The following is a 144,179-nucleotide window of genomic DNA, read 5'->3' as shown; positions in this document are numbered from 1 at the left end:
AGGGTTAAATTCCGCCAGTACCTTCCCAGTAAGAGGGCAAGGTATGGCAGAAAAATGTATAAGCTGTGTGAAAGCACCTCAGGGTACACCCACAGGTTTAGGGTATATGAAGGGAAGGATTCAAGAATTGAACCGCCAGAATGCCCCCCCTCCCTCGTAGGTGTTAGTGGAAAAATTGTCTGGGATTTAGTGCACCCCTTCCTGGATAAAGGTTATCACCTCTATGTGGATAACTTTTACACTAGCATCCCCCTGTTTAAGGCCCTTGGTTCAAGAGGTACAGCAGCTTGCGGTACTGTGCGTAAGAACCAAAGAGGCCTCCCAAAAACGCACATTGCCTAAGTAATGAGAAGGGGTGAAAGCAGGGGAATATGCACCGAAAATATGTTGTTGGTCAAATATAAGGACAAGAGGGATGTCCTTATACTGACAACAATTCATGGAGACAGTACCACCTCCATCCCTGTACGAGGTACCAGTACCCACACCTCAAAACCTAATTGTATCCTAGATTACAATAGGTACATGGGCGGAGTGGATCTTTCAGATCAGGTACTGAAGCCGTACAGTGCCCTGCGGAAAACAAAAATCTGGTACAAGAAGCTGGCCGTGTATATCATCCAGATGGCACTGTATAACGCTTACGTGCTATTCCGTTCTACCAGCCTGTTACACTTCTGTCCCGGACCCGCCGGGACAGACAGTGTAGACGAGTGCCGGGGGAGACGTTGGCGGCGTCGCGCAGCAACGCCCCTGGCTTTCGTCCCCACGGCATCGTCAGCAGGCATCGGGGCGTTGCCGGGCAACGTCCCCGAGTGTCTCCGTCGGCGTGCCGGCGCGCTGAGGTCATGCGCCCGGCAGTGCGGCGCACGTCAGCGTCAGCGGGGATTTTGAATAAAGAGCCGGCGTCTGCCCAGGACAGACGCCGGTTATAGCTTTTGCACCTCAGGGTCTCAAGTGTTCCTGGTTCCCGCTTACTCACTGCTCCTGGTTCCTGTGCCCAGTCGTCCTGTGTCCTGTCGTTCATTCCCAGCCGTGTCCTCCGTTCTGTCTCCTGTCCTCCTGGTGTCCGTGCGTTGTCCAGCTGTCTTTACCCTGGTTCCCGCTGCCGTTGTCTCCTCGGAGCACAGATAAGTGGGGTTTATCCCCAGACTGCCCTTACTCGTATCTTGATTCTTATGAAACACCTCTGTGTATTGTTACACCCGTTTGGTATAGGTTTGTGTTACATCTCTACGTATTGTTACGTTTACCCAGTTTGCTACAGAGCAAGGGTGACCTCGCCTTCTTGGGGTAGTTAGTCATCCCCTTGTTCATCCTTGACATTGGTGGCAGCGTTGTCAACTCTCAAGACCTGGTGGCATCGGGGGCGGAGCCTGACTAACGGGCTCTGTCGAACGCGGCTATTATAGGCGAAGCCTAGCACTAGCACGCAGCCATCAATCCCATTCGATGACAACGGAGTTAGGGTTGGCGAGGACTCCCGCATATCATAACATTATAACCGGCCGGACCATACTCTGAGACTGTTGTAGCCCCTACAGCTCAGAGGTTCGGTAGTCGTGGGGAAACCCAATCATGGATCCGTCACAGCAGGCTGCTGCCCACTCTCTTGCAGGACAGATGCACACACTGACACAGAAATTGCAAGAGCTCACCCTACGGGTAAACTCACACGAGCAACGGTCTCAGTCTAGCTCCTCCTCCGGTGGGAGTCTGGAGCCCAGGTTAAATCTCCCTGACCGTTTTTCTGGTGACCGGTCTTTGTTTTTTAATTTTAAACAGTCATGCAGGCTTTATTTCAAACTGCGCCCAGGATCTTCTGGTTCTGAGGCTCAACGGGTTGGAATGGTTATATCACTCCTGCAGGGAGATCCTCAGTCTTGGGCCTTCGGCCTTCCAGATGGTGCTGAGGCTCTCTCTTCAGTGGATGCATTCTTCTCAGCAATGGGGTTATTATATGATGACCCGGACCGGGCGGCCTCGGCCGAGTCAAATCTTAGGGCCCTGCGTCAGGGGCAGGACACAGCTGAGGCATACTGTACCAAGTTCAGACGTTGGGCTATTGATTCTGGCTGGAACGACCCAGCGCTTCGTAGTCAGTTTCGGATTGGGTTTTCCGAATCCCTTAAGGATGCATTAGTACAGTACCCCACTCCCAAAGACATTGATGGGATCATGCAGTTAGCCATTAAGGTGGATAGGAGATTTCGGGAGCGGCAGAGAGAGAGACGGTCTGGAGTGTTGCCTTCCTCATCTGTAGACGAGTCTACCGAGGTACCCGGAGACGAGCCTATGCAGTTGGGGGCCACTCGACTATCTTCATCCGAAAAAAACCACCAACGTCTCAAGGGCCTCTGTTTGTATTGTGGGGGTCCCGGTCATCTTGCTGTTGCTTGTCCGCTGAAGGCGGGAAAAGACAGGGCCTAAGTGATACTTGGGGGGTTCACTTGGGCCTGTCGAGCTTTTCTCCCTCAGATTCTGTATTAATTCAGGTATCAGTCTCTGTTACCGACCGTTCTTGGAACGGATCTGCCTTTGTGGATTGTGGGGCGGCCGGTAACTTTATAGATGAAGGCCTGGTGCAACAATTGGGCCTTATGCCCATACCCTTGGAAAATCCCGTTTCTGTTTGTGGGTTGGATGGCCGTCCACTGTCTAAAGGCGGTATATCTTTTAGGACTCCCTCCCTTCGGCTGTCGGTGGGGGCCCTTCACTCCGAAGATATCACCTTTCTTATTTTTCACTGTCCTCTCACTCCTATAGTCCTGGGGCTGCCCTGGTTGAAAAAACACAACCCTGAATTTAATTGGGAAACTGGTGAGATCACTCGGTGGGGAGGGTCCTGTTCGGATGTTTGTCTCACTCTCCCTCTCCGTGTGATGCACCCCGATTTTCAAGCTCTCCCTTCTCAGTACCGTGATTTTTCAGATGTTTTTTCTAAAAAGGAAGCCGACACCTTGCCTCCTCATCGCCCCTTTGATTGTGCCATTGATTTAGTGTCTAATGCCAGACTTCCTAAGGGTCGTTTATATGCGTTATCCGCACCTGAGTCCCAAGCCGTGGACCTCTACATTAAAGAAAGCCTTGAAAAGGGGTTCATTCGGCCCTCTAAATCACCGGTGGGGGCGGGGTTTTTCTTTGTTGAGAAGAAAGATGGGTCTTTACGGCCCTGTATTGATTACAGAGCCCTTAACAAAATTACGGTAAAAAATTCCTACCCATTACCCCTCATCTCCGTATTATTTGACCAGATTCGGGAGGCAGTGATTTTTTCCAAAATAGACCTCAGGGGGGCCTACAACTTAATCAGAATTAAAAGTGGTGATGAATGGAAGACCGCGTTTAATACCCACTCGGGGCATTTTGAGTATCTTGTGATGCCTTTTGGTCTAGCTAACGCCCCGGCAGTCTTCCAAGACTTTATCAATGAAGTCCTCCGACCGTTTTTAGGGGGTTTTGCCGTAGTTTACTTGGACGACATTCTCATTTTTTCCAAATCTCTTCCCGAACATCGGCAACACGTCCGCCTGGTGTTGCAGAAGCTACGGGAAAATCATCTATATGCCAAATTGGAAAAATGAGAATTCGAAGTGTCACAAGTGACTTTTTTAGGGTACATTATTTCCCCTCAAGGTTTCTCCATGGATCCATCGAAGGTTCAGGCCATTCAATCCTGGGCTCGCCCAACCACGCTCAAGGCCATTCAGCGATTTCTTGGTTTTTCTAACTACTATCGCAAATTTATCCGCTCCTTTTCGGACATCGTGGCACCCATAGTGGACTTGACTCGGAAAGGGGCTGACCCAGGACAATGGTCTCAACGGGCGATGGATTCTTTCATAAAATTAAAGAAAGCGTTTTGCTCAGCTCCAATTCTGCACCACCCAGATCCCAGGCTTCCCTTTTTAATCGAAGTCGACGCCTCTGATGTGGGTGCTGGAGCAGTCCTGTCTCAGAAGGGGCCACTGGATCTAAAGATTCATCCATGTGCTTACTTCTCCCGCAAATTCTCTCCAGCCGAGAGAAATTATGATGTAGGCAATCGTGAGTTATTGGCCATCAAATGGGCGTTTGAGGAGTGGCGTCACTGGCTTGAGGGAGCTCAGCATACCATCACCGTGATCACCGATCACAAGAATCTCTCTTATATTGAGCCTGCCAAACGCCTCAACCCACGACAGGCTCGGTGGGCACTATTCTTCACCAGATTCCGGTTTATTATCACCTTTAGGCCGGGATCTAAGAACGTGAAGGCGGATGCCCTCTCCCGCAGTTTTCAGACTGTCCAGGGGTCTGAGGCGAAAGCATCTCCCATTGTCCCTTGCTCAGTAATCATGGCGGGCCTGACCCAAGATTTAGCCACCTTAGTCATTGCTGCCCAAGCGTCGGCTCCTCAACAGACCCCACAGGACCGTTTATTTATTCCCCAGAAATTACGGCAGGCGGTTCTCAGGGACTTTCACTCGGCAAAAAGCTCCGGGCATCCAGGTATTGCCAAAACTTTTGAACAGTTAGCCAGGACTGTTTGGTGGCCCTCTATGAGGCAAGATGTCGACAAATTTGTGGCCTCATGTCTGGTCTGTGCGCGACACAAATCGTCTCGACAGTCTCCTATTGGGCCGCTGTTCCCCTTGTCCATTCCCAAGAAACCATGGTCCCATATTTCTATGGACTTTATAGTTGACCTGCCTCCGTCTAGCAAGTTCACCACCATCTGGGTTACTGTGGATAGATTTTCCAAAATGGCTCACTTTACTCCATTACATGGGCTTCCTACTGCAAAAATCCTAGCAAATTTATTCATCACCAACATCTTTAGGCTTCACGGACTCCCGGTCGATATTGTCTCGGATAGAGGTTCCCAGTTCGTGGCCAGGTTTTGGAGACAGTTTTGTGCTGCCTTAGGGATTCAGGTCAGTCTCTCCTCTGGCTATCACCCGCAGTCGAATGGACAGACCGAGAGGGTCAACCAGGCTTTGGAACAATACCTCCGCTGTTTCGTTTCAAAGTGCCAGGACAATTGGGCTGAGCTTATTCCATTAGCAGAGTTTGCATACAATAACTCTTATCATTCTGCCATCAAGAGCTCTCCTTTTTTCTGCAACTCAGGTTTGCACCCCAAATGTAGTTCATTCATGCCTCCGGTTGATCCGTCAAGATCCTCTTCCACTGTCTCGTTTTTCAGGAAAGCCTGGAAGAATGTACACATAGCCCTTAGACAATCCTCAGCCCGGTCTAAGATTTTCTTTGATAGGCACAGAAGACCGTGTCTCTTTAAAGTGGGTCAGAGAGTATGGTTATCCACACGCCATATTAGACTTCGACAGCAATGTCCCAAGTTGGGTCCCAGGTTTATCGGTCCATTTCCGATTATCGGACAAATTAACCCTGTGGCATTCAGACTTCAGCTTCCCAGGTCTCTGCGCATCAATAATGTCTTTCATTGTTCCCTGCTCAAACCTGTCATCGGAACCCTTCCATCCAGCTCTACACGTACTCAAAGACCTGTCTTGGTTCGAGGGCATAAGGAGTATGTGGTGGAACATATCTTGGATTCCAAGGTAGTCAGGGGTCAGCTCAAGTTTCTTGTCCACTGGAAGGGGTTTGGAGATGAAGAAAGATCTTGGGTCCCAGAAAAGTTTTTGCATGCGCCCCGGCTAAGAGCGGAGTTTTTTAGAAAATTTCCCTGGAAACCGGGTTCTAAGGGTTCGGTGACCCCTCCTCAAGGGGGGGGTACTGTTACACTTCTGTCCCGGACCCGCCGGGACAGACAGTGTAGACGAGTGCCGGGGGAGACGTTGGCGGCGTCGCGCAGCAACGCCCCTGGCTTTCGTCCCCACGGCATCGTCAGCAGGCATCGGGGCGTTGCCGGGCAACGTCCCCGAGCGTCTCCGTCGGCGTGCCGGCGCGCTGAGGTCATGCGCCCGGCAGTGCGGCGCACGTCAGCGTCAGCGGGGATTTTGAATAAAGAGCCGGCGTCTGCCCAGGACAGACGCCGGTTATAGCTTTTGCACCTCAGGGTCTCAAGTGTTCCTGGTTCCCGCTTACTCACTGCTCCTGGTTCCTGTGCCCAGTCGTCCTGTGTCCTGTCGTTCATTCCCAGCCGTGTCCTCCGTTCTGTCTCCTGTCCTCCTGGTGTCCGTGCGTTGTCCAGCTGTCTTTACCCTGGTTCCCGCTGCCGTTGTCTCCTCGGAGCACAGATAAGTGGGGTTTATCCCCAGACTGCCCTTACTCGTATCTTGATTCTTATGAAACACCTCTGTGTATTGTTACACCCGTTTGGTATAGGTTTGTGTTACATCTCTACGTATTGTTACGTTTACCCAGTTTGCTACAGAGCAAGGGTGACCTCGCCTTCTTGGGGTAGTTAGTCATCCCCTTGTTCATCCTTGACATTGGTGGCAGCGTTGTCAACTCTCAAGACCTGGTGGCATCGGGGGCGGAGCCTGACTAACGGGCTCTGTCGAACGCGGCTATTATAGGCGAAGCCTAGCACTAGCACGCAGCCATCAATCCCATTCGATGACAACGGAGTTAGGGTTGGCGAGGACTCCCGCATATCATAACACAGCCAGAGGGGGACATAAATGCACTTTCAAGAGGAAGTCATAAAGGGCCTAATATTTGGGAACCAGCAGGCAGAGGGCCCCAGTACTTCTAGTACTGGCCCCCGTATTGTACCAGGGCAGCATTTTCCTAACGAAATCCCCTCCACTGCAAGAAAGGGCAGGACACAAAAAAGGTGCAAAGTTTGCTATAAAAAGGGAATAAGAAAGGAAACTATTTTCCACTGTGAAACTTGCCCCAACAAACCCGGCCTATGTATAAAGGAGTGTTTTAAAATATATCACACATCTATGGATTATTAGGTTCATCATTTCACCGTGCTTCGGGGGTCTTGCTAATGCCACATAGCACCCACCATTCATTCCACCAGAATCTGAGCTGCAAAATCCAAAAATCACTCCTACCCTTCTGAGTCCTGCCATGCACCCAACTGGTATTTTTTGGTCACATATGAGGCATTGCCATACTTGGGAGAAATTGGGGCACAGATTTTGGGGTGCTTTTTCTCCTTCATACCTTCTGAAAATGAAAAATTTTGAGCCAGAACTGCATTTTTGTGTAAAAAAATGTAATTTTTCATTTTCACTGCCCAGTTGTATCAAAATTGGTGAAACCCCTGGGGCTTTGAAATGTACACTATACCCCTAGATGAATTCCCTGAGGGGTGTAGTTTGCAAAATGGGGTCACTTGTGGGGGGGTTCCACTGTATTGGTGCTTTGGGGGTCTTGCTAATGCGACATAGCACCCACCAACATTCCACCAGAATCTGTGCTGCAAAATCCAAATATCACTCCTTCCCTTCTGAGTCCTGCCACTTTTTGGTCACACATGAGGCATTGCCATACTCGGGAGAAATTGGGGCACAGATTTTGGGGTGCTTTGTCTCCTTCCTTCCTTGGGAAAATGAAAATTTTGAGCCAGAACTGCATTTTTTGTGTAAAAAATTTAATTTTTCATTTTCACTGCCCAGTTGTACCACAATTGGTGAAACCCCTGGGGGTTTGAAATGTACACTATACCCCTAGATGAATTCCCTGAGGGGTGTAGTTTGCAAAATGGGGTCACTTGTGGGGGGGGTTCCACTGTATTGGTGCTTGGGGGGTCTTGCTAATGCGACATAGCACCCACCAACATTCCACCAGAATCTGAGCTGCAAAATCCAAAAATCACTCCTTCCCTTCTGAGTCCTGCCATGCACCCAAATGGTATTTTTTGGTCACATGTGAGGCATTGCCGTACTCGGGAGAAATTGGGGCACAGATTTTGGGGTGCTTTGTCTCCTTCATTCCTTGTGAAAATGAAAAATTTTGAGCCAGAACTGCATTTGTGTAAAAAATTTAATTTTTCATTTTCACTGCCCAGTTGTACCACAATTGGTGAAACCCCTGGGGGTTTGAAATGTACACTATACCCCTAGATGAATTTCCTGAGGGGTGTAGTTTGCAAAATGGGGTCACTTGTGGGGGAGTTCCACTGTATTGGTGCTTGGGGGGTCTTGCTAATGCTACATAGCACCCACCAACATTCCACCAGAATCTGAGCTGCAAAATCCAAAAATCACTCCTTCCCTTCTGAGTCCTGCCATGCACCCAAATGGTATTATTTGGTCACATGTGAGGCATTGCCGTACTCGGGAGAAATTGGGGCACAGATTTTGGGGTGCTTTGTCTCCTTCATTCCTTGTGAAAATGAAAAATTTTGAGCCAGAACTGCATTTTTGTGTAAAAAATTTAATTTTTCATTTTCACTGCCCAGTTGTACCACAATTGGTGAAACCCCTGGGGGTTTGAAATGTACACTATACCACTAGATGAATTCCCTGAGGGGTGTAGTTTGCAAAATGGGGTCACTTGTGGGGGAAGTTCCTAAATTTTAGCATCTTATGGTGCCTAGAAACCTACATGGTGCCTAAAAAATAATCTCATAAAAAGGAGGCTCCAAAATCAAGTAGGTGCTCCTTATATTATGAAGCCTGTGGTTTGGTCAACGTGCACACTAGGGCCACATATAGGATATTTATGAAAACAAAAGAATTGGGGGAATCAATTTTTAGTCACATTTCTCTAGTAAAATCTACTGTGTTCCTTAGAAAAATGTATTAAAATTGCAAATCTGCAAAAAAAATGAAATTTTGAAATTTCACCTACACTTTGTTTTAATTCCTGTGAAACACCTAAAGGGTTAACAAACTTCCAAAATGCTGTTTTGAATACTGTGAGGGGTGCAGTTTTTGAAATGGCATCATTTATGGGGGTGTCTCACATACAAGTCCCTCAAAGTCACATCAGAACTGAACTGGTCCCTAAAAAAATCAGTGTTTGAAATTTTCTTGAAAATTTGAGAATTTGCTATTCATATTGTAAGCCTCCTAGTGTCCAAAAAAATTAAAAGGAAGTTGAAATAATGATGGAAACATAAAGTAGACATATGGTCTATGTTAGTTATTAACTATTTTGAGTGGTATGATTATTTGTCTCACAAGCAGAAAATTTAACATTTTGCAAATTGCTAAATTTTCCATTTTTTTACGACATTTTGGTATTTTTCACAAAAAAACACAGACTGTATCGACCCAAATTTACCACTAATTTGAAGTACAATGTGTCACGAGAAAACAATCTCAAAATCACTGGGATAAGTAAAAGCAAAAAAAAGTTATCCCCACTTAAGTGATACATGTCAGATTTGAAAAAAAGGGCTCTGTCAGGAAGGCAAAAACTGGCTGTGTCAGGAAGGGGTTAATATAAACCCCTTGTCGGGTGGTGTCATTAATATGCAAGACGAATTTGATTCTACGGGGCGTACCAAAACTCACGTTGGGTTATGATGGTACTCCTCTTATCAAGGTTTCTTTTGGTATAGCCTCGGGGAAATCAACTTCTGAACATCGGTGAAAATTTTCCTCATGTGGGAAAGTGACAGGATGGACTTGCACGTGTTCCAAAAAAAGAAAAAAGAACAGTGTCTGGAACTGTAATGTGACCTTATATAATAGAAAAAGTGGGTAGCTAGACAAAAACGGTGTGTTTTGACAGCATACCTCACTTACATGTGAAATAGCTGAAGAACATATATAAAGGTTTCTTTAGTGTTGAAAGAAGAGGGCGTACCCCTACTCACCATGTGAACTGTGATTTTCAAACCTATCAAGGTTTCTTTATATATGTTTTTTTCCTCCTTAAATGTGAGTGAGTGACCTCAAAGAATGTCTCGACAGATTCTGGTAACTCCAGTCCCCGGCAGACATAGAATATAGAAAATATATGTCTCAATGCAATGGTTAGGTATAGATAAGCCCAAATGCTTAAGGCCCAACCTAGGGAGGGCGTACCTTACTCACCCCTTTTAATAGGGGGCAGAAAGCCCGTAGCGTTTTCTTTTTTAGTTTCTGCTGGGTAATTTCCACCAAAGACGGCCAGGGGACCAATTTTTGATAAAATGGTATGCTACCAGAGTTTTTAATCCATACAAAAAGCTTTTACATAGATCCCATAGATAAAATAGGGACAAAAAAATTCCAAAAAAAGTCCAAAAAATTCCAAAAACAAAAGAAGACAAAATGTAAAACTTGAATAAAAACAATACATACATCCGAAGGTGTGGCTGTTCACTCTCCTCTGACAGGATCGAGTCAGAGGAGAGTGAACAGCCACACCTTCGGATGTATGTATTGTTTTTATTCAAGTTTTACATTTTGTCTTCTTTTGTTTTTGGAATTTTTTGGACTTTTTTTGTCCCTATTTTATCTATGGGATCTGTGTAAAAGCTTTTTGTATGGATTAAAAACTCTGGTAGCATACCATTTTATAAAAAATTGGTCCCCTGGCCGTCTTTGGTGGAAATTACCCAGCAGAAACTAAAAAAGAAAACGCTACGGGCTTTCTGCCCCCTATTAAAAGGGATGAGTAAGGTACGCCCTCCCTAGGTTGGGCCTTAAGCATTTGGGCTTATCTATACCTAACCATTGCATTGAGACATATATTTTCTATATTCTATGTCTGCCGGGGACTGGACTAACCACATGTCGACCTTCAGTCATGTCAAACTTCGTGCATGTCGACCTTCAGTGGTCGATCTACAGATGGAGCGGTTCTCGTTCAGTCCACCAGCTTTTGCCCTATTCCTGGCAGACAGCGGACCTGGCGCATGTCGGTAGGTCCCTGTCCAAAGAGAGTGGTTCCATTTGTAATGCTTGTAGACCTAATGCTTGTCTATCCCATGATCCATACCCAACTGATTGGTTGTCCAGAGCAACATCCCATCTCAAATATACAAAATGAATAACTCCTATCTTTGTAAATAAACCCGGAGTGTTTTGCTATTAAAAGCATTGGCTTTTTACATTTCAGGCTAAAACTCACCAGAAGCTATTATTATAACGCATAACTTTTTCAATAAACAAAACCTGATCTCCATTGCCATGGAGAAAAGTCAAATTCTCATTTTTTTGGAGGAAAGGGTCTTTTGGCTCCTACAGACTGTTTCCGTAAATGAGCACTTCTTCTGTGATAAATATAACTTAATAATCACTTAATTGTCTTATTTAGCAAATTAGCGCAATATAAAGCTTGCTGGGCCAGTAATACAGCCAGTAATGAAGCCTATATATTCCAACTCATGCCCATCAGAAGCTGCAATACTTTCAATTACCTCCTTTACCTTAATGCATGGATCCATGTGCTTCTCATAGGACCACCAGTGGCAGAACTATGGAGGGTGCAGGGGGTGCAATTGCTATGGGGCCTGGGCCTTTGGTGGGCACGAGGGCTTGGCAGGCACCCCCTGCACCCCCTGCACACTTTCATTCTATTTTAGTAATGCCGCACGGGCAGTGTCAGCGGCAGGAAAGTGCGGTGAGGTAAATGGATGAGTAGTCCCTGGCAAGTACCAGAGCCAGGTTTGCACACAATATATGAGCCATGGGGTACATGTGGGCATTATACACATGTGCAGCAGTATATACTGCTGGAGATTTGCTGAGTTTTAATAAGAGATGTGCAGAAAAGGTAGCCAGGTGAGGCACTGCCTCACTTGCCATAGACTTTTTACTCCAGAGTTTTGACTATAAAAATTATTAAAATAATAAAAATAAGATTTTTTTTATAGATTCTTTGTATTTTTGACATACTTAATAAACTCAGAACTCCGGCGTACACGTTAGTATGACTGGAAAGGCTGTGCCTCACCTGCCTCACCCCGCCGCACGCCACTGGTCAGAGGCGCTGTCCCGTACAGTGGTGATCAAGCCCCTCTCCCCTCTGACCTCTCTGATGGTGCCGGGGCTCCACGTCACTATCTAGTGACCAGCCCCGGCGTGAATCACGCAGGATTCAGGACTCAGAAGGACCCATGCTGCTGCCAGCGTTGAGCGCTGCGGTAGACATGGGAGGCATCTGGGACTGTCTGCAGTAGCTGAAAGACCCAGCGCTGACAAGGAGAACTTCCTTCAATGCTGAAGGTAAAGCAGTGCACTTATGTTTAAGGGAGAGGGGATGTGGAGGAGCAGGGGGGACAACACAACACAGCATGTACTGAGGTGGTGCGGGGGAGGATGAGATTAGGACGTATAAAGTGCACTCCCTCCCCCGCTCTCCTTCTAACCTCTCATATTTCTGTCTCTCCACTCCTATTCACAGCCCTCCATTCCTCTCTTTTCTCCTCCCCCTATATCTCTGACACCCTCTCTCTTTTTCACTCCTCTTTCTCTCTCTTCCTAACCACCCCTCTCTTTTCCCGACACCCTCTTTGACTCTTAATTCCTTCTCTCTTCTGCTTAGGGATGGCCATCGGCACATCCCCCATCGATGGTTGCCATCCATGGCTTCTAAAGCAGGAACCATCGATGGCTATAAACCATTCTACCTCACACCATCGATGGTTCCTGCCATCGCTTAGCCGCGCATGCTAAGAGCAACGGGAAGGGTTGCTGCGGGCAGCCTGCCCGGCCCTGATCCGAGTGCATGCGCAAAAGAAACTTTAGCCATCAATCCAGTTTAAGTTTCTTTTGCGCATGCGCGCATCCCGGCGGGGCGGGCCGCCCGCAGCGACGCCGATGGACGCAATGACACTGCGCACGCAGTGCGCATGCACACCCAACTTTTAACATCGGAAGCCATCCATCGATGGCATAAAACTATTCGACCATCCACTATCAATGCCCAAAACATCGAGCACTAGGTCCCAACCATCGATGTTTTGGGATCATCGATAGTCGATGGCCATCCCTACTTCTGCTACCCAGAGGGTCATTGTAGTGACAATGGGGGGGAGATTATGCTATGGGGCCCAGAAGGTGGTAGTTACGCCTCTGACGACCACAATGAATTGTGTACAGCTTCATAAAATGTAACTTGAGCAACAAAACAACAATTTTGCAACTTCATAAATAAATCTGTCTGTCTTTATTTGGCAGACTATGCAAAAGACAGGAAAATCAAACATTACTCGATCGCTGTATCTGGGGATAGGGAATAAAACTATACTGTAATTTACAAGTCTCTTTATTCAATTTGACAGATCCTCTTTAAGGGTTAGCTGTTCCCAATAGAATCTCCTACGTGACGTACACCGTGTTAGTTTAATCTGAACACATTGGAGTTGTTTTCCTGAATAATTATTCAAGGTCCCCAAAACTTGATCGTTCCATTGTTTTATATTCCCGAGCTGTCACACAGTGTTAAAAAATGGATTATTACAGCATTGTTAGGAATCATTAATTACTATCTTCATACTTTGTGTTTTAGCCCAGACATTGAATTCTCAATAAGCTTCCGCTACTGCACAAATATTGTGGTGCAGTCACTATTTGGCTGTTCGAATACTACAAAGACGGAGAGGAAAACAACCAGATGGTAACCCGGGAGCTTTTGAAGAAGCACAAATATGTGCAGAATGATACAATGTAAAACACAAATGAAAAATTCTAAAGTATACTGTAGGATAATGAAAAGGTTGTACAGGAGAAAGACAGAATGAAAGATAAAAATAAATGAGGAAGACAGTGGAAACAGCTGCATGGGCAGGCCACCTGAGCGAGATAACATACAGACCGAACTTGCAAATTATGAGTTAACAGATAAGCAAAGAACTAGCAACAAGATTAACTACATCTGTCTCAACCCGCACATGGAGAACTAAAGACCCAGATATTCATGTGGTTGTATTAGCAAGTTTTCCTTTAGGAATGCACTCGTAATTACCGTGTTAATTTAATAAATCTCCAGAATTCAGTTAAACAGTCAGGCCCAGCAACAGGGGGGGCAAAGGGTTAAGCAAGCTCCCACCCTGACGATCTGAGGGGCCCCAAGGTCAGCCCCCGTACCAGCCAGTTTTCCTTTAGGAATGCACTCGTAATTACCGTGTTCATTTAATAAATCTCCAGAATTCAGTAAAAACATTCAGGCCCCGCAACAGGGGGGGGGGGGGAGTCAAAGGGGTAAGCCAGCCCCCGCCCTGACGATCTGAGGGGCCCCAAGGTCAGCCCCTGTACCAGCCAGTTTTTCTTTAGGAATGCACTGGTAATTACTGTGTTCATTTAATAAATCTCCAGAATTCATACAGTGAAACAGTCAGGCCCAGCAACACGGGGGTCAACGGGGTAAGCCGGCCCTTGCCCTGACGATCTGAGGGGCCCCAAGGTCAGTCCCCATACTTCACTCCGCCTAGGTCCTCTGCTACTCAGCCGCATGCTCTGCCACCACTCAGCCCCATCCCCTTGCCATTCAGGCGCCCAGCCTCACCAATGCCCAGGCGCCCATAGCAGAACTGTTCAGACACACCCCCCCAAATCAGATGTTCAGCGGCCGATTAAGTGACCCCTGAGCACCGCTGTTTGGCCGATGGGTGGGTTAATTCAGTGGCGGGCTGAGAGAGTTACATGTGGAGAGAGAGTTAGATTTGGGTGAGTTATTTGGTTATCTGTTCCGCACCACTACTTTCACCCTCCTCATCTGCTAAATGCCACTACTCCATTCTCCCTCCCTGCTCCACACCACTACTCCCACCCTCCTTATCTGCTCCACACCTCTACTTCCACCCTCCGTGCTCCACACCACTACTACATTGAATGGCTGGGGTATGGGTCATAGGGTCAACAGTACTTAGGTCGACAATCATTAAGTCGACTACTATAGGTTGATGGTCACTATAGTTGGAGCCCCTGTCAACTTTGTTCCTTAGGTCGTGGCTCACCATGGCTAGCCATGACTATCCTATTGTTCTCAGCAGCAATACAATACATAGAACAATACAGTAGGGGATTAGCATAGTAATCCCATTACTCACTTAATCAAATTAACAGGCTAAATGAGGAGGGCTCCATCTGTAGGTCAGCACATGAAATAGGTCAACATGCATTAGGTCGATATGGTCATTAGGGTGCCACAACCATTATTTCGACATGGAAAACGGCGACATGAGTTAATGAGCATGATTAGGAGCCCCAGTGCATTGCATTGCCAAGAGCCTACAATGCGGAACAGCTTTATGTTTAATATGCAGTTTAGATTTGTGTTTAGACATGCCCCTCTCATATCTAAATGGTTCTGCAAATTTTAAATGTCTCCTATTTTCAGTACAAAATGTTTTAAAATGACCTGCTTTTTCTTTTATTATTTCCTCCCATCTCTGAATCAGCCCCACAGGCTGCATTCCCAGAAATATTGGTTCGGCCATTATTACAGTATAGCTGCTTTCTCTGTACCAAATGTCAGACGCTCTGTAATTTCCTGAGCATCAAATTACCGGCACAAATCGGTCTAAAGGGCACTGGGATTAAAATGCAAGTTGAACAATGTAAAAATGACCTTGTTATATTCAGAAATACTTGTAAACCAGTATCCACTACTGTTCATTTTATTTTATTGAATTATTTATCTGGATTCTTTGTAAAGTATATTACAGAAACATTTGTTTGCTGCTTCTCTTGGCTGACAGTTACAGTGGAATACAAATGATTATATTGCTTACAAACAGTTGGACCTCCTTGAAAGCCAACAGAATAGTGAATATTGTAAGATAATCAAATCAGATCTGTGAATGTTTTTATTTTTATGTCATATTATTTAAAATCCCTGTGAATTTTTAAAAATACATGGACAATTTCTTCAATGTGATATTAAAATGAAGAAAGACTGCAAATGTATATATTGCTGCTTAAACCTGTTTGTATGTATCAGAGTCAGGGCCGGCGCCACCACTAGGCAAATCTAGGCATTTGCCTAGGGCGCCAGCCACTGGAGGGCGGCACTTCGCCCCTCGCCTCTCGCATGGAGGCTGCAGGGGTGTCCGTGCCAGGTACCTGCGGCACTGTGTGATCTGGCGGCGGGGTCCCTGCAGTGATGCGTGTTATCCGGCAGCCAGGCGGCACGGGAAGCGCTGCTGGGTTTGAAAACATTCCGCATGCTGATTGGCTGAGATTCAGCCAATCAGCGTGCGGCGAGTTTTCAAACATATCAGCGCTTCCCGCGCCGCCTGGCTGCCGGATAGCGCGCATCACTGCACGGACCCCGCCGCCAGATCACACAGCGCTGCAGGTACCCCCCGTAGGCACCGGGGCGCCCCACCCCCCCTCGCCCTGATCAGAGTGTCAACAGAAATGCAGCTGTAATCCTTATGGAAACCCGGCACAGGAATTCCAACTGCCACTGAACACCGTCGCTGGAATTCTGACATGGATTACTATGCTGACGCCAGAATTCCAACTGCCAGCATCCCGAATGTAAAGTATGCTGGGGTGGGTTAGAGGGTACTTGCGTAGTTTCATGACAGCAGGGAAATCGCATTGGATGTGATGGCATATGATGCAATGCGATGGTACTTGTGTAGTTTCAAGTTTCCCCTGCCCACAGATCGCATCGCACGCAAATTGGCGCACCGAGCCCTGCAAGGGGACACGGTACGCGTCCTCCCGACCGGTTCATACCTCCACTATCCATGTTGGAGTTGATTTTATAAAGTGTGGCGAGCGCAGCAAGCCACTGAGCCTGAAGCGTGGCGAGCGTACGATGAAAATGAGCCCGAAGCGCCTCGAGCCAGCGAGCCCCGTGAGGGGACGGGGATTACTTGACGTGTCTTCCGTGTCCCCTCACGGGGCTCGCTGCGCTCGCCACACTTCGGGCAAGTTTTCAGTGTCTTCTCCCATGCTTTGGGCTCGGTGGCTCATTGTGCTCGCCACCCCTTATAAGATCAACTCCATGCCGACATGGATAGTGGGGGTATAAACAGGTTGGGAGGATGCGTACTGTGTCCCCTCGTCGGGCTCACTGCGCTCGCCATGCTTCAGGGTGACGTGGATAGGGGGGGGGGGGGTGTGCTAAATCGCATTGCATGAGATATGCATGCAATTTGATACGATGCAATCCAAGGGCAGCGGAAACTTGAAACTACACAAGTACCATCACACCGCACACAATCACATGTGATGCGAAGCGATTTCCCTGCCGTCGTGAAACTACACAACTACCGGTTTGAGTTATGCTGGGGAGGGAGTTTGTGGGGGTGGGGAGTAGGTTTAAACACTAGGGAGGACTAAGGCTGGAGGGGGGGTAGGTTTTGGCACTTAGAAGGTGGGATAGGATTACGCTGTGTGGCGGGAGTTACATTTAAATGGCGGGGTACATGGGTTAGGCTCTAGAGTGGAGGATTTGTCTGCACGCGCGCGCGGGGGGGGGGAGACTAATGGAGCCCCGGGATCTTCCTTATTGGGATTCCGTTGTCTGGCTTTTGACTCCTGGCATCCCCATCTTCATGATTGCGAATCTATCGCATAGACTTGTTGGCATAGCAATGGAGTCGGGGTGGTGATGTCGTGACGCTGTACTACCTCATGCTCCTGTAACCGACGTCAGGATGCAGTGAGAGCTGGTATGTATATATATATATATATATATATATATATATATATATATATAGGTACGGATTCCAAATAATGGAAGCAAGAGGCGGCACTCTCCAAATAGTGAAAAAGACTTGTATTAAAACATGGTGAAAAACGATGTCAGTCAAAAGATGGTCCATCTTTTGACTGACATCGTTTTTCACCATGTTTTAATACAAGTCTTTTTCACTATTTGGAGAGTGCCGCCTCTTGCTTCCATTATTTGGAATCCGTACCTATACCATTGTTGTGGAAGGCACCCCAGCATTACCTACCCGGATAAGCCCAGTGCCGGTCCTCATCTCCCTGTACATATATATATATATATATATCTTCACAAGGGGCCATAAAGCTTTAGAAGCATAATGGATAGACGGTCTAGCCACTGAATAGGTACTGGTCCAAGGGAGAACATTAGATGTCTGGGGTAATTTGGACTGCAAAAGTCAGAACGGGACATGGATATCACCTGATATTTCTGTTTCAATAAGAGGGTAGAATCCTAACCTCTAGCAATAAATTTCTCAATTAGACGATCTAGCCGCTCAGATATGATGGAGGGATCACTGATGACTCGAGCGATCCTCATCATCTGAGACTGAGGAAGGCCCCTCTTGAGGGCTGGAGGATGAAGGCTTGATGCCATCAAAAATGTGTTTCTGTCCACATCTTTATGGTAAATATCCATAGAGATCACATTCTGACTAATGCACAATGCCACATCCAGAAACTGTGCAGTGATGTCAGAGTTGACATCCAACATCAAGGCATCAAATTGCTCCAGTCCACAAGATGAAAATATCATCAATGTAACGTGTGTACAGGAGCAAGTGCCTACTAACCTCAGGGTTATCCAAAAACATCTGTTCCTCTTGCTGAACATGTAAATATTAGCATACAAGGGTGCAACAGCAGAACCCATCACGCACCCCCGTAGCTGTAGGTAGTACCTACCATCGAACAACAAGAAATTTTGTTCCAAGGTCAGACTCAACAATTTCAAAAACAATTCATGGTTAAATGTAGCATTATCTAAATGCTGACCCAAAAATGACTGTACCGCATCCACACCCACACACATCATGGGGTATAGACGTGTACAGACTAGCCACATCAAGGCAACACATAAGGGTACCCGAGGGAACCACAGAAATGTCCATAAGCAACTTAAGAAAACTTGTGGTCTCCTTAAGAAATTATTTTTTCTTCAACAACAGAGGTTGGTACACGTATTCTAACAATTGTGACACAGGCTGAGAGTTCCTTGCAGCAATTATAGTATGCCCAGGGGCTTCCTTGTGTCCTTGTGCAATTTAGGGAGGGTATACAGCACGGAAACCACTGGATCCGACACGTAGATCCGATCCTGTACTTTGGATGGTAGTATACCCTCTGTTACTGTAGGTGACAAAAGGGCTAAAAGTTCCTTCTGACTCCACCATTAAGTTTGCGTACACATGCAGTGACATCACTGCACAGTTTCTGGATGTGGCATTGTGCATTAGTCAGAATGTGATCTCTACGGACATTTACCATAAAGATGTGGACAGAAACATATTTTTGATGGCATCAAGCCATCATCCTCCAGCCCTCAAGAGGGGCCTTCCTCGATCTCAGATGATGAGGATCGCTCAAGTCATCAGTGATCCCTCCATCATATCTGAGCGGCTAGGCCGTCTAATTGAGAAATGTATTGCTAGAGGTTATGATTCTACCCTCTTATTAAAACAGAAATATGTAACCAGCAGGCATTCAGTTAGGTCCCTCCTCTAGCTTTTGGTGTATTTTTTCCTATTTGATGATTGTACATGTTTTTCGTATAAGCAGTTTATGTATTATGCTTATATTGTATTATGTTTGTATCCTCTCTGTTCTATTAGGTCCCCCAATGGGCTAGTGTCCTGAACTGGAGCAGAGCAAGTGACAGTTCCAGGAGACGGTGAAGTGCAAGCGGCGACAGTTGCTTGGCAACGCCGCTGCTAGCTTCTGCTGGAAGTTTGCGTTCTGACAACTTCCTCCTTGGTCCGGCGGCGTATGCCTGGCAGGAAGACAGTGGGTGTAACTGAGTGGTGAGTACGTATATATGTGTCTTGTTTATTTAAGTGTATTTGCTGTAGGTTTTTGTCCTGAAGATGGGTGTCAAACCCCGAAAGCTTGACCTAATACAATTCCTATTGTTACTATGTTGTGAACTGCTTCCTGAGTGCCATTATTCCTTGGACTATGTGTATGCTGTACATTTGGGCACCGGTGGCCTGTTGTTAATGTTGTTTGAGTGCCAGCCAGGGATGTGCATGAGGTAAATGGCTCAAGAGTCCCTGGAAAGTACCGGAGCCAGATTTGCACACAATATATGAGCCATGGGGTACATGTGGGCATTATACACATGGGCAGCAGTATATAATGCTGGAGAGTTGCAGAAAAGGTAGCCAGGTGAGGCACTGCCTCACCTGCCATAGACTTTTTACTCCAGTTTTTGTTATAAAAATGATTAGAATAATAAAAATAAGATTTTTTTTTATAAATATTCTTTGTATTTTTGACATACTTTATAAAGTCAAAATGCCGGCATATACGCTAGTATGACAGGAAAGGCCTTACCCCACTGCATGCCACTGGTGCCGGCAGGATTAGATTTTATATATATATATATATATATATATATATTTATATATATATATATATATATCTTATATATTTAGCCAGATCCGTCAGTCAAAGCAGTGTAGCAAATGGTGGGCGGGGTTACACGGGTGATTGACAGGCCCGTCCACCGTCAGCCACACTGCAAAACCTGGCCACTTCCGTCCTACACACCACCCCCCTTGGCCTCAGTTCTCCACACCAGCTCACACACAATCCGCCCCCTCCTCGGCCACCAACCCCGCCCCACGGCTACACACCGCGCCCCCCCCCCCACACACACACATCATCCGGCCGGCACACAACCTCCCACACTACCCACCCCCTCCAAGCCCAACACCCCCCCTATGGCCGCCCATACACGGGCAGCCCCAAGGCTACACACCGTGCTCCCCCCGACCATACACTGCCACCCCCCCCCCGCTACATACCGCGCCCCCCCCCTCACTCTCATAACAGATGTAGTTGCTAACGAGCGGGGGAAAGGGGGCGGGATCTGGGCGGAGTGCGGACTCCTGCGCCCGGAGCAAGGGGGGAGAGGCAGCTGGAGGGTGAAAGATGTCAGCAGGGTGCAGGTGGGCAGCAGCACGGGGACGCAGGTGGGAGAGACCTGCTCTCCGCACAGCGCCGGTCCCCGCCAGCAGCAGCAGCACGGGGGCGCAAGTGGGAGAGACCTGCTCTCCGCACAGCGCCGGTCCCCGCCAGCAGCAGCAGCAGCATGGGGGCGCAGGGGACAGAGACCTGCTCTCCGCACAGCGCTGGTCCCCGCCAGCAGCAGCACGGGGGCGCAGGGGAGAGAGACCTGCTCTCCGCACAGCGCCGGTCCCCGCCAGCAGCAGCAGCACGGGGGCGCAGGTGGGAGAGACCTGCTCTCCTCTCCGCACAGCGCCGGTCCCCGCCAACAGCAGCAGCACGAAGGCTCCCATGTGCTGGCCACCCTAACCTGCGCTCTCACTGCTGCCAGGGAGAGGAGGGAGCAGCACCAGCAGCAGCGCATAAGGAGGACACTGTAACAGCACAGCAACGGGGGCCTTATACACAGCCCTCACCCAGCTCCAGCACATAACCGCCCCCCAAACAACACTTCCACCCCCTCAGCAAGCACCACTCCCCCTCTCAGCACAAACACCGCCATACCCCCCGCCCCACCGAAGCACAGCACGCCCACACCCGCACCCCCTTCACCACTAAGCCTGCATCTCCCTCGGCCCATCCTCACCACCCCTTCCAGCACTACACGCCCTGATACTAGCTGCCCCCCCCCCCCTGCCCTCACTGTCGGAGATCCCATCCCCCACACCCGCCAGCATCACTCACAGACGCACAGCATTGCCGTGCGCCCGCCGCTGGCACCTTCTTTACCCAGCCAGCCAACCAGTGCCTTCGCTCCATCGGAGGAGCCGTCCCCCCACACCCGCCCGCATCTGTCACAGACACACAGCTCATTGCCGTGCGCATGCCACAAGACCCGCCCCTGCCCACCCACTGCCGTCTCCACATACCCGGCAAATCAAGACATTGCCATGCGCCAGCCGCTGCCCGTACACTGCCATGCTCCAGAGGAAGACCCGTCTCCCAACACCCACCAGGATCTACAGAGCCGCACACTACATTGCCGTGCGCCCGCCACTGCCACCTTAATTACACCGCAAGCCGCCCATAGATGACGCAGAGCAGCACTCTCCCGGACCCACGGACTGCTGCTGACCACCACTGCACAAGACTGTAAGTACCATGCCATCCACCCCATACCACTACACCACCATGGGGTAGTGGGTGCCATAATATGTGTGCTAAAGTAGTAAAACAGCAGCTACCCCTTAAACATTACCGTGCTGCATTTACTACTTTAGCAGACGTATGGCACCCACTACCCCATACCACTACACTACCAACGCCTCTCTATCTATGGGGTGCCGGCCAGCCCCACCCTCCATAACCTGATCACGCTGCACTCTCACTAACCATGTACTACTTGGGTAGGCTTATGGCACCCAGCACCCCATACCACTACACCACCAACGCCTTTTCTAACACAACCTCCCTTAAACATTTCATCGCACACTATATTGTGTGCGTTTAGCCACACACACACACTTATGCCTCCAATACTCACAACTACTCACACACCCCTCCATGCCTCCTATATTCACAACTATACACACACCCATCCGTGCCAACAATACTCAAAACTACACACACACACACACAGCCGTACCTCCAATACTCAAAAATACACGCACACACACCCATCCATGCCTCCAATACTCACAACTACACACACACCCATTCATGCCTCCAATACTCACAACTACACACATACACACATCCGTACCTCCAATACTCACAACTACTCACACACCCCTCCATGCCTCCTATACTCACAACTACACACACACCCATCCGTGCCTTCAATACTCACAACTACACACACACACATCCGTACCTCCAATACTCACAACTACACACACACACACATTCCCATACATGTCTCCAATACTACCAACTCACTCACCCCCCCCACACACACACACACACCCATTGATGCCTCCAATACTCCCAACTACATGACACGGGCTTCACACTACTTATCCTATATCTCTATTAACTCCAGCAACCTACATCACTCACAAAACACACTACCTCACATTTTACACTCACATCTGCAATACACATGCACCTCACACTACTTCACCTAACACATCCCCACATCTATGTACACTCTCCACAACCTGCTGCCACCAAACTACACTATCCAACACCATATGTAAGTACCATCCACCCCATACCACTACACCAACGCCTCTTCTAACACACCTCTCCTCCCTTAAACATTTCATTGCACACTATATTGTGTGTGTTTAGCCACACACACACACACACATATATATATATATATATATATATATATATATGCCTCCAATACTCACAACTACACACACACACATCCATGCCTCCAATACACACACCCATCCATGCCTCCAATTCTCACAACTACACACACACACCCAGCCATGCCTCCAATACTAACAAATACTCACACAAACACACACCCATCCATCCCTCCAAGCCTCAAAAATACACACACACACACACACACACACACACACCCATCCATGCCTCCAATACTCACAACTGTATCTCTATTCGCACCCTACACCACTCACAAAACACACAAACTCACATTTTACACTCACATCTGCAATACACATGCACCTCACACTACTTCACCTAACACATCCCCACATCTATGTACACTCTCCACAACCTGCTGCCACCAAACTACACTATCCAACACCATATGTAAGTACCACCCACCCCATACCACTACACCAACGCCTCTTCTAACACACCTCTCCTCCCTTAAACATTTCATTGCACACTATATTGCGTGTGTTTAGCCACACACACACACACACATATATATATATATATATATATATGCCTCCAATACTCACAACTACACACACACCCAGCCATGCCTCCAATACTAACAAATACACACACAAACACACACCCATCCATCCCTCCAAGCCTCAAAAATACACACACACACACACACACACACACACACACCCATCCATGCCTCCAATACTCACAACTGTATCTCTATTCGCACCCTACACCACTCACAAAACACACAAACTCACATTTTACACTCACATCTGCAATATACATGCACCTCACAAATCCCCACATCTATTTACACTCTCCTGAACCTGCTGCCACCAAACTTCACTCTCCACCACCATATGTCAGTAATACACACCACCCCATACCACTAAACCAACAACGCCTCTTCTAACACATCTCTCCCCCCTTCAACATTTCAGCTCACACTATATTGTGTGGGTTTCTACACACACACATATCCATGCCTACAATACTCACAACTACACACACAAACACACACATATCAATACACATGCACCTCGCACTACTTCAACTAACACATCCCCACATCTATTTACACTCTCCACCCCGTGCTGCCACCAATCTTCACTCTCCAACACCATATGTAAGTACCACCCAGCAGCCCATACCACTACACATCCCCACATCTATTTACACTCTGTACGCCGTGCTGCCACCAATCTTCACTCTCCAACACACTCACAACTACACACCCACACACCCCCATCAATGCCTCCAATACTCCCAACTACACACACACCCATTCATGCCTCCAATACTCGCAACTACACACACACACACACCCATTCCCATACATGTCTCCAATACTACCAACTCACTCACCCACACACACACACACACCCATCAATGCCTCCAATACTCCCAACTACACACACCCATTCATGGCTCCAATACTCCCAACTACACACACACCCATAACCATACATGCCTACAAAACTACCAACTACATACACACACACACATCTATGCCTCTAATACTCCCACCTACATGACACAGCCTTCACACTACGTACCCTATATCTCTATTAACTCCAGCACCCTACACCACTCACTAAACCTCACATTTTACACTCACATCTGCAATACACATGCACCTCGCACTACTGCACCTAACACATCCCCACATCTATTTACACTCTCCACAACCTGCTGCCACCAAACTTCACTCTCCAACACCATATGTAAGTACCACCCACCACCCCATACCACTACACCACCAACGCCTTTTCAAACACAGCTCTGCTCCCTTAAACATTTCATTGCACCCTATTTAGTGTGCGTTTAGCCACACACTCACTTATGCCTCCAATACTCACAACTACACACACACATCCATGCCTCCAATACACACACCCATCCATGTCTCCAATGCTCACAACTATACACACACACACACACAGCCATGCCTCTAATACAAACAAATACACACACACACCCCCATCCATCCATGCCTCAAAAATACACACACACCCATCCATGCCTCCATTACTCACAACTACTCACACACCCCTCCGTGCCTCCTATACTCACAACTACACACACACACACACACACACATCCGTACCTTATATGCACTTTCATTAAAAAACATTTATGCTCTCAAATGCACTTTAAGCACATTATTCAGCAAATTACACTACATTTCACACTCACATATATTCCTACTTCTAATGGGGCAAAGCCCCTCACGACGGTGTGAAGAGCGCCCGGAGGGCGCGATGAATCACCTAGTATATATATAAAAATATATATAAAAGCACTTACCCCCCACTACATGAGGAATTGGAGCCGGCACACAAAGTTGAAGAATAGGTTTAATGTATCAGCAACATGTAGACAGTAACAGCTGTATTACCCGACAGCCGTTTCAACTGCTCACAGGCAGTTTTCATCAGGGGAGCTGTAGAAACGGCTGTCGGGTAATACAGCTGTTACTGTCTACATGTTGCTGATACATTAAATCACCTATTCTTCAACTCCGTGTGCCGGCTCCAATTCCTCATGTCGTGGGGGGGTAAGTGCTTCTATTATCAACCTTTATGTGCCTGGCACCGGGACTGTGTTTTACTTTGTGGAGTGCCCACCTGTGACCCCTGCATATATATATATATATATATATATATACACACAGCCTCTGCCTCTCTGCGTCAGCCCTTCTCTGTCCCCTCATCACCATTAATTGCTTATTCCCATCATCCTACCTTTCTGTCTCTCACTATCCTCATCACCTCTCAATCCCGTCACCCTCTCCCTGTTACCCACCACGTCTCCCCATTATCCTCCATGTCAACCACTGCCTCCTTCTGTCGCCCATTGCATGGAGTCAGCCACTGAGCTGTGGTGTTGTTGAGCAGGCTAGCATACCTAGATAATTGCAGCTACATCATGATTTAATTTTTTTTTTGAAAAAAATAGTACAGTCCTAATTTATATTTACAGTGCCTTTCACTTGATGCAAAGTGATGTTTTTAAAAGTGCACATTTTATTTTTTTCACTCAAAAAGAGCTGACTTAAAGTACAAGTCTCTATATAAACTGGAATTTTTTTTATTAATGTTACATGCTATTTCAAATTTTTACAATAACAACTTTCCTAAATGTGGATACTGCCATGAATCTTACAGTTGGTATCTAGGGGAATATTTTGACCTTACCAAAGGAACATTTACACGGAGCCCCTTTCCACACAATTGCTACAGCAAACTCTCTTAGTTTAATAATGCGACAGAAAAGCAGCTGTAAAATACCCTAATAACTCTGCAGACCTTGTTATCTGCTGTGACATAAATTTTACTGCCCCCCTTTCCCCTGTTTGTTTGAAGAAGAGAACTTAAAAAAAAGCAAACAAATGAATGCTACACATAATCCTATACTCAGACACATCTGTGATTCCCATAAAGCGAAATGTTTATTATCTGTCAGCATTGGTGATTGGGAGATGGTGCCAGTGAGTTTAACTCATCCTCTGATAGAGAAACATTCAATATAAAAGTCTCAAAGTGTGCTCTTACTCATTTGTATGCGTATTTATGTGTTATAAAGCTGCTATTATTGGTCTAAGCCCCAGCTGTCAGCTCCATTGCAGTTTAACAAATAGAAGCAATTTAAGCGTGAGTGACACAAACAGCAATTATTACTGCAATTAGAAAGCATAAAGCAGCCTATACACATGTGAAGCACCATTAAATTACTTATGTGGTAGTCCATTCAGTTGTAGTTCATGAAAACAGTGTGAATTGCTTTTGTATATCCATCTATTAAATATTTAATTCGCCACTGAAATAAGAGTTTGAATTTACCAGCTGTATCTCTATGCGGAGAGATGTGCCCCTGAATTAGACAACACGCATGTGTGCTTATGATAACCGAACTGTCTCTCGCCATCATCCGAGTCTATGACACATACTTTTATCATTTATTCTATTTTTAATCAATGAATGAACCTATGTCATTTTAAATTGCTGAATTCAGTTTTTCCTAAATATATGTTGATATGTTGATATGATTTCAAATAAAATGTGGTTAACCCTTTGAGTGCCAACATCTCTGTAAAAAATTCCAGTGTCGCTTACGTTTGTTATATAAATTCAAATAAAAAAAATGTGTAAAAAAAGATTGGGTACTTGTTTCCTATCTGGGCGCCCACGATCAAAATCGCGGTCATCGGGGGTAAAAATCGCGGTGATCGCGGTCATCGCGGGCATCGCGGGTAAAATTGGTTGGTCGCGATGCCCGCGATGACCGCGATCACCGCGATTTTCCCATAGGGAACAATGTTAAAAAGGCTGATTGACCGCGATTTCACTGTTAAATGGCTCAATTGACCCGATTTCGCCATATTAACCCTGAATTAGGCCCAATTAACCCTTAAATGTCCCCAACAATTTTTAACGCCACCCCACGATCCACGCCAACCCGAAGCGTGGCGAGCGCAGCGAGCCCGCGAGGGGCGGCGGTACGCGTCCTCCGACCTTTTCATGCCCTACTATCCACGTCGGCGTGGTGTGGGAATATAATAGTGTGGCGAGCGCAGCGAGCCACCGAGCCCGAAGCGTGGCGAGCGCAGCGAGCCCCGCGAGGGGACGCGGATACCTTCACAGGTAGACGCGTCCCCTCGCGGGCTTCACAGGTGTCCGGGTCGCCACGGACACCTGTGAAGCCCGCGAGGGGACGCGCATAACTGTGAAGGTATCCGCGTCCCCTCGCGGGGCTCGCTGCGCTCGCCACGCTTCGGGCTCGGTGGCTCGCTGCGCTCGCCACACTATTATATTCTCACACCACGCCGACGTGGATAGTAGGGCATGAAAAGGTCGGAGGACGCGTACCGCCGCCCCTCGCGGGCTCGCTGCGCTCGCCACGCTTCGGGTTGGCGTCGATCGTGGGGTGGCGTCAAAAATTGGGGGGGACATTTAAGGGTTAATGGGCTCTGTGGCCCATTTAACATTGATTCCTATGGCAAAATCGGGTTGATTGAGCCATTTAACACTAAAATCGGGTCCATCGCGACTTTTAACATTGTTCCCTATGGGAAATCGTGAGCATCGCGTCGCGGGCATCGCGGGTACGTTTATGGCCGGCCGCGACGCGACCGACGCGATTTTTCAGGTTTAACATGGTTTTTAATGGGAAAATCGCGGGCATCGCGTCGGTCGCGTCGCGGGCAGGCATAAATGTACCCGCGATGCCCGCGACGGGCGCCCAGATAGGAAACAAGTACCAAAGATTGTATTTCCTATATAAAGTAAACATTGCGGGTGATTATTGTGAATAAAAATGTTTGGCAATTTTCACATCTATTTTGACAAATTCACTTGGCACTCAAAGGGTTAGCAACAGTAAAGGCCCCCATACACTACGCGATTTGGGCCCGATTTCACCCGATTCTGGAGGATCGGGTGGAGAAATCGGGTGAAATTAACCAAATAGCGTAGGGTATGACATCCAATCTGATCAGATGCGCGGTCCTGTGCGCATCAGATCAGATCTGGATATCGGACGGTCTGCACATAAGATAAATCAGGGAGCAGGTCCGGGGGAGCGATGACCGGAGAATGGAGTCTGGTCCGTGGGAGCTGCAGGAGGGGTAGTCAGCTAGCGGCAGGAGAGGTGGCAGGGAGCAGGGTCCAGTCCAGCGTGCAGGAGGTGTAGTGGGCTAGCGGCAGGACTGGAGAGGTAGCGGCAGGCGGGGACTGCATAACAGAGTCAGGGGAGCGGTGAGCGGGAGAATAGGAAACATCCTATTCAAAAGTCGACCGCTGATTGACCAAGAGCTCAGCCAATCAGCGGCCGTCCTACCCACCCAGTCTTTTGAATATGATGTATCCCTTGAAAAAGGGCCCAATTCAGGCCCGAAACGCATTGGTGAGGAGGATTACTGTCTGACCTGGTGTACCGAGTGCCATTTTTTCCTTTTTCTTGGCACCAACCCACTACTCTTATCCGGACCGTTCCTGTATATATCCTGAATAAATATTTATTGGTGGATGTCTCCGTATCCATGATCATTACCTACTAACAGGAGGGATAAAGACACCCCTATATGAACATAGTGCAATATCTAAAGGTTAGATTATAACCTTGTGGGAGCTGGTGACTGTTGTGAGTCCACAAAGAAACTGCTATGTGCAAATAGGGCTTAGTTGAGAGGTCAGTTATCATCTCTTATTGGTTGTCATACTTAATGAATTATGACCATACAATACTGAGCAAGTCTCCCTTGTCTTATTTGGAGAGCTTCAGTTCAGACGGAGTATGCTTTGGAATATAAGGTGGATGAAAAACTGAAAAATCGTTGGTTGACAGAGGCAGCGCAATAGTGTGCATCATATTGTTTGTATGGCAGGTTAATTGATAAGAAAGGTATTTCACCACAGGTGACAGCAAACATAAATTGAGAGGAAAGTCCAGAAAGAGAGCATTGTGTCCCTCCTGGAGAGGGTCATGTTGGGAGGTATGCCTGATCCTCTCCTTCAGGGAGAAAATGCTCTGTTCTTGGAATTCCCTAGTAATGTATGATTGCCATCACCTGTGGTGAAACACCTTTCTTATCAATAAGCTCCCCACAGGCAATGTCAATCATACATTACCAGGGAAGTCCAGGATCAGAGCATTTTCTCCCTGAAGGAGAGGGTCAGGTAGGCAAACCCTGATCATTATGATTAACAAGCAAAGTGGAATATAGACCAAAGTAGTCCCTATTAAATAAACAAGAAAAAGGCACAGAGCTCATTTATTGTAGTTATATTTTGATCAAAAGCTCTTTAATGTGTGTAAGCCATTACTGGGAGCAAAATTAAAAACCACTGGGACACAAACTTTCTTAGATCTCAACACCACAGAGCCTCAGAATTTTTTTTTACAGCACCCCTATCCTGAAATGTTGCTATTGAGATATTCAGCATGTACTGTATTATGAAAATAAGGAACTTGTGCTTACCCGACATCCGTAGGCTGAGGTATGTGTAGACATGTGCACCGGGCACTTTTCGTGTTTCGGGTCTGTATCCCTGGGCGTGTTTTGGATATGAATCTACTCCAAAACACCACCCTCCCATTTTTCATGTTTCGTGTTTACTGTTTTGGATCTGTATTTTTTTTTAAAAACACATAAAAATAGCTAAAATCGCAGATTTTTTTTCTCCTACGCTATTATTAACCTATATTACATTAATTTCCATTCCTTTCCAGTGTATTCTGAATATCTCACACCTCACAATGTTGTTTTTAGGCCAAAAGGCCACAAGTGGGCGGCACAAAGACGTGGCCCATCTAGGAGTGGCACTGCAGCGACAGACAGGATGGCAGTTTAAAAAACTTGGCCCCAAAGAGCATATATTACCAAAAAAAAGAGGTTCAAGATGGAATTGTCTTCAGGCCCTCTCACCAACCCTTATGTTGCGTAAATAGGACATGCACACTTTAACAAACCAATCATTTCAGTGAGAGGGTCTGCCAGAAGACTGTGGCTGAAATGATTGGATTGTTTGTGCCCCCCCCCCCCCCCAAAAAAAAAAAGAAGCAATGTACAAACTGGTTCTACAGAGGCAAGAAGTCATCCTCATCCTCCGATTCGTCACCCCCTTCAGTGTGTAAATCCTCATTCTCACAGATTATCAATTTTTCCCGCTGGTATCCACCATTACAGGTCACTCTTTAGTCTCTAAAGGCAATTTCTGGTCTTCGTTGAAGAATGATAATTCAATTTGATGAACATTATCTTCTCCACATTTTGTGGAAGCAACCTCCTACACTGCTCGCTGACCAGGCTACTGGCTGCACTAAAAACTCTTTCAGAGTACTCACTGGAGGGGGGACAACTCAGGTAAAATAGCCAGTTTGTACAGGTTCATTTCAAACTGCCTTTTTTTCCTGCCAGTACAGGTACAGACTGCCTGACATGTCTACTTGGATGCTGTCACTAAAGTAATCCTCCACCATTTTCTCAATGGTGACAGTGTCGTATGCATTGACAGTAGACATACAGTATCAGCAACTGTTGGCAGGTCCTTCAGTCTGGATCAGATGTCCAGACTTGCTCCTGTCTGCATTACCGCCAGCGGGTCTTGTAGGAAATCTGGGTTGTTTCCTCGCAGCCACAGGTGTTGGAGAATGTGAAGTAGGAGCTGTTGCCGCTTCCTGACCAGTAAGTCGTGCAACTCTGTAGACTTGTGTCCGTCAGAAACAGAGAGAAAATATAGGCTTTAAACCGAGGATCGAGCACAGTTTTATAGACTGATCACCCTCGTATCCTGGCAAAGCAAATGAAGAGCTTCATCCACAAGACCTACACACTTTGTGGAATCGCCCCACTTAAGCTCCTCCTTCACTTTCTCCAGCCTGATCAGGAGAATGACCTGGACTCGAGCTGGCAGTGTCAGAACTGACTTCACATGTTAGTTCAAATGGCTGGAGAACCTTGCACAACATGGAAATCAGTCTCCACTGTGCTTGAGTCAGGTCCGTCCCCCCCTCCTTTGCCTATGTCATAGGTGGCTGTGTAGGCTTGAATAGCCTTTTGATGCTCCTCCATCCTATGGGTGGAGTTTCACCGCATCACTCTTATTTGAGGTGATGGCAGAAGAGGTTCAAGAGGGATTGATGGCGCTCCAGTCTTCGGCAGGCAGTGGCAGAATGGCAAAAGTGCCCTGCAACTTTGTGGGCCACCGCAAGCATCTCCTGCATGCCACTGTCACTTTTAAGAAAATGCTGCGCCGCCAAATTTATTGTGTGGGAGAAACATGGCATATGTTGGAAATTGTCCATATGTAATGCCCGCACAATGTTACTGGTATTGTTCGATACTACAAATCCCCAGGAGAGTCTAAGTGGGGTAAGCCACTGCAAGATGATTTCCATCAGTTTCTCTTAGAGGTTGTCGGCATTGTGCCTTTTAGTGAAACCAGTGATACACAGTGTAGCCTGCCTTGGAATACACTGGCGTGCAGGAGATGCTGTTTCTGCTGCGGAAGGGGATGCATCTATCCAGTGGGCTGTCACAGTCATATACTGTAGTCCTTAGTTTGCCCTGTACCACTTGTCCACATGTCAAACCTTTACACCTGCCAACTGCAGTGGTTTCCTGGCAATTGGAACAGTGACTGCCAATGCTCACTTTGCATACAACGCAGTGTGGCCCATGAGTTCCTTCATTGATGGCATTGACGTGATATGTCATGTGCCACTGATAAGGGGATTTGGGAGCCGCCCTGCACTGTATGCATAGTAAGCACCTGTAGCCACTTTTCCAATTGCTGGGCTAGAAACCAGTGCAAGTGATACCTGGGTGACTTAGTCCAGGAGAGGGGGGCAACCATTGTACTAATTACAGGATCAGATTACCCTTTGTGGGTGCTCCCTGTGTGTGTGTGTGTGTCCCGGGTTGACTCCCCCTCACTTTACCCAGCCCTGGCTACTGCACATTTTCATAGCTATGAGGTAATGATTGGGTGGCCATTATGTCATTGATTCTTCTGCTGTGCATTCACAAGATATGGAGAAACTGTCCACAGCGCCATTTTCACTGTGATTTTTAAAGGGCTGCCACAGCAGACGCTCAGCTTTGGAGAGATAAGTACTGAAAAATTGGTTGCAGCGCGCATGGTGTGGGCTCCATTGTACCCTAGGGGACTGTGCACCGCACACACTTCACCCACTGCACCCACTGCACCCAATATAAATACACCACTAGTAACACTGCATTGAAAGTTCTTTGTGCTTAACACAGAGCATAAAGCTCCTTTATTACTCAGCATCATCATTATTTACTCATAGTATATTGTTTTCCTCTGGTATACTGCACCTAAAGTCTCATTAACATTCTAAATAGCATTCAATTACTGTATGGAAATAAATTCCAATAGTTGAACTATTTGTTTTGGAAAATATATGTAGCTCATTTACTATTAATAACTAATATTTTATTTCTTGTACTTGTCTTCTCCCAGTTTTTATAACTTGCATGCACAATATTCAAAGACTATATCAAGTCAAATTATGCAGATATATTCCTCTGATCATGATGATTACCAGAATAAAATCAAACATGTTATTTCCTATTTCCTGGTTTGCATCTAAAATTGATTGGCTCACTAAAAGCTCTCATTAGAAGCTGACACAATTTACAGCAGCCCGAGGTAAAGTAATTAACCCTTCAGTGCTGCCAGCTTCCTGCTTCAATGATCATACTGGGAATGATACCCAGGCTGATACAGGACCTTTGCAAAGACTGGTAATGGGTTAAATTAGGAAATAGGGTTGATGGAAATAATTATTAGATCAAAACCATTCCTAATTGTAATAATTAAAAAAATAAATTGTAATACAAATATTATTTCAAAATGGGGTGTTGGTTATCTGTAGAGTCCCCACCTTCTATGCTGCTTTCACATTACAAACCTGCTTTCAACCCGTTTTTGGAAACGTTTCTTAAAATGGGTCTAAAGCCAGTTAAACCCCTTTCACATTACATGTTGTAACTGGTATATTACCATTTCAATACCGTTTTTGTACCATTCACATTCAACCCATTTCAGCCATAGAAAACAGTGGATGTCATTTTAAAGGGTGTGAATCCTTTTATTAACCATACTTAGGTCGACACCGTTGGGTCTATAGGGGGCAAGGTCGACAGGGCTCTAGGTCGACATGGGTCAAGGTCAACAGGTGTCTAGGTCGACATGGGACAAGGTCAACATGGGTTTAGGCCGACACATGCGTTAGGTCGACATGGGTTAGGTCGACAGGTCGTTAGGTCGGCATGGGATTTTTCACAGTTTTTTTACCCGAATGTCGGCACAGTCGACATGGACACAGTTGGAAGTGAACCTCAGCCACACGCATTGCTCGCTTCGCTCGCTGCGCTCGGCACACTATTTTATTCTCCCACCATGCCCTAGTGGATGGTAGGGCATGAAATACCGCCTGTCGGCACATGTCCGCTCAAAAAACCTATGTCGACCTAACGACCTGTCGACCTAAACCCATGTCGACATAAACCCATGTCGACCTTCACCCATGTCGACATAGACTCATGTCGACCTTCTGCCATGTTGACCTAGACTCATGTTGACATTCTGCAATGTTGACCTAGACACCTGTCAACCTTCCAGCATGTTGACCCAACAGTGTTGACCTAAGGACTGTTGACCAAATGATCCCAACACCTGCACAGTATGCATTGGGTTAAAAAAGTTTCCTCTCTGCTCTTTACTTCCTGCCTGTGCCTGGTGAGATCTCAAGGGAGATAGCCTATCACCCTCTGTGACCTGCTCATGACTTGTAAATACAGTTTCAGAGCCATTTACACTACAAATGGATTGTCTCTGAAACGGGTAGGACACTGCTTTTAACTCGTTTTGGATTACAGGTATTTTAAAAACGGTAAATTCTCTCTGAAACTTTCACATTACAGCTAGAAACGTTTTAAAGCCATTGAAAATCGGCAATTTACCGTGTTTTAGCTGTAATGTGAAAGGGGTATTATTTTTACTATCACTGCTAAAACCTATAGATGCCTTTAGTTTTATTTCTTCTCTCCATTGTATCGTATTGTAATGTTAATATTAATTTCAATTAAATTACATTGTAAAACCTTAAAAAAAAATTAAGGGTAGATAAACTTCTACAATTTCCCATAGCAACCAGTCAGATTCTGTCTATAATTTTCTAAAATGCAATAGAGATATGACAGCTTGAATTTGATTGGTTTTTATGGGCAACATCAATATTTGTCGGTTTGTAAACCCCTTAACGTTGACAATTTGTCATGAATAGTTTAACACATATGCATGTAATGTATGTGTTACATCATTTACAACAGAGGTGGCCAAACCTGTCCTCAAGATCTACCAACAGTTCATGTTTTTAAGGCAGCCTGTGGATCTATAGGAATGAATGCAGCATGTTTGAACGTGACAGTTAGTAATGACCAGAGGAGGCTCTTAACCTTGTGGAGGAGGGGGGCTGCAGCAATGCGGGGCCCCCTCTCCGCTGCCGCCACCGCCGTGCTACACACTGCTGTGATGATGTGCATGCGCTGGCCCAATCCGGAGGCTGAATCAGATTCCAAACCCATTTTTTAGGGCTGCCCCGCATTTGCGCACAGAGAGGCATCCCGGAGGGAGGGAACACCTCCCAATGGAACTGCCTTGAGTGCTTTGAGTTACTGGCAGGTCAAACTTGAAATAGGAAGTCACTGCCAGTCACAGTGAAGCCACTGCAGTCTCACAGACTGCATCTGGCCTCATAGGTAGAGAACAGTGGCAGATTTTATCTGGGAGGGGCTGCAGGTAAAAACCGCCACTGGTGATGACTACAGCTGTGCAATAGCTAGGTGATTTGGGTCATGTGATAGTTAGTAATGACTATAGCTTTGCACTAGCTAGGTGATTTGGAAAATGTGGACTGTTGGCAGATCTCGAGGACCAGTTTGGCCTGCCCTTATTAACAATAAAGAAAGAATTTAAAAAAAGATAAAGTTGATAACAGAATGTAAAGCAAGTGAGAAAAGAGGAGCAGGAAATAGATAGCAGCAATGGAATGTGAGAAAATTGCTTTAAGTGATTGCTTATGGAAGTAAGGTTTATATTTCCTGATCCTAGTATATTCAGTGACACCCGGGTGAAAAGGAGAGGGTCCCAATGGTCCCAAAATAGAGGGTCCCAAGGTCACTTCAGAAGATTTTACAGGCTGCAGGGTGCCATGGGACAGCAACGGAGCACATCTTGCATGCTTTTGCTCAGTGCATGCTCGTGAGCCATGTCTACTCGAGTACAGGACAGTACAGGTTATGTAGTATTGTATAGAATTCAGTGAAGGAAGCATAAATACATTGGTTTTCAGAAGCACCAATAATAGGGCTGATGCACAATAAAAGATCAGGAAACAATTCCTACTACTAGTGATGAAGCTACTGGCACCAGTCATGACACTGACGTGCAAGTCCCTCAACATTGTCTGCTCAGGCCGATGCACAATGTCATAGAGGGAATGTAAAATCCAACAACCTAAACGTAATAATAATGGAAAACCCAAAACATTTTTAACTATGTACAGAGAAACGCTAACTTGGCAACATGCTAGTGGCAAGGAAACGTTAAGGCTTTGACCTATGTTTATGACTGGTGGTTCAGCTTGTCATGGAGATGGCAGCCCTCCATCCGCTCTAAAAAAAATTAAAAATAAAGCTTGTTAAAGCACAGGAACTAACTGTGCATTCAGATATCACAAATCCCCATGCAGAGTCCAAGTGTGTCCACGGTTTGAGATGTGTAGACTGACCCTGCCAATACTGTATGGTAACTACACTTGGCTGGTGGGAAAATAATTCTGTTTTGGAATACTATTTAGGAACAAGGAAGATGAAGTATGACAGCAGTCACCCAGTCGTCAAGCAGATTACTGAGGCCATAGCAACTATGCAGGTGTTAGACATGCATCCAATAGCCGCCATTTGTGCAGTGGGATATACACAGTTGATTTACGTACAGTGTGCCCACTCTTCATTCAACTTCACTAGACAAGCAGACTGTACAAGGGACAAGTTCTATCAATGTTGTATTCATTCGTACAGCCGAATTAGGCTGAAGTTGCTATTCGCAAAAATGGCAAAAGGTGCATTCGTACCCATTTGATCTTAATAAATTCCCCCTTGTGTGTCTAATCGTCTCTACTTCCTCCCCCTGCACCAAGCTACTTCTCCTGGCTTTTTGTTTTCCCTTTACCTAGCTACAAGGTCTGTCTTTCTTCCTCGATCTCACCAATTAAAACTGGCATATATTCCAATTGCTAATTACAGAGTTGCCAGGTTCCAAGGTGTCATAAAACGTGCTTTAGAATAATAAAATTTTCCTTTGTTCCTTTTGGTGTAAATAGATCTGTTTTGCCTAGGGTGTTTTAAGGGGTGTACACAAGGGGCGATCCTTCTAAGTGATTTTGACTACATAGTCAAAATTGCTAAGAACGTTAGTAAAGATATCTGTCAAGGTTAGACAAATCTCCCTATAATATCGCTTAGTAAAAAGAGTTGTCAGGCAAGAATATTTTGACTAGATCACTGGTTGTCTAGTCAAAATCGCTGCTATTCACTGCGGATTAAGATATTCAAAGGGCGATCTGCAATGAATACCAACCAAGTATGTTAATTCTAGTATAGTCAAAATCGCCCATAGACAAAATCGCTTAGTCAAAATCGCTGGTGCATTTAGTCAAATCGTTTAGTCTAAATCGCTGTTGTATCTAGTCAAATCGCTTAGTCAAAATCGTTAGTTAAAGTAGCTCACTAGCAAAAATCGTTCCATGTGTACACCCCTTTAGACTTCATTTTATCAATAGACATGATTTATTGATAGCAAGTAATATATTTACTGTCACTATTGTCCTATTTTGTCCTACGCTATAACTGAAAAGAAGTGAGTGTTTAAGCAGGTAAAAAGAGCTAACCAGAATGTATCATATACAGGGCCAGATGCACTAAGCTTCAAAATTGAGAGTGGGTCTGAGCCACTTGACCCCTTTTACATTGCAGGTGAAAAACGGTATATTACCGTTTTAAATCCCTTTCGCACTGCAGTAAATAGCGGGTCTCAAGCAGGTTTGCAGTTTGAAAGCAGTGGAGAACAGGACAGACAGTAGCACTGAGATGGCGCAGTGCATATGTAATGAGTGGGTCCACTCATTACATATGCACATATGTAATGAGTGGGCTGCTCATTAAATATCCACATATGTAATGAGTGGGCCGCTCATTAAATATGCACATATGTAATGAGTGGGCCGCTCATTAAATATGCACATATGTAATGAGCAGACATGCTCATTAAATATGCACTGCCCTGTCTCAGTGTCTGCGCTGCCTGAGTCCTAAATACCGGTTCAGAGCCATTCACACTGCATAAAAAATGGCTCTGAACCGTGTAGGCTTTTTACCCTCTTGCAAATACCGGTTATTTGTAACCGGTTAATGCAGACTGACGCTTTCACACTGCAGCTCTAACTGTTATAAAAGGCTAAAAAAATCAGCAATATAACGGTTAAGAGCTGCTGCGTGAAAGGGGTATAACTGTGGCATCACTATTCTCTCTGTGTTGTCTGCGTCTGAGTACTCCGTTTCACCTTGCTACAGCCAATTTGCATGATTTCACAGATGGTAAGAAGTAGTGGACAGACATGACGAATTAATAAGCAGTGCTGTCCAAAACGTCAGATTAACCATTGTAAATAAGACTAAGTATAATAGCATTGTCATAAAGCCATGTATTATTAGAATGTCTTACTTGAAAAATATTTGGACAGTATCTGGTATATTTTACAGAAAATGAATGTTAATAACTAGCATATGGAGGTTACATTGGTAATTGCATTTTATAGCTGTCATAAGGATGTTTCACTCGGGAAAGGATGAAAGTCGAAGCAACTCTATATGCATCTCTCTTAGTGTCTGAGGATCACCAGGGTTCCAGAACATTTCAGTATTTTCAGTTTCTAAGCAGGATCAAATTCAAACTTTTCAAATAATACTTCAAGTTAACCTATAACAGCAAAATGTCATTTATCTTACAATATGATGTGCGGAAAATAGACAAGTCTGTCCTTTCTTCTCCCATTTCCTTGTGCTTTCATCTTTTCTCGAATCTGTCAGTTCAGTCTCTATAAGCCAAGACATGCTATTAAGCCAACATGATCAGTTCTGTTCTTAGCAAATGTTGATTTTTTTTATACTATTTGTTCATTTTGGATTTCTCTTTTATGAACACATCAAATAACGACAAAACTATTCAGCCATGAGACAAAGTACAATGTAGTAAAACAAATACAACAATGACAAACACTCACCGTGATAAAACAAATATCATTGGGACAAAAGTAAAGACAATAAACATTAACTGTGAAACTGTGATGTATTAATAATCTTAATGTTGTTGGAACAAATATTATCAGGTTCTTATTTTCAAATTGACATCAATAATGAGTGGCAGATGAATTCTTTCATATAGAGGCGGAACTACCATTGGTCGAGGACTAAGGGGCCCACTGCTGCCGCCCACTGCTTATATTGTGAACTTGGGTTGGAGTAGAGGATGAGGGGCAAATTATATTTTTGCACGTGGGCTAACCATTCACAAGTTCTGTCACTGCTTCCATATTGCCTACTTTCATAATGTACACTGGGGGAAAACATTGTAATACTCTCCAATGCAACTTAATGCCATGCAAAACAGATGCCTTCCATTGCGCGTTTATTAAACATTGTTTGTTACACTTGTAGAGTATTGTATGGTCTTCATCCAGCTCCCGGATAAAAATGTCCCACTGTCATTTTAAAACACAACTACAAAAATGTTTACAGCATATAGGGTACAAGACATCTCCTTACTTTAGAAAGTCTTCTATACATTTTATTTTACATTGTCTCTGTTTATTTGTGCAATGAAAAAACACTAATAGAAAATTTAGATATGCCATTTGTTTGAGAAACTATGGAGTAATCAATTTCCTAGTGAATATAATTTAACAAATTAAATTTCATGCTACTTTTTAACAATGTAACATCATTAATGAATAAATAAATGTACGATGATGGCATATATTCAAGGAAGAACCAATATTCTCTTTCTCATGATTACTTTAAAATGTATATGAGAAGAATCTCTTTATTATGTCAAACGAAATGTCATGAAACTGATAGCAGACTATTGCCATAACCCAGTAGGCAGATAGAGTTCCGGATCCAGATGTAGTTATTCTTGCTATTGCTGTTGCTATCCTTTGCTGCATGATTTGCAATTATACATCGGCATAACTAGAAATGTTGTGCTCCCCTTGCCCAAAAAAATTCCCTCCCCATAAATTTATTATATTGTTTTTACCTAAATGCTCATTGCCAATGGATTCCTGGTCATTGCCAGGGATAACATTCTCATTGCCAGGGGTTACATGCTCATTGCCAGGGCTAGCATGCTTATTTCTAGGGAATTCATGGTCATTGCCAGGGGTTACATGCTCACTGCCAGGGATAGCATGCTCATTGCTAGGGGTTTCATGCTCATTTCCAAGAGTTACATGCTCATTGCTAGGAGTTTCATGCTCATTGGGGCTACATGCTCATAGCCGGGATTTTCATTCTCATTTCCAGGGGTTTCTCATTCATTGACAGTGTTTTTTGCTTGCTACCAGGGGTTACATACCCATTGCCAAGGGGTTACATGCTCATTGCCAGGGGGTTACATGATTGTTGCCAGGGGCCATATATTTATTCCAGGGGCGATATAGATATAGATATATATCTATATATCTATATATATATAGATATATAGATATAGATATATCCATAGCTGATGAAAGAGGTGGCACTGAGAAACTTAATGTGATTAGATTTGGGATCGAATCGGGATCTAATCGCATGAAGCAGTGTACACATTCGATTCTGACTATATTGTTCAGAATTGTACTATATAGTCTTGCCTGGTTAGTCTATTTTCTCTTCAATTTACACTAAACAGGAGCGTGCATCGATATCAAATCGGGATCGAATGCGGCTGAAACCCGTTCGATTTCAATTTAATTTTTACTATATAGTCAAAATTGAAAGGAATATCTCCAGTGTGTACACAGTGAATAAAAAAAATGTGTATTTCACATCAACGTTTCGGGAAATGGTACTCCATCAGGATAAGCAACATGTACTGTACACAAAAGTGAATAAATCATGTATCCCTCAACGCCTCAGGCACCGGGCACCCGCTTCCAGGAAGATGTGATGTCAGCAGAGACCCTCGCCAGAAACCTACTACCAGCCGACATGACGTCAGCGTGCCCGGCCACCTTGTCATGGTGATGCTGTAAACAAACATCAGGATGTTATAGCAACACATCACTGAGGTCCGCGTGTAAAGTGCTTAATGTAAGAAGCAGAACTCAGTAATAAAATCAGGTAAAAAAAGTGCCATAGTGCAAGAGCTAATAAATCAAGTACATAGAAAGCTCAAAATCAACTTCATTTTTCAGTATAAATGATTGCCGGTTTAATAAAATGGGAAAACTCTGACAAAATCTCTCACTTTCTGATTCTCATACCCTATTACATTTGGCGAAATATGTGAAGTACTAGATCACAAATTTAAATAAAGTTCTTCAATGGACTCATAACACCAACAGCTTGTACCAATAGGGTTAGGCTCTGTGTCTATATGTTCATAGAATTGCACAACTACAAACAGAGAAGATCTCTGTATGGTGGAAATATCAATTATCTATCTTCCACCTTTCATTGCCTCCCTGTAATAATCTGGCCACTCTACTGTACTCTGTCCATTGTTGCGTCCCAGATGTAGCAAAACCCATTCCATATCATGAACCTGCAGACCAAATCCAGAGATGAATATGTCTGCATGGTAGGTGCCGAGGAATAAGTCATTGACAAATTACACAGCACCGGTGCTTCTACTCTTCTATTCCTATGGCTATCCATGCTTTCCCTATGGTTGCTTATTTCTTCCTTTATTAGGTTCTTCTCTTAAGCAACATTGAAGGTTCTTCTACTTCTTATTATTACATTTTTGTCTCCCAAATTATATGTATCATAACTGTTCAAATAAACGGTTGTGGAATGTTCATAAATAAACAAATATTTATGTGATAGCCACTTATAATATATATATATATATGTATGTAATCCCTTGGATTAAAGGACACCTATTATTCAGCCTGACGAGTGCCGCCTCCTTCCTCCTCTATGTCTGTTGGCCCTACATGGACTTACAACCGGATGGCACCGCAGCACGTGTATATATCTTTATGGACTCTAGTAAGTCACACTTTCTTTGAGTGCCGGATCTTGGTTTTATATATATATATATATAAAAGAATTTTTCACTTTGCAACAAATCCGGGAGTGCCGCCTGATTCCTACCTCTATATATATATATATATATATATATATATATATATATATATATATATATATATATATATATATATATATATATATATATATATATATATATATATATATATATATATATATATATAAATACACTTACCCCCCCAGGGTGAAGGAGTTCAGACCAGCACTCAATGTAGTAGTGAAGAAAAACGAGGGTTTATGTCAAGTACATCAGAAACAAACAGCAGCTTGTTTCTGATGTACTTGAAATAAACCCTCGTTTTTCTTCACTACTACATTGAGTGCTGGTCTGAACTCCTTCACCCTGGGGGGTAAGTGTATTTGCATTTCTATTATGGACCTTGCACCAGAGTAAATCTCTGCCTTGGAGTGCCGCCCTGTTGCCCCATTCTCCTATATATATATATATATATATATATATATATATATATATATAGAGGTAGGAATCAGGCGGCACTCCCGGATTTGTTGCAAAGTGAAAAATTCTTTTATTCAATCATCCGACATGTTTCGGGCACGTGGCCCGTCCTCAGGGATATACAACAGTGCTAAAAACCACACATATAAATACTCAAACAAGTGATCAGAAACTCCCCCCACCTGGGTCAGCCAGCGCCGCCCCACTCACCTGCGCCATCCAGGTCCAGTCCCCGCTTCCGCTTCCCCGGCGTGCAGTGACATACATACCGCCATTGAGAAGGCTGTGAAAGAACCCGGCGCCTCTCTCTGACGTCATCACTCCCCTGCCACACCCCGAGTCAGCTGGACAGCCAGGCCTCGCTCTGGATCCCGCAGGCCGGAAGGCTGCCATGGCAACCATACAAACAATATTATAATCTGAAAAACAAACACATTATAAGAAAAAACTGTGCATTAAGAGGCCAAATGCTGGCCATTTAAAAGGCATGAATATGCCAGTGCATTAAAGAGAAATATTTAAAGAAAAAAATACATAAGTGAAAAAAATACGTACATACAAAAAATGTTAAAAATCTGCAGAAAATTCATAGTGCATAGCAACCTTAGCGCTGCATAACATAATGCATAGAATCTCTTTCGTTATTATAGAGACTGTGTGCAGCATAAACATTTGATTCTTAATATTAAATTTTTAATCTAGCTTCTTAGGTTCCACTGTTGCAATATGCGTGGAGCTGTTAATGAGCGGGCTGTGCAAATAGCTGTATCCTAATGATTTTTTATATATATAAAGTGCACAAGTGCTTACTCATAAAAAATGATACAAGCCATGTTGCTCATTCAGCCCCCTAGGTGCAAGGGTACCCAGCTTGTGTATCCACCTTGCCTCAAGCTGTAATAGCTTCTTTTTTCTGTTGCCACCTCTGGCAAGAATGGGAACATGATCCACAATTTTGGACCTGATGCTGGCCAAATTGTGTTTCCTTTCAGCACAATGTCTGGCCACTGGCTGTTCACTTTGGCCAGATGATAAAGCTTGCCGTATAGCCAGGTGTAGCCAGGTATATATACCCCACCATTATATATATATATATATATATATATATATATATATATATATATATATATATATATATATATATACAGAGGAGCCGGCACTCACAATCCACAATTTCAACTGCTGGGGTGCAGGTCTCAGGTTGTAATCCAGAATGGGGGTACAGCCATATATAAAACAGTCCAATAAAAGAGCACTCGCCAGGCTTTTCTTCAGAATGCAATTAAAAAGGTTTAATACGTCACCATATATTCATGTCGGTATGTCGACGTTTCGAGCCTCACAGGGCCCTTTGTCAAGACCACAATATAGATGGGTATACAGCTCCAAAATAAACTCATTTTGGAGCTGTATACCCATCTATATTGTGGTCTTGACAAAGGGCCCTGTGAGGCTCGAAACGTCGACATACCGACATGAATATATGGTGACGTATTAAACCTTTTTAATTGCATTCTGAAGAAAAGCCTGGCGAGTGCTCTTTTATTGGACTGTTTTATATATATATATATATATATATATATAAAGTCCAGTATAAAGAGCACTCACCAGTCTTCCAATTCAATGCCAATAAAAGTTTAATACATCACCAGATTTTCAAAGCAGGATGTCGACGTTTCGAGCCACGGCGGGCCCTTTGTCAAGACAAATGATGTAAGGGTCACAGCCCCAGAAGTATAACTCACCATGTCCATTAACACAGTATATATGTACCTGAGGCAGGAAGTACCTGCCCATCGCCAATTAATCAATCAAATAGTGAATGTATGTCTTCAGCTACTATTTATCACCTCCCCTGTGCCCACAAAAACGCGCCATACAGCGAAATAAACTAATCTGTCACTTACCTAACTCTGGGTATAGTGTAGCGCTTCATGTGTGCATTCATCGGCGTGCGTTCCACTACCTTGGAACGCACAAACCGGAAGATGCTGTTCGCGCTACAGCATCGCGCGTCATCCTCCAGCGACGCGCACCCGAGCCCAGCGTGCGCGCCGCTGTTGTTTCCCCGCAGAACGGTATCAAGGGTCATTGGTTCCTATTGTCCAAGGGACCCACCCCCTATTTTACTGGCCAAGCTTGCGTTGCACATCAAGACTGTGAAACGCACGGCCATTTTGGATTTTCTGGGACAAATATTAACGATTAAAAAGAGTCTATATATAGAGAACCAACTCATTAAAGTTCAAAAAGATATATCATATTCAGCATATCGCTTCACAGGCACAAAGGATAGTGGTCCAAGGGAGCGTTATTCAAAAAAGACTATAATTTGAAAAAAATGATATAGGCGATCGGCCAGGGTTACTCATTGCCTCTGGTTTACAAAATATCGAAAACATCAAGAATGTATCAAACAGGACAAACAACATAAACACACAGATATTAAAAACTAAGTGTTGGAGTCAGGGGGCAACATACCAGGCAATAAATCAGCCTGGACTGTGGCACCCAGACTTCAAAACACCTATTAAAAACAAATATCACATCACCAATTAGGTCCCATTGATATTGCTTTTCAGTTCTGTCTTTTAGAACATATTTGCTATATTATTATTGTTGCAAAGTAAATAAGTAAATAGATGCCAGAAATCTATAGCTACCGAGTCTGTTAAGTAACTAGTGGAGTGTGCTGTTACAAGCATATAGTTGTTATCTTCTAAACTAGAATTATGTCTAGCAATCACCTCAGGATATTAGCACAAAGAAATATAGATTATCATAGAAAGATATTCATATGAGTCTTCTCATTTAGGCCTCGGGGCCAAACAGTGTCCAAGCGGTGGATCCACTGGGCCTCCTTTTTCAAAAGCATGAGTCCCCTATCACCCCCACGAGGCGGTGGAGGGGTCCAATCTATGGCCATGTATCGCAAAGTAGACAATTGGTGTTTTTCTTTCACAAAATGCGCTGCCACAGGCTTATCAGTGGAGCCAGTGGAGTAGGCCAACCGGATCGAAGATCTATGTTGGTTAATTCTTTCACGGAGGGTACGAATGGTTTTACCCACATACATTAAGCCGCAAGGGCAAATCAAGTAATAAACCACATGATCAAGTAGGCAATATAAACGATGTTTCAAATAAATTTTTGTGCCATTGTGCGGATGGCAGAAGAATGTGCCCGTAATGAGTGCCCGGCAGGTTGCACAGCCAAGGCATTTGTAGCACCCATTCTTCTTGGTAAGCCACCGATCTTGATCTGCTTTTGCTGGTTTCATATTAGGTCTTAGTAGGTGATCCTTAAGGTTAGGTCCTCTATTCACACTGAGCAGTGGAGGAGCATTACCCAGTTTCTTGAACGCCTGATCTGAAGTGATCAGAGACCACTGTGATTTAATGACACGTTGTGTGTTTTTGAAGTTGCTGTCACAATGGGTATTGATGATCATTCTTGCGTTCTGGGTTATACCTTTGGGAATCCTACTTTGTTCATGATATCTTCTTTTGGCTTTGGTGAGGCTCTTATCAATGGTTTTGAGGCTGTACCCCCTATCAAGGAATCTTTGCTTGCATTCAGACAATTGTCTGGTCATGGCCGACTCTTCAGAGTTGTTGCGCATAACCCGGAGGAATTGTGAAATGGGTAAATTGGACTTAAGAGAGTCCGGGTGGTGACTCGTAGCCCAAAGAAGGGTGTTCCTGTCGGTCACTTTCTGGTAAAGGGTATAGCCCAAAAATGCTCCATTCTTAAGGATAGTTACATCCAAAAAGTTCATAGAGTTGGAATCACAAGCATAGGTGAATCTCACCGGAGAGGGTAAACCATTCAGTGTGTTAACCATCTCAATAAAAGAAACTTCGTCACCCAACCAAATGAGAAAGACATCATCGATATATCTCTTTAGGTATTTGATGTGCCCAGAGTAATGCGGAAAAATGAACCTTTGTTCATAAGAGTGCATAAACAGATTGGCGAAGGCTGGGGCCACATTGGACCCCATTGCAGTCCCCGCCAACTGCATATAGTACTTCTCCTGATAAAGGAAATGGTTATACTTCAATACCAAATCTAACGCATTTAACAAAAATTCAATGGGTGGACCCCCATATGGTCCTTCCAGAAGTGCAGCTCTCACTGCTTCACTTCCCTCTTTATGTGGAATGATCGTATACAATGAATTGACATCCATTGTACACAATAAACAGTCTGGTTCCAGGACACCTAGCCCTCTGATCTCCTCAAGGAACTGTGAGGTATCTCTGAGATACGTGGGTGTGGCCTGGACGAGTGGCTGCAGATGGTAGTCCAACCATTTTGCAAGTGGCTGCAGAAGAGAACCCCTTGCTGAGATGATTGGACGCCCAGGTGGATTAACGAGGGACTTATGGATCTTAGGTAGCGTGTATAAAATCGGGCATACCGGGTGTTCCACTGTTAAATAGTCCCCTGTCTCCTCGTCAATCCACCCCTGCGTCAAACCCATCTTTAGTAACTCATCAATCCTATATTTTATAGCACTCATAGGGTTGGAGGTCAATTCAAGGTAAGTTGTTTTTTCACTCAGTTGTCTCATAATCTCGAGGTCATAATCAGAGAAATCTTGTAGCACGATGGACCCACCCTTATCAGCGCTACGTATGACCACTGATGTGTCATCCTGTAACCCCTTTAGAGCTGTTCTCTCTGCAGCGGACAAGTTATCAAAAACTTTATTCTGTTTAGCTTGTTCCTTGCAATCCTTATCCACTACCCGTAGGAAGGTTTTTAAACTTGCATTAGTACTGATAGGGTCATATGTACTTGGTCTTTTAAAGATCTTTTTAGAAGCACCAGTGGGAGTAGTCATTGAATTTTGTACAGCTTTGTTGTCAAAGTGCTCTCAAAGGCGGAGCTTCCTCCCCATTTTAAAGTGGTCAATTGACCACTGAAATGAATTGAATTTATGAGTGGGGATAAAGTTCAAACCCTTCGAGAGTAATGTGCTCTCTGGCTGTGTAAGGCTCTTAGATGACAGATTGAAAATTAATTCCTGTACCCCCTGTACCCTCCTGTTTGCCCTCTGCCTGGATTTCCCACCCCTCCGCGGGTGCGGTCTTTTGCACGCCGACTTAAGACGTCTCTGCGAGTGGGTCTGTTTCTCTGTTCTAAAAAAGATGAGGACGTTTGTTGATATGAGGAACCCCGAGGGGGGGGGGTAAGCTGTCACCTGTGTCAGTCTCAGAGGATGAGTTAGAAATTTGGGATTCAGGCTCTCTGGGACGTGGTTGTCGTGAGCGATACCCTCCACGTTGTCTGTACCCTGTTGACTGGGAAGAACCTTCCCCTATCAGCCACTTGTACACACCGTGTCTTTGGTAATCACTCTCGACCGTTTCCAATTTCTTTCTTTTGAAGGCTATTAAGTCTGCTTTGTACTTATCAATTTGGGATTGTATTCGACCCAACCAATCCTCAGTCTTATCAGCCTTCAAAATACTCAGGGACTCTTTCTCATATTCAGAAATTTCAATCTTAATTTTCTTCAATTCTACACCCACCTCCTCCACAACCAGGGCTATCAAATCAAGAGAACATTTATTGAGTACTCCACACCATCGGACGCAAAAGGCCGGATTGCGGCGACCGATGGTGGGAGTATTGTTAATTCTGAATCCTCTCGGAATACGTTTCTTTCTATAGTATTCAGAGAGGAACTGCCCATGTAACAATAAATCAGTCTCCCTCCGTTTTAGTCTGTGCAACTTGTGGAAGTGATCAGCAGAAGTTGCAGAGGGTAGTTGGGCAAAATCCAGCTCAGTAAACAAAATTTTGTCGATTTCATCGTCAGTTAAACTGATTTGAATATTTTCCGCATCACTCAGGGCGATCTCATCCAATCCCAGAAGGCTTGTCGCCATTTAGGGAACACACTACACTCCTTTATTCTGCTAACAATATTTCTGGCAGAGCTAAACACTAAATAAGCACAAAATATATATCTTTTGCAACATATCTTTCAGAGCACAGAACCAAAGTCAATGCAATATAAACATATAGGTGATAATTATCCACTTCTGAAGTATAACACATACACGTGTCACAAATTTCTGTAAAGAAGGCGATCAAAAAAATATATATATATTCCCCCTTTAAAAATACTTAAAAAAACATCAGCATAAAATGGACGTATTCATCAAAGCACAAATCATAGCCTGGATCCTGAAGAAATTGCGATATAAATAAATATAAATATGCAGGTCCCTTGTCTCAAACAGGTTTCATTACTCCGGGCACATGAAGGCAACACAACAAGGGATCCTGCTTAGATTACACCAGATAGAACCTGGATGCAGGCACAACAACATATCAAAGACACTTAAGCCACAAAGAGTTTGTTTGATTTATTTTCAAGGAATGTGAGCAGAGAACAATAGGAAGGCATCAACAATGTAACTTTTCCATTTTAAGGAAATATATGTTGGTCTTAACACAAGAATGATGCTAGATATGGAAAAAGGGTCTAAACCCGCTGATAAGATTTAATCATGTATTTGGCACTGAAATACAAGATCTATTTAGAAATACCTCCTTTCTTAGAAACATATGTTTCTTTGAAAACGGAAAAATTATTTTATACAATTTTTACAAACATAGGATAGCGGCAACTTCTGGTGCCAATGATAAGTTGGTCCTACAGTAATATTGAACACATTATTGCCTGCTATCCAAAACCATGATAGAGACTCCCCCTTCCAGAATCTATGAAGGGCATTGTGTCTTTCCAAAATGTATAGGATGGATGCATGGTGATGCTTTTTACAGAGGATTGCATCATCAAGATCAGATTCCAACATTATGTAGCAGAGAAGGGGCATGCAGTTGCTAAAAGAAAGTCTCCTCCTTTTAAAAGATCCGGCAAAGAAAAAAACTGTGAGATTCTGCTCTTGCCTAGCCCAAATAAGGTTTTTCAAAGAATTAGTTTTTAATTCAGAAAACGAATATGTCATAAAATTTCATTTATGGTAAATCCTATTACTTCCTTTGGTTGGTGGTGCTACTAAGAGTCATCTAGAAACCAAAGAAAAAACAAGAGCACCATTTTATTTGATTAACCCCTTCCCGACATTTGACGTACATTTACGTCATGGTCGGGAAGCACTTCCCGACACATGGCGTAAATGTACGTCATGGATTTAAACTGTCACCGCGTCTATAGACGCGGTGACAGTTTCAACATGTCTGCTGTCCCTGACAGCAGACATGTCCGTGCATGCCCAGGGGGGGCTGCGATGCCGCCCCCCCGTCGGCGATCGCTGTGATTGGCTGTTCAGTGTGAACAGCCATTCACAGCGTTTTCCTGTGTCACCGGCGAATAACGTTCGCCGGTGACACGGGATCAGAGGTGATTGGTGCTGTAAAGTACAGCACCAATCACCGCGGGGTGTAAGGGTGACACTGGTGTCACCCCACCTCACCCCGCCCGCCCCCAAAGGCCGTGATTGGTCCGTCGGACCGACGGACCAATCACAGCCAAGGAGGGGGATTTAAACTAACGGTGACTGCACTGCAGACGCCATTCCGGTCTGGAATAGCGTGCAGTGCGGTCACCGTACCCCCCTGCCGCCATACTGACCAGAACCTTGCTCCAAACTTGCTCCATACTTACCTGATCGCTGCTTCATCACTGCTTCCTGGATCCTGTTGCTACTTGTGCCTTCCTGTGAAATTGTGCTGCTGCAGTGTACTAGCTAGATAGAGAGATAGATAGAGAGATAGAGAGAGATAGAGAGAGATAGAGAGATAGAGAGAGATAGAGAGAGATAGAGAGAGATAGAGAGAGAGATAGTGTCAGAGAGTGCTATATTTTGTGCTGCTGCAGTGTGATATAGTTATAGATAGAGAGAGAGAGATAGAGAGAGAGAGATAGATAGAGAGGCCTAGTGACAGAGTGCTATATTTTGTGCTGCTGCAGTGTGATAGTTATAGAGAGATAGAGAGAGATAGAGAGAGAGAGATAGAGAGAGATAGTGACAGATTGTGCTATATATTTTTTATATAACTGACTGCTGCCCCCTCCTTTTGTGCTGATCAGTATAAATTAACTGATCAGCAACTTTTTGGGGGCGCAGGTTTTTTTTTATATATAGATATACCTGTCAGTGCTGCTGCTGCAGTGTCATAGAGTGATAGATAGTGAGAGATAGAGAGATAGAGAGAGATAGTGACAGAGAGTGATAGAGAGTGCTAAATTTTGTGTCTGCTGCCCCCGCCTTTTGTGCTGATCACTATATCTGAGGTGATCAGCAACTTTTTTGGGGGTACAGAGGTTTTTTTTTTTTTTATATATATACCTGTCAGTTGCACCAAAGGTTGTGCACCTGCTGCACCTCACTGGTAATCAGTGTCGCATCACTGATCACCTTTTTTTTTGTGTGTGTGCTGTGGGGTCTTTTTTTAATTTTTTTTTTACACACACTGTGATTTTGTGGGTGTCCTGTGGCCGCTGTGCGCTGATCAGTGACGTACATCACTGATCATCTTTTTCGGCACAGGGTTGATCTATTTTTTTTTTTTTGATCAAATTCCTGTTGCCTTTGAGCGCTGTTCAGTGACAGACGTTACTGACCAACATCTGTGCTCAATTTTTGGCGCAGGACCTTTTTTTTTTTTTTTAACCCCTTCAATTTTTTATTTTTAACCCCTTCATTTTTTTTTTTTTTATTGGTATAAAGTATTTTTTTTTTTCTGCACTACATACACACTACATACCCCCCGGATTGAAATAAAGTTTGTACCCCCCCCTACACTATACACGTGTTGAAACATTTCACTACCAGTAACACAAAAATAAAAATGGCATCCCAAATGTCCTCCCAAATGTCCTCCCAAATGTCCTCCCAGTCATCCAGGAGAATGTATTCAGTGGAGGAGGCATATGCCATGCTTGCTTCTGACTCTGACACAGCCAGTGATGCAAGCGGGGAATTTGAAGGATTTGCCTTAAGCTCCTCTTCCTCCTCTGGTTATGAGGGACCCCCTCAAAGACGCCCCCGTAGAGCAGCTGAGACCCCCCCCCCCAATAATTGATCTCGTATGGACCCCACCACCAGACAATTTTGAGCCCCAGGTTCCTGAGTTTTTGGCCATGCCAGGAATCCAATTTGATTCCACAGGTCTCAGAGAAATTGACTTTTTCAAATTATTTTTCTCTGATGATTTTATAAATTTAATGGTGGACCAAACTAATTTATATGCCCAGCAGTTTATTGCTCAAAACCCCACGTCATCATTTGCTAGGTGGACCCCTGTAGATGCAGTAGAGATGATGACGTTTTGGGGTCTGGTGTTTCATATGGGCATAGTAAAAAAGCCAGAAATTAGGCAATATTGGAGTACAGATGTTCTGTACAGTACTCCATTTTACCGTATGGCCATGACCCGGACTCGATTTGAGACAATTCTTAAATTTATACATTACACCGATAATGCACAGTGCCCACCCAGAGATGATCCCACCTTTGACCGGCTATTCAAAGTCAGGCTGGTCATTGATCATTTCAGTGCCAAATTTGAAGAGGTGTACATCCCTGAAAAATTTATTTGTATCGACGAGTCCCTTATACATTTTAAAGGAAGGGTTAAATTCCGCCAGTACCTTCCCAATAAGAGGGCAAGGTATGGCATAAAAATTTATAAACTGTGTGAAAGCACCTCAGGGTACACCCACAGGTTTAGGGTTTATGAAGGGAAGGATTCAAGAATTGAACCGCCAGAATGCCCCCCCTCCCTCGTAGGTGTTAGTGGGAAAATTGTCTGGGATTTAGTGCACCCCTTCCTGGATAAAGGTTATCACCTCTATGTGGATAACTTTTACACCAGCATCCCCCTGTTTAAGGCCCTTGGTTCAAGAGGTACAGCAGCTTGCGGTACTGTGCGCAAGAACCAAAGAGGCCTCCCAAAAACGCACATTGCCCAAGTAATGAGAAGGGGTGAAAGCAGGGGAATATGCAACGAAAATATGTTGTTGGTCAAATATAAGGACAAGAGGGATGTCCTTATACTGACAACAATTCACGGAGACAGTACCACCTCCATCCCTGTACGAGGTACCAGTACCCACACCTCCAAACCTAATTGTATCCTGGATTACAATAGGTACATGGGCGGAGTTGATCTTTCAGATCAGGTACTGAAGCCGTACAGTGCCCTGCGGAAAACAAAAATCTGGTACAAGAAGGTGGCCGTGTATATCATCCAGATGGCACTGTATAACGCTTACGTGCTATTCCGTTCTACCGGCCAGAGGGGGACATTTATGCACTTTCAAGAGGAAGTCATAAAGGGCCTAATATTTGGGAACCAGCAGGCAGAGGGCCCCAGTACTTCTAGTACTGGCCCCCGTATTGTACCAGGGCAGCATTTTCCTGATGAAATCCCCTCCACTGGAAAAAAGGGCAGGACACAAAAAAGGTGCAAAGTTTGCTATAAAAAGGGAATAAGAAAGCAAACTATTTTCCAGTGTGACACTTGCCCCGACAAACCCGGCCTATGTATAAAGGAGTGTTTTAAAATATACCACACATCTATGGAATATTAGGTTCATAATTTCACCGTGCTTCGGGGGTCTTGCTAATGCCACATAGCACCCACCATTCATTCCACCAGAATCTGAGCCGCAAAATCCAAAAATCACTCCTTCCCTTCTGAGTCCTGCCATGCACCCAACTGGTATTTTTTGGTCACATGTGAGGCATTGCCGTACTTGGGAGAAATTGGGGCACAGATTTTGGGGTGCTTTTTCTCCTTCATTCCTTGTGAAAATGAAAAATTTTGAGCCAGAACTGCATTTTTGTGTAAAAAATGTAATTTTTCATGTTCACTGCCCACTTGTATCAAAATTGGTGAAACCCCTGGGGGTTTGAAATGTACACTATACCCCTAGATGAATTCCCTGAGGGGTGTAGTTTGCAAAATGGGGTCACTTGTGGGGGGGTTCCACTGTATTGGTGCTTTGGGGGTCTTGCTAATGCGACATAGCACCCACCATCATTCCACCAGAATTTGTGCTGCAAAATCCAAATATCACTCCTTCCCTTCTGAGTCCTGCCACTTTTTGGTCACACATGAGGCATTGCCGTACTCGGGAGAAATTGGGGCACAGATTTTGGGGTGCTTTGTCTCCTTCATACCTTCTGAAAATGAAAAATTTTGAGCCAGAACTGCATTTTTGTGTAAAAAAATGTAATTTTTCATTTTCACTGCCCACTTGTATCAAAATTGGTGAAACCCCTGGGGGTTTGAAATGTACACTATACCCCTAGATGAATTCCCTGAGGGGTGTAGTTTGCAAAATGGGGTGACTTGTGGGGGGGTTCCACTGTATTGGTGCAACATAGCACCCACCATTCATTCCACCAAAATCTGTGCTGCAAAATCCAAAAATCACTCCTTCCCTTCTGAGTCCTGCCATGCACCCAACTGGTACTTTTTGGTCACATGTGAGGCATTGCCGTACTTGGGAGAAATTGGGGCACATATTTTGGGGTGCTTTGTCTCCTTCATACCTTGTGAAAATTAAAAATTTTGAGCCAGAACTGCATTTTTGTGTAAAAAAATGTAATTTTTCATGTTCACTGCCCACTTGTATCAAAATTGGTGAAACCCCTGGGGGTTTGAAATGTACACTATACCCCTAGATGAATTCCCTGAGGGGTGTCGTTTGCAAAATGGGGTCACTTGTGGGGGGGTTCCACTGTATTGGTGCTTGGGGGGTCTTGCTAATGCGACATAGCACCCACCAAAATACCACCAGAATCTGAGCTGCAAAATCCAAAAATCACTCCTTCCCTTCTGAGTCCTGCCATGCACCCAACTGGTATTTTTTGGTCACATGTGAGGCATTGCCGTACTCGGGAGAAATTGGGGCACAGATTTTGGGGTGCTTTTTCTCCTTCATTCCTTGTGAAAATGAAAAATATTGAGCCAGAACTGCATTTTTGTGTAAAAAAATGTAATTTTTTCATGTTCACTGCCCACTTGTATCAAAATTGGTGAAACCCCTGGGGGTTTGAAATGTACACTATACCCCTAGATGAATTCCCTGAGGGGTGTAGTTTGCAAAATGGGGTGACTTGTGGGGGGGTTCCACTGTATTGGTGCAACATAGCACCCACCATTCATTCCACCAAAATCTGTGCTGCAAAATCCAAAAATCACTCCTTCCCTTCTGAGTCCTGCCATGCACCCAACTGGTACTTTTTGGTCACATGTGAGGCATTGCCGTACTCGGGAGAAATTGGGGCACAGATTTTGGGGTGCGTTTTCTCCTTCATACCTTCTGAAAATGAAAAATTTTGAGCCAGAACTGCATTTTTGTGTAAAAAAATGTAATTTTTCATGTTCACTGCCCACTTGTATCAAAATTGGTGAAACCCCTGGGGGTTTGAAATGTACACTATACCCCTAGATGAATTCCCTGAGGGGTGTAGTTTGCAAAATGGGGTCACTTGTGGGGGGGTTCCACTGTCTTGGTGCTTGGGGGGTCTTGCTAATGCGACATAGCACCCACCAAAATTCCACCAGAATCTGAGCTGCAAAATCCAAAAATCACTCCTTCCCTTCTGAGTCCTGCCATGCACCCAACTGGTATTTTTTGGTCACATGTGAGGCATTGCCGTACTTGGGAGAAATTGGGGCACAGATTTTGGGGTGCTTTTTCTCCTTCATTCCTTGTGAAAATGAAAAATTTTGAGCCAGAACTGCATTTTTGTGTAAAAAAATGTAATTTTTCATGTTCACTGCCCACTTGTATCAAAATTGGTGAAACCCCTGGGGGTTTGAAATGTACACTATACCCCTAGATGAATTCCCTGAGGGGTGTAGTTTGCAAAATGGGGTCACTTGTGGGGGGGTTCCACTGTATTGGTGCTTGGGGGGTCTTGCTAATGCGACATAGCACCCACCAAAATTCCACCAGAATCTGAGCTGCAAAATCCAAAAATCACTCCTTCCCTTCTGAGTCCTGTCATGCACCCAACTGGTATTTTTTGGTCACATGTGAGGCATTGCCGTACTCGGGAGAAATTGGGGCACAGATTTTGGGGTGCTTTTTCTCCTTCATTCCTTGTGAAAATGAAAAATATTGAGCCAGAACTGCATTTTTGTGTAAAAAAATGTAATTTTTCATGTTCACTGCCCACTTGTATCAAAATTGGTGAAACCCCTGGGGGTTTGAAATGTACACTATACCCCTAGATGAATTCCCTGAGGGGTGTAGTTTGCAAAATGGGGTGACTTGTGGGGGGGTTCCACTGTATTGGTGCAACATAGCACCCACCATTCATTCCACCAAAATCTGTGCTGCAAAATCCAAAAATCACTCCTTCCCTTCTGAGTCCTGCCATGCACCCAACTGGTACTTTTTGGTCACATGTGAGGCATTGCCGTACTCGGGAGAAATTGGGGCACAGATTTTGGGGTGCTTTTTCTCCTTCATTCCTTGTGAAAATGAAAAATATTGAGCCAGAACTGCATTTTTGTGTAAAAAAATGTAATTTTTCATGTTCACTGACCACTTGTATCAAAATTGGTGAAACCCCTGGGGGTTTGAAATGTACACTATACCCCTAGATGAATTCCCTGAGGGGTGTAGTTTGCAAAATGGGGTGACTTGTGGGGGGGTTCCACTGTATTGGTGCAACATAGCACCCACCATTCATTCCACCAAAATCTGTGCTGCAAAATCCAAAAATCACTCCTTCCCTTCTGAGTCCTGCCATGCACCCAACTGGTACTTTTTGGTCACATGTGAGGCATTGCCGTACTCGGGAGAAATTGGGGCACAGATTTTGGGGTGCTTTTTCTCCTTCATACCTTCTGAAAATGAAAAATTTTGAGCCAGAACTGCATTTTTGTGTAAAAAAATGTAATTTTTCATTTTCACTGCCCACTTGTATCAAAATTGGTGAAACCCCTGGGGGTTTAAAATGTACACTATACCCCTAGATGAATTCCCTGAGGGGTGTAGTTTGCAAAATGGGGTCACTTGTGGGGGGGTTCCACTGTATTGGTGCTTGGGGGGTCTTGCTAATGCGACATAGCACCCACCAAAATTCCACCAGAATCTGAGCTGCAAAATCCAAAAATCACTCCTTCCCTTCTGAGTCCTGCCATGCACCCAACTGGTATTTTTTGGTCACATGTGAGGCATTGCCGTACTCGGTAGAAATTGGGGCACAGATTTTGGGGGGCTTTGTCTCCTTCATTCCTTGTGAAAATGAAAATTTTTGAGCCAGAACTGCATTTTTGTGTAAAAAATTTAATTTTTCATTTTCACTGCCCAGTTGGACCACAATTGGTGAAACCCCTGGGGGTTTGAAATGTACACTATACCCCTAGATGAATTCCCTGAGGGGTGTAGTTTGCAAAATGGGGTCACTTGTGGGGGGGTTCCTAAATTTTAGCATCTTATGGTGCCTAGAAACCTACATGGTGCCTAAAAAATAATCTCATAAAAAGGAGGCTCCAAAATCAAGTAGGTGCTCCTTCTATTATGAAGCCTGTGGTTTGGTCAACGTGCACACTAGGGCCACATATAGGATATTTATGAAAACAAAAGATTTGGGGGAATCAATTTTTAGTCACATTTCTCTAGTAAAATGTACTGTGTTCCTTAGAAAAATGTATTAAAATTGCAAATCTGCAAAAAAAATGAAATTTTGAAATTTCACCTACACTTTGTTTTAATTCCTGTGAAACACCTAAAGGGTTAACAAACTTCCAAAATGCTGTTTTGAATACTGTGAGGGGTGCAGTTTTTGAAATGGCATCATTTATGGGGGTGTCTCACATACAAGTCCCTCAAAGTCACATCAGAACTGAACTGGTCCCTAAAAAAATCAGTGTTTGAAATTTTCTTGAAAATTTGAGAATTTGCTATTCATATTGTAAGCCTCCTAATGTCCAAAAAAATTAAAAGGAAGTTGAAATAATGATGGAAACATAAAGTAGACATATGGTCTATGTTAGTTATTAACTATTTTGAGTGGTAAGATTATTTGTCTCACAAGCAGAAAATTTAACATTTTGCAAATCGCTAAATTTTCCATTTTTTCACGACATTTTGGTATTTTTCACAAAAAAACACAGACTGTATCGACCCAAATTTACCACTAATTTGAAGTACAATGTGTCACGAAAAAACAATCTCAAAATCACTGGGATAAGTAAAAGCAAAAAAAAGTTATCCCCACTTAAGTGAGACATGTCAGATTTGAAAAAAATGGCTCTGTCAGGAACGCAAAAACTAGCTCTGTCAGGAAGGGGTTAATTTTACTAAGACATTAGAGTTATTGGTTTACATTCAATTTTATTTATCTGAATCTCTGCAATATAATCTGGCTCTTACCAAAATCTGTTAATTATTAAATATTGGGTCCTCTTATTTCACAAAGTACAGGTTGAGTATCCCCTTATCCGGAATGACCATGGTGACATCACCGGTGCACCCGTGCACCCCTGCACTCGCACAATGCACCCCTGGAACCGGAGATTCCGCTGAAGAGGATCGTGAAGCCTGCCGTGGATGCCAGGGGACGTGGTAAGCAAAAAAGCAAAAAAGGGGCATGGGGGAGACAGAAAGCAAAAAAACCTAAATATTCTGAAAACCACGGTTTTTATAATATTTCAGTATTTGGATATTCAGATACGGTACACTCAACCTGTACTCAATACATAGGGCGGTATTCAATGAGAATACCTGCGAGGTGCAGCGAATCCTTTTTAGGATTCGCTGCACATTCGCCACGTTCCGGAGCCGGCGGGCTCCGGTATTCAACGTGTCAGGGGCTCGCTGCCCCTGACTGGCGAATATGAGCTCCTGCGGCGTATGCCGCAGGGAGCCTGAGGACGGTGGCAGGCAGAGAGATGGAAGTCTCTCTGCCTAGCCCAGAACGTTTGTGGGGGTTAGGTGGGCTCCCCGGGTGCCAGGCAGCACAGGCTGCCCCCCGGGGGTGCCAGCAGGGGACCTATATTCACTATACCCGATCGTAACGATCGGGTGCAGTGAATATATGAATATGTAATGAGCGGCTCGGCTCCGGCGCCCCCTGCTGGCTGCTGTGTAAAAAAAAAAAAATATATATATATTTTTTTAAATTAAATATATATTCATGTGCTTACAGCACATGAATAAAAGTAGCATGCCCCTCCTCAGAATAAAATTCCTGATTTTTTGACACCAAATGTAAAAAACAAAACACTTTATTTTAAAAGTTCACATTCCACTTCTCCATAAAAAGATAGCGATTGCTACTCGGTGAATCATGGCGAAAAAAACCTTCAAATGTATTCGCCATGTGGTCATTGAATAGGGTGATTCACCGTTTTAGTCAAAAATTCGCCAAACAGCACAAATTTGCCATAAAAACATGGCGAATCAGGCTCATTGAATACCGCCCATAGTGTTATACATAGAATTAGGAATAGAATTAATAAATTATGAAAATTAATAATTATCCAAAGAGTATAAATTGTATTGTCATGCACATAATATAGGGAGAAATAGCTTATTTTTCAATGAAGTGCAAGGTTTCCGTGTTTTCCAATATTGGATATATGACTATCCTGTTAATCATAGGTTTATATGTCTGTATTTAATGATTTCTTTTTTTTTATGTAAATTCGTCTATCCAATATTGGGAATTATGAAATGACCAAGTTTGGGAGCACTGATTTAACAAATGTGTTGGACACTATGGAGTAAATTTACTAAAGCTTCTAAAAATGAAAAAGGTAGCATAACGTTCAGACCTACAGAACTTAAATTACCTTTTTTATGCTGATGACATGATTTTATTAGTCTCCAACCCTGCCATTATGGATATTATTAGTTCCTTTAGCTTCTTCTCCGGCTATAAAATAAAGGTGAGTAAATCTGAAATTCTTACTCATATCTCCTTTACCTCACTTCTCATCCAATTCTTAGTCAATTCCACATTCAGAAATCACACATTAAATATCTGAGTGTCCTCATAACTACCAACCACCAGCAAGTCTACAAAAATAACTTTACCCCACTTTTTTGTAAAATAAGTGCCCAGCTTGACTGTTGGACTAAATTACCTATTTCGTTACTAGGCAGGGTGGAAGTCTTAAAAAGTGTCATCTTCCCCAAAATATTTTACCTACTCCAAATGTTACCTTGTACCATACATAACCATGATCTATTAACACTGAATAAACATATGTCCAGATTTTGGTGTGGAAAGGCAGACAAAACTTTTACACCCTACATCTCATGGAGGCCTAACAATCCCTAATTTCCGAACCTACACTTGGTCAGTCCATTTCAGATATATCTGCTTGGCTCAATAATAAATCTACCTACACTGACGACTCACTGTACAAATCTTTATTATATCCATACACCCCTAGTGCTCTCCTTCACACCCCAATCAACCTTATCCCTCCAGAATTACCGAATCACATCCTGTTTAGACACACCTATGATGTGTGGATACAGATAAACATAAAGTTGAGCAGGAATCCAAAATTCACTCCATTCCTTCCTATATGGGGCAATCCTAACTTCCCTCCTTCCTTACTCAACTTTTCTTACCCTACTGTAAGTAGCGGCACAAAGGCCTAGACTTATCGATATATGCCCCGGACACCTCCAGAGAGTGATGTAAATGCAAAATGTGGAATGCCAAATCTTTCACTGCTTCTGGTCATGCTCCTAAAATTCTGTCGCAAGATCATCCACTTCCTCAGTACTATATTTAACACTAACTCAGTCATAGACCCTCTAGCATGCCTATGCCTACATTTCTCCAACTGGTCTCTGCCACCATCCCTCTCAAGTAATAGCCCATACCTCATAATCACTTTAACCCTAGTCAAAAAGCTTATATTGATCCATTGGACAACATCAGAAACTCCCTCCATTTGTGAAGTCAAAAACAAATGACTACAGCTGTTACTATTTGCTAAATGCTCTGTAATGATAGATATTTATCTCACGCCTCCTAAATTGCTACTGAAATGGGAAGCTTTTATCCACTCTTTAGACCTCCACCAGAGATCGCAGGTTTTAATCTCACTCCCTGATGATGCCAACTCCAGAGCAATGTGTCAGTTCACAGCTTAATCTGGAGAATAGTTTTTGTAAAATTTTCCCCATCAATTCACAAAACCAATGCCTCACCCGCATTTCCCTATAGTTGTTGACTGATTGTGGAGATAGTGCATATCATTCTATTAGGATTAACAATTCAGGTCATGTGTCAACCCTCCATTTACTTTGCCTACGAGAATTCGAAATAAAATACTTACTATGTTATCTACCTCACCAGCTTTAGTTGAGCCCAATGTCTTTTCCCACCCCTCTTGTCCTGTGTTTTGTCTATGTACTCATATGTTCTCCCCTTTATATTGCACCAAATTGACTTATATTTATGAAGAACCTTTGTTATTACAGGTTGAGTATCCCTTGTCCGAAATGCTCAGGACCACAAGCATTTTGGATAAGGGATTTTTTTGTTTTTTGGAATATTTTTTTCCATACTTACCTGGTCCCCTTGTGGTTCCCAATAGTCCCCCAGTGTCCACGGCGGCCTTCAGGATCCTCTTCAGTGGCATCTCCGGTCCCAGTGGTGCATTGCATGACCATGCACTTGTGCAATGCACCCCTGGGAACGAAGACGCCGCTGAAGAGGATCCCAGAGGCCGCTGTGTACATCTGAGGACACAGTGGACGCCAGGGGACTATCGGGGCATTACACCCGAAATATTCAGAAAAAACACGGTTTTTGGAATATTTCATTTTTTTTGGAATACATGGATAAGACCCAAAAATCTCCTTAATTTTACTCCTTAAAATTAATACACACTTTTATACTGTATTCGAGATTATGTTCACTCATTCACCTGCGGCAGACAAACACAATTTATTTCTATTTGCCAATATCATTGCATGTTACTGTTCTACATGTTTAGTAAATTTTATATAGAAACCCAATAAAAGCTTTGAAACAAAAATGAAAAAGGTGATGTTGCCCATAGCAACCATTCTGTTTTATCATTTCTCTATTGCATCCTAGAAAATAAACAAAATCTGATTGGTTGCTATAGGCAACATAACCTATTTCATTTTTTTAAATTTTAGTAAATTAACCCCTAGGTCTCCTATAGTAAAAAGTAACTGCTACTGTAATTCATTATTTTTATGCAGTGGGATTTGTATTGTACAGCATGTATGTATGTATGTATGTATGTATGTATTGCAACCTGAAAGCACTGAAATACATGTACCGGTAGTTGAGAGCAGGTTGCAATATAGTTTCTGGGCAGAGACTCTTAGATTGTGAGTGTTTTTCACTCTAAACAATGGTGATCCCTTTAATCTGCCTCTTGTGATTTGTATAGATCAATATGTGTTTATTTGTAACAGAAAGGAAATGTTCTGCGTTGGTCAAATGACTCATGTTCGGTACTAAAAGGTTTATTTTTATATTCTATTTATACATAATAATATGTAGCCTTCTATTAAAGCACAAGAAAAAGCAAATCTACAAACACAAGAAAGAAGTGTAACAATTATTGTGCCAGCATGACCGCAGATAACAGACCTCTGGGCCAGATGTACTAAGCTTCAAAAGTGATAAAACAGACAGTGATAAACAGCCAGCCACTCAGCTCCTAACTGCCATGTCACAAGCTGGGTTTGAAAAATGTGAGGCAAGAGCTGATTGGTTGGTTGTTTATCACTCTCAATTTGATCACTTTTGAAGCTTAGTGCATCTGGCCCAGAGTGAGCTGGCAGGTTTCACCAATTCCTCTGAGTAGACCACTTTACAAAAAGTAGTGCTGGTGTATGCTGTCTATCTATCTATCTATCTATCTATCTATTCCAGTAATCCCCGTCGTCATCATCATAAAGTATTCAAAGCATAATCTGGCATAACATCCCATTTTTTCCACGATAACACATGGGTCTGGATGCTAAAAGGGTATCGTGTTACTGCCTAAAAATTGAACATTTTTTGGCCAACAAAAACAGCCTACAATTGGGTAGCCTAATAACGATCATGGTCAAAAACCTGTCAAAAATTTATTTAAAGGATTCTAGAGCAGGGACCTCTCAAACTGTGCAAGAAACGAGTTCCATAGCAACATGGTTGAAAAGAGCTATACTTCCAAATTAATTAATGGAGATTGTAGCTACTGCTAATAGCCCTTCATCTACAGATCATGGTATGGAATCAGAAGCTGTGTTAGGTACATGGTTATGGACTCCAGCTTACAGGCAGCCAGTGAAGAGAGTAAAGAATTCTGGATGTTGATCTTTTTTTATTTAAAAAAGCTGAAATTTTATCTCCCAATTTCTACCCCTTAAGTGAGCCATGTTCTTACTCTTCTGGACTTACACATGAGCAGCACTGGTCCGTCTCTTCAGGCACAAAGGGCGGTAAGTACAAGTTACTTAATAATTAAAATTCAACCTGATTTTATTTGTGCATGTGTTGTCTGGCCCAGGACATTTATGGTGCAATTTAATAGGATGAGAGATTCAGAAAGTGAGAGATTTGGTAAGAAATCTCCATTTTTTTTTAAAGCGGCAATCATTTACATTGCAAAATCAAACCTGTTTTGCAATGCAAATGATTACCGTTTTTTAAAAAAAACTGGAGATTTCTTACCAAATCTCTCACTTTGTGAATCTCTTATCCTATTAAATTTCACCCTATGTGTGCCACAGTGGGGCTTTAAATCTGGTTCCCATACATCAGGGGTTGCCAAACCAGTTATCAAGATCTACTAACAGTTCACGTTTTCCAGGCGACCTAGCTGGGGCACAGGTATAGTCATTACTAACTGTCACATTTTCAAACATGTGTGGCATTCATTCCTAATTGACACAATGTACAGATCCACAGGTGGTCTGGAAAACATGAACTGTTAGATTTCCATGACTGGTTTTGCAACCTCTGCCATATATTATGCCATAGCATTTTTCAAACGTAGTCTGTGACATGGAAGTTAGGAGCTGATTGGCTGGCTGTTGTTCACTCTCCATTTTATCACTTTTGAAGCTTAGTACATATGGCCCCAACTCTTTTGAGAATGTATAATTAAAATAAAACCAGTTTCTCTGGAACCAGAGCAAATATTATTACTAAAGGTAAGGTATATAAACTAGTTACCAGCCTGTCAAAATGACAGAACAACATAACAGTAATGTCAGCACTGGTGGCTGCACCAGCTGAATGAAGCAATACTTGAATTGCTCCATCGCACATCATCTAGTGGTAGCCGATGCACAACGTATTTGAATTCCCCCCATAGAGGTGAGGAGCAGCATTAGCCATTTATGATATAGGATTATCACTTTTATCTCAATCTAGAAGCATACAAACTTTGGCGGCTATACGAATGTGAGATAAGGGTCACAAGGTGTGGATGGAGCTGCTTTCCATGTACCGATTATCAGTACCTTACACATGCACATGACCCATTGTGCATGTGGATGGAGGGGGTTATTCAGACCTGATCAGTTCTCTGCTAATTTGCAGAGCCCTGCAATGGCCTCCCTACCTGAGTGAAATCCCTCCTTGTGAAAGCTAATCAATATGCAAGACACTCGGGGGGGGGGGGGATTTACTAAGATGTGAAATACACTTCACAGGTCATGTTGCTATGGGCAACCAATCACATCCTGTCTACTATCTTCTAGAGCAGGAATGGGGAACCTTCGGCCCTCCTGCTGTTGTTGAACTAACCATCCCAGCATGCTTTGCAACAGTTTTAGCATGGCTACATAGCAAAACTGTAGCAGAGCATGCTGGGATGTGTAGTTCAACAACAGCTGGAGGGCCGAAGGTTCACCATCCCTGTTCTAGAGGGTGGTAAATAAATAAGAAGTAGCTTCTGATTGGTTGCCCATAGCAACATGACCTGTGAAGTGTATTTCACATCTTAGTAAATTTCACCCTCAGTATCAAATGATTTTTCCAGTGTGTGCAGTCTAGGCGTAGCCAAGCCCTCAATTGCTAAGGCCTCAATTGTCACACGACTTCCCTTCAAACGCCTGGGTACACCTGCCTTTTCCCTGACACTCCCAAAAAACAGCCGGATGACACCCTCAAATGCCCTTTTCCTGTCTATCAACTTGAGTGTGGCCAGCAATTAATTGGAGGACAGCCACTGAGCGTGTATACTTTGAGCTATTTGATTATCGCACAGCTTGTGAATTTGTAGCGGTGCAATCAGGTCTGAGACATAGCAAGCAATCCAGCATCAGACTGTCCGTGATTGACAGTCTGATGCCATTTCTGGGGCAGGGAGGTGGCAGAAACAGCCTCTGATTGTGAAAACTGAGACGTGCGCCCACCGTTTATGGAGAGGGAAAATTACAGCGATCTCCATCATTGGACGGAGATTTCCTGGCTTCTGCGATGGGAGGCTTGCACAGCAAGTGAATGAGTTGCTGTGCTACTGTCTAAGACACAGGTAGGATCACTCCTGCAGCAGGAAACCTTTGCTTGTAATATGGGTAGATGCCTCCTACTGCACTACCATACAGTGCTATGACTACTGCTTCCTCCAACCACATCTGAACAGGCCCATTGTAATTGTGGGTGCTTTTCCGTTAATACCTTGTTGTATATCTGAGCATAATTTATACTCAGTATATGTTTTGTGGAAAAATAAGACATGAAATGGGTATGGTAAGTTTCTATAATGTAGGATGCAGCTGACTTTTTCTTTTGGTAAATAACTTCCATTCAATCTCCTGCTCCTTGGAATACTGCCAAAGAACAGCAATCCTCTCACACAAAGGTGCTCATTAACACAATGTGTAATGTTATTAAGTATAGTGCGATAAAATCCATCTCTCATAAATATAGAACGTTGAATGCTACACTCAACTCACACTGAATAGTAGCAGGTGGCACAGAACAAACAGCTTTTTATTGAGCTGAGACTTTATCCTTCATAGCCAAACACTTATGCATGTTGGCTTATTGTTATTTGCCAATGATTTTTAATTCTTGATACTTCATGTGATCTAGGTGTTTTAAAACGGCTGATTTCTTTGCTAGTATTTCTAAAGCAATCTAGAAAGTAGTGCTCACATTGGAGCTAATGCTTATACTGTATTTCCTTGCAGAATGTGCAGAAAGTCACACAAAACACCATAGGCACGCAAAGACACTCCTCTCAACAATCGGGATCCCAAAAAAGTGGGTGTGGCCTCACGGGTAAGAGGACAAGTTACATTTAGGGCATAATATAGATGTTTTGGTAAAACTAGTGAATTGATTGATGCAGCACAAGAACTGCTGGCTGTTTCATTGGATGTTTTTTCTATTTGTCTCCAGTGTTATGTGACTATATATATATATATATATATATATATATATATATATATATTCAGTGCTCGAAGTGGAAATTTTAAAGTGGGGGTATGGAAAAATAAAAGATTTAGCTATGCGCGTGCCGCGCTCTGGAAATGGGGGTGTGGCCACTGGAATAGGGGGCGTGTCTTTAACTGTAGTGTACCACTATAGATTGTAAGCTTGCAGCAGGGCCCTCTAACCTCTAAGTCTGTCTGTTGTTACCCAGTTTGTTTTATCACTGTCTACTATTGTAAAGCGCAACGGAATCTGCTGCGTTAAATAAGAAACTGGGTACTTGTTTCCTAGAACGGCCACAATCGTGAGTGATCGTGGCTCTTAATTAAGGGACACGATCCTCACGATGTGGCCGATTTTTAACAATTTTTTCCCTTTGATTGACAGAAATCGGGTCAATCGGTCGGTCGCGACCAATTAAAATCGGCCGCGATGCGACCGACCGATTGACCCGATTTTTCCATAGACTTCAATGTTAAAAAATCTTTTAACATTGAAATCGGGAGGATCTTGTCGGTCTTGTGCCATTATAATGGCACAAGATGAGATGGACTTGATTAAGTCCATCTCACATAGGGAAAAATGATAAAAAAGGTGAAATGGGCCAATATGACCCATTTCACATTTTTTATGTGCCCGCCATGACCCCACGATAGACGTCAACCCGAAGCGTGGCGAGCGCAGCGAGCCCGCGAGGGGCGGCGGTGCGCGTCCTCCGACCTTTTCATTCCCCTACTATCCACTAGGGCGTGGAGTGAGAATAGAATAGTGTGGCGAGCGCAGCGAGCCACCGAGCCCGAAGCGTGGCGAGCGCAGCGTGCCCCGCGAGGGGACGCGTATACCTGTGAAGTTATACGCGTCCCCTCGCGGGGCTCGCTGCGCTCGCCACGCTTCGGGCTCGGTGGCTCGCTGCGCTCGCCACACTATTCTATTCTCACTCCACGCCCTAGTGGATAGTAGGGGAATGAAAAGGTCGGAGGACGCGCACCGCCGCCCCTCGCGGGCTCGCTGCGCTCGCCACGCTTCGGGTTGACGTCTATCGTGGGGTCTAGCCCACTTAGTAACATTTGGGGGGGCAATTGAAAATAATCAAGTGAAAAAAAAAAAAAAATCGGGTGAAAAATCGGTCGGTCGGATCGGTCGCATCGCATGCGACCAAATCGCATGCGATGCGATCGATCCGATTTTTTATCTTACGACCACAACGATCTAAATCGTTGTGGCCGTGCTAGGAAACAAGTACCAGAAACTGTAATGGAATCTGCTGCTCTATATAAGAAACTTTAACGGAATCTGCTGCGCTATATAAGAAACTGTAAATAAATAAATAATAGTGTACATATTCTACAGCGCTTTACAGCCAATAGTTGAACATTAACATCAGTCCCTGCCCCAATCCCTACCACATATACACACACATACAGACATTCTAGGTTTAATTTTTTTGGGAGCCAATTAGCCTACCAGTATATGTTTGGATTGTGGGCATTGGGCAATAATATAAGGTTGTCAGACAGCCAACACAGGGGGATCACTAGCTTGTAGGTCTACAGGTTGTCAGACAGGAACATAAGGAGGTAATAAGATGGAGAGGTAGTGCAAAAATTCAGGCAGTAGGGTGTGAAGGCATCAGTCAGTAAGGCAGTAGCATTAGGGTGTTACACAGTAACATTCGGAGATCCTTACCTTCTGAAGGTGTCAAAGAGATGCAGTTTGTGGTTCTTGTGGTCCAGGGTGCCTATGCAGTCATAGATGGTTGAGCTGGGTGCCTCCTGCTGAGGTCTGCAGTAGTCTCCATGTGATCGGGTTGGAGAAGAACCGTTTCCCTCCTCGTCCTCCTTCCAGTTCTGGATCTTGGGGCTCTCATACTGCGGTCAGTCGCTGGGGGAGTTGGACTCCTAGAAGGCCGCTAGTCGTTTCCTGTGCTGTCCACCTTCTCACAGTCACTGGGGGATACGAGCGCAGAGGAAAGCAGGAGGCATGGAAGTCAGTGGAGCACACTGAGGAATAGGTGCCCAGTTGGCATGGATGCGGACAGTCTGCCCCACAGAGCAAATGTGCTGTGTGCTGCACATTTGCTCTGCGGGGCAGACTGCACCACCCTAGTTACAACCCTGGGATAGACTGAGTAGGGACAGAGTGTATGGGTGACTGGTGGGTAATGGGTGACAGTCTGTGAGTGGGAAGGTAGGTGTAGTTGGTGTGGAGACAATGGGTGTGGTGTGATGTGCTGTGACTAGAGTGTAGATGGTGTGGGGTAGCAGGCGCTGACAGGTTGTGTTTGGAGACAATGGGTGTAGGGTGATGGACTGTGACATGGGGTAGAGGGTGTGGAGTGACAGTCTGTGAGTGGGAAGGTGGGGGTAACAAGTGGGGGGGTGACAGCATGAGTGGGGACAATGGATGTTGGGTGACTGGCACTCTCAGCCAATCAGCGGCCTATATATAGCTAAAACTTGTTAATAAATGGGCCCCTATATTTGATACAAGTTTTAGGGGCCCATTTCTCATGCACTAACTTTGACTTCAGCTGTCACTGCTGCAGGGTCGGATAAAGATCTCTGTGGGTCTTACCGTCTTGGACAACAAACTTGTGGGGGCCCTACCAATAAAAGTAAATATCAGCATTGTAACGGTGTTTAATTCCTTAAGAAAGAAGATATGGTATTTATTTTAAAACCAAAATGAAAATCAAAATTTACAAAATGTACCCTAATGTTCCAAATATCTTGCATAATATAAAGAATAACATAACAATTTGCATTGTCAGTTATCTATTAATCTATTACTTATGTTATAAGTATTTTCTTGGAATGCACCAATGAAGCTTGGGTGCATTATTTCTAAGAAAATACAAATAACGTAAGTAATGTTTTATTCAGATGGATAGATAAGTAAGAAATGGACAACGTTACCAAAGTTGTCGGCTCCAAATGCCGCACTGTAAAAGCATAGACAATCAGGCGCCCGGCGTCTGCTGCATAGGAAAGGTTACACTCCTCCGGATTCCCGCTGGTCTGATCGACGCTGATCCACATTCCTACGTGTTTCGTCACGAGGACTTCGTCAGAGGGCTCTGACTAAGCCCTCTGAGGAAGTCCTCATGATGAAATGCGTAGGGACGTGGCTCAGCGTCGATCAGACCAGCGGGAGTCCGGAGGAGTGTAACCTTTCCTATGCATCAGACGACGGGCGCCTGATTGTCTGTGCTTTTACAGTGCAGCATTTGGAGCCGCCAACTTTGGTAACGTTGTCCATTTCTTACTTATGTATCCATCTGAATAAAATATGAACTTTTAAAGATATCTGCACTATGAAGCGCCCGTTTTGTCTACTTCTATAAATTTTTGCTACCTGCTGGATTCAGTTGCCCTGAAGGGCTTAAACGGAGCAGTCGGGTTTCATCACCTGAGTGCAATTACCCCACTGTAGAACAAGCGGACTGGTGCCTTTGGGACTTGTAGTTCCATGGACGTAATCTTTACCTCCTCATTTAAGACTTTGCGCACAATCTACTTTTCATTTGTCAACGTAAGTAATGTATTAACAAAAATGGGAAGAAAATGGGAATCTTAATTAGAGATGAGCGTGACTGGATCCTAGAGATCCAAACACACCCGAACTTACCTGTCCCGGGGTGCTCTCGAGCAGTTCGCCCCCATCCCGACGATCTTCCGGACCAAAAATGAAGCTGAAGCCTCATCATCTCCTATCAGATTCTCGCAAGACAGGAACTCTATTTAAGTCCCGGCTCGGGCCCCAATACATTCTGCATGTGAAAGTCGGACAGCACAGATCAGAGGGGGACGCTATGGGGGCTGCATGGGGGGGGGGGGGCACATTCTAAAGGGGCACAAACTAAAGGCGGCACACAAATGGGGGAACTAACAGGGGAACTAATGGGCTGCTTAACTTGGGGGCTGCTGATGAGGGACAACTAAAATGAAAGTGTACATCTAGTAAGGGGGAAGCTACAGTATATTAATGGGCAGGGTACAACTACTAAGGGGGAACTACTGTGATTTAAACTAATAGGTATAGGGTACTATTATGGGGGCACTACTAAGGGGTGCTGCAATATGGGACTGCTGTGGGGCACTACTAAGGGGGGGCTGCAATATGGGAATGCTGTGGGGGACAACTACGTTTTCTTTTCACTGCATGGCTGCCCACTATAAGTCCAGATGTGCTGCCCAGTGTCCCGTATAAGTCCAGCAAGGTGAAGTTATCAATTATTTCCCATTGGTAAAGCTCACGTTAAAAAGTGAGCTTTACCATTTGTAAATGCCCCATGCATGAATTACGAAAGTGTCAAACAGTTTTTATTGGGAAAAAGCTTCAGTGAGACAACCTCTGTTCAGACTATCCGCTCAGCATACAAACGTGATACATTGAAGCTGACAATACAGAATCATTGGGTGTTTATCGGGGAAACACAAAAAATAAATAAGAACTACAATAGGTCCTTCAAAGACATACTTGTTGTAATGTTGGTGGTACTGTCAATTTAAATCTAGGTAAACTGTAACTACTGCAAGTATTATATATATATTAATCAATCTTAAGAAAGATTGTATATTCCGATCACAGTATCAGTGTCCTGCACTCCTAACAATGTGACAAATCTCGCAGGACCAGCATTTGTTACAGCCAATTCTCACGTTTAGATTGATGAGGCTTATGTTACATAGCCTGAGGCAGATCTGCTGTTCCCCGATCCAATAATAATTGTAATACATTTCTTTTGACAGCTTCTCATGTGTTGCATGTGCACTCAGTGTTAAGTATATGTCTGTGCTTTGCCTACACATTTGATATGAGAAAATGATGCACTGTTGGGCACTGATGCATTTTAATTTATAGCTATAAATAACTGCAAAGAATACATTATAACAGCAATACAAGTAACACATCTCATACAGTGTATTCTGAACTAAAGGGCACAATGAGAGATCGTTTATGGGTAAAAGGACATAGATACTCCAAATTAAAAACCACCCATACTGTATGAAGGTAAAATTCCAATGTACTGGAATACTTAAAAATATCACAAATACACACAAATGCCCCCCGGCCTCCCCAAACTAAACTGGAATATTTAAATAATTTTAAATGTACAATGTTTGCGTCACAATATATCTTTTGTTCTGTTTTCAAGACCCTCTTTCGGCTAATACAATTAACCTTTAGAATCAAAGTAAGTTATGATGTTTTGCTATGTAACTAATTAAAGTCCTGTACAATTATACATCTATTTAAATGAAAATGAGACTAAATACAGATCGGGAGGTTTAGTACATGTATACTTGTCTACTTTATTAAGTTCCTTCCCAGGAAAAGCCAGAAGCTAATGGGCAGTTGGGGGAGTTGGGGGCACATGCTGAAGCTAAGCCCCAACCCATCCTGAAATGGGGCAAGGCTGCATTGATGTGGTTTGCGTCATTTTAGCCCCCTCACCAAAGCCCTGTGATCATTGGAATAAATCTATGCTTCTGAGTAGGGTTGAAGCAGAAGACTTGTCCAACTTTCTGGGAGCCTTTGCTTTTTTGGGAGCCTCCCAGCCATTTCGTGAGGGTAGATAAGCTAAGTATGAGTATAAGCCAACTAGTGGCTAACAGCAGCTAACATGGGGATAGATTTACTAAAGTTTCTAGAACTGACTGTGGAAGTGTTCCCATACTGACCGATCTATCATTTTCTACAATGTAGTATAGAAACTGTGGTTAAATATGGGCAACACCAGGGCTAAAACTAGTATTTTCTTCAGCTGGGACAAGGCAGAAATTTAGCCCAGCTCTATCTCAAGTACTGTATATGTCATGCCTATGGGCTGGTTCTAGACTGTACCCAGAAGATACCTAGAACTGGACGGGCCCCAGAATATAACTGGAATGGGAATGGACCTGGAATACAACTGGAACTGGATTAAACCAAGAATAAAATTAAGCTGGATTAGAAATGGAACAGTAGCTAGAGCAAGACTGGTACCAGAATAGTAGTTAGGAGAATAGGTGCCGATTTATGATTTTGCTGGTGGGTGCTCAAGCCAAACATATAGGGAAGTGGCTTCATGGGGAAGGGGCATGACCTCAAAATAATACCAATTTATATTACGCAGCACAATAGTCTCCAACATTCAAATTACGGCAACAGAGTTCCCCTTTTTACACATTACAGCACAATGTAACAATACACACCATGAAATGCATTGAAAGTAATCGATGCCACCAAAATGATTAATATTAATACTCACATGACTATACTGAACATCACAGACCATATGCACAATTCTACACTGGCACAGCTGAGAGACACTGCTGATATAGTGAACACATATATACTGTAGTGATACAGATGGAGCGAGCTCCATCTTTGCAGGGGCTGGCGTTTCTATCGCCAGCCCCCGTCAGCCATCGCCAGGGGGCACAAAATGCTTGCACGCCCCATGGTGACAGAGCTGGACAGCCCCCATCGCCACCCCAAACCCCCCTAACCCTGCCCGTCTGCCCGGCCCCACTGCCCAGTCGCCGAGAGACTGGGACGTGCGTTCGTGCGAGATGCACGCGCATCCCAGCGGGGGGCGGTCTGGTGAGAGCTGAGTAAAGAAGAGAGAGGCTCCATCTGTATATCTCCCACTGCACTCTGCCCTGTACTTCTGCCCGTGGTGTGAGGGCAGCTCTCTCCCGACGTCCCGCCACGTTCTGCCCTGTACAGGCTGTACCTCTGCGCGGTTTGATGTCAGCACGCGCTCCCTTCCACCCACCCGCTGCGCTCACTCCGGCCCTGCGTTGTACTCTTGTCTGCAGTCTGGCATGCTGACGGGCCTGGTGGGTGCTTAACATTTACCTTGGGTGCTCAGGCCTGGGAGTCCTCTAATTATCAGAGTGGATCTGGAAGATGGAGTACAGAGGGACAGGTTACCAGCCAGGAAGTGGCAGTGAAGAATACTAGTACAATTGGAGTGGAGCCAAGAAGATATCCAGGTTCTGGGGCCGCAGTACTGGGTAGTGACTTCAACAGAAGCGATGTTGTACTAGAGATTTGGTCTTTGCAGGAAGTCCCTTTTTATAGCACAAAGCGAAAGCGTATTGGATGCTGTGGTCAGCAGGACTTGGAGAAGCATCCGGATTGGCTTTCAGGAGTGTATCCAAGATGTCAGCGCCCATTTTGGTGTTTTGGAGGGAACTCTAACATTCAAGATACCCGGTATACACAAAGCACAGCAGAGGTTACACACAGGAATGACCCCAACATGTTCCTGACCCTGGGGTGCCTACACAGGGAGCAATCTGTGTTTAATTTCTAAGAAATCTAGTCAGAGTGCTTAGAAATAGGGCTACAATCGCCCTGTGTGTATGCCACAAAAATGTTTCTAACAGTTTAGATTTTTTCAGTAATGGATTGTCAAATCCTTCACTGATAAAGTCTCACACAAGATATATGAGTTTATATGTTGTAAAATGCCAGTGGTTAAAACATTGAGTCCAAATCTGCCATCTACATGACATTTCTCAGATGTTTTATATGTGTCTTATTCTACAGGGGAGGTCAATACTTTGCTTGTTTTTGTCCTTTAGCTGAGATCTTTTGTACGAATTAAAGCAATACAAAAACAAACTTTGAAAAAGCTTCTTCTAACTTATTTGGCCACAGTTTTCTGCATTGAAACTAATAGAAATGATTTCCCTAATGAAGATGGTGGAAACTGTTCTCGTGTAAAACATAATCACCATTTTTGATGTGTTAAAATAATAATTTTTCCTACGTTTGTGATTCGATTTGTAAAAGCTGCTGCAAAGCAGTATTTTGGTAATTGGTTATAAACAAAGTATACCGTATATAATTATTTAACAATGGAATGGGGAAATTTATACAGGAGTCCGTTAAATGAAATATTCTGGCAGAAAAAGAAAATCACACCTAAGCAAGTTTGTTTTGGGCAAAATGGAATAAATAAGTGGCCCAAAAAGGTGAATCTTAGGAGAAATAAACCTAAAATCCAAGATGTAATATATAGCACAGCTACTGAAACATTTTAGAATTAGTGATATTGGGGCAGATGTATTAGATAAAGAGTGATAAACATCCAGCCTATCAGCTCCTAACTGTCATGTTACAGGCTGGGTTTGAAAAATAGCAGTTAGCAGCTGATTGACTGAACGTTTATCTCTCTTTATCACCCTCGCGTTTATCTCTTTTAAAGGCTTAATACAGCTACCCCTTTGAGACCATTTATAGTTGTAACTATATTAATTTACTTCATATATATTCATCAATATAAAAGTCTGTTCTTTTGGGAGACAAAATGTCTCCCTTTGATCCAGTATTGAGTATGCTTGATCCATTTATATTTGAGGTATTTAACCCCTTGAGTGTTGGGTTTTCCTGGGGCAGAACAAACAAACCAGGGCAGGTTTGTCCTGCCCCAGGAAAACCCACCACTCAAACTGCAGTACGGGGCTGCTCAGGTGGGGTTCGGAGGAGAGTGCCCAGCAGCAGTGGCGGTGGAGGGGAGTGCCCTGCAGCATCTGAGGCCGTGGGGAGTGCCCGGGGGGACAGAATGGGAGAGGGGAGCATCAGAGGTTTGTACAGTATGTAGCTGTGCCCCAGTGCTGGAGGCACCACTGGCGCACACCTATATATTGTATTGTGGTATGCCCGGAAAATTTCCGGGACAGCCCGCTGCGGCAGCGCAGCTGAGCCAGGTAAAATTTCTGGGCATACCACAGAAGCGGTTAATACAATGCAATAGTAGTACCTGATTACCTTAGCAAAATCCTGGAGTTGGCCATGGAAAGAGGTTATCTGGTAGAGTTAAGATAGTATTCAATGGGAAAGCAAAAGTGGGAGGGTGGAAATAAGACAGGAAATGTAGAGAGAAGTTTGGTAGTCATTAGTGAGTGAGAAGTGAGATAATTTGATTGAGTGGTACATGAAGCAATTGAGAGAGTTGCCCAAGGACAAAGCCTCTGTGTATACTGACAGAAATGGAACAGTAGGACAGGTAGATGCAGAGAGTGGTTCGGCAGGTAGGAATTGAACCATAAGAGTGCAGTGTTATGGAGGTTAATGTAGAGAAGGATTTATAGGAGGGAGTGGTTGATTATATTTAATGCAGCTATGAGTTTGAGAAATAACCTTTGGATTTGACAGAAAGCGAGTTTCTGCTTTCATCCAGGCATTTCTGACCTCTTACATATATAGTACTTTAAATTGAAAAAGACTTACGTCCATCAAGTTCAACCGTAGGGGAGAGAGCATGGAAACAACAAACAAATTGTAAGCTGCCAGTAAGATAATGAGGAACATAAAAGTAACGAATCAGGTAATAAAACATAATGTAACAACATTAAACCTAATTTTCAGATCAGGGAGAGCTCCATGAGAGAACCCATATTAAATACAGTAACAAACAACCGTCGGGCAAGGTAGCACATTAACAGCTGGAAAAGTGAAATCTATATCACAGGCCAAGCCGGGGAAAATATAAAAGCACTGCTGATATTTATAAACAACTCATTTGATCAATTTTATTTTATTTTTTATTTAAAAAGCAGATTATAATACACGCAGATATAGCATATACACAACCAATACATAAAAAAAAATCTACTACTCAAAAAAATGTACAGTTCACCAATTAAATTGGCATGAGGCTTTGGTACCTTACTTGTCTGCACTATTAGAAGCTGAGAGGCTTGATATTTTTTAATAATGTATGCAGAAGAATCATTTCTTCAACAGATATTTATTTTTGAGTCCTTTATATAAGGTGATCATTCTGAAGGCTTTACATTGTCAGTCCTCTGACTACATTCGGCAGTCCATGATCTTAATTAATACATTTTCATAGTGGTAGTCCTAAAAAGCCCCAACATTCAGTGCTCCCTTTTGTATAAAGGGAGTACGGATGGTGTACATTACTGCCTCACAGCGCAAGGTCATGGGTTTGATTCCCAGCATGGCCCTAACTGTGCAGAGTTTATATATTCTCCCCATGCTTGTGTGGGTTTCCTCTGGGTACGCCGGTTTCCTCCCACAATCCAAAAATATACTGGTAGGTTAATTGGCTTCCAACAAAAATGAACCCTGTGTGTGCGTGAACTTGTGGTAGGGAATATAGATTGTAAGCTCTACTGGGGCAGGGACTGATGTGAATGTTCAAATATTCTCTGTAAAGCGCTGTGGAATAAGTGTGTGCTATATAAGAAACTTAATAAATTAAATAAATAAATAAGGAGCTGTATTTTATAATACACCAACCTCTTATAATGCAGTCCACAGTGATTACCTCAAATTATGCTGCTTTCACACCACAAAACCTGCTTAGACCAGGTATTTAAAACGTTTTTTTAAAACGGGTCAGAGCAAGTTTAACCCCCTTCACACCGCATGTAAATACCTGGTCTAAAGCAGGTTTGCTGTGTGGCAATACTGGAAAAGCGGTAAAGCAGCCTTTCTACCCACCCCCCCCCTCCACAGCCACCCCCGGGAAGCAGCCTTTCTACACCACCACCACCCCCCCCCCCCACGACAGCCACCCCCCCTGAAAGCAGCCTTTCCCTCCACCACCCCCGAACAGCCCCCCACCCCCCTCGGGAGGGCGAGGAGGCAGCGGGACATCCACATCGGGCTCCCGCAGCCCACACTGCTGGAGGTAGCAGCCGCGGCCGCCCTGGTACATGCAGGCTGACAGCCGCCCGCAGCCCAGCCTGAGCCGCCTGTCCCCGCTCACCTCCAGCAGTAGCAGCGGCCCCCACTCTCACCCCGGGCAGGCAGGACAGGACACAGTGCCCCAGACAGAGATAGATGTCCGAGAGATGCGGGGGATGCTGCTAGGGATCCTGCACTGCTCGACCAGAGGCGCTGGGTGTACTACAGGGCAGCTGTGAGAACTACTAGTTCCCACTCCCTGTAGGGACCCCGCCACTGATCTGCAGGGACCCCCTGCCCCCTGCGCGATCATTCCCTTCCCTGCGCTGGGGGGGAATGCTGTTTCAGACCCGTTCTAGACACCAAATAAACGGGTCTGAAATGGGTAGGACCCTCCTTTTTTACCGTTTCCAAAACCGTTTTTTTGGAAACGGTAAAATCACTCTGCACCTTTCAGAGCGCACATATTACCGTTTTGAAACAGTAAAAAAACAGCAATATAACAGTTAATATGTGCGGTCTGAAAGGGGCATTAGCTGGCACCAGCATTGTATGCTTGTGTGAGTCTCCATTTAGAAGGTCACTTTTGCATGCAGGTTCCCAAGTTGTAACAGGGCTTCTTATGGAGGCAGTTGGGACAATACCACTGATCAGCAGGTATACAGGGGCATATATATAACGCATTACTCCTCCTCTCCACGAGTGTCAGCGGCTTCCTCAGATCAGAATGGGAAGTTTCTACAATTACTTACTTCATATGAGCAGCAGCAGCACCCAATAGGGTGTTTTTTTTATTTTATTTTTTTATAAAATGTGTCTCCACTAGTTGTCCATTATCTGAATAATTGTGTTGGGTTACCAGTGAATTATCTGGAAACATTTGTGTCCGTAACAATATTTGTGACATAGCCATCAAATAGCAGAACATATTAGAGGGAATAGCGAGCAACATAAATAGAAAAGTGTAGCAGTTTTAGTTAGTGACTGTAAACAAAGGTATGAGGATACCCATAACAGCAGCTGCGGCAAAGATGAAAAGTGCAGTGCATTAATGTAATGAATTTAGCATATATGCAAAACCAGCCATCAGATGTAAGTGAAAACCGGAGGGTAAACCAGAAGGAAGTCACCGGTCTGTGGTGTCTTGAGCAGAGACTTCATCCTGTTCTTGAGCATAGGCTTCTGCATCAGAGGAATTGGTAAAATCCATGTAGGAATCACCATTGTAAATCCGCAACTGAGCCAGATACAGTAAAGCAAACTTTCTTTTTTCTTGAACTAGAAGCAGAGCAGTAAAATAGCCTTCCTGGCCCTTGTCAGTTCAACAGAAAAATCTTGGACCCTTGTGAACTGTGTCTTCTTATCTCAGCTGTGTCATTTTTTATTAGTAATCTTTAATTAAACACACAAAAAGGACAATATAAAAAAAGTTTTATAATCCTTTGCAGAGATAATTAGATTTGGGTGGGGTTTAACACCTGCCTCACCTGCAGTGCACATGGTTTTGTCCATCTACGAAATATTTTGTCAGAAAGAGTGAACTAGAATAAGGGCCACAGTTCCTGCTGGAGCCTGTACAAAAATAGCCCTGCCAATAATTGCAAAATATATTGTTACTAATATTATATAGAAATATCTTACCACAAACATTTAAGCGTAGTAACACATTTCAACCGTAGGGGTGGATCATGACATACTCCCTCAATGGCTTTGCACGGCGCATTCTACTATAATATCTCTGAAAATAGTTTTAAAAAGTATGCAATTATGCCATCATTTTCTCTGTGACTCGCTGCTTGGACTACAACTTACGTTTTAGGTTTTAGTGTCCTTTAGTTAAATACTGTACACTAGGTGATTCATCGCGCCCTACAGGCGCTCTTCACACCATCCTAAGGGGCTGCGCCCCCTTAATTTGTGAACGTTTGTATTTTGAGAAATATGGTTAGAATTGTATGAAAGATGGCCTGTATTGCAACTTGAGTTATAGGTGAAATGTGTTAAATACAGAGCATATGATTTGGAAGGGGGTGTGTATTCTTTTGTTTAATTAAAAAGCGGTTACAGAGTAAGATGTACAATGATAGTGTGGAGGGTACATTGACACTTGTGGGTGTGTGTGTGGGGGGGTGTGTGCGTGTTGTTTAGGTGTGTGTGTGTGCAATAGTATAGTAGGGTGTTTTTGAGTCAGCGGCTCCCCACTGGCGGAGGTCACGACACAGGAAAACAGGAGGCTGGGTAGTGATAGGGGTGTGTGGGCATAAGGGGGACTAAAGAGGAGGATGGGGGACACTGTGCAGCTTCTGCCAGTGGGTGAGGGTCCAGCGTGGCAGCACAGGAGTACAGGACGGTGGCCCTGAGTCAGTGTATCCTCCTACTGGGTGGGAGTTAGGGTGCATGAGAGCAGGAGGCTGTGTGGTAAAGCATGATAGGGGAATGTGGGCAACACAGGGTGAGCGGGTCCCAACTGGCGGAAGTTATGGGGCAGGAGATCAGGAGGCAGGGCAGTGATAGAGGTGTGTGGCATGAGGGGTAGTAAAGGTTTTTGGCTGTTGCAGAGTAGGGATGGGCATTGGTGCAAAAGCCATCGATGGTTGGCATTGATGGCGATTTTGCACCCTGCCATCTATAGTAGTAAATATTACTTGGATAACCATCGATTGTTGTAGCTATCGATGGTCATCCATTATATCTGACTGAATAGGCCGTCGGTCAATCAGAACTCGGTGGTGAGACTTTCGGGTGTGGGGGGGCGGAGCTATGCTCCATGTCCCGGCACCATATCAAAATTGGAAACTTGATCGGTTCTCCTTTGCCATCGATGTAGGGAAACCATCTGGTCCTCCCACATCGATGGCAAAAGTATTCAACATTGGCCATAAGCCATCAATGATTTGAAATCATTGATGGTTGATGGGCATCCCTAGAACTGGAGGAAGGTGGGGGACAGTATGCAGCTCCCGGCAGTGGGTGAGCTTCTCCTCCCACTGGGAGGGAGTGAGGGTGCAAGAGAGCAGGAGGCTGTATAATAGTGGTATGTGGGCAAGACATTGATAAAAGTTGTGGCGCTGGTGCAGAGAACCGTGGGGACACTTCTGGCAATGGGGGAACCTAGGGGCCGGTTTCCCACCTAGGGGCGGCACCTGCTTGTGGCGGTACAGGATCCCCCATTCTCACAGGGGTACGTGAAATGCGGGAGTGGGTCGCGGGGGTCCGCTGGGGGGGACTTGCCAGAAGGGGGTCAGGGGGGGTCTGCAAATTGCGGGAGGGGGGCACGGGGGTCTGCAAATCGCGGAAGGGGGCGGGGGTCTGCAAATCGCGGGAGGGGGCGGTGTGAATCGCAGGAAGGGGGATCCGCAAATTGTGGGAGGGGGGGTGTGGGGCTCCTTGAATTGCGGGAGGGGGGTTGCGGGGGGGGTGCGTGAATTGCGGGGTGGGGGACCGCAAATCACGGGAGGGGTGGAGCAGGGGCGGTGCAGTGAATCGCGGGAGGGGGGTTGCGGGGGTCCGCGAATCACGGGAGCGGGTAGGGTCTGCATATCGCCGGCGGGGGGCGTGGGGGGGCTAGAATCACTGGGGGGTCTGCAAATCGCGCGGGGGGGCATGAATCGCAGTAGGGGCGGGGGTCCGCAAATCGCGGGAGGGGTACGCGGGGGGGGGGCGCGAATCGCGGGAGGGGGCGCGGGGGTGTGATTCCCTGGAGGGGGATCACGGGGGGAGCGAATCGTGGGAGGGGGGTCGCGGGGGTGCCTCGAATCGCGGGAGGGGGCGTGAATAACGGGGGGGCGCAAATTGCGTGGGGGGGGCATGAATTGTGGGAGGGGGCCGCGGGGGGGGGTGTGTGCCGTGAATCGCGGGAGGGGGTTCGCGGGGGGGCTGTGGAGTAATGGTGGATGGTGAGCGTGTACTTTAGCCCTGGCTGGGCGGGGGGAGGTGATGTCAAGGGAGTGGTGGTGTGTAGAACACTGGTCTTTTCCCTAGGGGGGGCGGGTTTGTGTATCCCGCTTTGCGGGAATGTTATATACACAGGGGATGAGTGACAGATCTGGCTAAATATATAAGAGATGTCCACAACATCCCTGCATCTCTAGCTTCTACTTATCTCAATAAAGATAGGTGATATAGTACCACAGGAAATAGCTGATTGTGTATTTTTTTTTAATCTTTTCACTGTGAAGAGGAAACAGGTGGCATAAAATGGTACCATTGACTCTGATTAACTTCAAAAGCCAGCTTTACCATTATCAAAAGGAAATGTACGCACAGACATTTTACAATATAATGGTATTACAAATTAAAAAATTAAGCAATACATACTTGGAATGTGCTTTAGAAATGTGTTAATCATACACATAAAAATAGCAGTAAACCATAAGTCAGCTAGAAAGATTTATAAAGTAACAATAAAATTTTAAAGAAATAACTTCAGTACAGTTATGGAATTCTGATGAAACAAAAACATTTTAGAAATGTTAGAGTACAATCTGGTATTATAGAGGCATTGCAGGAATTATATGTATCTGGAAATTACATTATACTCTTGCTGGGCTAGGAAATAAACCCTCTAAAAATAGAAGCTGTGTTTAAGTTGACAAAAGAAAACAATATAGGATTTAATTGCAGAAAAAAATAAGCTTGCTCTAAAATGAACGGCAGAAACAATATGTAAATAAAGACTACAGTATATATAAATTATTACCAACATTTCAGTCCTTTCTCTGCTGAAGATGTATTTCTTATAAGAAATAGTGGAACACAGAAAGATAGTTTTTTTTATGGCAGATAAGATCCACTTGGCCCATCTAGTCTACCATTTTTTTATCCTTAGATGAGGCCATACCAATGGCTTTTACAATGGAAATATTACTTTTTCTTTCTACTGATTCCTCTCCTTATGCAACCAAGCTTCTGACTTGCCTTTTTTCACTGTTTTGTTGCATTGCACCCCTGGCTTTAAGTTACTTGAAATAGGGACTCCTAAATCCTTTTATTTTTCAGTAGTAGTGTGATTAAGAAATATAGTACCCCTGATACTATATTTAGCCTTTGGATTTTTGAGAGGAAAGTACAGTATGTGATTTAGCATTTTGTTAGCATTAAACTATAGTTGCCACATTATTTACCATTCCTTAAGTCTACATATATCATTAATCATCTTTTAGCACCAGTAAATTCATGCTGTTTTGGTTTCTGTAAGTTGTTGGATTTAAGATATCCCACAACTCTTTATTTTAATAGTGTTTCCATTACTTTCCCTACTACTGATGTAAGTATAACTGGTCTGTACTGGTTTGCTTCTTCACTGCTTCCACTTTTGTGAAGTGGTACATTTGCTCTTTTTCAGTCTTATGGAATAGCACCTGCAGCTAGTGACTGGTTGAATAATTCTGTTCATAGCTACCAGCACATCTTTTAGCTATTTAAGTATTCTTGGATTTATCCCATCTGGCCCCATTGATTTATCCACTTCCAGTTTTAAGAGAACTGTTATGACCACCTCCTTATCAATGTACTTTCATTAACCTTATTTTTTTATGTTCTTGCAACCTAACTGTGGCCCTTCCCCTCACTGTCTGTAGTGCTATTGACTGGTCTCCCTCAACCAAACTGTCACTCGCAGACTTGTCTTATTATTCCTCCATTTGATTTTCTGCATTCACTTATATACTTTATCTACTGACCAGCTAATTTTCTCCTAGCAGGTATGTCAGAGGTTTCCCAATGAGGTCTTTAAGGCACCCCCACTCTCCATGTTTTAGGTATATTTATACTTCTGCACCGATGGTATAACCAAATTGATTGAGGTACTAATTAAGTAACCTGCATTGAAGCATGATATACATTAAACCTGGACTGTTGGGGCTCCGTGAAAGCCATTTTTGTGAACAACTGGTGTTATGGTACTATACTCCTACAGTAGGTTTCCAGCTTCAGTGTGGACTGAGGAGGATGCCCTCAGGGAAATAATCTACTCATCAACTCTTACAAGGTTACATGTGTAACTAGGGAAGAGAGAAGAAAAAGTATTCTCTTTTTGTTAGGGACACTCTAGAATTTGTCAAAAAAAGATTTGATATTTAGCTAAAATATAGCTTTTAGTATATCACATCTAAAATAAAGGTTTAGACATACAGACAAACAACACATAACATGGAAAGGTATAATGTACGGTCTCCTCCGACCCTAACAATAAATTGATTTGTAGAAATCTCTAGGGGTCTCAAATGGAGTGGCAGTGTATGCTATACATAAGGATACAGATAGGGAATTGTAGAGACAAGTATTGATACAATTTGAAGGCTTTAAGACAATTAGCCTAGATAATAAGAGGGTATTCTACCCTATCTGGGTGTAGCACTAATGTAAGCTAGCAAAATATATCTTTATTGGTTTAATGAGGAGGGAGTTTGTCCCGTATCCTGGTGCAGTCAAAATATAAGAACTTGCTGTATGTATTAGCTTGTGTATACAGTGGTTATAGTACCAATTTTTGGCCCATGTTTAGATCAATGAAATGGTTGTATATCATAACATGTATAAAGTAATAATCTCTGGGGCAAAATTTGGCAGGACAAAGAATTTTTTGGGGAGTAGACCACCGTGGCTTTAAGGTATCTGCAGCGATAACCGTAGATCACTAGTATCCTTAATTGGATATGAAAGTTAGAGACAATCTACAGTGTTAAAGAGCTGCTGCTGTCTCAGGACTGTCCTGGTCCCCCGAAAGTCAGTGAGCGGCCTGCGCTGTTCAATCTGTATGTATGGAGTGTAATATAGTATCAGGTGGAAACATCTGCTGTCTCCCTCCGGGGGATCAGTTCCCCTGTTGATGTGAAGTCAGCGCAGGGTAAAAATCTGGCTCCCCACCAGGAGATGAGAGTGCTTCTAGAGGGGTAGGGTGCGTGTGGAGGTGTAAGAAAAGAGACGTCTTACTGTTTGGCGGGGGTGTGCTGCTTTTTGCTATGTGCCGGTGCATTGATAGCAAATGAGCGGCACCTGCCGCCTGTCTGCGTGAGGTCAGGGAATAAGGACAGATATGAAGTATTGCTCAGTCCTTACTGAGGGCCCATAGTGAGGGATAGCGGGTGAGGGGTAGCGGTTACCGCTGCTTACCTTTTGCCGGGTGCCTGGTAGCAGAGTGCCCCCAACAAAAAGAGAGAGTACTTTTTCTTCTCTCTTCCCCTGTACAATTATCTACTCTCAGGGGTGCACCTCCACATCAAAACCACCCTATGTTGGGTATAATACTTGTATTACTGTGGTACTAAGACAAACTGAGTCGGTATTAGAAATATCTAGTCTTTCTCAAATGAAATACCACTTGTGCACAGGTTACAATCCACCATTCCCAGAGTTGGCAAGTATGCTTTAGCATCACCTCATGAAGCTGGATGATTTTCTTGCAGCACTGTTAAGGCACCTCTAACACTGTGTCATCTGACGCGATAAAGCCAGGAAACTAGTTAAATTAACTGGACTTACAGATCATTATTCTAATAATTATGGCTTCAAACCTCAGATGTTTCTGAACAAAATAAATAAAATGAAGCAGAGCAGAATGTAGAAACATGGGGGTTATTCAGACCTGATCACTGCTGTGCGAATTTGCTGAGGCCTGGGATCAGATAGACGCCGCCGAGACAGAATGAAATCCCACTCTGACCTAGTTTACGAATGACTTGTTAAAATATTGCCGATTGCCGGCCAGCTGCAAATCCATACGCAACTCACTCACCATCGAATGAGTTTACCAGTCGGTACAAGTGTGCATAACTCGGACACTTCCGTAACTACAACAGAGACAGGCTAATGGAGGCCAGAGCTGATGTCACACTCCCTCCCTGGAAATGCCTGGGCACGACTGAATGTTTTCCTAACACTCCCAGAAAATGGCTGGTTACCAGCCCCAAACACCAGCTTCCTGTCAGTCAAGTTACGTTGTGATTAAGAAAAAAGGCATCACTGATTTTTGGCGCTGTTTGCGCGCTACAACCCGTACACATGTACAGTCATGCACAACAGCTCTGAATAACCCCCATAGATACGTATCATACTTTGGATTGTTTCTATACATGAGCAAAATTGTTTATTAGTCGAATTCAATTGATTTGGTACAGAAATAAAAACATACTATATACATTAGTACTTATTTTCAGACACATGGACCTAAGTGGGATTTTAGGCTAAGCAGCCACAATGATTTCATACACATTTTCCTCATAATAACTGCGCCATGGCCCCATATTTTTATGAATCTATTAAATTTATGATCTGCAATGCTGATAAGCCTTTCATTTCTGCCTTTATAACAAAACTCATTTTGTTTGTAATCTTTTGAAAGTTAATTTCCTGTTGTTCCCATGAAGCAGTAATGTGCAATCCAGTTGCTGAGTTTATTGCCCTTATTAAAGCATTGAAATGTTTGTGTTATTAGCATCTTCAGGCCCTCTGGAAAGCATAGTGAAGGTTGGAGAAATAACAAATAGATATCGCGGTGTAGCTGCACTGAGAAGCCACTTCCTCATTGTTCTGTATCAGATTGTGATCCACCGTCTTTGTAAAATATTACTGATGGAACACACATAGATAAGGGTTAGCTGCCTGTATCACTGAATACAGCTAAGAATAGATACAAGGTCACACAATATCTAAATGTTTGAACAAATCTGTTAATTGGATCATAAAGCTTCCTGCTAGTGGGAAATATTATCAATGGTACATTTTCAAATCGTTTCTTGGGAGACACTGTTGGTATGGAAATGTCTATAAATACATTCCATGGATACATACGGTCTCATGGCAGACACGGAAATATAAAATTAGACAAATCGCAAGTACAGTATGCAGACTGATATGGCCAGATGTATCAACCTACAAAAGTTGAAAAAAAAAGAGTGATAAACAAACAGCTCCTATCATGCTACAGGCTGGGTTTGAAAAAATGACAGGTAGGAGCTGATTGGCTGGTTGTTTATCCCTCTCCACTTGATCACTTTTTCATTCTTGTCCATTGTCTTTACACAATTGCAATGGCAACTTGCTTCCTTCTCCCCTAAGTGAATTGGCCTCTGAATAAAATATCACTTTAGACGATGTTGCACAAGCCATACATTGTTTATTTTTTCATATCTTGCCTTTATAGTACTACAAGAAAATGTATATTCTAGGGAATTTGAATTATTGTATTTTTAACAGAATTTAGTGATATTGTATATTGATTTCTAAGGAATAACCATGTTTACAAACATAAGAGTAGCCCAAAAGACACATTGCATGGTGAATATTTTCACCCTAAAAACACTATAATCAAAGACATCAACATAATTTGAAAACAAATTAGGACGATAGGACCAAATGAAGAAAGCAGCAGACAGTGGCCCTTATTCTGAATCGGACGGTACGGCCCGCGTGCGGCCGTACCGCCGATGTTTTTAGTCTGCACATGCGCAGAGGTCAATCTGCGCATGTGCAGCCCCATTCGCCGCAGACGTATTTCGTCCGCCGCAAAGGGGGCGTATAGGGGCGTGAGGGGCTTCATACCCTCATTTCCCTATGTATACGCCCCGCGTTTCATGGGCGTTCCCATGCAAACGCGGGGCGTATGCATGCTAATCAGGGTATGACGCCACTGATGGGGGCGGAAAGCTGACGTCGCCGGATGTCAGCTCTCAGCCCCCATACAAGCTATCACACGGACGATTGTCCGTGTGGTCTCAGCTTGCGGGAGCTGCTGTGGCGTGCGGCCCTGCCTTCGATGGTCGACGACCATCGAATGCAGGGGGCAGCTCCCACCATGGTGGAGGCGTACGCCCCACCATTTTTATGCGGATCGCCAGCCGTCCGTGTACGGACGGCCGTGGCGATCCGTCTCGTGGGCGGGGCTTGGTTTGTGCGGCCGGAGCACCGTGTGCGGCTCCGGCCGCACCAACCAGAATAAGGGCCAGTGTTATCACACCGTTAGCCCTAGACACAACTGTGGTGAGGCCAAGGAAACTCAGTAGGCAGGGTCAAAAAATTGCCCTTTTAGGCGGAGCAACAAGTAGGCAGAGTCAGCAAATCAGGATCGAATAAACCTTGTGCAGTTTAATCCAGCGGAAGAATTTCCCAGGATTAGCACTGAAGGGATAGTACTTTAGTATATGAGTCTTTGCTATTGCATAAATCTCAGTCATAATAAAACAGATATTTCTTATTGTGGTCTCAAAAACTGACAATAGTTCACTGGTTATTAATTTTCCTTAGCAAAGTAAAAGAGAAAATAAATCTCTTTCCTGACAACTTTAAGTTGTTCCAACCTTGGTTTTTGACATGTCCTTACCACCATGAATAGTTTTCAGCATCCTAATGTACTCTGCACATCTTCTGGGGGCTGGTGTTAATGTAAAATATAGATAACACATGCTTTGAAGTATAGCTGGAATAACTGTTCCCCCACAAGTTTAATACACAAGGTGCAAGAATTGCCACCTTATTGCTACATTACATACTGTATACATATACTGTGTGTGTATATATATATATATATATATATATACACATACATACATACATACATACATACATACATACATTCACACTTGCATATATATATCTGCAGCACACATATATACATCTGCCGCAGCCATGTTAAAATAAATAAATATATATTTATTATTATTATTATTATTATTACATGGTTGCAGCAGAGCAGTGGTGCTGATGCGCATCTAAGAATAGGTGCTGGGGGTTACCTGTTTGAAATGTTCAGAGTGAGCCAGGTATCAGTGGCTGCCTGCCAGTGACTCCCATAGGTACAAACATGGGGGAAGCCGGGTATGCAGGACCATACTCCGAGTCTTCCTGCTGTGTTACAGGACATTTGGGGCTGGCGGCTGTAGCACACAGTAATTAGCCAATCTAATGTAGGGTACACACCAGAACGATCATACGATGGTCGCACAATCTGTTGGAGCACATGATCTGCATACAATCCGATTACCATTCGATCACGATCTGTACCCAGTCAAAGGGATCATTTTCAAATCCTGTCTGCAGCAGGTAGGATCTGCAAAACGGCCAAATGACCAGCGGGGACGCGCATATGATCGGAATCTAAAACATGCCAAAACATGCCCAATTTACATACAATCGGACGAGATTGTATCAAAATTGGGGGAATTGAGGACAAATCGTTCTGGTTTGTACCCAGCATAACTTATTACTACTGCGGCGGCGCTACTAGCCACTTCACCGTGGCGTGCAGCTGCACCGCTACTCCTACAGCTGCTCCGTGTTAAAGAAAGTATCAATAGTGACAGGGGAGGGGCACAGGACAGTATGACCCACCGGAACCACCACTGGCAGCCTCCATCTGGGCCCCCTCTCTTAAAGACTTCCTAGTAGTTCCAGAAAGGCTCACGGGTGAGGGGTTTCTGAGTACCAAGACCCCCCTTTCCCGATTAAATAATGTCAGGTCCCTCTCAGTGATGCATTTGCAATAAAAGTTTAAAAATCATGTCCACCCTTTTCCATGTTGACTTTTTGACCATGGCGACCATTTACTCATGTTGACCTAATGCATGTCAACCTTTTTTAATTGTTGACCTCTTGGCTGTCAACCTAACAACCCCCACTCACTGGCTGCATCTGACTTCTAGCAAACAGTCCTTTTGAATGATCTTTGTACTAATAGTGGGTTTGAGTAAGTCTGACTAGTTTCTATGTTATTGTTTCAGGTGGGCTGAGGGCAGTGAAGGCCAAAGTCATGATTGGGCGCTGTATCTGCATACTCCTTTCTTGTGGATCTTAGATGGCTGGAAGGTTCAGGATAATACGAGTTCCTGAAAGGTTTCTTTGAATGTGAACATTTTCACATTATTGCTTCAATGTAGTACAGTATATTGCTTCACTGTATTCGAATAGGAACATCTTCTTTATGAATCCAGAGCAGAATGTATTGATATAAAACATGATCTGAGAAAATCACTTTCAAATCTTAAAAGCACAGTTAATGTTCTCGTAGGAGATATTGGAAAGTTCACTCGCATTCAGAAACAAAATCAGTATGTATGTCCAAACCTCCAATTAGGACAGTTCAGTGCAATTTCTCAGTCGGAGAATTATCCTTTTCATTCAGCCCACGCACTTGATAAAGTAAATACTTTTACTGATTTGAACTGTATAATTTCTAATAATTCAATCTCTTAGGAAATCCCTCCAGAGTACATAATTTAAACAGACATATTGATAAAAGTGGCTATGAGCTCACCATTCAAAGAGAGATCCTTAATAATATAATGATTATTTGTATGTTCTCTCTGTACAAATTACCTACAGTATGAAATATTTGCTATTTGCTTATTTAGAAATAAAAGAAATGAAATACAGGAAATGTGGCTTGGGGTGATGGGAATTGGGTGCCGGACACGGTCCCGACAGTCATTTACCCGACGTCAGGATCCCGACTGTCAAAACGCTGACAGGCAGGTTCCCAATGGCCACCCGCTATTTTCTCTCGTGGGGGTCCAGAATAGAATAGGTGACGAGCGCAGCGAGCCCGCAAGGGGCTTTGTTGTGCTCACCATGCTGTCTGAGTCCGGGCAGTCGGGATCCCAACGTCGGGCTAATGACTGTCAGGATCCTGACTGTTGGAACTCTATACCACACCCATGGGAATTAGGCCTGTAAGAAAAATCAGAAAGTATGCTGTGTTGGCCACCTCTTGTAGAGCCTCTGATTTGTATAGGGTTTGGTACAAGATATCATTATTAGCAAAGGAGTAACCAGGGTTTTTGGTGCCTGTGGCAAAATGTAAAATGGAGCTCCTTAAATTCTTTTTACAAGATTCATACATAAGATTGACATTTCACAGATTTCTGCTCACCACCTCAGGAGGCTGCGACCAGAAGTATTGGGGCCTGCGCATTTGGACTCGTCTGCAGAAAAAAAGCACATTGATCCACAACCGCGATAATTAATAGGCACCCAATTGAACAATTCAATTGTTCTACCTAGCCATTAATTATTTTTATTTTGCTTGTCGCGCATAGTTAGACCAGGTTGAACCATATACAGCATCAAAACCCATTCACACCGAAATGAAGCAACAATTTAATTGTTCTGACGGGCACCATCTAGTGGCAGCTGAGGGGTAAAACAATTGAACCCTAAAGGCTTCAAATGAAGAAAAACATACTTACAAAGACCAGGGCTGGATTAAGGTTTGTGGGGCCCTGGATAACACAAGGTCCAGTTACCCCCCCCCCCTTTCCCCGCTGGAGGCAGGCAGCCCCCTCATGGAGGCAGCTCCCCCCCCCCCCCCCCCCCCGACTGAGGCAGGCTCCCCACTTAACAGTGTGGTCTGGGGCATTGGGCAGCGTATTGCGGGGCATCGGGGCAGTGTGGTCCGGGGCAGCGTGGTCCGGGGCATCGGGGCAGCGTGGTCTGTACCGATTTCCACATGATATGAATAATTATTTGTGTTCTGTCCCCATCCAGAACGGAACAGAAGACTACTGAGCATTGCAGTATAGGACTCATCTCTCACGTTTAACCTGACATTACAATGGAAGCTTGGCAGGTGAGTGTGTGAGCTGTCCCAGGAGATGAGCACACAGGTGCTACAGTTCCTGCCGGACTTTCCTTTAAACACACATACACACAAACACACCCATATGCAGCATATATATTTTCTATTTAACAAGGCACTCACCAGTCCTCAGCTTTATTTACCCATGGTACATACAGAGCCAGATTAAGGTCTAAATGGGCCTGGAGCTGAAAATGATCAAGGGCCTATTATGTGCAATAATAGGGGTTGTGGCCAGCCCCTAATAATGTGGGTGGCGTGACCAGTGTTCTGTTTGGGTGGTCTGCTCATGGGTGTGTCTGTATTTGTGTAAATACTTTCAACTAATTATATATATGCCTCGAAAAGGCAGGGGGCTGGCATAGGAAAAATGCAGGAAGATATATTGGCGGGTGCACTCCAAAGGTGCACCCGCAGGATGCCGATGTCCTAAGATACTTGCAGGGTTAGGCGGCACTCCAGTCATAAAAAAAATACTGAAAGCAGAAACTTGGTAGACAGCATTACAGCACTTTTATGTGGTCACCTAAGTTTGCCACACCATATACCCCTTATACAAATCATGCAACACAATAGTAACCCCCTTATACTGTACTTGCCTCTTACACATTATGCCACTTGGAATGAGCCAAAATTCACACCGATTGAGCCAAAATTCACACTATGGCACACAGATTGAGTCACAATTCACGTTAGGTCACACAGATTAAGGCAAAATTCACATTGTGCCACATGGATTGAGCCAAAATACACACTATACCAGGCATATCCAAACAGTGGCCCTCCAGCTGTTGTGAAACTACACGTCCCAGCATACATAGTTTTAACATTCCCTAATAGCAAAACTGTGGCAATGCATGATGGGAATTGTAGTTTCACAACAGCTGGAGGGCCATAGTTTGGACATGCCTGCACTATACCAAACAGATTGAGCAATAATGCACAATATGCTTCATAAATAGGGGCATTGCGCGCCAAAGGTGCGCATTAAAAATTTACACCATAATGCCCATTACATGTTAAGCCACACACCATAATCTCCATTACGTATTATGCCAAACACCATAATGCCTATTAAAATTTATGCTACATAAGTGTTGCTTACCTACCTGTTCATTGCCAGGGGTTCCATGCTCATTGCCATGTGGGATTACATGTTCATTGCCAAGGGGGAATACATGCTCATAGTAAATGGGGGACAGCTGCCGCCGGGCAGAAATGACAGCCATTGACAGCCGGGCAGAGAGCAGGGGGCTGCCTGGCTGTATTCAGAGCACTGCAGGTCCTGGCCATTTGAAATAATACCCCATTCACACCAGAAAATGCAGGGATTTACCCAGGAATATGGTCCCACGACATTCCCGGACTGGCCCCTTTTACACCAGCCTAGTCCCTGCATTTTCTGGTGTAAGGGGGAGAGAAAACCACCCCGCCCCCTTTAAACAACCAGCTATATCTTCGGAACCAACTGACCCATATACATGCAGGCTTCAAATGATTTTGGTCCCATGAAACTGGGCCATTTGGTTCCAGAGAAATCTTTCCTCAAACAACATGAACAGCCATGAAATTACATTTCAGAAATGAAAAAAAAAATTGGTTTACCCGCAATATCTCTAGAACCAATGACCCATATGGACAAGGTATCAGATTGAAGGCCCAGCGATTTGAGTTAGACTGAGATCAACCTCGAGCTTCTGTGATGCTGGAGGGGGAACTGGTAGCCTTTGGAACTGGGTGGAGGTCGGAATTAGCGGGTTCCATGTTATCCTATGGGGAAAACGTTCCAGCTTTGACTGGCGGTATATCCGGTTCCCAGGGGGCTAGCGACGCAGGGCTGGGCTCGTTGGAAAGCTCTGGCCCTCAGCTATAAAATGGGCCTATTTGGAAAGTTTGTCCTGGAGCTGTAGCTCCATCAGGCCCATTGTTAATCCGGCGCTGGGTACATACCATACCAACAAGTTTGGGAGAAACTGCTACAAAATGAATTTCACATTTATCTGGTATTCATATACTGTATAAGGAACACTGTTACATCCTACAACAATAGAAAATTTGTCACATAACTTTTGGTGCATGAGCTACAACTCATTTGAGGACTTTCATCTGCCACCTCATGAGGCTGTGTTTAATAGCAGTTTTCTGCACCCACACCACCCAAGAACAACTTTGCGATCAATCGGTGGCATGCGACCACTCAGGACCTGTTCTGCACATGCGCAGAATGAGCCCTGCATCTGCGCACATTCCCGATAATCGGAAATCTGCACGGGAATTTGGAACAGTGTCCTGTGCTGAATAAGGCCCTTGGGCTGATTTATCTTTATTGCATTTTGGTTATTTTTGTACATTGTATATTTATGGGGATAACATCCCACTACCCTCACACGACTGGTGCTGGAATTCTGAATACATCATCGGAATACTGACAGCATAGGCGTGCGCACGGGGGGTGCCGGGGGTGCACAGGCACCTCCTAATGCCTGCCGGCACCCCCCACAGAATTGCACGCAAAATACGCAGCAGCAGCACCCGGTGGCCGGCCGCGGTGCTCCATTCAAGTCAGCTTCCAGCTCCGGCTCTATAGACATCACAGCGCGTACAACGCGGTGATGTCACAATGCGCATCCGTCCTCCCGCGTCCGCCTGCGCTCCGGTCCACCTGCTGCCTCAGAGCCAGCAGCCTGTGCGTCAGAGACTGTCACTGTCAGCAGACTCTCAGCAGCAGTCCCCTGCACCTCAGGCAGGCAGCCAGCGAGTGATAACCAAGCGTGAGCTGCAGCCAGGAAGTCAATGATCCTCCTAGGAGGAAGCAAGCTACTGTAAGTTAGGTATTTTCGGGTATGGGTAAAAACCGGACCAGGATAAAACCCCGGACCACCGGACCAGACATCAAACTCTGCATTTTGGAGCTTGTGGCGTCCGGTCCGGGGGGTGTCCTGTCCGGGGGTGTCCTGTCTGGAGGTTCTGCCTGTTACACCTGTCACCAGGTAGAGGAGGAGGGGTAGAATAAAGTCTCCCTGTATGGTCCGGGCATGTAGCACAAACCGGACAGTCCGGACCACACAGGGAGGCTGTAATCACCCCTTCCCCATGTCCCTGGTGATAGCTATCACAGGGACCCCCCCGGACAAGACACCCCCCGGACAGGACACCCCCCGGACCGGATCCTATAGGCTCCGGACTGCAGATTTTGATATCCTGTCCGGCTGTCCGGAGTGCAGTCCGGTCCGGTTTTTACATAGTCCCGGTATTTTCTAAATAAATAATGGCAATTCAATTGTAAAGTAATACATTTCAAAATGACATGCACATTGAGAAGTGTACAGTACTCGTACTGACTGTCTGTGGTGGGTAGGAGCAGCTGCAGCAGTCACTGGCATATATTCAATGCCGTGGGTGAGCGGTGACTGCGAGCAGGACTTTTTGCTCGCAGTCACCGCTCACCCTGTCAGTATTCAACTGACCCCCCTCATTCGCAAATTCCCCCTCGCTCCGTTTTTTGAGCGAGGGGGAATTTGCGAATGTGCCTCCAAAAGCTGCGAGAGCCGAGGCTAATTACAGCGAGTTTGCTGCACTAGCTGCGGCTCTCGCAGTTTAGGGGAATCGGCGAGGATTTCCCCGGAACGTTGCATAGTGCGAGCGGCCGGCACGGGGGTTAAACTGCGAGGATCACTGGTTTTCTGTGATCCTCGCAGTTTAACCCCCTCGCCGGCCGCTCGCACCGGCATTGAATACTGCACATCGAGTGTCTGCTGCAGGCATCTGTTAGGGGAGAGAGGGCCAAGAGGGGGAATATATTGTAACAATTATATTGTAACAAACTTACTGCTAGATGGACTAAAGGTGCCCATACACGGTGCGTTTTTACCATGCAATGCGATGTGCGCTCCCACGTGCATCCCATCACACCGTACAAACGGTATGTGCTGGTTTGCATCGATGCCCAATTGGCGGTGATAGGCATGCCCCTCCAATTGTGCACCTACTAATAAAATGGGCTGCGCACGCCTATGACTGACAGTATCCAGATAAGTGTGAAGGTATGAAGGGCTACCTAGCGGGTACCCGGGGAAGGGGGGTCGGTTAGGTCAGGGCACTAGTGGGGGTTTAGGATTAGGTTGAGGTGGTGAGGAGGTTAGGGTTAGGCTGTGGGGAGAGGAGGCAAGGTATAGGCACCTCCGAAGGGGGGTTGGGTCTAGGCTGTGGGGTGGGGGTTTAGGTGCTGGTGGTGGTGGGAGAGGTTAGGGTTAGGCTGCTAGAACAGATACAGCTGTGTAGGAAGCTCAAAACTGGGTGAAGAACTGCCAAACTCTGCCACAAAATGGAGGTTGTGGAGAAAGTTTCATATCACAGATAATACCCCATGGCAGGACTGATCAAGGAATATATATATATATATCGCCAATTCCGTACTCACAACCATCAAATGTCGACAATGGGGTGCTTCCTCTAAAGTACCAGATACTGTTCCACATACCGTATATTAGTCCAATGGTTATTCTGATATCATCCCACAATAGCCACAGGCTCCGCCTATATATACCCTGAGACTGGAGCCAGAAGTCAGTCAGTACAATGATGAGTAGCAGCTTTCCAAGCTCTCTAGTACTTCTGCTTATTCAGCACCTTCAGCATTGAACTCTGCCTGCAACCTCCCTCTAGTGTCCAGTCTTGGACATTGCATCCATTATCAGAATACATGATTCTCTGATTGCCTTCTACACGTGCTAGTCTATCTACCTGCTATTAGTATCTGCATTGCTTCATCCTCACTACTGCTGTCAAGTCACCAGTCAGAGAGACTAACATCAATATCTGCACTAAATACAGATACCTACTGTTGCTGTTATCATCATCATCGGTGAACCTCTCCTGTGATGGCCATAGTGATACCCAGTGCAAACTTACCTGCAGTGACCTTACTAAGCAGTCCTCGTCATTGTTCTATTCAAACTGAGCCTATCCATACTTACCAGTTAGTCCCTGGCTCATCTAGTTTTATAAAAACTTAATCTTCCCCTATGAGGGGTTCCTCCACTTTCAGTACTCTATATGCAGTCTAAGTTTATTAAAGAACCCAGCTTCCGTTACACTCCAGCTCCAGTCCAGAGTCACCCCTCAGATGTGACCCAGGGGTTCTGTAAGTGACTTAACCCTCACCCCCCTTCACCCACAGCCTAACCTAACTCCCCATCTAAGTGCCTACACCTAACTCCCCCTACCCGCAGCCTAACCCTACCCTCCCTGCACCCTAACCATAAGTTCTCCCCAAGTGCCTAAACCTAACCCCTCTTTGCCACCATGGCCATAACCTACACAGGCACACTTCCATTTAGGATGCCAGCTGTGACATTCCGGCTTCATCCTCCTGATCCATTTTCTAGTTCTGGCGCCAGTGCTCTAATGACAGGGATACTGGTGTTCAGATTTCGGCATCCCAAAAGCCGGGATTATAACTGCATTTGGCTGTAGATGACTTAATTGTACGCATTCACACCCTGTACTGTCCACCAATGATGAAACCATGCCCCTCTTTTATGGAATGTCTGTAACAATGCCTCAGGGCAACCTAACAGTCCAAGATAATCATGATGTGACTTAAAAGTACCCCAGTGAATTTGATTTAACCCTCTGTGCTCAACCATAGCTTTGAAATCTGGACTGATAGGGTGCATTGAGGACTGAATTTAAGGTACTTGTTTCCTATCTGGGCGCCCGCTACGTTAATTGCGCACCATGCTATTCTCCGTATAAAAATCGGATCGCATCGCATCGGATACCACAAATGCACATACACGATATTGAACGATGCGATCCGATTTTTATACGGAGAATAGCACTAATTTTTAATGGACTGATAATGGCAATTTACCGCCCCATTACCAACGACACCACCACTATCCACGTGATCCCGAAGCGTGGCGAGCGCAGCGAGCCCCGCGAGGGGCAGCGGTACGCGTCCTCCGACTTTTTCATACCCCCACTATCCACGTTGGCGTGGAGTTGAGAATAGAAAGTGTGGCGAGGGCAGCGAGCCACCGAGCCCGAAGCGTGGCGAGCGCAGCGAGCCCCGCGAGGGGACGCGGATACCTGTGAAGCCCGCGAGGGGACACGGATACCTGTGAAGGCCGCGAGGGGACACGGATACCTGTGAAGGTATCCGTGTCCCCTCGCAGGCTTCACAGGTATCCGCGTGCGCTCACCACGCTTCGGGCTCGGTGGCTCGCTGTGCTCGCCACACTTTCTATTCTCAACTCCACGCCGACGTGGATAGTGGGGGTATGAAAAAGTCGGAGGACGCGTACCGCCGCCGCTCGCCACGCTTCGGGATCACGTGGATAGTGGTGGTGTCGTTGGTAATGGGGCGGTAAATTGACATTATCAGTCCACTAAAAATTAAATCGGATCGCATCGCATCGTTCAATATCGTGTATGTGCAGCATTGTGCACCGCATGCGATGCGATCCAATTTAAAATGAAATCGGATCGGATAGCATCGTATGCCATAGTACATCATCGAGTATCGAATCCGATGCGATGCGATCCGATTTCATTACGGTGCCGTACGTAGAAAACCTGGGCGCCCAGATAGGAAACAAGTACCGAATTTAATAACCTTTGCAATAAAATAAAGGATGATTGCTTTCACAATGCAGAGATATTGTTTTAATACAATCTACACTGTTATTTTTAAACATTTGAGAAGGATCACCTGCATAACAAGACCATGCAGTGAAGCACTAACAGACTTCTGCACAAGAATAAACTACTGTATAAAACTGTGATTGATCCATTAGACAATGTTCTATCAATTTGCAAGTAGCATTCCCAAGCCTTATGGATTTCAATTTATTCAAAAGCTCCCTGCATGACACCATAGCCATTCCTAAATATTCATAGATTGCATCTACTGCAAAATGTTTATACTATGCATTTAATAGATGGCAATTACTGTACTTCCTATGTAACAGAAAGGCTAAAACTACTCCTCACCTTTATGTTGTCTGACATTAATGTTATGTTCAGCTGCACTAATTAGGTGGAACTCTGCTAGTATAGGACCTATGAAAAGAAATTCAAAATAGGGGGTAAATTTGGTGTGCTGTAACTTTGAATTATGGAGCTCATACACGCTGTGATGCGGGCTGTGCGTTCTGTGCTTTGAGGTGCGCGCTCCCGCGGCACCTCATCGCACAGTACAAAAAGTATGTGCTTGCACATACTTTTTGTACTTTGTTTTCATCACATTGCATCACATTACATGCACAGGCAATGCAATGCAATGTGATCCGTGCTTGTTAAGCATGGAACGCACGCCCGTATCGAGGCATGTATGGGCAGCAGTAGAATGATAGAAATTTCCACTACATAGAGGATTTGTTGCTGTATTAGCTGTTGATCAAACACAACCTTCTATTTACTCTTCAAATCACCATGTGTTTATGTTTGGGATAATCCCCATAAAATAAAAGGTTACGATATAGTGGGTCAAAAATATCTAGGTCGACAGTTACTAGTTCGACACCTGAAATGGTCGACATACCATAAGTCGACATTGGCAGAAGGTCGAATCAAACTTAAGCTCATACCTCCCAACATGACCCTCTCCAGATTTCCTTAGGCCTATGCTGGTTACTCTTCTCAGCCTGCAACAGCTTTGGGTGTGGTATGCGACGCTGACAGTCGGGATCCCGACAGTCATTATCCCGACTGCCCGGAGTCAGACAGCATGGCGAGCGCAAAAAAGCCCCTTGCAGGCTCGCTGCACTCGCCATGGATTGCTACGCGAGCCACCTATTCTATTCTCCCTCTAGCGGGTGGCCGTCGGGATCCCGACGTCGGGTAAATGACTGTCGGGATCCCGACTGTCAGGAACCCGTCCGGCACCCACAGCTTTCACCTGAGGTTCTTTCTTGCTACACCTGCTGATGATATAATCTCTCCTGTTGGTGTTAACCCCATCTGCACAAGTGGATGATCCAGTGCTACCATTTTTAGCTCCTTTCCCTCCATCTTTTTCATGTTATTATTATTATTATTATAATTTTATTTATAAGGCGCCACAAGTGTTTCGCAGCGCCGTACAAAGGAACTATCCAGATTCAGCTAAAGTCACAGTATCATTGTTCTTCAAAGCCAAAGTTAAAGCATAGCAGAGACTTTCATTGTTTTCCTTAGTGTCACAGTATCATCATTCTTTCAAAGTCAAAATGAAAGCGTTTCAAGACATCATTGTTTATTTTAAAGTCACAGTATCATTGTTCTTCAAGTCAAAGCATTATAGAGACTATCATTGTTTTTCTTAAAGCAACAGTATTCTTGTCAAAACATTATAGAGACTGACATAAAGGAAACAAAAGTTTATTTAAGTATATAAGTGAAAGGAGAAAATCAAATGGAGATATAATTAGACTGCGGACAGACACTGAGAATTTGGTGGAGGGAGACAAGGCAATTGCAGATCATCTAAATAATTACTTTTTCTCCGTATTCACTATAGAAGGAGAAGGGAAGGGACCACAGTTAAGTTGCAAGGACATTCATAAAAATAAGGTAGATGGAAGTACATTTACTAGGGAGAAAGTCCTAACAGAACTTTCAAGACTGAAAGTGGATAAATCAATGGGGCCAGACGGAGTGCATCCAAGGATACAAAAATAACTAAAAGATGTGTTGGTAGCGCCATTAACAGATTTATTCAACCAGTCACTAGATACAGGTGCAGTTCCAGAGGACTGGAGAAGAGCAAATGTAGTTCCACTGCACAAAAGCGGAAGCAAAGAAGAGGAAAGTAACTACAGACCAGTGAGCCTTACATCAGTAGTAGGGAAATTAATGGAAACACTATTAAAAGAAAGAATAGTGGAATATCTTAAATTAAACAACTTACAGGATCCAAAACAGCATGGTTTTACTGCAGGGAGATCATGCCAAACAAGTCTCATTGACTTTTTTGACTCCATGACCAAAATATTAGATGAAGGGGGGGGCTGTAGATGTGGCATATCTAGACTTTAGTAAGGCATTTGACACTGTCCCACATCGCAGGCTACTAAATAAACTTGAAAGTGTGGGATTGGATTATAAAACAATTAAATGGATAAGAACCTGGTTGCAGGATAGGAAACAGACAGTTGTAGTAAATGGAGTGCATTCTATGGAGGGACATGTTACCAGTGGAGTACCCCAGGGATCTGTACTTGGACCAGTGCTCTTTGTTAGTGACATTGCAAATGGTATTGAAGGGAAAGTATGCCTTTTTGCAGATGACACAAAGATATGCAACAGAGTAGACACACCAGGAGGGGTAAATCAAATGACTGATGATCTAAGTAAGCTTGAGAATTGGTCAAGAACATGGCAACTACCAGTGGTGGATCCACCAAGGTGCAATTAGGGGTGGTCGCCCCGGGGCCCCCACACATCAGGGGCCCCCACACTGGCAGGGTGTCAGGCAGTGGGGTCCGGGCAGCATTGAGTGGGGTCCGGGCAGCGTGGAGTGGGTCCCTGTGGTGGCTGGACAGTCACTGCCCACCCGCTGCAGCGTGTGAAGCATTGCAGCAGTAGTGGCGGAAAGATGCCATGTTCTCCCACTCACCTGCCAGCCCCGCATCTCTCCGCTGCCCTACTCTCTTGTCACACTGTCTCCGGGGGGACCTACCCCGCTCTCCCTGGCTGATCACCCCAGGCGCCGTAAAGAGGCTGCACCCGTGCAGCCGCTCCGACTCTGATGGGCAGCGAGAATAACTGCTATGGTTAATGCTGCAGGGGGGGGGGTGAGAAGAGGGGGCCCCCACAGTTTTTGTTGTCCAGGGCCCCCACAGACCTTAATCTGCCCCTGGAAACTACAGTTTAATGCTAAAAAATGCAAAATTATGCACTTGGGACTCAAAAACCCAAAGGCTCAATATAGTATCAAGGGTACTATAATGGAAACTACTGTGGAGGAAAGAGATCTAGGAGTCACTATTTCAAGTGACTTAAAGGAAGGAAAGCAATGTAGCAAAGCAATGAGGAAGGCTAGTCAGATGCTTGGTTGCATAGGGAGAGGAATCAGTAGTAGAAAAAAAGACGTAATATTGCCACTTTATAGGTCATTGGTACGACCTCATCTGGAATACTGTGTCCAGTTCTGGAGACCATATCTTCAGAAGGATATAAATACATTGGAGAGTGTACAAAGAAGGGCAACTAAAATGGTGCATGGCCTACATCACAAAACTTACCTGGATAGACTAAACTATCTTAACATGTATAGTTTGGAGCAGAGAAGGGAAAGGGGGACATGATAGAAATCTTCAAATATATCAAGGGTTTTAACATAGTGCAGGAGGGAAATTTTCTTCAAAGGAAAAGAAGTAATAGAACACGAGAACATGCACTGAAACTGGAGGGAGGTAGGTTCAGGGGAAATGATAGAAAGAATTACTTCACAGAAAGGGTAGTGGATAAGTGGAATAGCCTCCCATCAGAGGTGGTAGAGGCTAAGACAGTAGAACAATTTAAACATGCTTGGGGTAGGCATATGAATATCCTTACAAAGAAATAAGGATTAAAAAGGGTTGAGATTACCTGAAGGGTAAAAAAAGGGGCAGACTAGATGGGCCAAATGGTTCTTATCTGCTGTCAAATTCTATGTTTCTATGACATTATTTCTTCTAAGTCCAAGTTGTCTTTATTCTTCCAAAGCCAAGTATCTCCAACTCTATGCTTTACGTTTGAGCTATCATGATTAAAGTCCTATTCAAGTTATTCTATTTTAAGTCAAAGGAATCATTGCTCTAGTTCCATTTACTTCTTGTTGTTATTGTTTATTCTCAATCCTCAAGTTTAAGGCTGTTATTATTTCTTCAAGTTCTTGCATTGTTTATTTCTAAGTTGGTTTGTAATCGTTTTGAGCAAGAATTACATAAAACCTGCGAGCTTTAACCTCAAGTCGTCTGTCACCATTACTCCTGCTGCATCACAGACTCCATCAAACACTACATCGGTTATGCGTATGTGCAGGGCTTCTGTCCGAGCGCCCTCGCTGACCTGCACTGTCAGCCAGGTGCTCACACAGGGGTGGGGGGATGGTGGTGCTGCTCCAACATGGAAACGCCCAGCTTTTCATGGGCATCCCATTGCAAATGATGGGTCTTTCCCATGTAAATTGGGCCGTGACGCAGTGTGCCCGGAGTGAGCGGCTGATGTCACATGACGTCAGCTGCCAACCCTGTCTTTGGTACGGAGCCCGCAATCATAAGTCAATCTCCACCATATTTGCGAGCACAGGAGAAGTCATTTGATGGTCATCAACCATCAAATGATTTACCCTACTGCGGGCACATGTGTGTGGATATGTTTTCATAACACATCCGCTCGTATCGTTGCGAGGGAATGCGGTGGGGTGGGGGGGGGGCATTTTTTCGGTGGAGTGGGTGCAATATTTGCAGCTTACCAAGTCAACCTGAATCAGGTCCATTGCGTGTAAACCATTAAGTTAATTTTTCTACTGATATACTGTAGTTACATTTGTTCAAAATCACTAACTATTTTGACTGTGTCATGTGCTTACTATTGAATCCCATAATTATGTTTGGTTGGAATGTGATAGTAAATAATTGTTAAGATTTGTAAAAAACATAAAATGTTATGTTTCCCATAGCAACCAATCACATTACATTATTTTAACAATGCTTGCTATGATTGGAATGTCTATTTTTTGTATGGTCAAAATCACATATATTAAATTACACGCAAACAACTTCATAAACCACATTTTTTCTAGTTGCTTACATTGATGTATTGATTTTGAAACGTACATTTCATAATATTTCCGTGTTTGTACTATTAAATGCTCACACCATTGATTTTCAAATTGAATTTTGTTTTGGTTTAACTTATTAGCCTTGAAAAGTCATCAAACATTGTAATTATGTGGAAAATAACCAACCTTTTCAAACATTTAATCTTATCAAACAAAGTAGTCTTTCCTCATTTTTTTAGCGCCCTGAACCTCACTGAGTGAGGCCTGCCACCTGGTCACTGATACCGTGCTAATGGCGGTGGAAGCCGCAGCAGAGGAGCTTTAGCGAACGATCACTGGAGTGTGGAGGACAGAGGGGGAGCGACAGGAGGGGGGGGGGGCAATGGGAGGGTGCCACTAGAGGTGGTGCACCAGTGGTGCACAGCTGAAGGCACCACTGGCGCACACCTAAATATTGGTGGTATGCCTAGAAATTTTCCGCAGCTGAGCCCAGAAAATTTCATGCTGGTGCATTCAGTCTCAAGCCATTCAGCTAACCTGCCCTGCTGGTGTCCCCAGCCTCAAGCTATCTGGCTATCCTGTCCTGCTGGTGCATACAATCAATACAGTACAGTCATGGTGAACCAATGCTTCCTGGGGTTCATAAATTATTACAGGAAATTCATTTGTGGCTTTTCAACTTTGGTAGCTCCTATCACGGCTCTTACTATATGGCTTTTTTGTTTGTTTCATCTTTTTACATCAGCCTCTGTCCTTCAACAACCAGATATTTCCTGGCTATTTATCTTAGAAGCTGATGCTTCTTCTGAAGAACCGGGAGCAGTCCTCTCTAAACATTCTTCTGCTGAGAAGATTCATCCTTGTGCTTGACCAAGAAGGGGCGGGATATTAAGTTCACCCATGCTGAGAACATGGCCCTTGGTATGGAGCTCTTGCTCACTACAACAAGCTCTTTGGACATAAGTCTGGGAAAGTGCCAGTACACAGGGAAAATAGCATGTGGAAGATGGCAGCCACGGCCGGGAATGTTGAAGGAGCCATGTGTAGAACCATAGATACATATTATAAGAGGTTTGATGACATTAAGCGGCTTGTGCAGAAGAAGATGTGAAGGAGATCAAATCTGCACAGAGGACAGAAGGTGACACCATCTCTCATTTTATCCACCCAGTAATCTTATTGGCCATGGAAAAAAGATTGTGATACAAAGTTCTAGAATTGCACTTATATATAAATATTACAAAAATACCTGTTAAATGCCTGGGAAATATGCATATTCTCTATACAACATTTAATTTGAAAATTATAATATGGACTCCAGACTTACAACATACAGTAGTAAGTTAAACATTAGCTTTTATAACAAGATTTCAACATATACAGTATGCAACTTGTTGCGTCTTGACATACCTTTGTTTATTTCAATGAGTCTTGCACACTGAAGATTAGGTGTTTTATTTCTCATTTATAAGTGATACTTGCAGGAGTACAATTAAACATCATCCCCACAGGCTTGCTCTCCTTCTCCTGGTCCTTCTCATCTATCTCCTTACTTCCTGGTCACATGTTGCACTCTACTGCAAAATTCTTAAAGAGATACTAACTTATCTAGCTAATGCACATAAACTATCATTATATATACTACATCGCCCCCTTCCTTTCATATGTAAATGACTGATTTTAACATAACAATGTGCTTACTGCATTTGAGCATAAACACTAACCCACAATATGCAATACACATTAAATGAAAAAAAAAAAAAAACATTTTAGAACAACACGTTATGAGCCATAAGTTGAAAGTCATATCTGCTCAATAAGCCTTGTAGGAGGTCTAATGGCTCTGCCTCTTCTCCTCTGAGTGTATGATCCTTCACTCAAAGGAACAGACACAATAGAATCACTTGGTGCTGAGGATGTTATAGGTGGTGTGTTGACATCAGCTTGACTTGGTGCATCAGAAGAAAAGGATGGGTATATCTTCTTGAAATGGGACACCTTTCTTGTCACAGTGTGATGGTCATTTCCTGCAACAACCATTGTTACCTTTTTTACTACAGTCAGAGGACTTGGGTGAAAAGCAGTCATGTCCTTGCGTACTACTTTTTGTTTCACCAGAACACGATCTCCTTCTTGTAAGTCTGAAACAATAGCTCTTCTTTTCCGGTCTGCATATTGTTTAGCCTTTTGTTTGTTGGCAGAGTCCTTCTTTCTTACCTGAAGATCTGTAGATGAAGGAGTCAAATTGATTTCTGGAAGAGTGGATCTGATTACTTTTCTTTGAATCATTAATGTCTGAGGAGGGACATTTGTTGTAGAACGAGGCACAGAGCTATATTGTCTAAGAAATTGATTTAGAGATTGTTGAATTGGAATTCTGGATATTTTACGAATTCTTATTTGCTTTCCCAGATTACGCATGAAATGTTCAACAAGACCATTAGCCTGTGGCCACAGGGGTGTAATCTTTTGATGTTGAATTCCAAAATGTTTCATGAATTTGCTGAAATCATCACCTTGAAATGGTGGACCATTATCAGTCTTTATCGTTCCTGGAATTCCATAAGTAGTAAATATTTTATCCAACGCTGGTAAGACAGATGTGGCAGACGTTGAAGATATTGTTTCAAGAACAGGATACCTTGAATATTCATCCACAGCGACTAGTATGTATTTGCCAATGTACAATGGCCAAAATAAATCAACATCGACATTTTCCCAGACATTGTCAGGTAGATCAGTCATCCGCAATGGTTTACTGTTAGTTTGTGTAGAAAGGTTACATGTCAGTTACAAATTTCTGTTTCAACGTGTTGCTCCATGGAGGGAAACCATACCTTTTCACGTAGAAGTTGTTTGGTCTTTACAAGTCTTAAATGACTGGCATGAGCAATATCAATTACCCTCTTTGTCAAAACAGCTGGAATGATTATTGTCACCTCTGAGAATGATTGGATTATCATGTACAGTAAGTTCTTGACAATGTTTATGAAGTGTTCGGAAGTCTTGTTCCTCATCAGTTGAAAATAAAAACTGTCCCAGTCGCCAATCTTTGGATGTAATGCAAGGTTTTACTGCTGACAAAACTTTATCTGAGGAAGAAGCCTATTTGATGTCGGCACTAGTAAATGAATCAGGAATTGAATTGTTAATAATAAAGTTCACATATTCCTCCACTGGAGTAGATTGCAATATGTCAAAAGGCAAGGGATGTCTGGACATGTAATCTGAGGGATTGTCAGCACCAGCTCTATGAATGATGGAGAAATGATATGCCTGCAAAGGTAAGCCCCATCACTGTATCCTAGCTGGTTATTTGGCTTTTGGATTTCCAAAAAGTGTTACTGGAGCTTGATGATCAGTCTGAATGGTAAACTCAATGCCGTATAAATAGAGATGAAAACGTTTACAACCACAGACTACTGCTAGAGACTACTGCAAGAACTTCCCTTTCTGGTTTAGAGTAATGCTTTTCCACCTCTGTTAAACTGCGACTTGCACATGCTATAATGTGATGATCCCCATGTGTATTCACTTGAGTCAAGATAGCTCCAAGCCCAACAGGACTGGCATCCACAATGAGGTATTTTTTCCAGTCAGTGTTGTAATATGACATTGTGACACTATCCTGCAGACATTGTTTTATGTCATCAAATGTTTGTGATTGAGAGGAAGTCCATAGGAACTTAGCATTTTTCTTTGTGAGTTCCCTAAGTGGGGCAGTCAGCGTAGCAAATTTTGGAATGAATTGGGAGCAATAATTAGTCATCCCAAGAAATGACTTGACTTCACCAGCATTGGTAAGTTTGGACATGTTTGTGATAGCCTGGACTTTTTGTGGATCAGGAATCACTCCATCTTGAGAAAAGATTTGACCAACAAATGTGAGTTTCTGTTGCAGAAAAATGCACTTATCTCTGTTCAGCGTTAAATTTTTTGCTTGAAGACACTGCAACACTTGACTGGCGTGTTGTTCCAAAAACCAAGATACAGTATCATCACTGTAATTGATAGCATTTGGAACTGTCTGTATGACCTGATGGATAGTTTTTTTGAAACACCTCAGCTGTGGATAGGATTCCAGATGACAGCCCTTTGTATTGTCGTAACCCAACATGAGTTGAGAATGTTGTTATTTGCCGTAATTTTTCATCAAGTTCTAGTTGATAATAACCTTTATTTAAGTCCAATTTAGAAAAGAAACTTGCACCTGTGAGTCGATGTATGATATCATTCATAGTAGGAGTAATATGGCCCTCTCTTTTGATGGCAACATTAGGTTGATGCATATGAACACATATTCTTACTGCATTTGGTTGACCTGGTTTGGGCACTACCATGATAGGGGATACCCATGGTGTTGGGCCAGCTACCTTTTCAATTATATCTAAATCTTCAAGAGTCTGTATTTCTTCTTCCACTTGCTTCCTTATGTTGATAGGAATGTGACGATGTTCTTGAGCAATTGGGATGACTGAGTGATCAATGTGAAGATGAACTTGATAATCTTTAAGTTTTCCAATGCCATGAAAAAGATGATCATACTCCTTAAGTAAAGCATCCATATCACTCCGTAGTGATTTTGGGTCATGTATGACAGGAAAGTGATATTGGGAGTGTCATTTAAGATAGCAGGAGAATCATAAGTATGTGCCACAATTTGTATAACAGCCAATTCTGAAGCAGTATCCAACCTCTTGCATACTTGGTGACATAAAATACAGCTTTTGCCTCTTTGTCATTTTTGCGCGCAATGATGTCAAAAGAACCCTTTAGTGGAAGAAGTCATTTGTTACCATACGTTAATATTTTCACAGATGTTGGATTCAAAATGATATTGCCATGCAGCTTCTTGAAACTGGTAGCATCCATTATATTTACAGAAGCACCGGAATCTATTAGAAAGTCGACAGTGTGTTCCAGAGTGATTGCAGTTTTTGGACTGACCTTGTTGTTTCCAACCTGATGAATCATGTAGATAAATCCTTCTGACTTGTCATCACTGTCAGATGATTCTGCAGCTAGATCCATTGTAGAATGTTGATCCACACAACGCACTGTTTTTCGCCTGGCTTTAAACTGCTGTGAAGATTGTCTGGGTGTAGACTTGATTTCTTTAGATTTGCAGACTGAGGAAAAGTGATTCATTTTGCCACATGCAGTGCAGGTTTTTCCAGTGGCAGGACAGTCTCCTGAATGTGGATAGGGGCGCCCACACCTGTAACATGCTTTAGCTTTCCCTGTCTCCAGAATGGAGATTTCCTCTAAGCTTCAAAAGTGATAAAATGGAGAGTGATAATCAGCTCCTGTCTGACATTTTTCAAACACAGTCTGTGACTTGGCAGGTAGGAGCTGATTGGCTGGCTGTTTATCACTCTCCATTTTATCACTTTTGAAGCTTAGATAATCTGGCCCTCAGTTTGTAGTTGCATAGCTGTCCTGAACAAATATTTTGAATGTGACAGACTGCATTTTGGAGCAAAATAGGCATTCAGAGAGCCCCTGCATTTATTATAATCCCTGGTGTCTTCCTCTGGCAAAGGATCATACAGTTCATAAATCTTGGGACCAGTACTGATAAGAAGCATGCTTTTCTTCCTGCTGTCAGAAGTTATCCCCATAGCTTCAATAAAGTGTTCAAACTGGGAAAGCCATTTTCTCCATGATTCTGCTGCATTAGGGGCATCAGTATGCAGAAACTGAGGAATTAATGCTAGCATGTCAGCCATGATGACTAAGAGGAGTATATACTGTAATTGCTGAATGTGAGTAATCAAAAGTTTATCCTCTTCGCCAGTTGTTGTATCTTGACACACCTTTGTTTATTTCAATGAGTCTTGCACACTGAAGATTAGGGGCGAGATGTATCACATGGAAAATGCAGTAAAACCCCGGTTTTACCGCATTTTCCTATGTATCAAAAATGATACCGCACTGAAGGGTATCGCCACCTTTGGGTGGCGATACCCTATAGAAGCCTATGGGCTTCTTTTCGCCGCCCGCCGACGCAAACCCGCCGCCTCGCCGACCCCCCCTCTGGCTTACCTTCCTGAAGGGTCCTCCTGGACCCCGGAAGGTAAGCCCTGCCTCCCCCTAGTGAAGCAGCCGGACATCCTTCCAGCTGCAGGGGGGAGGAGGAAGCACCGCGGACAGCATGCATAGCTATCCCCGGCGTGAGGGGAGAGCGTGGCGGCAGGGAGGTGACGGAGACCCCCTCGCACACCAGTGTACAGGTATCGCGGGGGGCCTCCGTCACCGCACCGCGATGCCAGCCACATATGTTAGTACATATGCGGCAGCATCGCGGCGGGGGGGCGGCGAAGGGCGGCGATGTATTTTAATACATCCCACCCTAGGTGTTTTTTTCTCATTTATAAGTGATACTTGCAGGAGTACAGTTAGACTTCATCCCCACATGTTTGCTCTCCTTCTCCTGCTCCTTCTCCTCTATCTCCTTACTTCCTGGTCACATGTTGCTCTCTACTGCAAGATTCTTAAAGAGATACTAACTTACCTAGCTAATGCACATAAACTATCTTTATATATACTACACAGCTGTGTACACACTGTCCAGAGCTTTGTAAGTTTGTTTTGGAACATGGCCACTATTTATACAGTTCAACGAAAATATTTTAGGTATACACTTTACTAACATAGAAGATAAAAATATCTCTGTATATGAATGATAAGCTTACTAAATTTGGTAAATCCGCAGATATCTTTACACAATATGTTAGAAGCAGTGAACCGACTTGGTTTATTATCCGGATTGGCATTTAATTGAAGCCTGACTATCTTGTTCCTGGTAGATGCTGAATAAATACTAATTGTATTTCCCTGTCAACTCATATGGAACGCTACATTAATGTACTTGGGCATAAATATAGGAATTAGTCCACTGGACTATATAAAATGAAATCTTACCTGTTATTACATTTAGTCAAGAGAAAATCATGTGGTCAAAATTGACATTTTTCATTACTCGTAAGATAAACATACTAAGAATAATTATATTACCAAAGTAAACTCTAAAATACTTTTTGGCTAACACACACATTTTAATGTAATCTAGAAACTTAATAATAAACTGATTTCAGAAGGAGCTATGCCGCAGTTCAGTTATTATGAGTAATGTAACACAACTTATATGACAGGAATGGCATTTCCTCACATTTTATTGCTGCCCAAATTCAGCATGCATATCCCTGTTTACAGTGTTTTATTTTATGACAGTAATAATGAAAATATGACTTTAGCATTAACCACTAACACTAATGCACCTCTATGTTTTTATTTGGCATAGGAACATACAGTAGTGCACCCGATGTACAATTTGCTTAGACCCCGTTCTCACTGCAGGCAAATTCCCGGGTCTAGCATGTCGACCCGGAAATTTGCCTTTTAAAACGTTTTTATTTTTTTTCCAGTGTGAATGGGTCGCATACCCGGATCTCATATACGGGTAAAACCCTTCTTTTTACCCGTGTTTGAGATCCGGGTATGCAGACACGGGTTGACCCGATCTCAATGCATAAAAACCCGTCTTAAAAGGCAAATTACCGGTAGAACTTCTTCACCCGGGAATTTGCCTTGCAGTGAGAATGGGGGTCAGTCCCTGGCATTTTAATGCCAGGTAAAAGCCGTGTGTTTCTCACTCGCAGTGAGAACACGGTATTACACATCTTGAGAATGGATGCATATTTCTTAACATACTGTACAGCCTTAAGTACATATTTTTTGTCCGAGTCTGGTATTATGGGGTCTATTTATTAAGTCCCCCCTAAATTGAAGACTTTCTGGCAGGGGCTTGTACAGGCTACAAGATGGTCTCTCTTTCTCGCTGCACTGCAGAGCCGGCCCTAAGCATAGGCAAACTAGGCAAATGCCTAGGGCATTTGGAATGCATAGGGGCACCAGCAGCTTCTGTTGATTAACATGATATGCAGCATGCCTATATTCTGTGTGTGAGTGAGGCTGTATCTGCAAATGAAATAGTGTATTCATGGAAATCACTGTAACATAGCATTCCGTATGCAGGTACAGCCACAGTCGCACACAGAATATAGGCATGCCACATATCATTTTAATCATCAGAAGCTCCTTGTGTGCCCTGGTCACATAACACTGCAAATAAGACGAATTTTCAGCAAAAAAGGCACCACACGTTAGCAGAACTGGCCAGGAGCTGCATGGCCTATTGATGCAAGATGTATGAGGAAACATCTGTATCCAAGCAGAGGCAGAGGTCACAGTGTTAGCGGCTGTGCGAGTGCTGTCTGCGGGTGGGTTGGTTGTGCAATAGTGTTCGGCATATGTGTAAGGGGCATTATGTGTGTCATGTATAAATGCATTAATAATGTGCGACATGTGTAACAGGCATTATGTGTGTCATAAGTATAAGGGCATTAATAAGGTGCAACATATGTGTAAGGGGCATTATGTGTATCATTATGTGCATGAAGGGCATTAATAAAGGTTGGCATAATGTGTAAGGGGCATTATGTTTATAAGGACATTAATAATGTGTGTCATGTGTAAGGGGCATTATTGTGTGGTATTATCAGGAGCGCCGAGAGAAAGGGGTAGGGGGTACAAATTACCCAGGCCAAAGTCTGATGGAAGGGCCCAGTGGGGGCCCCGGGCCCCCTCCCCTTAAGTGACAGCAGCAGCTGCAGCTCTTCTCCTCTGCCCAGCACACACTACTTTTTTTTTTCTAAGGGTATAATGTGAATAATGTGAGGAGTAATGTATATAAGGTAAAGTGGTACCACTGTGTGATGTAACGTGAATAAGGGACACCATTGCATGATATAATGCGAATAAAGTTGCACTACTGTGTGGCATAATTTGAATTGGGGGTACTATTGTATGGCCATGCCCCTTCCCAGCAAGAACACACCCCTGTTTGGGCTGCACATGAATATGTGCACTGTTTCTATTTAAAATATTGCAGGTAGGAGCACCAAAATGATGACTGCTATGATGAGGGTTGATGGTACTGGGAAAGGGGAGCAGGGTCAGAAGCAGATCTAGTGGTGGTGCTAGGGGTCACCAGCCAAAATCTTGCCTAGGGCATCATTTAGGCTAGGGCCGGCTCTGCTGCACTGTACTGCACAATTGTCAATCTCCAGAAAAATAGCAGAGGCACCATTTTCCTGGTGATTTCTGTAGTGCTCATGTTCTCTATAAAATGTTTCCCGCGCCATGGAGGTTATTCTGGTCGATTCGCAAAGCTTCAAAATTTGCTGCTTTGCAAATCAACATAACGCCGCCATGCCACCCACATGACCGTCCACCCCCCCTCGCACGCAGAGTTTCCCTGCAAGCATGTGAATGGATATTTTGCATAAACATCCATGACCATGGAATGATTTCTAAGGTGCTAGAAAATCTGAGACACTCTTGGGTGTTTTAAGATTTGCAGCGACCTTGTACGGGAAGAGGGCAGGCAGTTGACATCCAGTGATGTCAGCTGCCCGCCTCCCCCCGCATCGCGGCCGCATTACCATGGGAATGCCCAGCATTTCATTGGAACGCCCATGAAGCGCTGAGCATTCTTATGGGCACATCCATGGCCCGCTGCCCCACGCCAACACCCACACTGCTGTGTGTGAGCGGCTGGAAAATAATCAATTCGCCGTGACCGCTCGCACAATGCAGCTGCACATGCATCTAAATGTTAATGCACATGCGCAGTCGTAAAACATTGTTAACCTATGTGAATGCACAGAAGAGCAAAGGAACCTGAATAATGGCCGATGTTCCCAGTGGCATTTGTAACACGGACAGAGAGGTACAGTAAGTATGTGAATGGGTGCACCCATTATAGACCTGTCCATGGCTGCTTAGGTTATAGTAACATGGTTCCTTTGGGTTCTTGAGGCTACTGCCATCCTGAGAAGGAATTACAGTAGATGTTGTCTATCCCAATTTCACATGTACAGTCCAAGGGGGAATAATATCTCTACTTTGTGCGATATCATGAGAGCTGGTGCTGGAGATGAGTTCTGGTGGGTGTCAAAGTCAGTAACTGAAGTGAGATGTTCAGAAGATGCCATTAAAGAGGCACCATGGAGGGATACATAAGAGAGAGACGAGGCTCCAGTGAAAAAGTTGAAAAGATGATCAAGCAAAGAAACAGCCGCAGAACATGTCTGGAGAGTCCAGAGTGAAAACTCTTAGAAGAAAACACAACACAGACATCCTGCCACAGCCAGCAATACAGTCCAATCACATACATCAAACATTGTTTTTTAACAGCTGATTCTTTTAAAAGAGAAATCTTCCGGCTTGCGCACCCAGCCCCCCTCCACATTCCCTTATTATGAACATATTCTTGTTAATTATTTCATTAATCATTGTTTTGTAATGACCCAATAAAATTACAAGAATCTGCGCAACTATAACTTTGCTATTTCGCATTCTTTGCTGTTTCTAACAGGTAAAGAACCTTGTCTTCTTCATTAATTTTCATTGTTTAATAGCTTACTCCCACAATTAACTTCTCTGCTATCTTATCTGCTGTGAAAAGTTCCACTCGTAAAATCTTCAGCAGTAAAATCAATAACTTTTTCCTTTACAGTAGGCTTTAAACAATTTTTAACAAGCAGACAGACTTTTCACTTCATCCCTTCCTTCTCTCTAGAAGTAACTATAACAACAATATTAATGGTCTGATCTGTGGCAAGAGTAACGCCATATTACTTATTAAATGAAACAAGTTCAAGTTCTCTCATTTTGCTTTTTTGCAAATGGGGTATGGGGAATGATTGGTCATAAGGTCATTAAAAAGCTCAGTCAATGCTGGGGCGAGTTGTTGTTGAAGTAATTTATAATATTCATTGAACAAGCCATTGGGCTCTGGCGACCTGGGGGGTCCTGGGGGGAGGTGTGGGGGACTGTACTGACCAGGCCGCTTCTGTCCATCGCACTGCCACAGAAGCCACTCAGTCGCATGAGCGACCACACGCAGCCTGGTTACACGGAAGCCACTCAGTCGCGGCTGACGTGGTGACGTCACCCAAGAGCGACCAGCCGCAGACTGGTTACAAAAAAGGGCAGCAGCATAGCCCTAAACAAATATGGCCGCAGGTATAGCATGATGTCATCTCTCCAGCGCCGGCCGGCCCTTCTAGCAGGGGTGGCAGCCCAGCCAGGGAGGAAAGTGGGCAAATCTGTACCGGCCCACCGGGAAATGGCCCGGTTTCCCGGTGGGCCAATCCGCCCCTGGCATACGTACTGAATGATTTCAAAGCTAAAGATAAATTGCTTGCTTTACCAATGAACATGTAGTTTTATGAAAATGTATCTTTATCTTTATCGTTTATACTCACTGAACAATATGGACCTAGTCATAAATTACATAGGTAATATTGGACAGAATGTACAGACAAAAAAGGGGGTTAATATCGCTGCGCAGAAGCGAACATCAATATCGTTTTCATCTGTGTACACTGAATGATATGCACAATAATATCGCCGACCATCGAATGATGCGAAAGGTGCACACATATCTAAGTGACTCTCAGGTCACTCAAATTTTGCATGCACCCTCAACAGGAACTGCACATGTTACATCAGCCCCACCTGCAGTGTATATGGTTTTGTCTATGAGAGAGTGGCCTTTGGGCCTTATTCTAGTTCACTCTTAGAGACAAATTCCTTCTTAAATGGACAAAACCATGTGCACTGCAGGTGGGGCAGATATAACATGTGCAGAGAGAGTTAGATTTGGGTGGGGTTTTTCTTCAAAGTGAGATCTATTGTAAATTGCAGTGTAAAAATAAAGCACTCAGTATTTTCCCTGCACAGAAACAAAATAACTCACCCAAATCTAAATCTATCTGCACCTGTTACATCTGCCCCCCTGCAGTGCACATGGTTTTGTCCATCTGAGAAGGAAGTGAACTAGAATAAGGGCCTTTGCGAGTGTACTAGAACAACCCCCAGATGTTTTAGAGCTGAAAATTAGATTCAGGGCCATTGTGTTCATATTATTACATTCTTTTTAAATACACATCCTTTTACAACATTTTGGTTGAAATGTAATAGGATGAGAGATTCAAAAAGTGAGAGATTTGGTATGAAATCTCCAGTTTTTTTAAAGCGGCAATCATTTACACTTCAAAATTAAACTGGTTTTGCAGTGTAAATGATTGCCGCTTTAAAAAAACTGGACATTTCTTACCAAATCTCTCATTTTCTGAATCTCTCATCCTATTAAATTTCCCCCGTAGTATTTATGAATTCCTAAATATTCTACAATATATACAGCAGTGAATAGTCTTTTGTGTCATTGTTGTATATGAGTAGCACTTGTGGGTATACTGTAGCAATCTTTGGTAGTAAAACAACAGTTCAGAGAATACAGTGTATACTGTAACATAGCATTACACTGCATTTGCTATTGCTAGATACTGTTTGGTGTATTTTCAGCTCTTGTTTTATCATTGTTCCTTTACAAAATATATTATCATTAACTTTATCTGCCTTCTTTATTACATTGTGAAAAGCAGGCACATGCTATGCTATAGAATTGAGGTCCTGTTTTGTTCTTGAAAACAGGTCACTTTTTATTTTAATAATTATAGAGAATATAAAAATACAATGAAAAGGAAATTTCTTCAAGCCGAGCATGGAGTGGCCATAATTAACCTCTTTATTGTTATATATTGACTTATTTGAGTGCTCTCAGGGAGAGGGCAGGAGGTAAGGATCAGGAATTGTTAAATAGCAGCAACTTGTGTGGGACAAAAGCGCTTTGGGAAGCCCCTGACTGGTTCTTTCAACTTCAATTTATTCTGTTCTTTGTTGGAAACCACAACTGCTAAAATCAGAGCTTCGGGTTCTTAAAGTAGGCCAAGACTGGTCATTCTTCTGAGCAGGGGATATATCAGATGTTCCAAGCCAAAGTGACTTTACTAGATTTTAATTTTATATTTGAAATAATTTAAATACATATTTGTGTTGTGTTTAATTTTATGTTTAGTTCACAATCTTCCAGGGCAACCAGTTCCTGATAGACTGGCTTATCCAGCATTTTTAACCACTGTGCCATGGTACACTAGTGTGCCTTGAGCTGTACTCAAGTGTGCCACCAGATCTAGAGATGTCCACACCAGTTTACAGCCACCACCGCCAGTTCAACTGTTATTCACTGGACTCTAGTCAGTAGATCCAGATCTGTCTCTTGGCCCCTTCTTCTCTTGTCATCGTTGGTTGGCAGCGGCTGTTGTTGCTCACTCTCTCACACAGATAGTATCAGTGTCGGGTGTGGTATGGCGGGCTGACAGTTAGGATTCCGGGGGTCAGTATTACAACCTCAGAATCCCGATCACCGGTACTTTGACAGAGGGATGAGCGCAATGAAACAACTTGTGGGTTATTCAATGTCAGGGCCGTTTCTCCGATTGTCTGATACAGTGGCCACTGCTGACAAGCTCCCTGGCAAGATGCCCGCTGCCCCACAAAGCCAACATTTCTGAAAGCCTTCAATGCTGTCAGAAACTACAGAATTGACTAGGTGAGTTCTGACATGAAAAATATGAATCGAAAACAACCAATATCGGTGTTGAAACCCATAGTTTCCGGGGTCGTTGAGAAAAATAGCAACATTCCAGATGCCGTTTAAGTCCAAGTTCAGCCCCATCAGAATGGGGGGGGGGGGGGTGAGAAATTAAATGTCCAAAATCACCAACAATAGTGTCAAATTCATAGTTTACGGGGTCGCTAAACTCTTTGGTGACATTTCTGATGACAATTAAGCCCAAGTTTAGACAAATACAAATGTGTAGAACCTTCTGGAAATATGTTTGTTTGTAAGAGATAAACTCAGGGACTGCTGAATGCATTTGGAAAATTCCCTTCCTGAAAAAACCCGAGCAATGCATGATGTGCTGTGCTATATATAAGAAACTGTAAATAAATAAATAATTTGACAGGGACAATGACATGATTTGGGGGAAGGGAAGGAGCCACAGACTGAGAGTTAGATAGTGGGAGGAGCAGGTTCCCCAGAGCAATGATCTCTTACATATTTGTTGTCTACAAAGAGAGGAGAGAGAAGAGATTTGTCTTGGTGTGGTGCACCAGTGTTAGAAATTGAGTCCTAAAATCTAACTTTTAATGTTTTAATAGTAAAACAAGCGAAATATAAAAAACACATATGAAACATACAGATGGGGGAGGTATTTATAAAAAAGCACGTGCGAGCATGCCGTGTGTGCTGAAATTAATTTTAATTGTGTTGTTGACAAGTTTGGAGCCAGCCTCCTATATGCAAAAAGTATTTACCAGTCAAGGTATAGCTTAATTCCTGCAGTTTCACTGCTAGGCATTTGTATCAATTTGTAACAGGGAGGAAATGTGTTGCCGTTGGTAAGTATGTTACTATTTGTATCTTTCATCCAGAGAGAATGAAAGTGCATGTATTGCAAACACCTCTGAGAATCTTCAATCCTTATACACCTCTTAGCTGATTTTGCATAAGAGGGAACTGAGACTTTATTGCGTATTCTGTCGATCACAGTATCACACACAGTAGGCACATGGGCTCAACTTTATCTCGGTGATCCCTCTTTTTTCATAAGTCAAAGTTCAATACTGATTATACTAATGGTATCCCGCAGCAAGTGGGTGTATGATACACATATATCAGTGGTAACGATGATTATATGCACTGTTGATATATTCCTCAGGGTGTTAATATATATATTTCCTGCTGTTAGGGCTGAGCTCAGGAAGTACCAGGGAGCGCTGATTTATCATTTGTAAATAGCTGACAAATTGTGTTAACACATATGAACAGATAAATCTCCTGGTCAGCGTTCCTGATTACTATATCTAAAGCCCAGAGATAAGATGTTATTTAACACTCGTGCCTCTGTTGTATTACACAGTGAGGCATACTGTATACATTCAGTGAACAGCAGGCAAAGGGTTACCCGAATGGACTGTTCATACGGCAAACTGACATGCTTTGCTGTAGCTAAATAAAGTACAAATGTTTAGCCCTGAAAAGGGCTGAATCTGGCTGGATTGTCAAACATATAATATTACATATGCGGCAGCACGCGGAAAAGCAAACGCTCGCACGGCTAGAGTGCCGATCGCACGTTTTCGCTTATCTGCTTCTTCAGGGCAAAAATGGACATGCACTGAAAGGAGGAAGATTCAGGGGAAATGTGAGGAAGTATTACTTCACAGAAAGGGCCTTATTCAGATCTGAGCTGGAAAATGGGCAAAACCATATGCACCGCAGGTGGGGCAGATGTAACATGTATAGAAAGAGTTAGATTTGTGTGAGTTATTTTGTTTCTGTGCAGGGTAAATACTGGCTGCATTATTTTTACACTGCAATTTAGATTTCAGTTTCAACACACCCCACCCAAATCTAACTCTCTATAAATGTTACATCTGCCCCACCAGCAGTGAACATGGTTTTGCCCATTTTCCAAACAAATTTGTACTGAGCTCAGATCTGAATAAGGCCTAAAGAGTAGTAGATAAGTGGAAAAGCCTCCCATCAGAGGTGGTAGAGGCAAATACAGTAGAACAATTTAAACATGCTTGGGATAGGGGCATTTATATCCTTACAAAGAAATAAGGATCAAATATGGTTTGAGGTAACATGTTTAAAAAAGGGGCAGACTAGATGGGCCAAGTGGTTCTTACCTGCCATCAAATTCTATGTCAAGTTCTATGTTCAAATAATGGTACACTTTAAAATACAGTCAATCAATAATCAACCGCATTGTGAATTCTCTACTTGTTGATAAAAGTTGAATTAGGCCCATAAATCATAAATCGGAGCAGAAGAATAAGGACATATTCATCTTTAGCGTTGTCGTGTTCTTAAATGTATCAGTTGATACACACGTAACCTGATGTTTCTGTAATTCATTTCGTACAATAACACATATCTTTGCAAACAATTCAATAACATACTATAGAACAATGTCCATTGTGCTACTGTAGCTGCTACTTACTGGTTTAGCAGCTTGTATAAGATGTAGCCTTCAGTCTCCTGGTTGTATAAGAAAAATGAGTTTAGCCTGACACAACAGATGGTATTAGCATTGATTTACAACGGACATGTTTGAAAACATGGTATTCTGTTGTAACTCTTCTTTTCTTATGAACACAAATTATTTTTCTATTGGCTTTTAAGACCTACTGTACTTTTCAACAATTGTTGTGATTGAAGGAACGGAGCCGCACAATTTAGACAGAATTATTAGTCATATTGGGTTTGCTTCCATTCACTTTCATATATAGTTGTACAAGTGTTTTTCTTTTGTATGATGATTCTATTTCATGTATATCTTCTATTATATGGTATATTCTTTTAGCTGGGCTTCATGATTGTATGAGTACTTCATTCTTATTAAATTAGATGGAAATGGATTGGAAAAAACCATATGCATGTACGAATATGCACATGCAAAAACCCCATGAGTGTACGGCTTCGGCGAGATTCAACTGAGCCGTTTGCTCCAGGAGGGTCAGAACGGGGATGGACAGGGGGTGGCAGCAGGGAAATGCCCAGCGGTTTATGGGCGTCTCCCTAAAAATGGGCGTTCCCCTACACATGCAGGTGTGGCGATACCAGCTTGGTGGCGAGCGGCTGACGTCAGACCCTTTTTTGGTGATCTGCAGCCGGAATAAATGACAGTTTAGACCGAAGGGGAGAGAAATCATTTCATGGTTTGCGGGAATCGAATGATTTAATTCCCATTCAGCTGCATGTGAGGAGATGTTTTTGGGAACACATTCCCTCGCATGATAGTGATGGGATTCTGGCACCAGGGGCGGACGTTTGGCCGGGCGCCGGGTGGTGTTAACATAGGCATGGATAATTACCATTTTTTTGACTGCTATTCGTGACAATAAAAAATTGTGTAGATGGCCCCATTGTACCATTAGTGTCCACAGGAACAGGGATTCTGGAAGGAAGAAGTGAAATGTAATTTCTCTACTATGAGTTAGTGCTGCACAATGGCCATAGCCAAATATGGTTCTGTAGTTACCTACACAGGACTCCCATGGGCTACAACAGCATAGCATCATCTTTATACATTGGGTAGATCCTTACACTTTGCTGGTACTCTCTACAACTGGTATTTTTAGGAATTGTTCAAAAAGGAAAATGTATGGTTTTTAATGCATTTCCATATGTACTAAGCCTGGCTTTGGTGCTCACTTCCCAAAATACATTTAAAACCCCCCAAAAAATGACAAACCAGACCATGATGCTAAATTTGTTCAGTTTTACAAGGAAATCTTTTAAACTCCTTTGGATATTTAGTAAGGATGGTTATTTGGTTCTTTTTTTCGGTACTTATATGTTAGTGGGGCGCCCACTATAGTTAGTATGCTCATACCCCCACTATCCATGTCGGCATGGAGTTGATTTTATATAGTGTGGCGAGCGCAGCGAGCCGCCGAGCCCGAAGCGCGGCGAGCGTAGCGAGCCCCGTGAGGGGATGCGGAAAACTAACCAAATAGCTTAGTGGGCGCCCAAGTACCTTTTTTTTCATTCCTATTCCTCCCAGTATTGCACTTGAGTTTGGGGAAATAAAGTTTATGTGCCCTATTTTTAAGAACAATTTTGATCCACCTGTGGATCCTCCCACTGGAGAAAGTGCTGTACTCTGTAATATGTTTTCGACCTCCTTCATAAACGTCTCCTCCTCTGTTGCCTTCTCGCCCACTGTCACTTCTATTCAATCAGTGCTCTGGCAAGAAAAGAAATCAAAAGAGGAAAAATATAGAATGCATCTGGTGGAATAAAAATGTAAAACATGCTCATATTTTACACAGAAACAAAATATAAAAAATATTATCATTTTAACAGCCTTAAAATTGTATTTAGTCAGCCTACCCAAATAAATGGCACACCAAGAAATTAGGGTGGTACGATAATTGATATTAATTTTCCAGGAACCAGCTTCTCACCACAGACTGAATCCGGTTCTGCAATTTACATTTTTTCCATTATACTGTTTAACCCTTTGAGTGCCAAGTGAATTTGACAAAATAGGTGTGAAAATTTCCAAGCAAATGTTTTATTCATCATAATGACATGTAATGTTTACCTTTTATAGGAAACTAGTCTTAGGCCCATCCGACGGACAGGCGAAAGTCTGTATGCAATTCTCAAACATTTTGTAAAGTGAAAATGTTTTTCATTTAATGGACCCTTTTAGACCTGTAATCCCTTTGGTGGTATGGCCGGAAATTTCTCAGGCTGAGCTGCGCTGCAGGAGTGGGCTCTCTTGAGAAATTTCCGTGCATGCCAATGTAAAGAAAGGGTGCACCAGTGGTGCCTCCAGCAGTGAACCACTGGCGCATCACCATCCCCATCCTATTGCTAATCCTCTCCCCCCCCATCGTTGCCGATCCTCTCCGTCACCAGTCCTCAGACAAACGGCTGAGCGCCTGAATGCCCATGCGCTCCAGAGCCCCCCAAGTGGCTTCAGACTTCTCCAAGTGGCCGCAAAGCAGCCAAACCCAGCAGCAGCAGCCCCAAGGGAGCTTGGCTGCTGCAGAAGGCAGCGGCTTCCCCCTCTGTGGTGTGTATTTCAGGGGCAGGACAAACCTGCCCCAGGAAAACCCACCACTCAAAGGGTCCACTTAAGGGAGTCTGTTTATTGTGTTGTATTCAGTGTCAACTAGAGGGGATGGGGAGCAGGTACTTTTTACCTGGGCCCGGGTCTGTTGGAGAAGCCCAAGTCCTCCACACCCTCCCCCGCTGCAGAGACTGGGCAGTGGGAGTAGAGAGCAGAGGCTGTTGCAGCAGCACAGCCACTCTCCCCTGCTCAGCACATAGGTTGCCTCCCATTGACCCCACCCTTTTTTTAAAGGGCCCGGCAGTGCTTTCAGCAGCCCTGGTTGTATTCAGAAAGTCATAAGCTTTCCAATGACACATTACAATGCATAAAAACAACAGAAATAGCATGGACCCTTATGACAGCACCCTTAATGGGTGATCCCATTTAACCTATCTTGGTAAAGTTTGAAGATGATTAGTTAAAGCATAGGAGAGTTGTTGTGGAACTCTACACACACAAACATCATTCAATTATACTTATGTATAATCCTTTTTTATTCAACATTCTTTTGAATTAATATAACAAAAGATTGCTGCATTAGGCTATTGAATAATGGAGTAGCGCAGCAGATATGAACAGATTGGCTGGCAACCTGTAAGTTTTATTTTTTTATTTTAAAACAGGATTTTTGGTAGTCCTATCCTTTTGATCCTAGTAGGCCAGCCCCTTATTTGAATGAATCTTTAATCATACAATCATGTGAGTACCACGGAGCAGCACCTTAAACTCTGTTCGGTGGTTATAGCCCTCATATAAACCAATCCTACATTATAGAAACCATGTTTCTATATGTTCAAAATTCAAATATGGGAGGCCCAGCAACTGCCGATGAGTCAGTTTGGAATGGCAGTTAGTGGCAGTGAGTGTGGCTCCCCTATTTTAATTTTGAACTGTACTGCAGCCCCCATCTGGAGCCTCTCCTGATGCATAGTTGCCTACCCTCCTGCATTCTACAGGAGACTCCGTGAAATAGCAGCAATCTCCCTCTCTCCCTCATTAGTCTAGCAAACTCCCTCATTTCACCTAGCCCACATTATGTAGCGGTTACATTTTTGGGGGAAAAAAGGAATGAGAGATAGATACATTTACTTGATCATCTGCACCATTTCCCAGCTTTGGTGATAAAACACAATGATCCCACAATGAAGGCTACATGCATTTCTTGTTGCTATTTATATGCAACAATCCCTGATATTTATCAGTGAGTTTTTTTTACCAAGTATAGTAGCTCTTACTAACTGCTTTGGGGCTCAGCTACATTTGGATATAAGTCATTTTAAAAGATTCCTCTCAGTTATAGCAGTGCACACCCAAGCTTCTAGGTGCCACATTCATAATCTCTTTTCACAATTTCTCCATATATGGTACTAGACACGCCCTGTGCGTGGAGCATGACATGCCCCCTCAATGGGGCGCTGTGTAAAATTCTGCTACCAACTGTAATCTCCCTGAAACTAATTTTCAAAGGTTTGCAAGTATGATGTACTGGCTGTAAAATGGTGGTGGTGTAAAGTACTATATTGGAGCATGTACTTGCTTTGATACAGTGGTAGCCAACCCTAGCCCTCGAGAGCTACCAACAGTTCACATTTTCCAGACAACCTAGCTGCTGCACAGCTGCACTCATTAATCACTGACACATTTTAAAAGATACACAGATGGAGCTAATTAGCTCACTTGTGATTCTGTGAGGACCTGCAAAACATGCACTGTTGGTAGCTCTCGAGGACTAGGGTTGGCTACCCCAGCTTTAATATATGGGTGTGTAGAATGTTCTGTAATATAGTGTTGCATGTACTGGCTATAATATTGTGGGTAACAAGACATTGGTTCCCCCGGCACACTGAATAGTTTTAGCAACCAATCTTGAACACTACATGATAATAGAATTCAGAGATATTGGTTACATATACCTGCGCAGGTGTATGACATGCCCCCAAGCCGCGTCAAGGCTTCTCTGTATATTGGGGGTCCCTAGCGCTATATCTAGGTGCAGGGTGTGGCACCCCAAAAACTATCATAAGCTAGGAGGCCAAGCGCGGCATGCCAGTGAGATACTAAGTGTTAATAATTAGTGATAGGAAGCCGAAGCTATACATAAAGAGAGAGATAAATGAAATGTAATTAAAATGAGAGAGATAGTGTTAGTGAGGGAAAAGTGTTAATAGAATGTAAGGGCATGCCGCACTAAAGCCACCCAGCCCAACCAGTCCAGGAGCACCACACCCCACACCACCGTTACCCTAAATTGGGTCTTCAATTAGTCAGCAAGGAGCCACATGATAATGGCTCCTTACTTGGTATATCTGAACTAAGAGCTACCTACCTTGGAGCAACCCCAGACTACTCCATGTGGCATATCAGGACCCACATCTCCTCCTAATACAAGCTCCTCTCTGCCTCTCACAACATACATACAGATAGTGGTAGATGCTCAAATTAGTTCAGTAAAACTTTTCAGGTGCATGCAAGGGAGGGGTTAATATTTAGTTAGTAACAAGACATTGGTTCCCCCGGCACACTGATTAGTTTTAGCAACCAATCTTGAACACTACATGATAATAGAATACAGAGATATTGGTTATGTCAGGACTCGTGGATTTTTTGAGTCTGTTTGCAGACCAGGAGCTGTGGGGCCCACTGAGGGGTGGAAGGTAGCAGGCTTAATATAAGTCTTACGCATAGGCTAGGATGAATAATACCATTTATTGGAATATCACAGTCTTAGGTATTAACACTTGAAGCATAGGATAAGTTCATGGAACAAGAGTACACACTGGAAGATAACTTGAGCAATAGTTCATGGAACCGATGTAGCAGCTAAAATCTCTCTCCACCATTTCTCCACAGCCACCATCCACCATTACTACCGCACCCCCCCTCTGCCAGCACCCAGCTCCCAACACCCGCGACCCCCCCGCGATTCCCGGGCCCCCGCGATTCGCTGGCCCCCCACAACTCACCCCCCTCCTGCGATTCGCAGGCCCCCCGCGACCCCCACATCTCGCGATTCACGCCCCCCTTCCGTGATTTGCGCCCCCCCTGTGCCCCCCTCCCGCAATTCACGGCAATGCCATGCCCCCTCACACGATTTGTGAACCCCAGGCCCCTCCCGCGATTCACGGCACCCCCTCCTGCGATTTGCGCCCCCCGCGTTTTGTAGACCCCCGCCCCCTCCCGTGATTCACTGCACCCCCCCGCGCCCCCCCTCCCGTGATTTGTGGACCCCATCCCGTGATTCATGGACCCCCATGGCACCTCCCGCGCCCCCTCCCACGATTCACACCCCCCTTCCACGATTCACGGCACCCCCCGCACCCCCCCTCCCGCGATTTGAAGCCCCCCATGACCTCCTTCCCACGATTCATGCCCCCCCTCCCGCGATTCGCAAACCCCCCGTACACACACCCCGCGCCCCCCTCCCGCAATTCACTGACCCCCACAACCCCCCTCCCGTAATTTGCGGACCCCCCCTTCCCGCGATTCAAGCCCCCTCTGCCCCCTCCCGCTAATTGCAGATCCCTGCACCCCCCCCCCCTTCCGCAATTTGCAGACCCCCCTGACCCCCTTCCGGCAATCCCCCCCCAGTGGACCCCTGCGTCCCCGCTCCCGCATTTCACATACCCCCGTGAGAATGGGGGATCCTGTACCGCCACAAGCAGGTACTGCCCCTAGGTGGGAAATCCGGCCCTAGCTGCTGCGCTGCAGGTTCCCCCACTGCCAGAAGTGTCCCCACGGTCCTCTGCACCAGCACCACAACTTTTATCAATGTCTTGCCCACATACCACTATTATACAGCCTCCTGCTCTCATGCACCCTCACTCCCTCCCAGTGGGAGGAGACACTCACCCACTGCCGGGGTCCGGAGTCCCCCACCCTCTTCCATTTCTAGGGATGCCCATCAACCATCAATGATTTCAAATCATTGATGGTTTATGGCCGATGTTGAATACTTTTGCCATCGATGTGGGAGGACCAGATGGTTTCCCTACATCAATGGCAAAGGAGAACAAATCAAGTTTAAACTTTTTTTAAGGTACCGGGACACAGAGCATAGCTCCGCCCCCCCCCCAACCACACCAAAAGGTCCTGCCACCGAGTTCTGATAGACCCACGGCCTATTCAGTGAGATATAATGGATGACCATCGATAGCTACAGCAATCTATGGTTATCCAAGTAATATGTTACTACTATCGATGGCAAAATCACCATCAATGCCAGCCATCGATGGCGTCTGCACCAATGCCCATCCCTACTCTGCAACAGCCAAAAACCTTTACTATCCCTCATGCCCACACACCTCTATCACTGCCCTCCCTCCTGTTCTCCTGCCCCATAACTTCCGCCAGTGGGGACCCGCTCACCCTGTGTTGCCCACATTCCCCTATCATGCTTTACCACCCAGCCTCCTGCTCTCATGCACCCTAGCTCCCATCCAGTAGGAGGAGACACTGATTTAGGGGCACCGTCATGTACTCCTGTGCTGCGTGCTGCCACGCTGGACCCCCATCCACTGGCAGAAGCTTCAAAGTGTCCCCCACCCTCCTCTTTAGTCCCCCGTATGCCCACACACCCCTATCACTACCCAGCTTCCTGCTCTCCTGAACCGTAACTTCCACCACTGGGGAGTCACTGACGCTGTGTTGCCCACATACCCCTATCATGCCTCATAGCCCAGCCTCCTGCTCTCATGCGCCCTAACTCCCACCCAGTAGGAAGAGACACTGACTCAGGGCCACCGTCATGTACTCCTGTGCTGCGTGCTGCCACGCTGGACCCCCATCCACTGGCAGAAGCTGCAAAGTGTCCCCCACCCTCCTTTTTAGTCCCCCGTATGCCCACACACCCCTATCACTACCCAGCTTCCTGCTCTCCTGAACCGTAACTTCCACCACTGGGGAGTCACTGACGCTGTGTTGCCCACATACCCCTATCATGCCTCATAGCCCAGCCTCCTGCTCTCATGCACCCTAACTCCCACCCAGTAGGAAGAGACACTGACTCAGGGCCACCGTCCTGTACTCCAGTGCTGCCACGCTGGACCCTCACCCACTAGCAGAAGCTGCACAGCGTCCCCCACCCTCCTCTTCAGTCCCCCTTATGCCCACACACCCCTATTTTCCTGTGTCGTGACCTCCGCCAGTGGGGAGCCGCTGACTCAAAAACACCATACTATACTATTGCACACACACACACACCTAAACAACTGCTTTTTAATTAAACAAAACAATACACACCCCCTTCCAAATCATATGCTCTCTATTTAACACATTTCACCTATAACTCAAGTTGCAATATAGGGCATCTTTCATACAATTCTAACCATATTTCTCACAATACAAATGTTCACAAATTAAGGGGGCGCAGCCCCTTACGACGGTGTGAAGAGCACCCGCAGGGCGCGATGAATCACCTAGTTTATATATATATATATATATATATATATATATATATGTATACACAGTATATATTGCTGATTCAGAACATTACAAGACGTAATGCTGCTGTGAATCTATATAGCATTTTTAGCAGTGGTGGAAAAGAGCTACATATGGCTGCGCCCAACGGGTATATGGAGAAAGCTCTTTTTATTAACAAAACCCCACACTGTACTGTTAGAAACATGTTATCAGAGAGTGCATTAAAGTGCCATAATAACTACAATTTGCTTGCAAAGTGCATTTGAAATCCTAACATTTATAAGCAGTTCTAAGATTTGGAGTCTATACTTTAAAATGGCCAGGGTTCATAACTTGTTTTATTAGCTTTATTATCTAAGTAAAGGGATAAAATGAAATATAGCATTTAATAACAGTCAACTGGGAGGCACTAAGCTGTTCTGTAATAATGGGACCAGCCAGAAATACCACTAATCAAAGTATAGCTGAAAATGACTGTGGCTAGATAATATACTGTGCCTCTACAGTCCACGCAAATAGGGAAGGGCAAAGTATGGTGTATGATATCTAATATGAGAGAAAGCCGCACATACCAAGAACCCGGTCTGACATTCAAAATAGAAACACATATCCTAAATAATAATACAGGAATATTAATAATAAAAAAATAATCCAATTAAATATATATGTTATTATAGAATGTATTTCTATAATATATTCAGACTTATTTCTACAGTATATTCAGATTTATCATCTAATCCTCCCCAAATCCTAAATGTCAAGTAATCTAATCTCCTGTCAAATAAAACAAGTAATACATACAGTAAAAATGTCAAGTGATCTAATCTCCTGACAAATAATACATATTTTACTTTGTCAATAGTCCCTCAACACAAAATAAAGCAAATCAAAGAAGCCATGTATGCAAAAATTAATACATCTCATGAATACATGAATACAAAACCGAACTTATTATCTTTCCCCCACCCAGAGCTATGCCCCCTACTAATATCTCTATCACTGTTAACAACACCATCATCTCCCCTGTTCCCCAACTCCGCTGCCTGGGTGTCACTCTTGACTCCTCCCTCTCCTTTGCACCCCACATCCAAGCCCTGGCCCATTCTTGCCGGTTCCAGTTACGCAACATTGCTCGCATCAGGCCCTTTCTCTCACAGAGTGCAACTAAGCTGATCATCCACTCATTAGTCATCTCACGGCTTGACTACTGTAATGCTCTTCTCACTGGCCTCGCTCAATCCCAACTAGCTCCTCTCCAATCTGTCCTCAATGCTGCAGCCAGGCTTATCTTCCTCTCCTGCCGCTCTAACTCTGCTACTCCCCTTCAACAAAATCTGCACTGGCTTCCATTCCCCTACAGAATCCTCTTCAAACACCTCACACTCACATACAGGGCCATCTCTAATTCCATTGCTCCATATATCTCTAACCTCATCTCCATTCATACACCCTCCTGCCCTCTACGGTCAGCTGACGACTGTCGTCTCTCCTCCACCCTGATCACTGCTTCCCATGCTAGAGTACAGGACTTTGCCCGTGCTGCACCCCTTCAGTGGAACGCACTCCCTCGCTCCATTAGACTCTCCCCGACCTTGCAAAGCTTCAAACGGGCACTGAAAACTCACCTATTCTTCAAAGCGTACCCTTCCACTGCATAAACCAGCTGGTTCTCCGACCCCTTGCCTGTTTACATCCTGCTATCTAACCACCACCCCCTCGCTTGCACCACTTGTAATCTGTCTGTCTCCCCTTCCTACTAGATTGTAAGCTCCTCCGAGTAGGGCCCTCTTCCCTCCTGCTGTCAAAGCCCACTTCTCTCTTCACATTTCACTCACAGCTCTCCTTTACTCCAACACTCAGTGACCATCTTCATACTCATCTCCATCATTGGCCTCAAGCCTCTAGTTGTATGTTGATTGGGTCCTCACTACTTACATTTAAGCTGTAATGTGTATTGAACTGTGGTGCTCTTTATTTGTACTGTATTTTTGTTATTTATTCAATGTTATGCCAAGTTTTGTCTCCCTGTATTGTTCCTTTGTACGGCGCTGCGAAACACTTGTGGCGCCTTATAAATAAAATTATAATAATAATAATAATACATCTCAGAACGACATTTATCAGCAATAACCTTTAACCCCTTCAATGGTTGGTTTTTTTAGGGAGCGCTCCCCACTGGGCGAGTTTTTCCGGGAAACGCTCCCTAAAAAACCCCACCACTGCAAGCCCCGGGTCCGGGCAGCGCCACTAAACTCAGCCGCTGGTCAGCCCTGCGCCCGGCAACACGGCTGTGTGTGGCGTGATGTTACAAGGTGACGTTACAAGGTAGGGAGGCAGGGCCGGGCAGCAGGAGCTGGGCAGCCGCTGATGCTGAGTGCGGTGCTCATCTCGGTACTTGTTTCCTATCTGGGCGCCCGCTAAGTTAATTGCGCACCATGCTATTCTCCGTAGAGAAATCGGATCGCATCGCAACGTACACATACACGATATTGAACGATGCGATGCGATCCGATTCGATTTCCCATAGGAAACAATGTTAAATGGATCAATTTACCCAAATCAGCATAGGGAAGAATGGTAAATGGGCCAGAAACCCCCAAAAAACCCACAGAGCAGTGGAATGTCCCCCCAAAAGTAGTTGACGCCACCCCGCCATCAACGTGAACCCGAAGCGTGGCGAGCGCAGCGAGCCCGCGAGGGTCGGCGGTACGCGTCCTCCGACCTTTTCATGCCCTACTATCCACTAGGGCGTGGAGTGAGAATAGAATAGTGTGGCGAGCGCAGCGAGCCACCGAGCCCGAAGCGTGGCGAGCGCACGCGGATACCTTCACAGGTAAACGCGTCCCTTCGCGGGCTTCCCAGGTGTCCGCGTCGCCATGGACACCTGGGAAGCCCGCGAGGGGACGCGTATAACTGTGAAGGTATCCGCATCCCCTCGCGGGGCTCGCTGCGCTCGCCACGCTTCGGGCTCGGTGGCTCGCTGCGCTCGCCACACTATTCTATTCTCACTCCACGCCATAGTGGATAGTAGGGCATGAAAAGGTCGGAGGACGCGTACCGCTGCCCCTCGCGGGCTCGCTGCGCTCGCCACGCTTCGGGTTCACGTTGATGGCGGGGTGGCGTCTACTACTTTTGGGGGGACATTTCAATGTTCAGGGGTGTTTTTGGCCCATTTACTATTGTTCCTATGATAATTTGGCTAAATTGAGCCATTTCACATTGTTTCCTATGGGAAATCGAATCGGATCGCATCGCATCGTTCAATATCGTGTATGTGTACGATGCGATGCAATCCGATTTCATTACGGTGCCGTACGTAGAAAACCTGGGCGCCCAGATAGGAAACAAGTACCCTGATCTCAGCGGTGTTGCCCGGCAAGAGGGAGCGCAGGCAGTGGCAATCCCGAGAATTTTGGAGCAAAACCCAGAAAATTCTCGGGAGTGCCACTGAAGGATTTAATATCTTGAGTGTGATGTCATTAAGCCCTGCCCCCAGGATGGGAAATACCCCAATTTGCAGATCTCTGTGGAGGGGCTAAAATGACACGATTATGTCACTTTAGCCATGCCCCCTCCTCAGCGACAGATTGCTGTATTCAAATGCCGCAGTCAGGGAGGAGGACGCCATGATTAGGGGGTGGAGCGGGGGTCCCCCAGAATCCGGGAGGGTAGCCAACCTTTCCGGGGAGCCGGAAGAGGGAACCTCCCGGCCATTCCAGGAGGGTAGGCAACCCTGATCAAACCTTACGTTAACCTCTTTTTCACCAAAGAACACAGTTTTAATCCTGCTCAGAGCCATGACTTTGGCTACACCAGCTGATGTCACTAGCCCAACCCACAGATAAGACATACTGTGAATTTTTCTGTGTTGCTTCCCGAGAGTTGGGACCAACACTGAAAAATAGTTGGGTTGGATTCCTAGGTCAATGGACCTGGAACTCTTTTCCACTGAGTCACGACCTGCGTTATTATGGTAATAACCCAGGTTTTAGCAGCAGTGAAAAAGGGGTATAACAATATATTCATATTTAGCCCATCTCCTTCATACAACACTGTTTCAGTTCATTGCTGTTTGAGGGTATCCAGTTATACCCCTTTAACACAGCAGTAGCAGATCACACCTGGTATTTTGTACATGAGTTCAACCCAGGTGAAGAGGGCTGAGACCCTTTTCAGACTGGCAGTCTGAACTGGCTTATTGCAGGGTTGATGACGGCACCACTGACACACAGGGTCATCCCCAAGTGGCAGCTCTTCCTATGCTGTGTATGTATCTTGGGTCACACCAACCTGGCTAACCTTTTCACATTGCACTATGACCTGGGTTGAACCCATGTTCAACTGTGCTTGCTGCCTGGGTTAAAAGGCCACGTTATTTCAACTGAACCTTTTAGACTGCATAAAAATCCGGGTTGCTGCGCATTTAGGTGTAATAACCTGGGTTATTGCTGGCATCTGAAGGGGGTATTATTGTAATACTGTTATTATTGATGATAATAAAAGCATAAATCAAATCCCCAGGGGCTTACAGCTACAGAGAAGATGGATATGCTCCAGTTCCTCTCAGTGATGTTTGAAGCCATGAAAAGACAAAGGACTACTGTACCAGTTCTGAGTCCTACAATGGAAGCTGCGGCACTTCCGGAGGAATAGTGGACATACCACAGGACTTCCGGCAGGAAAAGTATGTCGCCGTGGAACTTCTGGTCATACCTCGCGCCGCCCAAGAGTCTGTAACATGTAAAGTGTGATTACCACTTGTTTGCCAGTCAGGGCTACCTACTATTGGTGACCCTTCCAGTTCCCATTGCAGGACTCAGAACTGGTACAGTAGTCATTCGCCTTCTGGAGGCTTTCATGATCACTGAGAGGAACCGTAGCTGTATGCCCCTGGGGACTTGATTTATGCTTTTATTATCATCATTATACTGTGACGGCTATGGAAAATTACATTTGTGTATGTTTTCAAGACACTACACTATTATTGTTTTCATGGTTTAATGTGTCCTATTGATTCCTATATATATGGAAAAGGGGACATTGGCTTTTCAGGCCGGAAGATCAAAAATGTGAACCTTCTGTTAAATGTGGTTGAACAGAAGTACTTTAAAATTAAAAGCCTTAAGTAAATTTATTGGGGGGGTATCATTATTCAAACCACCAATAGGAAGAGCTAGGATGTGTCAACATGACATTTTTTGCCACTCTTTCAATATTTACAGATATCTAGCTTCATTAGCAAGATATTACAAGGATTAACAATACAGGATACAAAGAATAACTTAGATGACACAATAAAAAATAGGACAGGGAATTTTACCACTTACCAAATCTATTCACGATTCAGGAAAATACTCAATACAGACTCTTCCTCAGTTGGTCTGTTAAAATGGAAAAATGGACTTCCCCATCTTACTATGAAAAAAAGATGCTTTCTTCCAATGAGCAAATGAATAAACAAATGGTGGCCATTACCTATACAGAGATGTATCAAAAAATCCTTCGCAGATCATATTACACACCTAAATTAAAAATGTTAACAAGAAATTCATTGACATCAAACTGCTTGAAATGTCATACCCCAAATGCAGACATATTACATTTCTTATGGGATTGCTCATTAGTACGGCAATTTTGTGAGGGTTTACAAAACTTTATTAACACTCAACTTAACATACAGTTTCAGGTATCTAAAGACTGGGTATTTTGGAACATTTATAAGAGACAAGATAAGTTGGTATTCACTAAAGGTACACGCCTTTTATTTAACAAGTTAGCAGCTGCGGGGAAAATAAATACATTTTCTCAATGGATTGACAAGGTCCCTATTCCATTCTCATTGCTATATCCTAGAATCTAGAATTTACTTCAAATAGAATGGACAGAAGCTGCAACAAATAAAGAAAAATGAGTTGGTAAATTTGCAGATGTATGGATGCCTTATATACATACTTTGACCCAAACCATTAAAGATGAGTTGAGAAGCAGCTTCCAATCAACATCCTGGTATCATTTGGAGACTATTGCAAATGGAGTTCCCCATTTTTGATATGCCTCCCATGTAACCGTACCTTTTAAAAAAACACAGACCCCTTGACATGTTGTTTAACCAAAAGTATACCTGGTTTGATGATGTTTGAGTGGTCCGAATATATGTAATATGCTCTCTCTCTCTCATATATATATATATATATATATATATGTGATGCTGACGAAATTGTTATATGTATACTGAATGTTATGCATTGCATTCAATAATAATAAAAACATTTTTAATTAAAAGGTCTATGCAATTTACCTTATATTACACCTAAGGGTTGTGTCTTTTCATGTTTGAGAGTGTATAAGGGTAGTGCTTTTTGGTTGCACTTTTTCTTTGAGCAGCAGTCTCCTAGCAGCTGGGTCTGTGGGGGTACAATCGCCTTCTAACTTCATCTGATCAAGGGGGGGCAAACTACTCCAGTGATCTTTTGGGCATGCATGCATGACTTTAAGCGGAAGGATATATAAAGAAGAAGAAAAAGATTTGCGCTATGGATGCACACCTAATAAGTCGGTGTGCATCCAAAGTACAAATCTTTTTCTTCTTCTTTATATATTGTACCCAATTTGCCAGGATAGCACCCCCGCCACAGAAAATTAAAAAAAATAGGCGGCCTCGAAAAACCCATAAATCAGTAGGATTCAAATCCAATAGTGTGTGGATTACCACTTTCCCTTCCCTTGCATCCCCTATAATACTTTAAGCGTAAGGAGCCATGAAGAGATTCGCCTTCACAACCAGGACTCCTTCCCAAAAGAGTAGGGTGCGGGAACAAACATCACCTGAAGATGGCAAACATTCTCACAGTATGTCCCCATACTAGTGTACAGGGCAGTGGGCCAGATCGGGGGGCAGGATACTACCAATGCAGTAAAAACCCCATTATCTGGATTTTTAACACATTTTCTCATCTAGTAAAGCCCCTCTGTCGGGGCACAGCGCTGTCAGAGGGACCCATCACGTATCCCTCCCAGCATGCTTCACAGCCGGCGCCATCACATGTACAGAGGGACTCCCAGGTCTCAAACCTGGAAGTCCAGGGAATGACACAGCATCACAAAGGACAGCAATATCTGTCCTTTGCTTTACTAATCGCATATGTTAGTATGCATGTGGCAACCTGCGAAGAGGGGCGACGGATGATAGGAAGGTGATCAGGAGATGTCCATGATATCTCCTGCAATACCTTTGTAATAAATAGTGATGGTGATGATGAATAGACCCCTTAAAATGTTATACTTGTCCAAGCAGAAAAAGATCTCTTGGATCTGGATTTTATTTCCGTCTAGTGTTCTGCATCATTTCTGTGCACGGCTCATTTATCAGCCTTTTCTACCCGCTTAGGTTGTGCTGCGGTTTATACTGCGGAAACGTAAAAATCACCGCTTATATAGATAGATGTTTTATTACAGTATTTTATTGTAAAACATGTTTAAAGATGTAATGGAACGGTGTACCTCATGTTTTAGCTATTTTTACATTTCTATATCTCATTTGCCTCATTTCGTATACACAGATTAGATTATAGTGAATGACATTTTAAAAGGACTGTGCATTTTGCCTTGACTAAACATACACATTTAAGTGCAGTAGCTTGAAGCTTTCTATGTCAGCTTAACCTCCCACACAATGCTAAAGTTACACAGCTACAGTATATAATAACTTCCAAAGGACAACACAATAGGAAATCTCAGACACCACAGCTGTGGCCACTGAGAGTAAATGGGGGGCCTATGTAGAGACTTCTTGGCCCCCCAATTGCCCCCACTCAATTCTTGATCAGCTTCAGGGGGTGATTCAGGCAGGGCTGCCATCAGGGGGGTACTGGGAGTACTAAAGTCCCGGGCTTCAGGCGCAGAGAGGGCCCCACGGAGCTGCTTCTACCTGCAAAAAAGTGAGGCAGTTTGCTGCTGAGGTAAGTGATGCTGTGGGCTGGGGGAGGCTCAGTAATGATGAGATAAAGCTTCCTGCTGCTGCTGTGTGGGCTGGAGCTTATTATTCCCTTCCCTAGCAGACTGACCAGAGTGACACACAGTGCTGCCAACTCTGAAATGAAAAACAAGCAACTGACGACCGAAAAACAAGCCAAAACAAGACCAACCTAATCCTAAAAAGCCCCAAAACAAGCCCAACTTACAGTACATACACATATATATATATTATTTATACAATCTACCTCTTTAACGTCTTTACAATGATATTTTATCAGTACAAAACTGGCTTTTAAAAGAATACTATAACACTTCCTGCTTCGCCTCATTAACGAGGGGAAGCAGGAAGGGACATCGTCAAGATAGCGTACTTTCTGTCGGCAGACTGTACTGGGCATGCACAAGATCTTCAGGGCAGCCCAGATTTGGCAGCAGGGACAGCGATGTCGCTGTTGTGGGGATAGGGCTTCGCCACCCTGCAGCTGTCAAAGCGGATAGCGGCAGGAGGCGGAACGGTCAGCACTGTGGACCATTCATTGATTTACCTTGCATATAGGCCTGCGCACAGTGGCTCCTTCTTACATTGGGGATAAGCAGTATCAGTGCACATAATGTGCGCTGATACCCCCTTCTCCCCCATAGCGCTCCTTCATACATCTGCCCCAATATGAGCTATTGTGAATCTGAGATATTTTACGTTCATTTTTTCTCTAAAGAAAAATCTCAAGTGAACATTGCCAGCTGTATATATTTGTGGTCCTTTGTACGCACTGAGAAATATTTATTGTAAAGTTCCCATACACGATGCGATAGGCACCGTATGTTTTGTACTAGATCGCATTGCTTGCGCTTTGAACGCGATGCAATACAATCTAGTACAACAAGTATGTGCTGTGCGTGGTAGCGTGCATCGCACCCATTAAATGGTACCCTGTATGGACACCTTAAGTAAAGATAAAACAATCTTACAACAAGCATCATTGTTAATATTAGATTACCCTACTGAATACACGCAACCAGCAGACAGCCACAACAGTGATAATGAGAGATCATTAGCATTTCCATCAGCCTCTACTTATGTTCTACTAGTTCTCACCTGTGTGTGTCCCTTACCACTGTACTGAATAACAAAAAACACAACAGCAAGCCCAAAATAAAACAAGCCCAAAACAAGCTACAAAAAAAATTATAAGACAAGCAACAAGCAACCCTCCAAAAAAAATAAGCAACTCACGAAAAAAAAACAAGCCCAAATCCGCTTGTTATAAGCTGACTTGGCAACTAATGTTTAGCTAGTCCTAGTGATGTCACTGAATTATATTGTTTACTGCTATTGTTAAGTGTGTATGCTTAATTCATCTTCCTGCAGCCAATATCATCTACTGTAACGGCTGCGGTGCAGGTCATCTTGTGTGTGCAGGTCTTTTTTTATCTGTCCCAGGCCCCAAAATTTCTGCTGGCAGCCCTGGATTCAGTTTCACTCACAAAGCACATTTGGTTTGCTGATTATTTTGTTCCTGTGCCTCAGTGCATCAATCAGTAAATACTGACTGCTTTATTTTTACCCTGCAATATAAATATCAGTTTGAAGTACAAACCCCATCCAAATCTAATGGTGTGTACACACGTTAGATGTGCCTTAAGATCCTATCCACGATCTGATCAGATAGGATCATGGATAGGATCTTAAGGCACATCCGATTTGCATCCTATCTTGACTATATAGTGCAGATCTGCACTATATAGACAAGGCAGCCAAGACTTTCTGGCTTCCGATACATGAACGCGCATCGGGATCGGATCGGGATCGCAAGGGTTAAAACCCTTGCGATCTGCATCCGATGTTGATCCGATGGTGATCCGATGTTGACTATATCGTCAACATCGGAAAGGAAATCGGACCGTGTGTACACAGCATAACTCTCTCTGCGCATCTACCCCACCTGCAATGCACATGGTTTTGCTCAAATCTGCAAACCTAATGTGCTTTGTGAGTGCACCTGAATCACCACCTATATTAGAAGCACCGAGCTTACTTGGCCAAACAGAGAAGTATATATGGAATCAGGATTTAATGGTGTTCAATATTTTTGCGTTGCATGGTGTCTTATACCATGTTCTCATTGCCGCCCCTGCAAAAACCCAGGTTTTTGTTGCCAGGTTTTTGGCGGGGGACAGAGCATCTCAACTCTTAGACCACATTCATACCATACCCTCCAACTGTACCGAATCTGCCGGTACAGTACCGTTTTTTAACGGTCTGTACCGGCAAATTACAACTGTACCGAATGTACCGAATTTTTCCAGATTGCAGCGGTGAGACACTCTGCCATAATTTCCCTCCTAGTTCCCCGGGCTCAGCTCCGCTTTTGCAGCTCGGTGCGCCGGCTCTCTCCTCTCCCCCGTTCCCAAGGGTGCATTGCGGCCGGTCCCGTGCGCCATGACATCACGTGCCGGGACCGCGCACCCTGGGAAAGCCGGCAGTCTCTGCCCTCATTCTCCACATGCCCCTTGTGGGCGCGATAGGCTGAGTGGGGTGAATCAACTGCTGAGTGAGGGGTGCGGTGGCCAGGCGCTCAACAGACACACTGTGGGGGATCATCTCGCACGGCCACCGGCGATGCCATTGGAGGTCGGAGCCTGCTGCCACTCAGCTGCCAACACACACTGTAAGTTAAAGTGCAGCAAGTGTGGCTCTGGCTGTAACTAGTAAATACTTTTTGACGAGTGACCTGGCAGAGCACCATGCCCCACGGCCCAGCACCTGCTGCAGCTCATGTCACATGGTGGCTTGGTGGGCTGCTGGAATATTAAATAAGTATATTTAATATACCTATTTATTAAATATACTTATTTAATATGCCAGCAGCCCACCAAGCCACCATGTGACATGAGCTCAGCTGCACCAGGTGCTGGGCCGTGGGGCATGGTGCTCAGCCAGGCAGCACGAACTTTACCATTGAAAGTATATGAAAGGAGGGTTTGCCACGCCCCCTTTCCCAGTGGCCACGCCCCCTTTCCTATTGTGTACCGAATTCTTCCCCTCAGATGTTGGAGGGTATGTCATACTGCACTTTAAATCCGGGAAATTCCTGTGTCTGACCCATTCACACTGCTTCCCCTGGTCTGCCCTGCCAACAAGTGTGTGGAATATTATAGCAGCTTTCATTGGCTGTTGAAAAACTAGCTGTGATTGGCTGTTTAGAAAGCAGCTTTTATTGGCTGGCTGAAGATGAAGTCATTTAAAGAGGTCTTTTTTTCCCAAGCACACTGCATTGCTGGAATCATGGCAGACGAGATACTACTGAGTAGCTTGGAGTCCCTAAAGTTTTGCACTATTTTGCTGTTTCATGCAGCAAACAAGTGCTTGCTGCAGCTGCTAACCTTGCACAGTGTACTTTGAAGAGAGAGTTCCAACACTTCCTCATCCCTCCAGTGCGACATCTCTGCTCTCCTCTACGCAGCATTAAATGGATGTCACATGTCACCTGATTTCATCCCCCAATGAGCTTGAATTTTTGCATCTTGTGTGAAAAACACGGGTCTGTACTGTTTCCATGTATTTCCCAGGAAAAACCCTGCAAAAAACCTGTGTGTAATTCCCGGGGCATAATAGCCAGGAATTTCACAAAGACCCTTTCACACTAAGACGCGAAACGGGAATTTACTCAAGCTGCTCACCATTGAATGCAGTGATGTGTGGTGGTGGCTGTGGTGGTGGCTGTGAGCAGAGAGGCCCCATCAAAGCCACCACCGCGAACCCCACCGCCGCTGGCAGTGGCCACCAAAAATGTCACTCACCAGTGACAGTAGAGAGGAGAGCAGGCACACGGGGACAGGGAACCAGGACTCGGGGACAGCACAGGTCACAGGGGAGAAGGGGAGAGCCAAAGAGCCACTGCCAGAAGCTTAAATGCTATAGGTGTCTGAGACTGGGTGTCTCTCTGATATAGGTGTCTCTGAACTGCGAGCGATGGAGAAATCTTTCGATGGTCCCTGACCATTGAATGATTTCACCCAGCCTGCGAATGGATGATTATGTAAATCATCCTTTCACAGGCATGTAGGGGTTGCGCGTATGAGAGGGAGGGGCGGCCTTCACTGCGGGAGGCGTCTGATGGACTCAATCAGAATAAGGACATATGTGGGGGTTTCTGAATATGATAAGCTTGCCTGAAGAGGTGAGTTTTCAGGGAACATGTGAAAGTTTGGAGGCTAGAGGAGAGTCTTAATGTACATGGAAGGGCATTCTATAGGGCTGGTGCTGCCCGACAAAAAATCTGCAAGTGTAAGTGGGAGCAAGTAATGAGTGTGGATGAGAGACGCAGATCTTGTGCAGAGCGGAGAGGTCATGTGGGGATATATATTTTGAGATAAGCGAAGAGATATTAATTGGTGTAGTCAGAGTAATGGCTTTGTATGTAAGTAGTATTTTATATTGAATGCGGTAATATACAGGCAACCAATATAGGGACTGACAGAGCGGATCAGCAGACGACGAACGTCTAGCCAGGAAGATCAGCCTTGTAGCTGCATTCAAAATGGATTGTAGTGGTGAGAATCTTTTCTTAGGAAGACAGGTAAGGACTCGGAGGCCATTGCAATAATTAATGCGTGATATAATGAGTGCATGGATTAGAGTTTTTGCAGTGTCTTGTGTAAGGTATGGATGAATTTTGGATATGTTTTTTAGATGCATGTAACATGATTTAGAGACAGATTAAATATGAGGAATAAAGGACAGTTCAGAGTCAAGGATGACCCCTAGGCAGCGAGCTTGTGGAGTAGGATTGATTGTTATGTTCTCAATAGAGATATCCAGTTGGTAACTATTCTTGGCTGGTGGGAATATAATTAATTCTGTTTTGGAAATGTTGACTTTGAGGTGGAGAGATGACATCCAAGATGAAATGGCAGAAAGGCATTTAGAGACACGGAACAATACTTGTGGTGACAATACAAATAAAGATAGATTTAAGTATCATCAGCATACTGTGGATACTGAAATCTGAATAGTTTGCCAAGGGAGTGTCACAGATCTGCTTAGTCAAGCTTACCTGTATAGTGATTCTGCTCTGTGTCTCAGTCTGACTCAGTCCTGTCTCCATTCATGCTGCCAGACAGTCTGTGCATTGCTGGTTCATTGATTGATTGCACCTGATGGAAATCCTGGCAGAAGCTGGAATCACCTGTAACCCTTTGCTCTCCTGTTCCATGTGGCTCACCTGTTTAGTTCAGACTGAAGTATTCTGGATTCCTGCCTCAGATTGCATATTGCCCTCTGTCATTTCCTCCAATCAATACAAGGCAGGGGGGGGTAAATATCTTGCTCACAGAGGCAGAACTGACTTCAGCAACTTGTCTTCCTGCTGCATGTGCTGGATGCTCTGTGCAGTTCAAATCCCTGCGTGAGTCTTCAGCGTTCAGCTCCCAGAGGCTCTGCTTGTCCAGCGCTCCCGGTCTGGTCCACAAATTGTCCAATTCCTGCTCCAGTTCCTGCTCATCTAGTTCCTGTGTTTATACTCGGTTTTCTTCAGTTATTTGTTATATGCCAAGTCAGCCATTTCAGTTCTGTTATCTCCGTCACCTGTTCCTGTGTCAACGCCAAGTCGCTACCCTGTCCTGATACCAGATTCCTGACCTGCCTGCTACAAGCTGCATCCAGCTATTGTGTGCTACGTCTCTGCTGTAAGCTTCCAGTAATCCTGTCAGCTGTATCCTGATCCCAGCCATCCAATCTTCAGTCATCCAATCTTCAGTCATCCAGCCATCCAATCTTCAGTCATCCAATCTTCAATCATTCAACCATCCAATCTTCAGCCATCCAATCTTCAGCCATCCAATCTTCAGTCATCCAGCCGTCCAATCTTCAGTCATCCAATCTTCAGTCAGCCAATCGTCCAATCTTCAGGTATCCTTTTCTCTAAACTCAAATCCTGAACATTGCCTTATCCTCCCAGAACTACCGGCACATATCTTGTTTATTTTGAATGGACTGCCATCTTGTTTATTTTTGCAAAGGACTGCTATCTTTTGTTACTTGTTATTTATCAGAGACTTGCATCTAGTTATTATTTGTCCAATCAAGAAGTATTGATCCTGGTTACATTATCTGTTATATGAGTTCCTTCAATAAACCTGTTTGTGTTAACCCATCTCCGGCTGGTCACGCCTCTCTTCCTGAGATCCGCACCACTCCATCAATCCACCATCTGACCACTCTAGTCACGACTGATTCCACACACCAATTTCGTGACAGTTTGCTGAAGACACATGGACTTGGTCAGTGATCCGAGTGTGAGAAGTGTGGGTTGTCTAGATCACAGTACCAGCATGGAGAGACAGATTGATCTTCAGTTCTTACTCACAAAGTTCTGGCAAGACTTATCTGGTTGTTCTTGCAAGCTGCAGCAATCCTAGCCGGCTAATGAATCCTCACGTGTCACATCTGCAGCCGCTTGTCATTTGGCCTCTTCATCTCTACCCCCTGACTACCTGGCTACTCCAAAGGAGGACGATGAGGCTTCTGCGGACAGTGGGTCTGTCATAAGTCCATTACTTTGCCATCTGAAATCTGGTTCTGCTTGGACCTTTAAAGAGCCAGAATCAGAGACATTAAAGGTTTTACACCAGTTACTGAATCAACTACAGGAATTACCATCTAAAAATTTTTCTGTAGTCTCTGCCATATTGGACAGTTCTTTGGTACCCCTTTCCAGTGGAACTGTGCTCAAAGGAACTTCCACTACACTTCCAAGTACTCCTGAGAAGTTCTCTCATAAGCCTTGTAAGGACATACCACAAAGCAGACCACGAGCCCAGCTGTCTGAGGAGGAACGTCAGCGGCGCAGGCAGCTAGACCTGTGCTTCTATTGTGGTGGTTCAGACCATTTCATAGAAGTTTGCTCTCTCCGTCAGCCCAGAAATGGGGAGATTCCTCCCGTTACAACTCAGAAAGAAACCCGAATTAATACTTGGGGCCCTAGAACAAAGATCATCTTGGCCAAACACGGTTTTACTGCTGTCCACAGAGCTCCTGGGAAGGTTCCTGTATCCATTACTGGAGGTGGTGTCTCAGGATTTTCTGCCCAAAAGCATGTGTCCGTCTCATCAACATCAGGAGGGTTGTCCAATACCGCAGCCCCAGCAGAGGTATCTTGTGCTAAAGATTCAGAACGAGTATTCCGTCTCCAGCCCCAAGAGGGGGTTCAGCCTTTCCAGCCCCAGAAGGGGGTCCAGAATCTTCAGCCCCAGAAGAGGGTTCAGCCTCTCCAGCCTCAAGAAGAGGTTCGTTGTCTCCAGCCCCAGGAGGGGGCTCTCTGTCTCCAGCCCCAGGAGGGGGCTCTCTGTCTCCAGCCCCAGGAGGGGGCTCTCTGTCTCCAGCCCCAGGAGGGGGCTGTCTGTCTCCAGCCCCAGGAGGGGGCTCTCTGTCTCCAGCCCCAGGAGGGGGCTCTCTGTCTCCAGCCCCAGGAGGGGGCTCTCTGTCTCCAGCCCCAGGAGGGGGCTCTCTGTCTCCAGCCCCAGGAGGGGGCTCTCTGTCTCCAGCCCCAGGAGGGGGCTCTCTGTCTCCAGCCCCAGGAGGGGGCTCTCAGTCTCCAGCCCCAGGAGGGGGCTCTCAGTCTCCAGCCCCAGGAGGGGGCTCTCAGTCTCCAGCCCCAGGAGGGGGCTCTCAGTCTCCAGCCCCAGGAGGGGGCTCTCAGTCTCCAGCCCCAGGAGGGGGCTCTCAGTCTCCAGCCCCAGGAGGGGGCTCTCAGTCTCCAGCCCCAGGAGGGGGTTTTCTGTGTCCAGTCCCAAGTGGCGGTGAATCAGAGTGTCCTGCTCCTGGAGGGGGTCTTGTGTACCAAGGACCTAGGAGAAGAGTCTGATATGTTGGCCCCGGCCTCCGGGCCTGAGGACACTTCTGCCCTGGCCTTCGGGCCTGAGGACACTTCTGCCCTGGCCTTCGGGCCTGAGGACACTTCTGCCCTGGCCTTCGGGCCTGAGGACACACCTGCCCTGGCCTTCGGGCCTGAGGACACACCTGCCCTGGCCTCCGGGCCTGAGGACACACCTGCCCTGGCCTCTGGGCCTGAAGTCCCTAATGCCCTGGCCTTCGGGCCTGAGGTTGTTCCAGTTATTCCAGTGCAGACTGCCTTGCCCAAAGCATCCGAGGGGTCTGCCATGCACGAAACACTCAATGTGCCCGCCGTGTCTGAGGCTTCCGTGGTTCCAGTTTTTCCTAAAAAGTCCAAGATTCTTGATCAGCTGAAGCCTTCCAAAGCCCCAATTCCATCAAAACCATTTCAAGATTCAAGCAGAGAATATTCGCCCATCTATTTTGATGGGGATCTTGTCCATTATGAAGCCCTGGTGAACCAATATTTGTCTATATTGGAAACCGAACCTTCATCTGGTCTCACGCTAGCCAACATCGTCAGTTACCTGTTTTTGTCATTTAAAGGAGAAGCTTTGGAGTGGGCTTGTCCGCTTTATGAATCTAACGACTCCAGACTTCGAGATCTGACATCCTTCTCCAAGGCCGTAGTGGAAAGGTTCGGTTCAAAGACTCCCTGTAAGAATTCCTCCACCACTACAGTTAAAAGTCATCCGGTGGACAAAACCGACCATTCTTTGCCATCCATCCAAGATTGTGCGCCATCTCAACAATGCCTTAGAACCTCCAAGGTTTCAAAAAATTGTCTATTGATGCCCAAATCTATGGACGTTAGAATTGGGTACACATCTATGTCCACCCATTGTGTTGGTTCCTCTGGACTGTCCAATTCTCCAGGATCATCTTCTGAAAAGCAATCTGCCCCGTCAATACCCACCATATGTATTGGATCTTCCGCTTCATGCTACCTCAGTGGTTCTTCAGGGAGTTTCAATTCAACTGAGAGGTCTTCAATCCTGACCTTAGACCAAGACTCAAATTCAGAGTATGATTCTGATTATGATGCAACTCCCTTCCTGGGAGGTCCTGTGCTCTCTGATGCCTGTTTTGCAGAACCTAAAGCTTCACCTTCCTCAAAAAAATCAAAGCATTCATCTAAGAAAAAGAAGAAGCATCGTCGTTAACCTTGTGCTCCCTTCCAAAGAAGGTTCTGGCATAGGTGTCCGGAGTCCACCCTGAAGGAGGGGGTAATGTCACAGATCTGCTTAGTCCAGCTTACCTGTATGGTGATTCTGCTCTGTGTCTCAGTCTGACTCAGTCCTGTCTCCATTCATGCTGCCAGACAGTCTGTGCATTGCTGGTTCATTGATTGATTGCACCTGATGGAAATCCTGGCAGAAGCTGGAATCACCTTTAACCCTTTGCTCTCCTGTTCCATGTGGCTCACCTGTTTAGTTCAGACTGAAGTATTCTGGATTCTTGCCTCAGATTGCATATTGCCCTCTGTCATTTCCTCCAATCAATACAAGGCAGGGGGGGGTAAATATCTTGCTCACAGAGGCAGAACTGACTTCAGCAACTTGTCTTCCTGCTGCATGTGCTGGATGCTCTGTGCAGTTCAAATCCCTGCGTGAGTCTTCAGCGTTCAGCTCCCAGAGGCTCTGCTTGTCCAGCGCTCCCGGTCTGGTCCACAAATTGTCCAATTCCTGCTCCAGTTCCTGCTCATCTAGTTCCTGTGTTTATACTCGGTTTTCTTCAGTTATTTGTTATATGCCAAGTCAGCCATTTCAGTTCTGTTATCTCCGTCACCTGTTCCTGTGTCAACGCCAAGTCGCTACCCTGTCCTGATACCAGATTCCTGACCTGCCTGCTACAAGCTGCATCCAGCTATTGTGTGCTACGTCTCTGCTGTAAGCTTCCAGTAATCCTGTCAGCTGTATCCTGATCCCAGCCATCCAATCTTCAGTCATCCAATCTTCAGTCATCCAGCCATCCAATCTTCAGTCATCCAATCATCCAATCTTCAATCATTCAACCATCCAATCTTCAGCCATCCAATCTTCAGTCATCCAATCTTCAGTCATCCAGCCATCCAATCTTCAGTCATCCAGCCGTCCAATCTTCAGTCATCCAATCTTCAGTCAGCCAATCGTCCAATCTTCAGGTATCCTTTTCTCTAAACTCAAATCCTGAACATTGCCTTATCCTCCCAGAACTACCGGCACATATCTTGTTTATTTTGAATGGACTGCCATCTTGTTTATTTTTGCAAAGGACTGCTATCTTTTGTTACTTGTTATTTATCAGAGACTTGCATCTAGTTATTATTTGTCCAATCAAGAAGTATTGATCCTGGTTACATTATCTGTTATATGAGTTCCTTCAATAAACCTGTTTGTGTTAACCCATCTCCGGCTGGTCACGCCTCTCTTCCTGAGATCCGCACCACTCCATCAATCCACCATCTGACCACTCCAGTCACGACTGATTCCACACACCCATTTCGTGACAGGGAGGAGGTATAGATTGAGAAAAGAAGAAAACCTAGACTGAGCCTTGTGGTACTCCAACTGACAGAGGTAGTGAAGA

The 144,179-nt window shown here is 44.4% G+C and overlaps 1 long non-coding RNA gene across 1 annotated transcript; it reads right to left on the bottom strand.

Moving 5' to 3' along the window:
* Positions 1-37,883: 37,883 nt before the first annotated feature.
* LOC146031367 (uncharacterized) lies at positions 37,884-103,245 on the bottom strand. Its single transcript, XR_014456840.1, has 3 exons — positions 103,122-103,245; positions 42,554-42,762; positions 37,884-38,669 (listed from the first exon to the last, which is right to left on the bottom strand). It is a non-coding gene; the product is annotated as an uncharacterized LOC146031367 (long non-coding RNA).
* Between the last annotated feature and the right edge of the window lie 40,934 nt (positions 103,246-144,179).

The sequence above is a fragment of the Crinia signifera genome, chromosome 1 (assembly GCF_055691185.1).
Source record: "Crinia signifera chromosome 1, ASM5569118v1, whole genome shotgun sequence".
NCBI classification, from domain to species: domain Eukaryota; kingdom Metazoa; phylum Chordata; class Amphibia; order Anura; family Myobatrachidae; genus Crinia; species Crinia signifera.
Note: the sequence above shows the minus strand (reverse complement) of the source record. Positions and strands in the feature narration are given on the sequence as shown.